The 144,179-nt window shown below is 44.7% G+C and overlaps 1 long non-coding RNA gene across 1 annotated transcript; it reads left to right on the plus strand.

Annotated features, from left to right (window-relative positions):
* The first annotated feature begins 33,878 nt into the window (after positions 1-33,878).
* LOC134339457 (uncharacterized) lies at positions 33,879-107,625 on the plus strand. Its single transcript, XR_010016404.1, has 3 exons — positions 33,879-34,062; positions 86,372-86,521; positions 105,443-107,625. It is a non-coding gene; the product is annotated as an uncharacterized LOC134339457 (long non-coding RNA).
* The last annotated feature ends 36,554 nt before the right edge of the window (positions 107,626-144,179 follow it).

Below are 144,179 nucleotides of genomic sequence, written 5' to 3' on the forward strand. Positions count from 1 at the left end.
ACTGTGAACTTGGATCCCAAGATCTCTCTGCTCAGCAACTCTGTTATGGATCTTGCCCCCAACAGTGTACAGTCCCCTTGCATTTGCCCTGCCAAGGTGCAACACCTCACATTTATCCTGATTAAACTCCGTCTACCGTTTCTCTGCCCATATCTGCAACTGATCTATATTGAACTGTATTCTTTGCCAGTCTTCTACACTATCCACAACTCCACCAGTCTTGGTGTCATCTGCAAACTTACTAACCCACTCATCTGCATCTTCATCCAGGTCATTTATATACATCACAAACAGCAAAGGTCCCAGCACAGTTCCCTGTGAAACTCCACTAATTACAAATGCCTTATTAAAATCCATGTAGACAACATCAACTGCCCTACACTTGTTAATCTCTCTCAACACCTTGTCAAAAAACACTCAATCAAGTTGGTAAGACACAGTCTGCCCTTCATAAAGCCATGCTAGTTCTCCCTAGTTAGGTCGTGGATTTCCAAATGCTCATATATCCTATCCATAAGAATTATCTCCAGCAATTCCCATACAACTGACGTGAGACTCTCTGATCTGTAGTTCCCAGGGTTTTCCCCTGTTCCCTTCTTAAAAAGAGGAGCAACATTAACCACTCGCCAGTCCTCTTGGACCTCGCCGGTGACTAGAGAGGACAAAGCTCCAACAATCTTTTCACATGCCTCCTTTAATAACCTGTGGTAAATCCCATCAGGCCCTGGGGTTTATCCAACTTAATACTCATTAGGAAGCCAACACTTCCTCCTCCTTGACCTCTAAATGCCCTAACATATTTATACACTCAGCACTGATCTTCTGGTCATCCATATCCTTTTCCTTGGTAAACATGGAATGGTTAATACTTATTAAGTACCTCACTCACATTCTCCGCATCCAAGCAAATGTTCCCCTCTTTATCCTTGAATGGTCTCACCCTCTCCCTGGTTATCCTTTCACTCTTGATGTATGTATAGAATGCCTTGGGATTCACCTTAATCCTACTTGCCAAGAACCTTTCATGGCCCCTCCTGGCTTCCTAATTCCCTTTTTTAGTTCTTTTCTGATTTCTTTATACTCCTCATGTGCTTTATTTGATCCTAACTTCTGAAACTTTATATACTTTTCCTTTTTCTTCTTGACCTAATTTATCGCTTCTCTGGACATCCAAGGTTCTCTTGTCTTTCCATCTCCGTCCTTCCTTCTTACAGGAACGTATCTTTCCTATGCTCTGTGTAATTGATCTTTAAACACCCTCAACATATCTGATGTGCACTTGCCAGAAAAAAAAAATGTTCTCAATTAACTCTCCTTAGCTTCTGCCTTATGAATGCCCTTATAATTTGCCCTACAATTCAAAACTATCCTACAAGGACCATAGCTATCTTTATCTATAGCTGTTGTGAAAGTTACATAGTCACCTGTACACCTGCTCATTTCAGCCAATCATGTGGCAGCAACTCAATGCATACAAGCATGCAGACATGGTCAAGAGGTTCAGTTGTTGTTCAGACCAAATGTCAGAATAGGGAAGAACTTTGATCTGCGTGACTTTGACCATGGAATAATTGTTGGTGCCAGACGGGGTGGTTTGAGTTTCTCAAAAACTGCTGATCATATGGGATTTTCACACACAACAGTCTCTAGAGTTTAAGGGAATGGTGCAAAAAGCAAAAAGCATCCAGTGAGTGGCAGTTCTGTGGATGGAAATGCCTTGTTAAAGAGAGAGGTCAGAGGAGAATGGCCAGACTGGTTCAAGCTGAGAGGAAGGTGACAGTAACTTAAGAGCATCTAAATGCAAAATACATCGAACCTTGAAGTGGATGGGCTATAGCGGAAAAAACCATGAATATGCACTCAGTGACCACTCTTTCAGATACAGGAGGTACCATACAAAGTGGCCACTGAGTGTATACTGTAAATGCTTTAACATTTTGAAGAACTGTAGGGATATAATGTTGGAGTCAAATACAGACTAAGACCATGAGGAGTAAGGAGAAGAGGGGAAAGAGAATTCTTTTTAAGCAAGTGAGTTGCAGGAATGAGATCAATTGACTGGTCAAATGGCATCGCAACAACTTTGCTCTCGACCCTGGTAAGACAAAAAAAAATTGATTATGGACTTCAGGAGGGAGAAATTGAAGGAACTACACCGGTCTTCACTGAAGAAGTGGAAAGGGTGAACGGCTTCAAGTTCCTGAGTGTCAACATCTCAGATCTACCCTGGGTCCAAAATATCATTGCAATTATGAAGAAGGCACCCCAGTGGTTGCATTTCATTTGGAGTTTGAGGAGATTTAGTTTACCGCCAAAGACTCTAGCAAATCTCTATAGAGAGACCGTGGGGAGCATTCTGACTGGTTACATTACCATCTGGCATGGAGGGGGCCAAAGCACGGAATATCACGTGCAGGTCATTTTTTGAACACTTGTGTGATGCAGACATTGTATCACTCAATGCTTGCTGTTTGTTCTTAATAAAGTCAAACTCAGAGTGGGTTTTCGTTAGAACATTTTATTACTGAACTGCTGCACAACACTGAGCCCATGCAACTAGCTCACCATTGTAGCTTCCAGTTGAAGCACTTGCATTGCCTAACTGAAGTTCTTTATTGCATACACATAAGAACACATCTTCCCCCTTTAAAATAAAACAAACAGAATACTATGTCCTCCTAAACCTACAAGAAACAATAATTCCTTCCAACAAAGATACATACATTCTGTAGCTGGTTTCTTTCCTCTGCTTTTTCTTTTGAATTTTTGACTTCAATTGTTAAGAACATCTCCAGTCCCTTGTCCCTTATCCACTCATAACTTTCAGTCAGTCTCTGAGGTGGTGTAATGGTCTTTTTTAGTTTGCTGTTTGTTTCCACAGGTGTATTGCTTGCATTTGATGCATCAATATTTGTGTCTTTCTGAGAATTTTGATCAACACATTCATTTTTTACATCTGCTCTGTTCTATCAGGAGATACTGAAAGGGAGGTGACAATCATGTCAACGTAGGCCTGTATATCTACATTATCTTCTTGTTTAATCTTTTCTTTCTTGTCAACTGCTCGGGACAGCTGCAAACATCTTGCAGCTCCCAATCTGGCAAGTGTATTTGTGAGATTTGAGAGTGATAAAATATGCTCAGTAAAATTGTTTCCGCTATCATATCCAAGGGAATGCCAGTTTTAAAGCCTATGGAAATCTATGGTATTGGCTCGGATGGGCTCCACCTGACCCCCACCTTTTTCCCCTTATCACTCCGTTCACTCATTGGCTGGATTATCTTATTTATGGTGTATCTCTTGGTAATCTTGCTTTTATAACCCCTCTCTCACAACTTACTTACTAACTACCTGTTACATCACTGGCATTTAGTGCCAGTGAAGGTTCTCCATCTCTGTCTCTTCTTGACCATCTTTTCTATTATGCCCCAGGTGTGATTCAGGGTCCTCATTTCCGCCTCTACAGTACATCGCAAAGTTCCTCGAAGATCTAAAGTATCAAGTTGGCTGCTGGCTGCGTGCCCAGAGACCCGAGTTCTTTGGGCACAGAGCTCGGAAAATGCGACGCAACAGACTTTTAACACCGCAAATAAGCGAGTTGTTTTGTTATGTCTCCCCTTTCGCTGTGAAACGGAGGCACCTCTTTTTCCCTCGTCAGTGAGAGACAGACAGCCTGAGGTATGTCAAATTACCGGGTTAACGAGTAGTCTTTGGGGTGCTGCAAGTCTGTGTCTTGTTTGATGCTTTGCTGCACACTTGAGTGCTCAATGGGGGGCACTGATGCTTTTTGCTTGTGGGGGGTGTCGTTGTTTTGCTGCTGCTTATGCGTGGGAGGGGCAAGTTGTGAGGGGTCTTTGGGATTCTAACAATTGTGACTCATTCTTCAGGGCACTTCTCTGTTTTGGGGGATGTTTGTGAAGAAAAAGAATTTCAGGATGTATATGGCTAGCATGACAGGGTTCAGTTTTAAAGTGCTTGGAAGTAGGTACAGAGGAGATGCCAGGGGAAAGTTTTTTTTATGCAGAGAGTGGTGAGTGCGTGGAATGGGCTGCCGGCAACAGTGGTGGAGGCGGATAAGATAGGATCTTTTAAGAGATTCCTGGACAGGTACATAGAGCTCAGAAAAATAGAGGGCTATGGGTAACCTTAGGTAATTTCTAAGGTAAGGACATGTTCAACACAGCTTTGTGGGCTGAAGGGCCTGTATTGTGCTGTAGGTTTTCTATGTTTCTATATTACATACATTTCTCTGACATTAAATGTACCTTTTGAAACTTTTTGCTAAAATCAAACGTATCATGTATCCTCTCCCTTACCCACCCTGCAAACTGCTTTTGATTCCTTCCTATTTCTGACAAAGTCTTTGACATAAATGTTAGTTCAATTTCCCTTCCCACAGATACGGACTGAAGGTCAAGTGTTAGAAACATCGGATCTTCTCCATCAACTTACCAACCACTGAAGTAAGACCCACTGGTCTATAATTTCCTGGGCTATCTCTACTCCCTTTCTTGAATTATGGAACAACATCCGCAACCCCTCAATCCTCCGAAACCTCCCCTGTCCCCATTGATGATGCAAAGATCAACCCCAGAGGCTCAGCAATCTTCTCCCTCGTCTCCCACAGTAGCCTGGGGTACATCTTGCCCAATCGTGGTGGCTTATTCAACGTGATGCTTTCCAAAAGCTCCAGCACGTCACCTTTCTTAATATCTACATGCTCAAGCTTTTCAGTCCGCTGTAAGTCATCCCTACAATCACCAAGATCCTTTTCCGTAATGAAGCAAAGTATTCATTAAGTACTTCTGCTATCTCCTCCGATTCCATACATACTTTTCCACTGTCACCCTTGATTGGTCCTATTCTCTCATGTCTTATCCTCTTGCTCTTCACATATTCGTAGAATGCCTTGGGGTTTTCCTTAACTCTGTCCACCAAGGCCTTCTCATGGCCCCTTTTGACTCTCTTAATTTCTTTTTTAAGCTCCTTCCTGCTAGCCTCATAATTTTCTAGGTCTCCATCATTACCTAGTTTTTTGAACCTTTCATAAGCTTTTCTTTTCTTCCTGACAAGATTTATAATAGCCTTTGTACACCACAGTTCCTGTACCCTACCATCCTTTCCCTGTCTCATTGGAACGTACCTATGCAGAACTCCACGTAAATATCCCCTGAACATTTGCCACGTTTCTACTGTACATTTCCCTGAGAACATCTGTTCCCAACTTACACTTCCAAGTTCCTGCCTGATAGCCTCATATTTCCCCTTAATCCAATTAAACACTTTCCTAACTTGTTTGTTCCTATACCTCTCCAATGCTATGGTAAAGGAGATAGCATTGTGATAGCATTTCCTATCTGTCCCTCGATGTCCCTGTCACTATTGGGTGGTCTATAAAAAACACCCAGTAGATTTATTGACTCCTTCCCATTCCTAACTTCCACCCACAGAGACTCTGAAGACAATCCCTACATGACTTCTTCCTTTTCTGCAGCCATGACGCTATCTCTGATCAACAGTGCCACGCCTCCACCTCTTTTGCCTCCCTCCCTGTCCTTCCTGAAACATCTAAAGCCTGGCACTTGAAGTAACCATTCCTACCCCTGAGTCATCCAAGTCTCTGTAATGGCCACAACATCATAGCCAAGTACTGTTCCACGCTCTAAGCTCATCCACTTTGTTCATAATACTCAAACCATCGGTCTGAGCGCGGCCCTTCTCTATCACCTGCCCATCCTCCTTCTTGCACTGCCTCCAAGCTTTCTCTATTTGTGAGCCAACTGCCTCTTCCTCTGTCTCTTCAGTTTGGTTCCCACCCCCAGCAATCCTAGTTTAAACTCACCCCAGTAGCCTTAGCAAATTTCCCCATGAGGATATTCGTCCCCCTGCGATTCAAATGCAACCCCGACATTTACTGTTTATACTTTACCAGAGGACTAGCCCACTCACAATGGCCTGAATGGCTATTTTCCAGGCTGTGAGATCTGTTAGTTTTATAAACGTTTACAGATTTTCTCATTTGCAACTTGTTAAGTATTTCACATAAATGTTCCTGGCCAGAATAAATCTAAGCTTCCCTTATTAACTCCTAGATTATGCTATGTACTTTCATTATGGCTAACCAAATGAAGCTAAGTGTCATGTTTCCAATATTTCAACAATTTGTAATTTAAAAGAATGAGAAAATATTGCATGCAAGGCTATTGTCAGCATTTTAGGAAATGACACATATTTTCATGTAAGCCTTAACTCAAGTGAACTTTTCATGTAAGTCTTCCTCTGTTGGCGGAGATTAATATCCTCTGTGGACCTGTTGATAGTGTCCAGATGGTGCAGCAATTAGGAAATTACACTTCTACCTTTGATTGATCATTGGTAAATAACAGATTTGGAGGCTGAAATTCCAATGATTCCAGACCAAGTCATTGAAAATTAGAATCAGAATCAGGTTTATTATCATTAATAACATACTGTATGTTGTGAAATTGGTTGTTTTGTGGCAGCTCTACAGTGCAGTACATTAAAAATATATATAGTTTACAGAAATAACTGTGAAAAATAAATAAATTGCACAAAAAGGGGGCAAAATAGTGAGGTTTTGGAGGATTCGGATACGTAATGTCAGAGAGGAAGAAGCTGTTCCTGAAACAAGTGTGCATCTTTAGGCTCCCATACTCTGGCTAGATTGCCTACCCTACATCTTAATCAATGACCTTCTTGTCAGCTCTTGTCGAGCACTGGCAAAACAAAAATATTTTGTAGTTGAGACCCCACCATTGAACTGGCTCAGCACCAGGTTCTTGTTTTTCACATTTAAACTTCAGTTAATGTTAATTGAAACAATATGTACAGTACTATTTAATACTCAGGAGGGTGCTGGCAGAGTTCCAGTTCATGTGAAGCAGAGATTCTAGTAGGGTTTATAACTGACATTCACTTAGGCGTGCTAGCAGAAACAATTTTATTGAACATATTTCGCCTGTTTCAAATCCCACAACTTTCACCAGATTGGGAGCTGCAAGACTAAGAAGCAATACAGGCATTTATTGATGAGGGACGAGACTGCATCATACAAATGCTGGCCATATTAACTACACAAAATATGAACTTGCGTAAACCGTGCTGGGTGTCCCACCACAATGCCCAAACGTAGTTGAGGTAGGCAACAAGTATCTGTGCTCCATCTGCCAAAAGTGGAATTTCCCACTGGCCAACCATTTTAATTCCTGTCCCCATTCCCGCTCCAACATGTCTGTCCACAGCCTCCTCATTTGCTGTGATGAGGCTACTCTCAGGGTGGAGGAGGAACACCTCGTATTCAGTTCAGGTAGCCTCCAATCTGATGGCATGAATATCAGTTTCTCCTTCCAGTAATTTTTTTGTTCACTCCCCCTTCCCTCCTTTTCCATTTTCCCCTCTGGCCTCTTACCTCTTCTTCTGAACTGCCTATCACCTCTGCTGTTCCTTCTCCTTCTTTCCTTTCTCCCATGGTCCACTCTCCAATGAGATTCACTCTTCTCCAGCCCTTTACCTCTCCCACCCACCTGGCTTCACCTGTCACCTTCTAGCGGGGCGATACACACAAAATGCTGGAGGAACTCAGCAGGCCAGGCAGCATCTATTGAGAAGAGTAAATAGCTGGTGGTTCAGTCCAACAACCTTCACTGGTGTCCTGATGAAGGGTCTCAGCCCGAAACGTAGACTTTTTATTCTTTTCCATACACAGCTGCCTGGCCTGCTGAGTTCCTCCAGCATTTTGTGGGCATTGCTTTAATTTCCAGCATCTTCAGATTTTCTCTTGTTTGTGACCTTCCAGCAGGTCCTCCTTCCCCCCTCCCACATTTTTGTTCTGACATTTTCCTCCTTCCTCCAGTCCTCGGCCCAAAATGTCAACTGCTTATTCAGCTCCATAGATACTGCCTGGCTTGCTGAGTTCCCCCATCATTTTGTGTGTATTGCAATGAATAATCAGATCCAGATTCTAGTTTATTTATCACATGAACGTCAAAGTATACCATGAAATAAACCAACACAACCAAGGATGTGGTGGTTTCATTTTAAAGTGGAGTTTTACTTTCCATTGTAAGGTAAAAATTGTTGTACCGGCAGTTTCACCAATCATTGCCAGTTTTTGTGCGTTGCACCTTTGATTTACCTTTACAGTCTAGTATTGCAGAGTGAAGAACTTAGCAAAGTATGGGAACCCAAAGAATTGAGCAGAGTTGGTGTCGTTCGACTGTTTGTAAAGTATCAACCTTATTGAATCTTCGTTCAGGAATAGTGGCCTGCATCTGAGATAACTCCTGCAAGATCAGCAAGGTTTGTGCAGTGTTCACCATCCAGGAAAAAGGTCAGTTCCGTTAAGCCGTTTTATTTCCTTTATCATGAATCCTTTGGACGGGGTCAGCAATAACGTCATGTCATTGGAGAAATCCATTTCCACAGAAGTCTCTCTTTACTGACTGTATAAATCAATTGGACTTTCGCATTTACCATTTTAAGACTGTGTTCAAATTTACCATTTTAAGAACTGTTCCAGAGTTGCCGTGTAGCAGTTAACTTCAGGTTAAGTTGGTCGTTTGAATACTTTTCACTATTGTTCAGCAGAGTTTAATAAATGTTTATGTTTGTTTATAAAACCTGACTCAATTCTATATTCATTGTTGCTGGACACGTGACACATAGCACATGCTGGTGTGAGCATAGCATGCCTACAATGTTTAGAGGTACAACACGTCCATTAACTGGGTGACCATCAGGAGGGGGTAAGGGGATACGAGCCATTGCAGAGTACCCTGGTGGCTGTTTCCCTCAATAACAGATATACCACCCTGGATACTGTCGAGGGGAATAGGATGACCTAGCAGAGGAAAGCCATAGCAGTCAGGTCTCCGAGACGCAGAGGGAAGGGGAGAAAAAGGCAAGCTGTAGTGATAGGAGATTCATCAGTTAGGGGAACAGACAGGAGGTTCTGTGGATGAGAATGAGATGTTCAGATGCTAGATCGCCTCCCTGATGCCAGGGTCAGGACATCTCGGAATGAGTCGATAACATTCTTAAGTGGGTGGGTGAGCAGCCAGAGGACATGGCCATCCAGTAACATGGGTAGGAAGGGTGACGAGGCCCTGCAAAGTGAGTTCACAGAGCTATGTCTTAAGTTGAAGGACAGGACCTACAAGGTTGTGGGCTGAGGAGTGCTAGCCATGCCACTTGCAATTGGATAATCATACAGTTGAACACATGGGTAAGGAGGAGGCATAGGAGGGAGGGCTTCAGATTTTTGGATTACTGGGCTGCCTTTCAGGGAAAGGACAGTTTGTACCTGAACTGGAGGGGAAGTAATATCCTTGTGGGTACATTTGCTTATGCTGCATGGGGTGGTTTAAACTAGAGTTGCAGGGGCATGGGAACCACAGTGCCAGAGCAGATAATAGAGTGGTTGTGGGGAAATATGTTGTTTACCTACATACAAAGACAGGGATCAAAAGGTGGAGCATGGTTTAACTCCTGTTCTGAGTTGTGTGTATTTTAATGCAAAGAGTATTGTAGTACTGAGGCTATATGGCTGGAACTGAGGAATAAGAAAGGGATGACCGCATTAATGGGATTATATTATAGACCACCTAACAGTCTGCAGGACATAGAAGAGCTAATTTGCAGAGAGATTGCAGACAGTTGCTAGAAACATAAGGTTCTAATAGTAGGTGATTTTAACTTTCCACATATTGGCTGGGACTTTCATACTGAGTGGGATAGAATTTGTCAACTGTGTTCAGTGAAGTTTCCTCAATCTGAATTTAGAGGTCCTGGCTAGAGAGAGTTTGATGCTAGATTTCCTATTCGGGAATGAGAAACGACAGGTGACAGAAGTTTGTGTAGGGAAACACTTTGCATCTAGTGATCATAATAACATTAGTTTCAAGGTAATTATAAGGAAGGATAGGTCTGGTCCTCGGATTGAGATTCTAAATTAGAGAAAGACCAACCTTGATGGTATCTGAAACAATCTGGCAAGTGTGGATTGAGAAAGGTTGCTTTCTGGCAAAGGTGTACTTGGTAAGTGGGAGACCTTCCAAAGTGATATTTTAAGAGTTCAGAGTTTGTATGTTCCTGTCAGAATAAACGTCAAGGATAATAGGTTTAGTAAACTTTGGTTTTTGAGAGATATTAAGAAAAAAGGAGGTGCATAGCCAATATAGGCAGGAAGGAGAAAATGAGGAACTCGAGGAGTAAGAAATGCAAGAGATCACTAAGGAAGGAAATCAGGAGGGCTAAAAGAAGGCATGAGGTAGCTCTAGCAGACAAGGCGAAGAAGACTCCCAAGCACTTCTACAGATGCATTAAGAGCAAAAGGTTAGCAAAGGATAAAATTGGTCCTTTGGAAGATTAGAGTGGTCATCTATGCCAAATGAGATGAAGATCTGAAATGGATTTCTTTTTGCAACTCTATTTACTATTGAGATGGACATCGTCTATAGAAATGGGGGAAAGTAGCAATGAAGTCATGCACTGTGTACAGATTACAAAGGACGATAATCCCCAAGGCCTGACAAAATGTTCCCTCAGACCCTGTGGGAGGTCGGTGCAGTAATTGCAGGGGCCCTAGCAGAGATATTTAAAATGCCCTTAGCCATGAATGAGAAGCTGGAGGTTTGGGGGACAGCTAATGTTGTTCTGTTGCTCAAGAAAGGCTATAAAAATAACCCAGAAAATTATTGGCTGGTGAGCCTATCAGTAGTGGGATAGTATTCTAAAGGACTGGATATATGAGCATTTGGATAGACAGGGACTGATTAGGGACAGTCAACATGGTTTTGTGTGTGGTAGGTCATGTCTAACCAATCTTACAGAGTCTTTTGATGAAGTTATTATGAAAGTTGATGAAGGCAGAGCAGTGGATGTTGTGTACATGGACTTTAGCAAGGCCTTTGACAAGATCCTGTATGGGAGCTTGGTCCAGTTGCTCGGCATTCAAGATGAGGTAGTAAATTAGATGTGACGTTGGCTTTGTAGGAGAAGCCAGAAGGTGATAATAGATGGTTGCTTCTCTGATTGGAGGCCCGTGACTCGTGGTGTACCACAGGAATCGGTGCTGGGTCCGTTGTCTTTTGTCATCTATATCAGTGCTCTGGATGATAATGTGGTTTACTGGATCAGCAAATTTTCTGGTGACAACACGATTGGAGGTGTAGTGGACAGTGAGGAAGACTATCAAAGCTTGCAGCAGGCTCTGGACCAGTTGGGAAAAAGGGCTGAAAGTGCCAGATGGAATTCAACGCAGACAAGTGTGAAGTGTTCCAGTTTGGGAGGACAAACCAGTGTAGGTTTTACACAGCGAACATTAGGGTGGTAGCGCAGAGGGACCTGGGAATATAGCTCCATAATTCCTTGAAAGTGGCACCACAAGTAGGTAGGGTTGGAAAAAAAGAACTTTTGGCACATTGGCCTTCATAAATCAAAGTACTGAGCACAGGAGTTGGACAGTTATGTTGAAGTTGTATAAGTCATTGCTGAGGCCTGATTTGGAGTATTGTGTGCAGTTTTGGTCACCTGCCTACAGGAAAGATGTCAGAGAAATGAAAGTGCAGAGAAAATTTACAGGTTGCCAGGAATTAAGGACCTGAGTTATTGGGAAAGATGGAATAGGTTAGAACTTCATTCACTAGAACACAGAAGATTGAGAGGAGATTTGATAGAAGTATACAAAATTATGAGGGTTATAGATAGAGTAGATGCAAACAGGCTTTTTCCACTGAGGTTGGGTGAGACTAGAGCTAGAGGTCATGGATTAAGGGTGAGAGGTGAAATACTTAAGGGAAACATGAGGGGAAACTTCTTCACTCAGAGGACGGTGAGAGTGTGGAATGAGCTGCCAGTGCAAGTGGTGGGTGCGGGACCATTTTCAACATTTTAAGAGAAACTTGGATGAGAGAGGAAGGGGACGGGGAGACTTTTACATACCTCCATCATATCAGTCTCTGCAGCCAATACTTGGCATCACATTCCAGGCACACTCCCCCCGTGTGTGTTTAAAAAAACTGAAGAAAATTGCAAAGTTCCAATGTCATCGTGCGACTCCAGCTCCTGCTAATCTCCGGGCTTTGGTCCGAGCAGTCTGGAGCATGGCTGCCCCGTGTCGGTGTTACTTCAGTGATCTGTGAGATCCACATCCAAACACACAGCAGGCTTCCTCACAGTACAGACTCCGGCTGGTAGTGGTGGCAAGTCGCTGGTGGATTCCTGGAAGATGGAGGGAAAGAGGTGAGTGTTTGGGAATGGAAAATCTGTGCCATGGCATTTCTGCACACACGCTTCTACCTTCTCCTCCTGTGTCCCCTAACCCAGAGATACAGAGACGGGAAATGTACACTGTACACCTGGAGTGAATCTGACCCAGAGGTACAGAGACGGGAAATGTACACTGTACACCTGGAGTGAATCTGACCCAGAGGTACAGAGACGGGAATTGTACACTGTACACCTGGAGTGAATCTGACCCAGCGGTACAGAGACGGGAAATGTACACTGTACACCTGGAGTGAATCTGACCCAGAGGTACAGAGACGGGAATTGTACACTGTACACCTGGAGTGAATCTGACCCAGAGGTACAGAGACGGGAATTGTACACTGTACACCTGGAGTGAATCTGACCCAGGGATACGGAGACATGAAAATAAATAAAATAGGTGAAGGAAATGATATACAAATAGATGATCATACAGTGAAGGCAGGCTGTTTTAATGCTTCTATACCCACTAGTTGAAGGAGAGGGGGTGACATTTCCAGCCTCAGATTGTGGTAAATCATTGGAAAATTCACATCCAATGGGCTCTTGGGACTAGCAAAATGTCAAGCCCAAAATCTCACTGTATTGCGCTGAGAACTAGAAACTCCAATACCTGCATTATTTAACATAATAAGCTGTTGACCAGAAGCTCTTTGTTGACTTTTCCTGTGACGGGAACTGCCTGGTATTGGAAAGTATCAATGCAGAGCTCAGGAAAGCATGCAGTAAAGGCAGGCTCACCAGGCGAAGTGGCATGAGTGGTTCTGAATGGAGAGGAACTAATTCTTCAGATCAGGGGTCCCCAATCTTTTTTGCACTGCGGACCGGTTTAATATTGACAATATTCTTGCGGACCGGCCGACCCAGGGGTTGGGAGGGGGGGTAGGGTTGCCAAAGGACAAGAGTAGCAGTCAAATACATTGTGTTTACCCCGAGAAAGACTACAATGACCATGAAGCCTTGCGCGGGCACCAGTGCGCATGCGTGTACATGCCGATTTTTTCTACAAATCGATTTTAGCGATTCTTTTCGGGAGGGGGGGATGTTAATCACGACCAGAATGTAGGTGATAAGTGGCTAATACATTCAATTTCGTTTCTAAAAGGGTTTATCTAACAAATTTAATATTAAACACACAGCGCATATTTTCCTCGCATGAATATAGTGATAAGTCAATTATCAGGGGAGGACAGGGGAGCTTGAAGTAAGTGTTGAACGAACTTCCAGTAGAAGTGGTAGAGGCAGGTTCGATATAATCATTTAAAGAGAAAATGGATAGGTATATGGACAGGAAAGAAATGGAGAGTTATGGGCTGAGTGCAGGTCGGTGGGACTAGGTGAGAGTAGCGTTCGGCACGGACTAGGAGGGCTGAGATAGCCTGTTTCCGTGCAGTAATTGTTATACAGTTATATAGAGGTATGGTGGGCTGTAGTCTAGGTGCAGGTCGATGGGACTAGGCCAACTAATAGGTTGGGATGGATTAGATGGGCTGAAGGGCCAGTTTCTGTGCTGTATTGCTCTATGTCTCTGTAACAGAAACCACAACAACAGCAGAACATACAGGACAATCACCTTCCCAACCTCTTGCCAACCCACCCCCTCTCTCTCTCTCTCACAAACACACACACACACACACACACACACACACACACACACACACACACACACACACACACACACCACACAGCTCCAACCCAGGACCTCCAGTCCTTGCAAGAATGAATTAAAAATGTTTTGTGTGCATTTTAATAAGCATTACTCTCCCCCTTTAAAGGTACATGGTTTGGCTGTTCAGGACTTGGAACAACCACAGGGAAAGTTAGCAGTTTAGATTTTATCCATTTGCTGATTTATGTTTGCTCTGCACATCAGCAGCGTCACTCCCAATCCTGCCACATAGAATTTGCAGCTTGTTATAGAGCTGACTGCCCAACCTGTCTAGCTCTGTACTGACATCCATTTTTTGACAGACGCCATTCAGAGAGGATTGTCCTTCCTCATGCACTAGATTCTTCTGCCCCTCGCATTGCTGTCTGGCTTCCTCTATCAGCAATCCTGGTCCCACCCATCAATTCTTTGTGGGTGGCATGGTAGCATGACAGCGATCGAAGCAATTTTACAGGGCCAGCGGTGCGGGTTCAATACCCACTGCTGGCTGTGAGGAGATCGTAGGTTCTCTCCGTGACCACATGGGGGTCCCACTCACACTCCTAAGACATACGGAATGGTAGGGTAGTAGTTCACAAGGGTGTAATTGGTCGGGGTTGGCTCGGGTCCGGAAGGGCTGTGCTGTGTCTCTAAATAAATTAATTACTTAAAATGGAGTGGCAGGAGGCCTCAATCGGGAATGGATCTCTGGCTTTGTCTGAAACTCAGGAAGGTGGGAGGGGTGCCGAGAGGTTTGAGAAAGAGAACTCATTCTTGAAAGAACAAATTTAGCAGAAGATGCATGTTGAACATACCGCCTTTGAAGAAAACAGCTTCAGTGTTTGCGTCTCACAAACTAGTAGTGAATCTGTTTTCTCAAATTTGGCATGAAAAGATGCCCGCTCCCACTTCACTGCTTTGTTTAGAAAAGGAAAGGTGGAGTTGGGGGGAAGGTTCTGGGCATTTTAAAGACAATAAGGGTGATGGAGAATATACCAATATCATACCAATGCAATGCCCAAAATGCTGGAGGAACTCAGCAGGCCAGGCAGCATTTATAGATGGGAATAAACAGTCAATGTTTCAGGCTGAAAACCTTCATCGGGACTGGAAGGGAAGGGGCAGAAGCCAGAAAAAGGATGCGTGGGGGAGGGTGCAGAAAGCGTACAAGCTGGCAGGTGATAGGTGAGGGGGAAGGTAGGTGGGAGGGGGATAAAGTGAGAAGCTGGGAGGTGATAGGCAAGTGAGAAGAAGAGAAGAGGCAGGTAATGCCAATGTACTGTACTGTGCAAAAGGCAGGTATATAGAGATATTTTTGCCTAAGGGTTTTGCACAGTATTGCACTTGTCAACATGGAGTGGAGAGTGAGTTTGTAAATCTAGCGGAAGCAAAGGCGAGGTTTGGAATGGCAAGGGTGAAGTGTTGTGGGAGGAGTGTGGGACAGCTGGCAGAGAAGGAATACCAGGAGAGTGTGGGAGGAGGTGGCACGTGCAGACACCTCCAACCCTGAGACACCAGGCAAGGTCATTTGATTCCAAACAATTGTTTTATTGATCATTACAGAATGTCTCTCTGGTGCTTCCTGCTCCCTCCCATCTCCCTTTTTCCAACCGTGATTCCCTTCTCCCTGCCCTCTTCCCACTCTCAGTTCACAATATATATGTGTGCCTAATACTTTTGCACAGCACTGTATATCTGCCTATGGATAAGACAACACAGACTATCTCAACACACACAAAATGCTGGAGGAAATCAGCAGGTCAGGCAGCATCTCCGGAAATCAGAATAGAATTAGAATCAGGTTTAATATCACCGGCCTATGTCATGAAACTTGTTGTCTTTAAGGCAGCAGTGCTATGCAATACATAATAATAGAGAAAAAAACTGCAAATTGCATTAAGTATATAGATATAAAATAGTTAAATAAGTGGAGCAAAAATTTAAAAACATTTAAGAAGTAGTGAGGTAGTGAACAGTCGACATTTTGAGCCAAGACCTTTTGTCAGGATCATAAACAAGAAAATCTGCAGATACTGGAAAATCCAAGCAGCACACACAAAATGCAGGAACTCACCAGGGCGGACAGCATCTAAGGAAAAGAGTAAACCGTCTGGCTATTTCAGGCTGAGATCCTTCAACAGGGTGTCGGCTTGAGACATCGACTGTACTCTTTTCCATGGATGCTGCATGACCTGCTGAGTTCCTCCAGCATTTTGTGTGTGTTGTCAGGATCACATATTGTTTCATAATGAATCATTTGGCGTAGAACTAGGCTTTTCAGTCCAACATCTAAAGGTTCAAAGGGTCATTTATTACCAAAGTATGTATGCAGTATACAACTCTGAAATTCGTCTTCTCCAGATCGCCATGAAACAAAGAAAGCCATGAAGTTGTTCAAAGAATAACATCAAACCTACTCCATGCACAAAAAAAGCAACACAATCGTCAACCCCCAAACTCCACTCCTCCCACCAAAAACTATTAAAATGTAACAGAAATCAAAACATGCCAACTGGTAACAAAGGACGTCAACCCCTGTGTGGTGCTATTGAACACACTGTACTCTAACCTTGCACTAAATTTATTCACCTTGCAGTTCCGTCAACGAGCCCGTCCCCCACCTACATACCACTGCCAATGTAAAGTGGCTACCTATACCTCCAACCTGCACATCCTTGGGATGTGGGAAGAGACCCGAACACTTGAAAAAGACCGATGCAGTTGCAGAGGGAATGTGCAAACTCCACTGAGCCAGAACTACTTTAAGGGCAAAGTCAATATTTACCGTGCGTTTGTGTCCTGTAAACAGTGTGCTGCCAGCGTTTATCCCCACAGCTGTGACTGTGAGTGATAGTTCCTAAAACAGGGGTTCCCAACCTTTTTAATGCCATGGACTCCGACCACTAACCAAGGGGTACACGGACCCCAGGTTGGGCACTTCTGCATAGCCACACACACACACATTACCAGCTGCAGATTTATCTGCAGTCGGACTGATAGCATAGGGCTGGGAGAAAGGGTTCCGAGGAATTTGGATGGCATTGTGAAGAACAGCACCATCACAAGATTCAAGATTGTCTATTGTCGTTCTTCATTACTCGAGTGTAAAGGAGAACAAAATGATTGTGACTCCAGATCCGCCGTGGCATTAAAAGTTACAACAAGCATAAAAACACAATAATCATAAATATATTGCATATTCTTCATCAGGATTTCCTGTATGGCAAGCGGGCACTCCGGAAGCAGGTAGTCAAAAGGAGGAGGAAACATTACAAGATGCTATTGTCTTTGGAAAAGCTTGTATCATTCTACTTGCTCCTATGGGATGCAGGAAAAGCGATGAGATCTCACTGATACATGGACCTGAGTAATTGATATCGCGGTTCTTAGAGGTGGCAAAGATCAGGGGCTGGAATAATCCTCAGATGTGTAAATCTGTTCACATACTGGTGGAGAGAAGAGTCTATCCACTTTTCCGTCAGTCCAAAGTTGCAGCCAGAGGGGGCTACTTGTTATTTATTTATGTAGTGGTACAGCCCTTCCGGCCCCTGAGCCATGTCCCTGATTAACCTTGATCTAATTACGGGACAATATACCATGACTAGTTAACCTACCCGGTATGTCTTTGGACTGTGGGAGGAGACCGGAGCACCCGGGGAAAACCCACACATTCCACGGAGGACCGATCACAGCACGGCACCGGAACCGAACTGCGACCTCCAGCGTGCCCTCAGCTGCAATAGCGTCACGCTAACCGCGACGCTACCGGAGTGTTCGCCAGTATTGGTATCAGGATCTGGCACATTCGGCATATGCATTTCAGTCTGGCACTGAAGGTGGAAAAGATGATGCCATATCCTTTAAGCTGCAGTACATGGAGTCATATCGGCTCTGTAATTTCCTTCTCATCTGCCTCAGGAAATTCTCCTTTTAGATTCTCATTGTTAGTGGTCTGTAATTTGGTGCTACTTAAACATAATTAATAGCTCTGCAGCATCCTTATGGCAAAAAATCCTCAGAGCATAGAAATGTTCTGAAGAAGGGTCTCGGCCAGAAACATTGATTGTTTATTCATTTCCATAGGTACATATTGTGTGTGTGTTGCTCGGGATTTCCAGCATCTGCAGGCTTCGTCACTTTTATAGAAATGTTCATGTTAGCATTCTCTGAAGCAGGGCAGTCTGCGATACTGACTCCTGGAATTGTGTCTGCTCAGTATTGTCCACCCACTTGTTGTTTATATTTTATAACTCTCTGCTGATGTAATCAAATCTTAAAAGGCTTCTTGGGATTTTTCGCAAAGACCCAAAAGGGGCTTTTGTATAATGCCTTCTGAGATCGCTTCCATTACAAAAATCAAACATTGGAAACTTCAGTAAACCGTTGCTGATGACTTCCGTTCTATCTAATGTAGGCTTCAAGTATCTTGTGGGAAGCAGAAGTGGTGATAACTTTTTTTCTCCTATCATCTGTCCACCATTAAAATCAGCACCAAATCTGCAGGTACTCCATTCACCGAATTTCTGTATCAGTCCTCACGATTCCTCGCAACAGGATTAATCAAATACCTTCAGCCTAGATGAACAGGCCATAGTAACACCATAAGATATAGGAGCAGAATTAGGCCATTTGGCCCATCGAGTCTACACCATTTCATCATGGCTGATCCATTTCTCCTCTCAGCCCCAGTCTCCTGCCTTCTCCCCGTAAATCTTCATGCCCCGACTAAACAAGAATCTATCAACCCCCGCCTTAAATATACCCAATGCTTTGGCCTCCACAGCCGCCTGTGGCAATTAATTCCACAAATCCACCACCCTCTGGCTGAAGAAATTCCTCCTCATTTCTGTTCTGAAAGGACACCCCTCTATTCTGAGGCAGTGTCCTCTGGTATTAGACTCCAGCCACCTTTAAAAACATCCTCTCCACATCCGCTCTACCGAGGCCTTTCAACATTTCAAAGGTTTCAATGAGGTCACCCCTCATTCTTCTGAATTCCAGTGAGTACAGTCCAGAGCCATCAAATACTCCTCATATGAAAAGCCTTCCAATCCCGGAATCATTTTCGTGAACCTCCTTTGAACCGTCTCCAGTGACATCCTTTCTTAGATACATAGAGGTACCAACTAGAGAAGGGGTGGTGTTGGATCTCCTGTTAGGGAATGAGATAGGTCAGGTGACAGAGGTTTGTGTTGGGGAGCTCTGCGGGTCCAGTGATCGCAATGCCATTAGTTTCAATATAATTATGGAGAAGGATAGGACTGGACCCAGGGTTGAGATTTTTGATTGGAGAAAGGCTAACTTTGAGGAGATGCGAAAGGATTTAGAAGGAGTGGATTGGGACAATTTATTTTATGGGAAGGATGTAATAGAGAAATGGAGGTCACTTAAAGGCGAAATTTTGAGGGTACAGAATCTTTATGTTCCTGTGAGGTTGAAAGGAAAGGTTAAAAGTTTGAGAGAGCCATCGTTTTCAAGGGATGTTGAAAACTTGGTTTGGAAAAAGAGAGAGATCTACAATAAATATAGGCAGCTTGGAGTAAATGAGGTGCTCGAGGAATATAAAGAATGTAAAAAGAATCTTAAGCAAGAAATTAGAAAGGCTAAAAGAAGATATGGGGTTGCTTTGGCAAGTAAGGTGAAAATAAATCCCAAGGGTTTCTACAGTTATTTTAATAGCAAAAGGATAGTGAGGGATAAAGTTGGTCCCTTAGAGAATCAGAGTGGACGGCAATGTGTGGAGTCAAAAGAAATGGGGGAGATTTTGAACAATTTCTTTTCTTCGGTATTCACTAAGGAGAAGGATACTGAATTGTGTAAGGTCAGGGAAACAAGTAGGATAGTTATGGAAACTATGTCGATTAAAGAAGAGGAACTACAGGCGCTTTTAAGGAATATATAAGTGGATAAGTCTTCGGGTCCTGACGGGATATTCCCTCGGACCTTGAGGGAAGTTAGTGTGGAAATAGCAGGGGCTCTGACAGAAATATTTCAAATGTCATTAGAAACGGAGATGGTGCCAGAGGATTGGCATATTGCTCATGTTGTTCCATTGTTTAAAAAGGGTTCTAAGAGTAAACCTAGCAATTATCGGTCTGTGAGTTGGACGTCAGTGGTGGGTAAATTGATGGAAAGTATTCTTGGAGATGGTATATATAATTATCAGGATAGACAGGGTCTGATTAGGAACAGCCAACATGGATTTCTGCATGGAAGGTCATGTTTGATAAATCTTATTGAATTTTTTGAAGAGGTTTCTGGGAATGTTGACGAGGGTAAAGCGATGGATGTTGTCTATATGGACTTCAGTAAGGCCTTTTACAAAGTCCCACACGGAAGGTTGGTTAGGAAGGTTCAATTGTTAAGTATTAATATTGAAGTAGTAAAATGGATTCAGCAGCAGCTGGATGGGAGACGCCAGAGAGTAGTGGTGGATAACTGTTTGTCAGATTGGAGGCCGGTGTCTAAAGGTGTGCCTCAGGGATCTGTACTGGGTCCAATGTTGTTTGGCATATATATTAATGATATGGATGATGGGGTGGTAAATTGGATGAGTAAGTATGCAGATGATACTAAGATAGGTGGAGTTGTGGATAATGAAGTAGGTTTTCAAAGCTTGCAGAGAGATTTAGGCCAGTTAGAAGAGTGGGCTGAAAGATGGCAGATGGAGTTTAATGCTGATAAATGTGAGGTGCTACATTTTGGTAGGACTAATCAAAATAGGACATACATGGTAAATGGTAGGGCATTGAAGAATGCAGTAGAACAAAGGAATCTAGAATAATGGTGCATAGTTCCCTGAAGGTGGAATCTCATGTGGATAGGGTGGTGAAGAAAGCTTTTGGTATGCTGGCCTTTATAAATCAGAGCATTGAGTATAGGAGTTGGGATGTAATGTTGAAATTGTACAAGCCATTGGTGAGGCCAAATTTGGAGTATTGTGTGCAGTTCTGGTCACCAAATTATAAGAAAGATGTCAACAAAATTGAGAGAGTACAGAGAGGATTTACTGGAATGTTACCCGGGGTTTCATCTAATAAGTTACAGAGAAAGGTTGAACAAGTTGGGTCTTTATTCTTTGGAGCGTAGAAGGCTGAGGGGGGACTTGATAGAGGTACTTAAAATTGTGAGGGGGATAGATAGAGTTGACATGGATAGACTTCTTCCATTGAGACTGGGGGAGATTCAAACAAGAGGACATGAGTTGAGAGCTAAAGAACAAAAGTTTAGGGGTAACATGAGGGGGAACTTCTTTACTCAGAGAGTGGTAGTTGTGTGGAACGAGCTTCCAGCAGAAGTGGTTGAGGCAGGTTCAATAGTGTCATTTAAAGTTAAATTGGATAGCTAGGAAAGGAATGGAGGGTTATGGGCTGAGTGCAGGTCAGTGGGACTAGGTGAGAGTAAGAGTTCAGCACGGACTAGAAGGGCCAAGATGGCCTGTTTCCGTGCTGTAGTTGTTATATGGTTATATGGTCATAAGGGGCCCAAAACTGCTCACAATACTTCAAGGTTTCATCAGTGTCTCAGAAAGCTTTAGCATGACATCCTTACTTTTATACTCTAATTCATTTGAAATGAATGATAACATCGCATTTCCCTTCCTTGCCAAGTTTAACAGGACTTGGTGAAGAAATTTTTGTCCCCTTCATGTTCCACAAGAGCCTACCCATTATTATTCATTGGAAAGCTGACGTCGAATGACAGTATTGTAACTCTGCCTTGAATTTGGAGTTCCATTCAATCACATCAGAAGTTGCTGACCACGTCACCTGGTTAAGGCTTTATAAGGCACTGCTGGGCTTCACCTTGAGTACTTTGGACCCCTCATCTTAGAAAAGATGTGTTGGCATTGGAGAGGATCCAGAGGAGGTTCACAAGGATGATTCCAGGAATGAAAGGGTTATCATACGAAGAACGTTTGTTGGCTCTGGTTCTAGACTCGCTGGAATTCAGAAGGATGAGGGGGATCTCATTGAAACCTTTCGAACGTTGAAAGGTCTAGACAGAGTAGATGTGAAAAAGATGTTTCTCCTGGTGGGAAAGTCTAGGATAAGAGGGCACAGCCTCAGGATAGAGGGGCGCCCTTTCAAAACAGAGATGCAGAGAAATTTCTTCAGCCAGAGGGTGGTGAATTTGTGGAATTTGTTGCCACATGCAGCTGTGGTGGCCAGGTGGTTGGGTGAATTTAAGGCAAGAGATTGATAGGTTCTTGATTAGACATGACATCAAAGGTTACATGGAGAAGGCCGGAACTGGGGTTGAGGAGGAGATAAAAAAAAAGAATCAGCCATGATTGAATGGCAGAGCAGACTTGATGGGCCAGGTCTGCTCCTATGTCCTAAGGTCTTATGCTGTAGGAAACCAGTCAGGTACGTGATGAATAACTTACTTTTAACAAAATAATCAGCGAAGTCGAACTCAAAGAAAATTTATGAATGAAGTACTTATATGTCAACATATACTTCCCTGAGATTCATTTTCTCGTGGGCACTTACAGGGAAATAAAGAAACACAATAGAGTTTCTGGAAATCTGTAAATAAGAAGGACTGACAACCAGCCAATGTGCAAAAGAAGACAAATAGTGCAAATAATCAAAATAAGTAAATAATACTGAGAACGTGAGTTGTCGCATCCTTGATAGGTTGAGGAGTCAGCTGACTGAAGTTATCCACATTGGCCCAGGAGCCTGATGCTTGCAGGTATTACCTGTTCCGGAACCTGGTGGTGTGGGATCTAAGGCTGTACCTCCTGCCCAGTGGAATGTAGTTCAACACAGCCTAGCTCCTTCTGGATGTTGAATTGTTAATGCCCCTCTGACGTTCACACATCCGGACTTTGGGACGGCATGACTCGCTGACGGTTTGCAGGGCTTCAGCAAGCTTGTCGTCCCTCACTTACTGTGCGTGTTTCGGTAGCTGTAGGTCAGCCCCAAAGGCACTCTCAGAAGAGTCAAAGTCTTGTCAAAAATTTACATCACGGAAGGAAGTCTCTTTAACTGTTGTGCCTGTGTACCCGACCTAATCCCAATTTGGTTTGCCGGATCTGTAGCCCCGTGGTCTACAGCTCTTCAACACACTTCTGGTCACTTCCTAAGTGTGTTGAGTGTTTCTGTCTCCACCGTCCTTTCAGGCAATTCAGCCGTGGGTGAAAGAAACAACATCTCCGTCCCTCCAGTCTTTCCACCAAATACTTTTAATCTATGCCTCCTTTGTTAAGGGAAAGTGGCCTTTTTTATTTAGTCTATCCAGGGTCCTCATCCTTTAATGCATCTTAATGAAGTTCCCTAATTTCCAAAGAAATAATCCCTAAGTTTATTCAGTACCTCTCAGTTTCCATGGTTACGTGCACAAAGTATTTTTTTAGTGCTGACAATAGAGAGACATTAATCACCCTGCTGGTCAAAAGAATTCTCACTGCTGTCTGTAAGGAGTGTGTATGTTCTCCCCATGACCCATGTGGGTTTTCTTTGGGTGCTGCAGTTCCCTCCCACATTCCAAAGTTCTACTGGTTGGGGTTAGTATATCGTGGGCATGCTGTCTGGGGCCGGAAGCAAGTCCGCACCTGCAAGCTGCCTACAGCATGTCTCAGACTGCGTTGGCCAACACGCCTACTGTATGCTTTGATGTCCACATGGCAAATAAAGCTCACCTTTAAAATCTTTAAAGCTTTCCATGGCAAGACTAAGGCCTGTCACTAGAGAAAGATAACAAACCCTTCCAAGTCGGTAAACCCTCCACACCCAGGGTTAAAGTTGAGCCCACAATATGTTTGTTTTACTTTAAGTCTGGCCTTGGTGTGACATGTTTTTTTTTGCTACCCATTCCACAGAAATCGCATTTATTTTTCTGACTAAATAATCTGTGAGGTACCTTAAGTTTATTCAGTGATTCCTGTAGTTTTCCAGAAATTGCATAAGTTTTTTTGCTGCCAGATCTTGCTGACATCATCTTTTTCTGAGAATTGCTGCGTACTACTATTCCAGCCACTGCCATGTCCTTATCCAGATTCAGATCAGACTAGCTCATTCCTTGCTCTGCATTGTGCTGTGGAGCAGAATATTGTTCTGAGCAGCCTCTTTAATCTTGGCTGCCATAAGGAAGCTCTACACTCCCACCCAGTAAAAAAAAACAGATTGCTTCTTTCAGAGCAGGTAAGAGGCCTTTCAGATCTAACCAATTTTAATCGAGACTCAAAGACACTTCAAAACAACTAAAATTAAAATTAACAGTTTTTAAAACTTTAAAGATTCAAAAGTTTATTTATTATCAAAACATGTATCCATATACAGCTCTCAATTTTTTTATCCTTCAGATAGCCATGAAAAAAAGAACATGAAAGTTGTTCAGAGAGAAACATTCAGACCCATCCACCCCCCCTTAAAAAAAGGCCTGCATCCCGATTCATCAATTCCCCAAAACACCCCTCTCCCACACACAAAATGGAGTAGGAACATCGCTCCCCCCAAAACACCCCTCCACCACACAAAAAAACTACAGGACATCAACCCCAAACACCCTCCCCTCTCACAACAAAATGGAAAAGCAATGGGCGATTAAAAAAAAACACAGAACATAAAAACCGTAAGTCTGAAAAAAGTCCACAGTCCATAAACGCAGAACTACAATACCATCCTACGATACAATCTACATTCATCGAAAGAGCGGGGCACCCCACCAGTGCAGAGGCCTACCCACCTGCCACACAGCGATAGGCCGCTCACAGATTCCATCTCTGGCGGAGATCAAAAGGAAGGCAGTTGGTTCTGGACTCTCGCTCGCCTTCGGCATTTGCCTTGATGTCTCAATCTGCCTCGATGCCTTAACCGGTAAAATGGAGTCAAACATCGGCTTGCACCCAGTCTCGAAGTTTCTTCACACCGAGGCCATCCAGATATGTGCTCGCTTCCCAGAATCATCTTAGAGACACCAAAGCACTGGCTCACTCAATCGATCATGTAAATTACAGGCTCTGACAGTCCTGGAAACATTTAAGGTGAAAAACAGACATAAAAGAGGTGAAAAAGATACTTTCATTTGTTATCTGGAAAATGTCGACCAAGAGGAGATTGTACACTGGTGCCATTTTGACCATAAGGTCAAATTAAAACAAAATAATTTTAAGAAAGTAATTTTATTTCCCATTACATCCTAAATATATTCTCTTCAATCCCCCTATAAATCAACAGGGTAGATCTCATACAATGCAACTGCCAGCCTTCCGTGGCGAGATTATGGCCTGCCAGTGGAGAAAAGTACCACCCTTAGTCCTGCAGATCTTTAAGTCCTGCACACCCAGGTTAGGAAGCCCAGTGGTGAAAGTCCCAAGCTCACTTTAATTTTAAATGCTAATCCCAGTCACTCCTGCTCAGAATCACCAGTCTTAGCCTGTGGGTTCCAGCCCAGTGTTTGGAAGCCGGCTGTTCTCCTTTGTAACTTAGTGGTCACTTTATTAGTGACCTCCTGTACCTAATAAAGTGACCACTGAGTGTACTTTTGTGGTCTTCTGCTGCTGTAGCCCGTCCGCTTCAAGGTTCGATGTGTCTTAGTCATTCACTACGACCATCGGAAAGGAAGTCCAGAAGCTTTAGATTGTCCATCAGGTTCAGGGAGCTATTACCCTTCAACCATCAGGCTCCTGAACAAGCAGGGATAACTTCACTCACCTCAACACTGGTCAGACGACTCCACAACTTATGTTCTCAGTATTATCTATCTATCTATTTCCATTAAGGAGCAGATATACAAATGCACCTCATCAAGTGGCCATTTATATAAACATATAACAATTACAGCACAGAAACAGGCCATCTCGGCCCTTCTAGTCCATGCCGAACTCTTACTCTCACCTAGTCCCACCGACCTGCACTCAGCCCATAACTTTCCTTTCCTGTCCATATATCTGTCCAATTTAAACGACAACATCAAACCTGCCTCAACCACTTCTGCTGGAAGCTCGTTCCACACACCTACCACTCTCTGAGTAAAGAAGTTCCCCCTCATGTTACCCCTAAACTTTTGCCCTTTAACTCTCAACTCATGTCCTCTTGTTTGAATCTCCCCCACTCTCAGTGGAAAAAGCCTATCCACGTCAACTCTATCTATCCCCCTCATAATTTTAAATACCTCTTTCAAGCCCCCCCCTCAAAGAATAAAGACCCAACTTGTTCAACCTTTCTCTGTAACTTAGGTGATGAAACCCAGGTAACATTCTAGTAAACTTCTCTGTACTCTCTCTATTTTGTTGACATCTTTCTTATAATTCGGTGACCAAAACTGTACACAATACTCCAAATTTGGCCTCACCAATGCCATGTACAATTTCAACATTACATCCCAACTCCTATACTCAATGCTCTGATTTATAAAGGCCAGCATACCAAAAGCTTTCTTCACCACCCTATCCACATGAGATTCCACCCTCAGAGAACTATGCACCATTATTCATAGATCCCTCAGTTCTACTGCATTCTTCAATGCCCTACCATTTCCCATGTATGTCCTATTTTGATTAGCATATATAAATCACAAACACAAGAAAATCTGAAGATGCTGGAAATCCAAAGCAACATACACAAGATGCTGGAGGAACTCTGCAAGTCAGGTAAAATCTATGGAGAAGAGTAAACAGTCAACATTTCAGGCCAAGATGCTTCTTCCGGACTGATGAAGCATACAGTAACTAACACTCGGTGTATGTGGTTTGTTGAAAACACAAAAATGTCTGAACAGATAAATGTGCAGTTAAAAGTTTTCATGACTTTTCCATTCTTGGGCATTGTTACAAACCTGGTTTCACACAAGTACCTGGGAAACCACCAGCACCCACTTTATCAGGTACACCCAGACACCGGCTTGTTATTGCAAATAACTAATCAGTCAATCATGTGGCAGCAACTCGATGCATAAAAGCATGCAGACATGGTCAAGAGGTTCAGTTGTTGCTCAGACCAAACATCAGAATGGAGGAGAAATGTGATCGGAGTAACTTTGACCATGGACTGATTGTTGGTGCCAGACAGGGTGGTTTGAGTATCTCAGAAACTACTGATCTCCTGGGATTTTCATGCACTGCAGTCACTACAGTTTAAGGAGAAGGGTGCAAAAGTACCTAAACAGAAATCCAGTGAGTGGAATTTCTGTGGGTGAAAATACCTTGTTAACGAGAGAGGTCAGAGGAGAATAGAGGCATTGATCATGTGGATAGTCAGAGGCTTTTTTCCCAGGGCTGAAGTGGCTATAACAAGAGGGCACAGTTTTAAGGTGCAGAGGGAGATGTCGGGTAAGTTTTTGACGCAGAGAGTGGTGAGTGCGTGGAATGGGCTGCGGCGATGGTGGTGGAGACGGATACAATGGGGTCTTTTCAGACTCTCCTGGATAGGTACATGGATCTTCGAAAAATAGAGAGCCCTAGGTAATTCCTAAGGTAAGTACATGTTCGGCACGGCATTGTGGGCTGAAGGGCCTGTATTGTGCTGTAGTTTTTCTATGTTCTAGAATGGCCAGACTGGTTCAAGCTGACAGGAAGGCGACAGTAACTCAAATAACATCGTGTTACAACTGTGGTGCGCAGAAGAGCATCTTTGAAGCAACAATACATGAAACCTTGAAGTGGATGGGCTGCAAGAGCAGAAAACCACAAACGTATGCTCAGCGGCCCACACTAAATGCTGGAGGAACTCAGCAGGCCAGGCATCACCCATGTAAAAGAGTAACTGTCAACGTTTCAGGCCGAGACTGTTCATCAGGCCTGGAAAAGTAGGAGAGAGGTCACAATAAGAAGGTAGCGGGCAGGGGAGGAAGAAGTACAAGGTGGCAGATGATAGGTGAAACTGGGAGAGCTGGAAAATTGATTGGTGAAAGAGATAAAGGACTGGCAAAGTTAATACAAGAGGACAGACATCCATGGAAGAAAGGGAAGGGGGAAGAAGCACCAGAGGGAGATAAAGTGAAGGAGGGATAGAGGAATGGAGAATGGTGAACGAGAGGAGAGGGGTGTTATGTACCCCTGGGGTTCGTATTTTCTGTGGACTGCCACTTTAAAACGTCAAGAGAATGAGACTGACTTTTGGATACTGTTAGAGCTGTTACAGAGAGAGAAAGGGACGAAGCCTGCTTTGAGATGGTGTTTATACGAACTCTAAAGCATGTTTACACTTCTACAAGGATGCTGCCTGCTCGTGAGTTCTTACAGAGGGAGAACAACGAGCAGCTCGTGGGTCACCATGGTGACCGAGGGCGGCGTTCTTTGATGGACAGCTGGTGTCCAGCATGTTTGGATAAATACAAGGTTCTGCTGGTTGTCAGACAGAAATACATGGTTTCGGACACTGGATAAGCTTTGTGTGCCCGCAGAAGGGTGGGTTTTGGAGGATCGATCGGAAGAATCGATCAGTGGCTCCCGCAGTGTGGAAAAGGGGTGACCGGTGGAAAGTTATCAGTGTGTCCAACCCTCGCTTGGGTTGATAGCTTTACCACAGAAGACGGTCTCCTTTTTGTGGTCACATTCGGTGACTTTGAAGGATTTCAGAGGACAACGGAGGATCAGCAGCATCGGCTTACCTGGAGAACTAAACACCTCTCTCTTTCCAACATTACTCAACTCAATACTACAAACCCAACTGACTTCATTTACCCATTATCGTAAGACTGTATCCATTACCTCCTAAGCTTGAAGAGGCTTGGCTTTTATATTTCCACACTTACATATGCATGAACTTTGCTAACCTGTCTGATTTATCTGATTTTTATATTACTGTATTGCGTAGTCACTAATAAAATAGCTTTAGTTAACAGCAATACCAGACTCCAGGTGGTTCCATTTCTGCTGGTCCTTTAACCCGTTACAGGGTATGTAACAAGGGGTAATTACTGGAAATTTGAGAAATCGATGTTCATGCCATCAGGTTGGAGGCCAACCAGATGGAATATAAGGTGTTGCTCCTCCAACCTGAGTGTGGCCTCATCGCGGCAGTAGAGAAAGCCATGGACTGACAGGTCGGAAAGTGAACGGGAAGTAGAATTGAAATGGGTGGCCACCAGGAGCTGCCACTTTTTGTGGCAGATGGAGTGTAGGTGCTCAATCAGGTGGTCTCCCAATCTATGTGGGGTCTCACCAATATACAGGAGGCCACACCAGGAGCTCCGGATACAGTAGATGGCCCCAACAGATTCAGAGGTGAAGTGTCGCCTCACCTGGAAGGAATGTTTGGGGCCCTGAATGGTAGTGAGGGAGGAGGTGTAGGGGCAGATGTAGCACTTGTTCCACTTGCGAGGTTAAGTGCCGTGTGAGAGATTAGTGAAGAGAGGCAAATGGACAAGGGAGTCGCTTAGGGGGCGATCCCTGCAGAAAGCAGAAGGTGAGGGGGAGAGAAAGGTGTGCTTGGTGGTGGGATCCCGTTGGAGTTGGCAGAAGTTACGGAGAATTATATGCGGGATGCGGAGGCTGGTGGGGTGGTAGGTGAGGACAAGAGGAACCCTATCCCTGGTAGAGTGACGGGAGAACGGGGTGAGAGACGACTTGCGTGAAATGGAAGAGATGCAGGAGAGGGTAGTGTTGATGGTGGAGGAAGGGAAGCTCCTTTCTTTGAAGGAGGACATCTCATTAGTTCTGGAATGAAATGCCTCATCCTGAGAGCAGATAAGGTGGAGGGAGGAACTGAGAGAAGGGAATGGCATTTTTACAAGTAACAGGGCAGGAAGAGGTACTGTATAGTCCAGGTAACTATGAGAAGCAGTTGGTTTATAAAATATATCAGTAAATAGATCATCTCCAGAGATGGAAATAGAGAGATCGATAAGGTGGGGGGGGCGGTGGAGTTCAGAAATAGATCAGGGTAATTTGAGGGCCGGGTGAAAGTTGGAGACATAGTTGATGAAATCAACGAGCTCAGCATGGGTGCAGGAAGCAGGAAGCAGCACCAATGCAGCCGTCAGTGTAGTTGGGGAATGATGCCAGTGTAAGCTTGGAACATGGATAGTTCCATATAGCTGAAAAAAGCAGGCATAGCTGGGACCCATACAAGTGCCCATAGCTACACCTTTGGTTTGAGGGAAGTGGGAGGACCTGAAAGAGAAATTGTTGAGGGTAAGGCCCAGACAGAGGAGAGTGGTGATGGAGGGAACATGTTTGGGTCTGTTGTCCAGAAAGAAGTGGAGAGCTTTAAGGCCCTCAAAATGGGGGATTGAGGTGTATAGGATTCCATTCCCTATTCCCCCTCTCCCCCCCACTTTCCTTATTCTGACTTCTCCCCTTCTTTTCCAGTCCTGATGAAGGGTCTCACCCTGAAACATTGACTGTTCACTCTTTTCCATAGAACCTGCCTGACCTGCTGAGTTCCTCCAGCATTTTGCAGGTGTTGCTTTGGATTTTCAGCTCCTGCAGATTTTCTCGTGTCTTTGGTATACTCTATGGCCACTTTTCAGATACAGGAGATGCCTAATAAAGTGCCCACTGACAGTATTTGCAACAGATTTATCAAGTATGTTGCATTCAGTACTAGGAAGCAATATTTAACAAAGTCCACAGGCAGAGTCTGTTCCTTGGAAGCTTTAGAGGCTTTTCCTTCCAGTGCCCGTGGCATGGTCTCTTTTCCTCTCAATTCTCTTCCTTCAGGTTGTGAACTAACTCTTGGCCTCCTGCTTTCTTCAAAGTATATTTATTATCAACCCTGAGATCTGTCTCCTAGTGGGCAGCGTTAAGCAAAGAAACAAAGCACAAAACGAAGAAACACCGAATAACCCATTAAAAATGAAGACCGTCAAACAGCCACGTGCAGAGAGGGAAAAAAACACATTCCAACAACAGGTAACAGCAACAGTAGCGGGGACCCGAAACTGTCCACAGACTGAGTTATTCTCAGGGTGAAGGTTGGACCTGGCTGCCACAGACCCTTTGGGATACAGAGGATTGGTGATTAGGTTACTCAGACTATTTATTCCTTGCCCTGGAGGTTTAAGGGTTTTGACTTCCCACCACTGTCACCCTGTCACACTGTCACCTTTGTAGTTGTCTGCCAGCCATTGATCCTAGGTGCACTCAGGGTTGTTTGGAGTTTATTTATTGAGATACAGCCTGGAATTGGCCCTTCCAACCCTTCGAGCCCTGCTGCCCAACAATCCTCCTGGTTTAATCCTAGCCTAATCACAGGACAATTTACAATGACCAATTAACATACCAACCAGTACATCTTTAGACACTGGGGGAGCGTACAAACAGGCAGTGGCGGGACGCCTGCACTGTAAAGCGTTGTGCTAACCACTACACTACCATGCCGCCCTTGATGACCAAATGAAACTTCTTCCACCAGAGGTGAGCAGCGATCCACACTAGAGTTCTTCACGGTACGAATGGACAGTACCAGTTGTCCACTGCTTGTTTGTATTTTGGTATAAATGTATGACATTGTCTAATATTTTGATTAGGGCGGCACGGTAACATAATGGTTAGCACAACGTTATACTGTAAGATCAGGGTTTAATTCCTGCCCTTGTCTGTAAGGAGTCGGAACATTATTCCCATGTCCACATAGATTTCCTCCGGGTGCTCTGGTTTCCTCCCACATTCTGGGAACATATGGTTTAAGATTAGTAAATTGTGGGCATGCCATGTTGGTGCCAGAATTGTGGCAACAGTTGTGCAAACCTCACTCATTTGATTTGACACAGACGAGTCATTTCACTACATGCTTTGATGTACATGTGACAAACAATACTGTCCTTTCATCTTTTCTTGTTGTTTCCTGCATCCACTGTGCTTGTGCTCAAGCGGATGATTAATAACAGAATGCTCTTTCTTTCACAAGATATGGATGGCGTTGGCAGCTCATAGTCAGCTCCTAGTTCCTTTGATTAATAATAAGTGGTCTGGACCAAATTTAGACCAGATCAAACAAGAATGGTCTCGCGAAAAATCTCAACAATGTGTGGTGCTTGAAGATTGACAAGACTCCAGTTGGCTCTGCATTCGCTGGACGTTGTTAGATTAGGCTTCTTAGCACTGACCTCACATGGCTTTTACAAACAGTCAAGTTCATGCGAATATACTTACACACATGTAGCACACAAATAAACTCTTAGTCATTGATTCATGGAAAACTACAGCACAGAAATGGGCCCTTCAGGCCATCTACTCCATGCTGTGTCATTTAAACTACCTACTCCCATCGGCCTGCACTGGGACCGTAGCGCTCCAAACCCCAACCATCCATGTACCTATCCAAACTTCTCTCCCCCTCCTCTTTCTCCTGTGGCCCACTCTCCTCTCCTTTCAGATTTTCTTCTCCAGCCCTTGACCTTTCCCATCCATCTGGCTTCACCCATCACCTTCTAGCTAGCCTCCTTCCCCTCCCCCCCCCCCACCATTTAATTCAGGCATCTCCCCCTTTCCCTCTCAGTCCTGAAGAAGTATCTTGGACCAAAATATCGACTGTTTATTCTTTTCCATAGATGCTGCCTAGCCTGCTGAGTTCCTCCAGCATGTTGTGTGTGTTGCTTTGGATATCCAGACTTTGTCATGTTTAAGTCCCAACCTTTTCGATCTTTCCTTATAACTCAGGTCCCCCAGACCCAGCAACATCCTTGCAAATTTTCTCTGTGTTTTAGTCCTACAAGTTTAGAACACAGCTGAATAATTACCACTTGCTCATGGCAGCTTCAAGAGGTGAAAAAAGTGAAAATTGGTCAAAGCAATTTAAAAGAAAAATGCTGCATATCTGGTAAACTCCATCATTGTCCAACAAAAATAAACATGATTGCAGAAGTGAATCTGCTGTTGAGTAATGCTGTAATTCCCCATTGACATAAAGTTATCTAGAGTTAGCTAAAAAGTTCATTTTTATTGAAGACCACGAGAACTGAGAATGTAGGCATTTCCACTAACTGACTCGCACTTTAACAGTTTCTTGCTCACTCAGTAGGTGTTGCAACTTATTTTATAGTCCAAACATTGAAGCCCAATGCAGCTTGAGAATCAGTAATTGTAACTATCCAATAAAAAAGAATGTTCATCCTTTGCCTAATCATTGAATAAATCTACACATTTCCCATGGACAGCGTATTTAGTTGCCAAGGTAATAGGAGTCATTGTACTCAGTGGCCACTTTATTGGGTACATTTGCTCATTTATCCAAACATCTAATCAGCCAATCATGTGGCAGTAACTCAATGCATAAAAGCATACTGACATGGTCAAGAGGTTCAGACCAAACATCAGAACGGGCAAGAAATGTGATCCAAGTGACTTTGACTGTGGAGTGATGGTTGGTGCCAGATGGGGTGGTTCGAGTATCTCGGAAACTGCTGATCTGCTGGGATTTCCACGCGCAACCATCTCTAGAGTTTGCAGGGAATGGTGCGAAAAACAAACAGATACTGTTTCCAGTGAGCAGCAGCTCTGCAGATGAAAATACCTTGTTAATGAGAGAGGTCAGACTGGTTCAAGCTGACAGAAAGGTGACAGTAACTCAAATAACAGCGCATTACAAAAGTGGTGTGTATCAACATGTTGAACCTTGAAGTGGATGGGCTACAGCAGCAACATACACTCAGTGGCCACTTTATTAGGTACAGCAGGTACCTACTAATGTGGCCATTGAGTGCACAATGAGACAGACTGGGGGAAAGAAGTGATGAGACAGGTCAGTAGATGGAACACAGTCACATTCTGCAGAATTGTCTCAATTAGAAAGAGGAGTTCCCTGAGGAAACCACAGCTTGTAGTTTACAGAGGAGGTTGAGAATATTTTTAAACTGAAAAGTAGGGCAGAGTTGGTGCCACAGGAATCAGGAATCAGGTTTAATATCACGGCATATGTCATGAAATTTGTTAGCTTTGCAGCAGCAGTAACACATAATACATAATAATAGAGAGAGAGAGAAAAAAACTTTTAATGAGAGAGGTCAGTGGAGGGTGGCCAGACTGGTTCAAGCTGACAGGAAGGCGACAGTAACTCAAATAACCAGGCGTTACAACAGCGTGTGTGGAACAGCATCTCTGAACGCTCAACACTCTGAACCTTGAAGTGGATGGGCTACGGCTGCAAAAGACCACGAACATACACTCAGCGGCCATTTTATCAGGTTCCTCCTGTACATGATAAAGTGGCCATGGGTGTGTTTTACTGCCCAGGTAGGACGAATCGTTTTATTTATTAACTTAGAGGCGCAGAGTTAAACAAACATTTCCGGCCCTTCGAGGACGGACCACCCAGCAATTGCCTGATTTAATCACGGGACAATTTACAATGACCAGTTAACCTGCGAATCGGTATGTCTTTGGCCCATGGTAGGAAACTGGTGCACCCAGAGGAAACTCGCGCAGTCACATACAAACTCCTGACAAGCGGTGGTGGGAATTGGACCCGGTTCGCCTGTACTGTAAAGTGATGTGCTAACCACTACATCACCATGTCTCTGAATAGGGAAAGTCCACACAGAAATTTTCCAGATTGTGAATGGATCATATGGTGGATGAGTATGCAAATTTTAGGAAAGCAGCCAAATTATAAAAATTCCACTAATTCTACTTAACTTATTATATCCTGCAATCTTCCTATGAACAGTAGTTTATACAAAATGTACTGAGAATCTTGGTATTTAGCCAGGACTTCTGAGCAAGGGGAACAGCTGGAAAACAGCTTTCACATTCCACACGGATTACATTCTGTTTAACTTCCCCTCACAGTAACTTAAATTTTATTTAAAAGAACAAAAATCTGGACATGATGCATGTTCCCTACTTGTAATAAAGCTCAGGACGACTGTGTATCGTTCAGCCCAGATACCAGAAGGAGCATTTACACTGAGAGCGTACCTTAATTGTAAGATCAATTTTGAATACTTGAATATTTTTTGATGCATCATTTCAAGTGTTCTGAAACCCAGGTATCAGAAACTGTAAGCACAAAGAGACTTGGGAGTCCTCATGCGGGATTCACTGAAGGTGAATTTGCAGGTTGGGCTGGCAGCATTTATTTCAAGAGGACTAGAATATAAAAGCAAGCACGTAATGTTAGGGCTTTGTAAGGCACTGGTGAGGCATCATTGGGAGTTTTGTGAGCAAGTCTGGGTCCCCTATCTAAATGATGTGCTGACATTGGAGAGGGTTCAGAAGAGCTTCTCAAAAAACGATTCCAGGATTGAAAGGTTCGTCATATCGGGAGCATTTGATGGCTCTGGGCTTGTAGTTCCTAGATTTCTGAAGAATAAGGGGTGATCTCGTAGAAACTTTTCAAATGTTGACACGCCGTGAGAGGGTAGATTTGGAGAGGATGTTTCCTATGATGTTAGAGTCTAAGACCAGAAGACAGCATCAGAATCTAGGGATGTCCATTTAAAACGGAGAGGAGGAGGACTTTGTTTGGCCAGAGAGTGATGATTCTGTGGAATTCTTTGCCACAGGCAGATGTGGAGGCCAAGTCTTTATGTACATTTAGGGCAGAGGTTGATAGGTTCTTGATTAGTCAGGGCAAGAAGGGATACGGGGAGGAGGCAGGAGACTGGGGCTGAGAGGGAAATGGATCAGCCATGATGAAATGGTGGAGCAGACTCGATGGGCCAAATGGCCTAATTTTGCTCCTATATCTTACAGTCTTGTGGTTTTTATCACAAAGTTGTGGTGGATGACTCTTTGGATATACAATCACCTCAAGTATTCTTTGGCAGAATTGCAATGACAGCACCACTTGGCACATAAAAACCCTGTGCTAAGTGGCAAAGTAGCTGTGCTCCAAGTCACTGAAAGCATGAGGAAGCAGCTCTACCCGCAGCGCCACTGTCGTTTATGAATGAATGCGTCAAAAGTGTTCCACAGCACTTTAGTATTTCTTCTCATACTCAGACAAGCATGCTTGTTTCATTGATTAGCTCTGCTTTTCTATTCTATTTCTCCATGATAGAAATCCGGCTGACCGGAAGTGCACTGAGAGCGGTAAGCGTAAAGGAGTTGGGGGCTTGCTGTTCTGGTGGTGCAATCCGGGTCATATTACGATCGAGGAACGTGTTTGTAGCCCGGATATTGAACTTGTTGCTGTTGGACTCCGGCCATATTCCACCGAGATACAACCCTGGGCGTCACGGGAGGTTATTCCTGCCTGTGGCCATTGAACTTTGCAGCTCCTCCCGTGGAGGGTCAGACACCCTGAGCCAATAGGCTGGTCCTGGACTTATTTCCATCTAGCATAGTTTGCATATTGTTGTTTGATTGTTTGTGGTTTTTGTACTGCTATATTTATGCTCTATTCTTGGTTGGTGCAGCTGTAACGAAACCCACTTTCCCTCAGGATCAATAAAGTATATCTATTTATCTAAATTGCTCCCCGTTCAAGAATGCAACATCTTCCACAAGTTAAATAATGGAAGACACACGCAGATGCTGGAGGAACACAGCAGGTCAGGCAGCATCTCTGAAAATGAATAAGCAGTCGAAGTCGCAGACCGGGACCCTTCCTCAGGACTGAGAAGGAACAGGGAAGTTGCCAGAATGAAAAGGTGAGGGGAAGGGGAGGAGGCTAGTTGGAAGGTGATAAGTGAAGCCAGGTGGGTGGGAAAGGTCAAGGGTTGATTGGAGTACTGCACAGACGTAACAGGAGCATTCCAGTGCAGGTCTGGCGAAAAGCTTTAAAAAACCTAGTCTCGAGAAAAAGAGAGCTGTCGCCTGGTGGAGCGGTCATCATGGGAGGGGTCATCATCGGAGTAGTCTTGAGGCAGAGTAGTAAGACTTGGCTCAACAAGGCCTCAGTGAGAACGGGTGGAGGCAAGATAAGTTCATTCCTTATTTCTTATTCAACTCCAGAGAGAGTAGATGGTATGTCTACAGAGCCAGTATTCTGTTCTGGGTGTCAGATGTGGGGATTCCAGGAGCCTCCCAGCCTCCCCAGTGGCCACATCTGCACCAGATGCATTGAGATGCAGCTCCTTAAAGACTGTGTTAGGGAACTGGAGCTGCAGCTCGATGATCTTCGGCTTGTTAGGGAAAGCGAGGCAGTGATTGGCAGGAACTACAGGGAAGTAGTCACCCCAAGGCTGCAGGAGACAGAAATATGGGTCAGGAGAGGGAAGGGAAAATGTCGGGTAGCAGAGAGCACCCCTGTGGCCATCCCCCTTAACAATAAGTATTCTATTTTGAGTAATGTTGGGGGTGGCGGAGGGCAACAGTGGCCATGGCTCAGAAGGGTGGGGAACTGAGGAGAATGGCAGCAGCAATAGGGACACTGTAGTCGGGGGACAGATAGGCGATTCTGTGGATGTGAAAAGGAAACACAGATGGCAGTTTGCCTCCCAGGTGCCAGGGTCTGGGACGTTTCTGACCTGTCCACAATATCCTGAAAAGGGAGGGTGAGCAGCCAGAAGTCATGGTACATATTGGTACCAGTGACATAGGAAGAAAAAGGCAGGAGGTCCTGAAAACAGAATACCGGGAGTAAGGAAGGAAGCTGAGAAGCAGGACCTCAAAGGTAGGCATCTCGGGATTGCTGCCTGTGCCACACGACAGTGAGGATAGGAATAGAATGAGGTGGCAGATAAATGTGTGGCTGAAGAATTGGAGCGGGAGCAGGGATTCAGATTTCCGGATAATTGGGACCTCTTCTGGGGCAAGTAGGACCTGCACAAAAGGGCCGGGTTACACCTGAATCTGAGGGGGACCAATAATCTTGCGGCAGATTTACTAGAGCTGTTGGGAGTGGTTTAAGACAAAATGGAAGGGGGATGGGAACCAGTATGATAGAGCTGAGGATGAGCCAGCAGGTTTACAAATAGATGGCGGGTGTAACATGATTGTAAGGAATGGCAAATCAATGATTGGGTATAAATACAGACAGAGCAAAGAGTTAAATTGTACCACAGAGGCAAAATTTAAAAGGACGAAGAATGCAGGATTGAGCATGCTGTATTTAAATGTGCATAGCATTTAAGGTGTACGAACTTGTGGCATAACTAGAGATTGGTCATTATGAGGTTGTGGGCATCATTGAGTTCATAGCTGACAGAAGGCCATAATTGGGAGATTAACATCAAAGGATATGCTTTGTATCGAAAGAACAGGCAGGAAGGCATAGGCAGTGGTGTGACTCTGTGGCCGAGAGATGGAATTACAGTACATCTTTAGAAAGAGAGTGTGGGCACATGGCCAAGTGGTTAAGGCATTGGACTAATGACCTGAAGGTCATGAGTTCGAGCCCCAGCCGAGGCAATGTGCTGTGTCCTTGAGCAAGGCACTTAATCACACATTGCTCTGTGACGACACTGGTGCCAAGCTGTATGGGTCCTAATGCCCTTCCCTTGGACAACATCGGTGTCGTGGAGAGGGGAGACTTGCAGCACGGGCAACTGCTGGTCTTCCATACAACCTTGCCCAGGACTGCGCCCTGGAGAGTGAAGACTTTCCAGGTGCAGATCCATGGTCTCGCAAGACTAACGGATGCCTTTACTTTAGGAAGAGATGACATAGAGTTAGAGAATGTTGGATTTTTGTGGGTGGAGTTAAAAAACTGCAAGGGTGAAAAAAAACATTATGGAAATCATATTGGCCTCCAAGTGGTAGCCAAGATGTGGAGGTGAGATTGCAAAGGGAGCCGGAAAAGGCATGTAAAAAGGGTAATGACACAATTGTAATAGGGGACCTCAATATGCAAGGGGATTGGGAAAATCAGGTTGGTGTCAGATCACAAGAGAGGGAATTGTTGACTGCCTATGAGATAGCTATTTAGAGTAGCTCATGCTTGAGCCTGCTAGGGGAAAGGCTATCTTAGATTGTGTAATAACACAGATCTTATTATGGAGCTTAATGTAAAGGAACCCTTAGGAGACAGTAATCATAATATGATTGAATTCGTACTGCAATTTGAGAGGGAGAAGCATGTCACATGTCTCAGTATCACAATGGAATAAAGGGAATTACAGAGGCATGAGAGAGGAGCTTTCCTAGGTGGATTGGAGGAGGATATTGGTGAGGATGATGGCAGAGCAGAGATGGCTGAAGTTTCAGGGAATAGTTCACAAGACACAAGATAGATAGCTCCCACAGAGGAAGAAGTTCTCAAATGGCAGGGGTAGGCAACTGTGGCTGACAAAGGAAGTTAAGGGCTGCATAAAACCTAAGGAAAGGGCATGTAAGGTAGCAAAAGTGAGTGGGATGTTAGATGATTGGGAAGCTTTTAAAATCCAACAAAATGCAACTAAAAAAGCTATAAGAAGATATGAAATATGAGGACAGACTAGCCAATAATATAAAATAGGATAGCAAAAGTTTGTTCAATTATATAAAGAGTAAAAAGGTGAGAGTTGATATTGGACCATTGGAAAATGATGCTGGTGAGATAGTAATGGGGTGGGGGGGAACGACAAAGAAATGGCAGATGAACTTAATAGGTATTTTGCATCTGTCTTTACAGTGGAAGGCACTAGCAGTGTACCAAAGGTCCGTGTGTCACGGTGGGGTGCTGGGAATGGACCCAAATGCGAGACACGGACATTGAAGTACAAGGAACAGGACTGGACTGGAGTGGGGATGTGACAGGATTCAGGCAAGGAACAGGGACAAGAACGCAGAGTAAGGCTAGGGAAAGTGGGACCAAGACTAGGAACCATGGACTAGGAGACAAAGCTTGGACTCCGAGCCCGAGACTGGACAAGGACCCAGAACCTGGGTCTTGCCTCGGCTCAGACCCCAGAACCGGGCAAGGACATGACATGGCTTCAGGACAGGACGTGGCTGGGGTCTAGAGGCCTGAGCTTGGCTTGAGGTTGGGGTCTTGGGTCTTGAGCCTGGCTGCGGGATCCTCGGGGCTTGGACTCTTGGAGCTTGGTTGAGGGATCTTCAACTTGAAATGCGGAGGCTGATAACTCGGAGGCTGGAGCTGAGAGACCAACTGGGAACTGAACATTAACATAGAGCCGGGACTTGTCCTTCAAAAAGCCGGGACTCATCGTTAACATGACACCAACATGAGACAGGACAGTACATAGACATAGAGCCGGGACTTATACTTAGACAAGCCGGGACTCAACTTCTCCATGCCAAGGTGGGACAGGACCATCTGTCGGGTAACGGCAGAATGGCCAGACTTACCCAACAGAGGCAAGGACAAGACAAGACAGATCCCCCCACAGGGCAATGGCAAAACGGCCTAGCTTACCCCAGAGAGGCGAGGACAAGAAGAGACAAACACCAAAGAACGCCAGACAGTTCCATCTCTGCTCCGGGGAAGCTCCGAGTCTCAGTTCGGCCAGCAATCTCAGCTGGCTACAGAAACAGCCAGATCCCTACCCAGCTTGGGGTGGCTGGCAGCCACTCAGCTGGCCCGGGAAACAGCTGAATCCATACCACAAAGACCACGCCAACGAGTGGCAACAAGGGTCCATGAGGCAGTGGTCCTCCAACCAGGCCTAGAGATCACAACTGGTTTCACTAGTCTTCCATCAGCAGGTTGCTCCAAGGGGGACTGACAAGACAAACCAGCTGCCCACACTTCCTCTTCTTCTTCTTTTTTGTCTTATGGCGGTTGGCAACTAGTTTTCAGTGCATTACCGCCACCTGCTAGATTTCTTGTGCTCCAACCAAATATGTCCTGGAGTTCTCTCCTTTAGACAATCTAGTTCAGTCTGCAGTTCTCTATTAGCATCACTCTGTAATTGCAATTCCTCGTGACTGCTTAATGCGCTCATTAGATAATGCCACAAACTGCTATTCTTCCCTAGTGTTGTCACATGTTTTCGTGTAGTTGCATTACCTCAATTGCATTGATTTCATCTACATCACTTGTAAGACTAAAATCGTCTTGTTAAAGAATAGTAATTATCGCACGTTATACTTTTAAAATTGCTGTTTTTCCAAGTCTATCTGCTTTTTCAGGTTTTCCTTTTCTTGGATCGTATCCTGCAGTTGCTTACTGAGACCTCAGAGTTCTTCTTCATTTGCTTTCATGTTTTCATTTTATAACCTGAATGTAGATAATTCACTTTGCAACAAATTCCTTTTCCTTTTGTATCCTTCTAATAATATCCTCCATTTTCCAATCTCTTTCCAACTCACCATTGTTCTTGTCGGGTACTTCTATTTGTTGTTGGAGCTCTGCACATTTACCCTGCGCTTCAACCATAAAATCCCAGGATTTTCCTTAAGTTCTGAAACATTTCTTAAATTCTTGACCATTTGCAATAAATATACTCCCATTAAGATTCCATCTCCCCCACCTGTGGACTGTTGGATCCTCCATTCAGCGTTTCTTTGACTTCTTCCCACCTAATCCCTTTAATACCAAGATACTTTTCTGCAGACTTGACAATAATTTTAATTTTCTCAGTTCTTTTGCTTGTTTGCGCTGAACAATTAATTGCATCCACCATAAAAAGCACGAAATCCTTTCTACTCATTAATAGTGTATCCTTATTTTTCATATTACAGCTCTCACAATTCACCAGTTTATTATTCCCTATATTTGTTTGCTTGACAGCCTTTTTTCATCAAATTCTTTCACTGCCTCTGCATAGCTGATTCCTTGAGTTATATTTACATACTGTATCTCAGCCGCTTTCTTGCTATAAACACACTCTCGATAAGCTGTGCTGTTTTACTCACCACAATTGCAGCATTTCAACCTAGCTTCCACGTCATATTTCCCATATTCATGTTCTCCAGTGCATCTCCCACATCTTTGTTTTCCTCTGCAGACCGCTGCAATGTGCCCGACTTTCTGACATTTATAGCATCTTAAAGGCGGTGGTATATATATTCTAACCGCATAACACATATACCCTAAGAAAACGTTAGTCGGCAATCTCTCTTCATCAAAGTTAATCATTACTGATAAACCATCACACTTTTTCCCGTTTCTTGTAACTTTCAAACGTTTGGCCTCAATAATTTTTGCTCCTTTTATGTTCTGTGTAATCTCATCCATAGTAACTTTTGTTGGTATCCCCGAAATAACTCGTCTAGTCCACTTTCTATTGTTGCGTATTGAGCATTGTACTTCTTTGCCATCTATTTTACACAATCTTATCACTTTGCCTTGCTGGGAACTATACCGGCAAATCACTAATAGCGATCCATTTCATAAAATCTTTGCTCCTTTAATCTCGCCTAAAACTTTGTTGAGCATCTTCCTCAAACAAATCGGGTTCCAATCACCAAAAGATGCCCCGTCTTCTCTTAGTTTTATAATTGCTTTAATTTCATCTTCTTTCCATTGTTTTGCTGTCCTGTTTTGATCATCCACTGATTCCTCAGAGTCTGATATCCCGTACCTCGCTTTCTTTTCTTCCTCTTTCCATTCCGTTCCCCTTTCCCACCGACCTCCATCTCTAGTTCACTTCCACTCTCGCCAAGAACTTCCTTCAACGGCTTGGCTCTTTCCTTGATGTTCTCTCTCTCCACCATTTTCCAGTCACAACTCAACTCCTCTCTCAGCCTATCTTCCCACTCACAACCAGCCCTGCTTGGATACTGAATTCAGCAGCCCACACTCAATCCCAAGGCTAATTATATTGCAAGCCCAAAGATGGGAATCAGGTGCCTATGATTAATTCAAACAAGGGACAGCTGGAAGACCCAGAGTCCTGAGTCCACGGACCGGACCATGACACCATGAGTGTCAGGAAGCAGGAGTGAGTGCCATTGCTATTACAAAGGAAAAAGTGCTAGGCAAACTAAAAGGTCTTAAGGTGGATAAGTCACCTGGGCCAGATGGACTACATCCCAGAGTCCTGAGAGGTTGCTGAAGAGATAAAGTTTAAAGTTAAATTGGATAGATATATGGACAGGAAAGGTATGGAGGATTATGGGCTAGTGCAGGTCAGTGGGAATAGGATAGGGTAAGAGTTCGGCACGGACTAGAAGGGCCGAGATGGCCTGTTTCCATGCTGTAATTATTATATGGTTATATATATGGTTATATAACGGATGCATTGGTCATGATCTTTCAAGAATCACTTGATTCTGGCATCGTCCCGGAGGACTGGAAGATCACAAATGTCACTCCACTCTTTAAGAAGGGAGGAAGACAAAAAGAACGGAGATTATAGGCCAGTTAGCCTAACCTCAGTGGTCGGGGAAGTGTTGGAGTCTGTTATTAACAATGAAGTTTCGAAGTACTTGGTGACTACTGATAAAATAAGTCAAAGTCAGCATGGTTTCTATAAAGGGAAATCTCGCCTGACAAATCTGTTAGATTTCTTCGAGGAAGTATCAAGCAGAGGAGAGGAAGTGGATGTCAGTTACTTGGATTTTCAGAAGGCATTTGATGAGATGTCACACATGAGGCTGCTGAACAAGATAAAATCTTATGGCGTTGCAGGAAAGATACTGGTATGGATAATGGAATGGCTGACAGGCAGGAGTCAGCGAGTGGGAATAAAACGTGACTTTTCTAGTTGGCTGACGGTGACTAGGGTGTTCCTCAGGGTTCAATATTTGGACAGCTACTTTTCATATTCTTCGTCATTGACTTAGATAATAGAATTGATGGCTTTGTGGCAAAGTTTGCAAATGGCATGAAGATAGGTGGAAGGGTAGGTAGTGCTGAGGAAGCAATGCGATTGCGGCAGAACTTCGACAAATTGGAAGAATGGGCAAAAAAGTGGCAGATGGAACACAGGGTTGGGAAATGTATGATAATGCATTTTTGTAAACGTAACAAAAGTACAGACTATTATCTAAATGGGGAGAAAATTCAAACACCAGAGATGCAGAGGGACTTAGGAGTCCTCATGCCAGAAGGTTAATTTACAGGTTGAGTCTGTGGTAAAGAAGGCAAATGCAAAGTTGGCATTTATTTCAAGGAGAATAGAATATAAAAGCAAGGAGATAATGCTGAGCCTTTATAAGACACTAGTCAGTCCGCACTTGGAGTATTGTCAACAGTTTTGGGCCCCACATCTCATAAAGGATGTATTGTCATTGGAGAGAGTCCAGAGGAGGTTCACGAGGATGATTCCAGGAATGAAGGGGTTAACATATGAGGTGCATTTGGCAGCTTTGTTCCTGTACTCACTGGAGTTTAGAAGAGTGCGGTGGTGGGGGGATGTCATTGAAACCTACCGAATGTTGAAAGGACTATATAGGGTGGATGTGGAGAGGATGTTTCCTATGGTGGGGGCATCCAGACTCAAAATGGAGGGGCGACCCTATAGAACAGAAGTAAGGAGGATTTTTTTCAGCCAGAGAATGGAGAATCTGTGGAATGCTCTGCCACAGACTGTGGTGAGGCCAAGTCCATGGGTATATTTAAGGCAGAAGTTGATCATCTCCTGATCGGTCAGGGCATCAAAGGATATGGCGAGACGGCAGGTATATGAGATTGAGTGGGATCCGGGATCAGCCATGATGGAATGGCAGAGCAGACTCGATGGGCTGAATGGCCTAATTCTGCACCAATGTCTTATGGTCATATGGCTGGAGAAGAAGGAATCTGATAGGAGAGGAGAGTGGACAATAGGAGAAAGGGAAGGGGGAGGGGACCCAGGGGGAAAGTAATAGGCAGGTGAGAAGAAGTAAAAGGTCAGAGTGGGGAATAGAGGAAGGGTGGGGAGAAATTCTCTTCACCAGAAGGAGGAATCAATGTTCATTGGAAGTTATCCAGACCAGGGGTCCCCAACAGTTTTTGCACTGCAGACCGGTTTAATATTGAAAATATTCTTGCGGACCGGCCAACAGGGAGGTGGGGGGTGTTCAAGTAGGGTTGCCAACTTTCTCACTCCCAAATAAGGGACAAAAGTAGCAGCCAAATACGGGACACTTGTGTTTACCCCGAGAAAGACTACCATGACCATGAAGCCTTGCGCAGACACCTGTGTGAGCATACGTGTACGTGCCGATTTTTTTCTACAAATCGGTTTTGACTTAATCTTCCCGATTCTGATAAGTGAAACTACACTGTACATACATTATTTCTAACTTATATGGGCTATGTATTTATCATATTATTCCTGCTTTTACTATATGTTAGTGTTATTTTAGGTTTTATGCGTTATTTGGTATGGTAGGTTATTTTTTTGGGTCTGGGAGCACTCAAAAAATTTTCCCGTATAAATTAATGGTAATTGCTTCTTCGCTTTACGCCATTTTGGCACGAACGGTTTCACAGGAACGCTCTACCTTAGCGGGGGAAATACTGGACAAGGGCAGTCCCGTATGGGACAAACCAACTTAGCCCAATATACAGGATGTCCCGGCTAATACGGGACAGTTGGCAACCCTATGTTCAAGTTCAGCAGTGCGTGACAGGGAATGAGGAAAGGTGCAGCTGACTCATATCGTTTCATATCGCCAAATCATATCATTTCCTCGCGGCCTGATAGCACATGCTTTGCGGCCCGGTACCGGTCCACAGCCCGGTGGTTGGGGACCACTGATCCAGACGGAATATAAGGTGTTGCTACTCCACCCTATGGGTGGCTTCATCTTTATCAAGAGGAAGCCATGGACCAACACGTCGGAATGGGAATGGGAATCGGTATTGAAATATTTGGCCACTGGGAAGTCCGTCTTGTGGCAGATGGAGTGAAGGTGCTTGACTAATCAGTACCCCAATTTACGACAAACCTCACCAATGTAGAGGGGGCCACATTGGGAGCACTGGACACAACAGACAACCCCAGCAGATTCGCAGTTGAAGTTTTGCCTCACCTGGAAGGACTGTTGGGGCCCCTGACTGGAGATGAGGGAAGAGGTGTATGGGCAGGTGTAGCATTTCGGCTTTTGCAGGGATAAGTGTCTGAAGGGAGCAAAGCTTTCTGTGCTTGGGAGTTGCAGGTTTTCAAACCTAACAGATCTGCATTCTTTTCTCCTGTGGGTAACTCACAACCCAATAAAATTGCCACTGGATAATCAAAAGCTTCTGTCAATATAAGAGAAGCCAATCCAGATTGAGCCTTATCGCCCATTAACTCTAAATCACTAATTAGGGGAGTGAATTCTCTTCGTAATCCCCATAAATCTATTCCCTACCCTTCTCTCTCTCCACTCTCCTTCACCAGAACATAAGACCATAAGACATAGGAGCAGAATTAGGCCATTTAGCTCATCGAGTTTCCTCCGACATTTAATCATGGCTGATCCTTTCTCCCCCTCCCCAGCTCCACTCCCTGGCCTTCTCCCCCGTAGCCTTTGATGCCGTGTCTAATCAAGAACATATCAAGCTCTGCCTTAAATACCCCCAACAACCTGGCCTCCACAAGCTGCCTGTGGTAACAAATTCCACAAATTCACCACTCTCTGGCTCAAGAAATTTCTTCACATCTGTTTTAAGTAGAAGCCCCTCTATCCTGAGGCTGTGCCCTCTTGTCCTAGACTACCCCACCATGGGAAATATCCTTTCCACATCTACTCTAGGCCTTTCAACATTCAGGAGGTTTCAATGCGAACCCTCCTCATTGTGCTACATTCCAGCAAGTACAGGCCAAGAACCATCAAACAGTCCTCATAAGATAACCCTTTCATTCCCAGAATCATCTTTGTGAACCTCCTCTGAACCCTCTCCAATGCCATCTTTTCTTAAGTAAAGATCCCAAAACTGTTCACAATACTCAAGGTGAGGCCTCACCAGTGTCTTATAAAGCCTCAGCATAACATCTCAGCTGTTGTATTCTAGACCTCTTGAAATGAAGGCTAACATTGCATTTGCCTTCCTCACCACCAACTCTACCTGCAAGTTAACCTTTAGGGTGTTCTGCTCAAGGACTGCCAAGTCACTCTGCATCTCAAATTTTTGGATTATCTCCCCATTTAGAAAATAGTCTGCACATTTATTTCTTCTACCAAAATGCATGACCATGCACTTTCCAACATTGTATTTCATTTGCCACTCTCTTGCCCATTCTCCTAATCTGTCTAAGTCCATCTGCAGCTTTCCTGTTTCCTCAACACTACCTTCCCCTCCACCAATCTTCATATCATCTGCAAACTTGGCAACAAATCCATCTATTCCATCATCTAAATCATTGATATACAGCATAAAAAGTGGTCCCAACACCGACCCCTGCAGAACACCACTAGACACTGGCAACCAACCAGAAACGAATCCTTTTATTCTGCCTCTTACCAATTAGCCAATGCTCTAACTGTGCCAGTAACTTTCCCGTAATACCATGGGCTCTTAATTTGGTAAGCAGCCTCATGAGTGGCACCTCATGTTCGATGCGATCATGTTTGCTGATGTGTGCTGGGGCAGCAGGCTGAGGGTAGCAGACACCAGAAGAATCAACAAACTCATTCGTAAGGCCAGTGATGTTGTGGGGATGGAACTGGACTCTCTCACGGTGGTGTCTGAAAAGAGGATGCTGTCCAAGTTGCATGCCATCTTGGACAATGTCTCCCATCCACTACATAATGTACTGGGTGGGCACAGGAGTACATTCAGCCAGAGACTCATTCCACCGAGATGCAACACTGAGCGTCATAGGAAGTCATTCCTGCCTGTGGCCATCAAACTTTACAACTCCTCCCTTGGAGGGTTTCCCCCGGGATCAATAAAGTATGACTATTACTATGACTATGACTATGTTCCTGGGTGTCAAATGCCTTCTGAAGGTCCAAATATACAACATCTACTACATCCCCCTTATCTATCCTACTTGTAATCTCCTCAAAGAATTCCAGCAGGTTCGTCAGGCAAGATTTTCCCTTAACATCTTCAACCAAACATCATCTCACATGACCTGCAGAAAGTTGTTTAGAAGTGGGAAGTGAGCAGTAATCACACTACTGGTAGCTACAAGAATCATTGCGGAACCAGAAGGCCACCGTTGTTATTCTTACTGAGTACAATACTGTATATTCTGCTTTTCTTTTTAAAACAATGCCTCGCACAGCCCCCACCATTCTGTGATATGTAAAATGACCTTACATGGAAGAAATCGTAATCTTGATAGGCTGGTGACCCAGATGGAAATAATCAGCCATAATTTTGACCCTTTTCTCTAAACAGTGATGTCTGTTGGAATGCACTAACTTACTCGCACATGTCAATTTCGAATAAGATTGGACTCAGCTGTCGTTTCCTTTTGACTCGGCTTAGACTATTGAACAATATTTAATTTGAACTCTTCTCTGCCAGTAACTAAGTATGTTTTCCTGCTGTCCTCTTAGTGCACTGCAATGATAACCTTCAATACTAGCTATTTTCCTCGTTCTTCCTACAGTAATTCCCAAAAATAGTATCGTCGTAGTATTGTTTTATTTCCTCTTCTCCCTAGCTAAATTATAATGACAGTAAATGTTTAGCATTCACAAAAGGAGCCCTCTCCCCCCTGCCCTTTAATAGATAAGTGAATGTCCACATATCAGTGGCCACCTTATCTGGTACTTCCTGGATTTAATCACTGTTTATTATGTATTTAGAATCACTGACCTTTGTTTCTAAATTCCTTCTTGCACTTTCACCCATCCTTGTCCTTGTAATTTCCTCCATTCCTGCTGTCTTCCATACACAGAAAGAGCCCTCCAGCACCCCCACCCCCAATATGTAAGACAATAAGACAATAAGACAAAGGAGCAGAAGTCAGCCAATCGGCCCATCGAGTCTGCTCCGCCATTTTATCATGAGCTGATCCATTCTCCCGTTTAGTCCCACTCCCCCGCCTTCTCACCATAACCTTTGATGCCCTGGCTACTCAGATACCTATCAATCTCTGCCTTAAATACACCCAATATCTTGGCCTCCACTGCTGCCCGTGGCAACAAATTCCATAGATTCACCACCCTCTGACTAAAAAAATTTCTTCGCATTTCTGTTCTGAATGGGCGCCCTTCAATCCTTAAGTCATGCCCTCTCGTACTAGACTCCCCCATCATGGGAAACAACTTTGCCACATCCACTCTGTCCATGACTTTCAACATTCGAAATGTTTCTATGAGGTCTCCCCTCATTCTTCTAAACTCCAAGGAATACAGTCCAAGAGCGGACAAACGTTCCTCATATGTTAACCCTCTCATTCCCGGAATCATTCTAGTGAATCTTCTCTGTACCCTCTCCAATGTCAGTACATCCTTTCTTAAATAAGGAGACCAAAACTGCCCACAGTACTCCAAGTGAGGTCTCACCAGCGCCTTATAGAGCCTCAACATCACATCCCTGCTCCTATACTCTATTCCTCTAGAAATGAATGCCAACATTGCATTCGCCTTCTTCACTACCGACTCAACCTGGAGGTTAACTTTAAGGGTATCCTGCACGAGGACTCCCAAGTCCCGTTGCAGCTCTGAACTTTGAATTCTTTCCCCATTTAAATAATAGTCTGCCCGTTTATTTTTTCTGCCAAAGTGCATAACTATACACTTTCCAGCATTGTACTTCATTTGCCACTTCTCTGCCCATTCTTCCAATCTATCCAAGTCTCTCTGCAGACTCTCCATTTCCTCAGCACTACCGGCCCCTCCACCTATCTTCGTATCGGCAGCAAACTTAGCCACAAAGCCATCTATTCCATAATCCAAATCATTGATGTACAATGTAAAAAGAAGCGGCCCCAACACAGACCCCTGTGGAACACCACTGGTAACTGGCAGCCAACCAGAATAGGATCCCTTTATTCCCACTCTCTGTTTCCTGCCAATCAGCCAATGCTCCATCCACGTATGTAACTTTCCCGTAATTCCATGGGCTCTTATCTTGTTAAGTAGCCTTATGTGTGGCACCTTGTCAAAGGCCTTCTGAAAATCCAAATATACAACATCCACTGCATCTCCCTTGTCTACCCTACTGGTAATTTCCTCAAAAAATTGTAATAGGTTTGTCAGGCAGGATTTTCCTTTAAGGAATCCATGCTGAGTTCTGCCTATCTTGTTATATGCCTCCAGGTACTCTGTAACCTCATCCTTGACAATCGACTCCAACAACTTCCCAACCACCGATGTCAAGCTAACAGGTCTATAATTTCCTTTTTGCTTCCTTGCCCCCTTCTTAAATAGCGGAGTGACATTTGCAATCTTCCAGTCCTCCGGAACCATGCCAGAATCTATCGACTTTTGAAAGATCATCGCTAATGCCTCCGCAATCTCCACAGCTACTTCCTTCAGAACATGCGGGTGCATTCCATCTGGTCCAGGAGATTTATCTACCTTTAGACTATTCAGCTTCCTGAGTACTTTCTCTGTCGTAATTGTGACTGCGCACACTTCTCTTCCCTGCCACCCTTGAGTGTCCGGTATGTTGCTGATGTCTTCCTCAGTGAAGACTGATGCAAAATACTCGTTCAGTTCCTCTGCCATCTCCTTATCTCCCATTACAATTTCTCCAGCATCATTTTCTATCGGTCCTATATCTACTCTCACCTGTCTTTTACTCTTTATATACTTGAAAAAGCTTTTAGTATCCTCTTTGATATTATTTGCTAGCTTCCTTTCATAGTTAATCTTTTCCCTCTTAATGACCTTCTTGATTTCCTTTTGTAAGGTTTTAAAAACTTCCCAATCCTCTGTCTTCCCACTAATTTTTACTTCCTTGTATGCCCTCTCCTTTGCTTTAACTTTGGCTTTGACTTCTCTTGTCAACCACGGTTGCATCCTTTTTCCACTCAAAAATTTCTTCTTCTTTGGAATATACCTGTCTTGCACCTTCCTCATTTCTCGCATAAACTCTGCTGTCTTTCCCGCCAGTGTCCCTTTCCAGTCAACTTTGGCCAGTTCCTCTCTCATGCCACTGTAATTTCCTTTACTCCACTGAAATACCAACACATCAGATTTCGGCTTCTCTTTTTCAAAGTTCACAGTGAACTCAATCATGTTATGATCACTGTCTCCTAAGGGTTCCTTCACCTCAATCTCTCTAATCACCTCCGGTTCATTACACAATACCCAATCCAGTACAGCCGATCCCCTAGTGGGCTCAACAGCCAGCTGTTCTAAAAAGCCATCTCGCAGACATTCTACAAATTCTCTCTCTTGAGATCCAGTGCCGACCTGATTTTCCCAATCCACTTGCATGTTAAAATCCCCCACAATTATCATAACACTGCCCTTCTGACAAGCCTTTTCTATTTCCAGTTTTAATTTGTAGTCCACATCCCTGCAGCTGTTTGGAGGCCTATAAATAACTGCCATCAGTGTCCTTTTACCCCTGCTATTTCTTAGCTCAACCCATAAAGATTCTGCACCTTCCGATCCTATATCACCTCTCTCTAATGATTTAATATCATTTCTTACCAATAAAACCACGCCTCCCCCTCTGCCTACCTTCCTATCCTTCCGATACACCGTGTATCCTTGGACGTTCAGCTCCCAGAGACATGCATCCTTTAGCCAGGTGTCAGTGATGGCCACAATATCATACCTGCCAATCTGTAGCTGTACGACAAGATCATCCATCTTATTCCTTATGCTGCGTGCATTTAAGTATAACACCTTAAGACCAGTATTTGGTACTTTCGCTTTGATTTCACTGCAACGTTATTGCACTGCAACTCATCCCAATGGCTACAAATTTGCCCCATCACCTGCCTGTCTTTCCTGACATCTTTACTGCTCACTATCTTAGATTTATTTCTGTTTTCCCCTTCCTCCGCTCTGTTATTCTGGTTCCCATCCCCCTGCCAAATTAGTTTAAACCCTCCCTAACAGCTCTATTAAACTTTCCCGCCAGGATATTGGTCCCCTTTGGGTTCAGGTGTAACCTATCCTTTATGAACAGGTCATACTTCCCCCAGAAGAGATCCCAATTATCCAAGAATCTGAAGCTCTGCCCCCTGCACCAGTCTCTCAGCCACACATTCATCTGCCTGATCTGACTATTCTTGCCCTCGCTAGCACGTGGCACAGGTAGCAATCCCAAGATTACTACCCTGGAGGTCCTGCTTCTCAGCTTCCTTCCTAACTCTCGGAAATCTCTCTTCAGGACCTCCTCCTTTGTCCTATCTATGTCATTGGTACCAACATGTACCAAGACAACTGGCTGCTCACCCTCCCCCTTTAGAATATTCAGGACCCGTTCCGAGACATCCCATACCCTGGCACCTGGGAGGCAACACACCATGCGGGTATCTCTATCAGGCTCACAGAATCTCCTGTCCGTTCCCCTGACTATGGAATCCCCTACGACTACCACATTTCTCTTCTCCCTCCTTCTCTCCTGTACAACAGCGCCAGGCTCAGTGCCAGAGACCCGGTCACCGTGGGCGTCCTCTGTCAGGTCATCCCCCTCAACAGCATCCAGAACAAGATATTTGTTGCTGAGGGGGACAGCCACAGGGGTGCTCTCCACTATCCAGGCATTTCCCTTCCCTCTCTTCACAGTGACCCAGTTTTCTGACTCCTGTAGCCTAGGGATGACTACCTCCCTGTAGCTCCTGTCTATCACCTCTTCACTTTCCCTGATAAGCAGTAGGTCATCAAGCTGCAGCTCCAGATCCCTAACACGGTCTCTGAGGAGCTGCAACTCGGTGCACCTGGCGCAGATGTGGCCATCAGGGAGGCTGGAGGTCTCCCAGGATTCCCACATCTGACACCCTGAACAAAGCACTAACCCTGCAGGCATGCTATCTAATTCTACACGAATGAAACAGGAAAAATAAGTCTACTCACCCACTTACCTCGCCAACAGACGAACTTTTTAAACCATTAGTTCGTACCGTTAGCTGTGAGAGCCCTGCTGTTCCTGTCTGTCCAGGCTGATTCGCGAAGGCAGGGGGAAGAGTTGGTGCTTCGCTCTCCCCTCTTCCCGTTTATCGCCGAAGCCCGTTGAAGCCAAAGCCCTACACTCTGCTACCACTCACTCCGCTGCCCGCTGTATAGGGTGGTCTCCTTTTTAAACTCTCCGCGCGGTCCTGTTGACATCACACGCCTGCGCAGTCTCGCCCTTCTTGCACTCAAAGAAGTTTCTAAAAAAACTGCCTTCCTTCAGAATTCAGCTCCCACAACGCTCTGTAGTCCCGATCCAAAAGAGAGCCGTGGATCTGTGGATGACTACTCCCAATGGCCACCTTATTTGGTATCTCCTATATGTTCGTGGTCTTTTGCTGCTTGAACACATCTGCTTCAAGGTCCGATGTGCTGTGCATTCAGAGATGCTCTTCTGTACATTACTGTTGCAACACATGGTTATTTGAACACAAAATAATCTGCAGATGCTGGGGACACAGCAACACTCACAACACACTGGAGGAACTCAGCAGGTCAGGCAGCATCCGTGAAAATGATCAGTCAATGTTTCGGGCCGGAACCCTTCGTGACTGATCATTTCCACGGGTGCTGCCCGACCTGCTGAGTTCCTCCAGCGTGTTGTGAGTGTTACGCGGTTATCTGAGTTGCTGTTGCCTTCCTGTCAGCTTGAGCCAGTCTGACCATTCTCCGCTGACCCCGCTCATCAAGAGAGGCTTGCGGTCGCTCCCGACGGACAAAATGAGCTCCAGCAGTCGCTCTCCGCGATGCTGCCGGAGGGTGGCTTTTGAAGTTCTAAGATATGTGATTATTGGTGTGGACTGTCGTTTACCTTGGTCTTCTTCCGCTTTCTGTGTTTTCTTTCTTGTTGCTGATAGGCGGGTGGGTGAACGTTACTCTTTTGTGCAAGGGAGGGGTTGGGGATTTCAGGTCTGATGTTCTGATTGGTGTTTTTCCATGTGAGCGCTCTGTTAGATTTTTGTGGGTGAAAGAGGTTGGCGATTTGATGTTATTGTCATTTCGGATCTCCCCCTTCCCCCTCCTACTTCCAAATCTCTCACTAGCTCTTCCTTCAGTTAGTCCTGACGAAGGGTCTCGGCCCGAAACGTCGACTGTACCTCTTCCTGGAGATGCTGCCTGGCCTGCTGCGTTCACCAGCAACTTTGATGTGTGTTGCTTGAATTTCCAGCACCTGCAGAGTTCCTCGTGTTTGTGCTATTGTCGCTGTTTTGTTTTTGCATGGGGGAGCTTGGGGTTTATAGTTTGATGTTTTAGCCGTCATGTCCAGGTGGCTTTGTGTGAAGAAGGGGTTGGAGGATTTGGGGTCTGCAAGTTCTGTTTCTTTTTCTTTTTCATGTGGGGGGGTTGATGTTTTTTCTTTCAACAACTTCCATGGTTTTCTATATTTCATGGATATCTGGGGAAGATGAATCTCCGAGTTGTATTCTGCATACATAATAAAAATGAACCTTTGAACATTTAGCAAGGTGTTTTTGCCTACAGAACTGCCACTCAATGGATTTTATTTTGTTCGTCACACCATTCTTTCTAAACTCTAGAGACTGTTTTGTGTGAAAATCCCAGGAGATCAGTGATTTCTGTGATATTGGGGTGGGAAGAGGGTAATGAAGTAGACAGTCGCCCATTGTCATGCTCAATGTGGAACAGGGTAGCAGGGACAAATGGTCAACTTCTGCTCTTGTTTTCTATGTATTTAAAATCCCCAAGCTTTGCTTCTAAATTTCGCCACCCGTCCTTGTCCTTGCAATCGCCTCCAGGCCTGCTGTCTTCCAGGATCTTTTGTGCTTCCCCAATCTTCTTGCTCATTCCTCAGTCTAGTCCTTCGCCCATAGGCAGCCATACCTTCAGTGATGAGGTCCTAAATTCAGGAGACACTGGGGAGTGCAGATGCTGGAATCAGAGCCATAAACAATCTGCCAGAGAGACTTTGAGTTCCTCCTGCAGATCATTTGCTGACAAAGCTCTGAAGTTGCCTCCCAAAACTTCTTCATTTTTCTACTTCTCTATCTCTCTCCTCTATCATATTTTGTTATAACATAGAATATGACAATTCTGTCAATTAGTCTCTGCAGACTCCCTGAGGAATCCTATCAATCCCATTCCCCACTTATTTCCAAGTAACCAGTTCTCCCTTCTAAGCGCGTTAAACCACCCCCTCCCCTTGATTTTTCCCATCTACGCTAAAGGCAAGTGATAGAAGTTAACTAGTAAACCAGCTACCATATCTTTGGGACATGGGAGGAAACAGGAGCATTCAGGGTAAGTCATGCAGTCACAGAGAGAACATGCAAACTTCACACATACAACAAGGGAGAGCAAGTTCAGGTTTACTGTGAAGTTCAAGTTTATTATCATAGATATGCACACAGAGAATAAAGATGCCATGAAAAATAGCTTGTTGCAGCAGCAACGTTTGTTACAGACATGACAAACACAAGTTCAATGGTTTAATTTAATATCAGAGAATATACTGTATACAGTATACAACCTGAAATTCTTACTCTTCACAGAGAAATCCACGAAACATAAAAAATAAACAATGAATGACAGAAACATGAAATCCCAGCACCACCCATCACAACTGCAATAGCAAAGCCCAGAGACCCTGATCTAGATTCCATCAGAAAACTACAGTCCCTAACTCAACACTTCGCTATGTCAGACAGGCTCTCTCTCACTAGTGAGGGAGAGAGAGAGAGAGAGAGAGAGGTCGCTCCTGCAACAAATGAGAGCAGGAGGCCAGCAGCTCACTGTTCCGATGTTACAATCTTCCACATCGCTTCTCCAAGATCCCCGACTCGAGGACCGATAGCAGACATCCCACCTCTCCTGGAAGCTCTGGGAGTCTCCCACATATTAATAGTGGCTCCCTGATGCCCGCAAATTATATACAATATCACGGAAATCAATTTTTTTGAGAGTGAGCAAGAGAAAGCAAGAGAGAACGCGAGAGAGAGCGCGCGCGCAAGAGAGAAAGCGAGAGCGTGCGAGCGAGAGCGAAAGCAAGTTAGAGCGCGCGAGCGAGAGAGAAAGCAAGTTAGAGCGCGCGAGCGAGAGAGAAAGCAAGTTAGAGCACGCGAACGAGAGAGAAAGCAAGTTAGAGCGCGCAAGCGAGAGAGCGAGCGAGAGAGAAAGCAAGCGCGAGCACTTGAGAACGCGCGAGTGAGAGCGCGCCATGGCAGAGTGTTCCAAAAAAAATATAAAACGTATGTCACCCCAGACTACACTAAAGTGTACCCCTGCCTAACAGGGGTCAAACTAATGACAGTGTTGCTCGCTGCACTATTTGCAACAGTGACTTTTCTATTGCCCATGGTGGGTTAAGACTGTAAAAGACATGTTGAGGTGAGTTTAACAGGTGTCATTCGTTCATTAGCAGAGCTAATGTTATTTAAACTAGCTGGCTGGCTGCTAAGGAGCTACTCTATTGCAGACATCCCACCTCTCCCGGAAGTCTCCCGCAAATTGATGGTGCTACCTCCTTGAAATGAGACTTTGCAGGGTGGGATGTCTGCGATAGGCTCTCAACCTCCATCGAGAAAGAGCGAGGGAGAGGGAGAGGGATCACTTGAGTGCAGAGGCCTTCTTCCGACAGCACTGCCGACTGTTTCAGTCCCAATTAACGTGAACTTAAATTAACATAAATGCAACTTAAAAGAGCACAAAAATAAATAGATAGATAGATAATAAAGAACAAAACAAGTTGAAGCAGAGAGTGAGATGGTCTGAGATAGTGTCCTCATCAAACTCGAGTCTCTGGAGCCATGTTTCCACAGCTTCCCCGGCACCACGATGCCACCTTTAAACCGACTTAAAATTCTTTGACCGGCAGCCTAGACAGTTCCAAATATCATATGATAAGACCTCAGTGAAAACTTCCGGAAAAGTTATCATGTTAAATACGCATTCTAATTGCAAGCTGATTTGAAATTTATTACATTGTGGATTGCTGTGGGACAGAGCCCAGGCTCCATCTGGTGGTGAAAGTAATTCCTACCAGTGGCGAGCATGTCAAGATTGGGCTAAATCTGATCATCTATCGACGACCAGTTACTGACGTAACTACCTTACCTTCCGGCCATAACACGGCCCTGCAAACAGGATCCCTTCTCACTGCAGAACTAGCATCCATCTGAACTCCAGCTTGTTGGCAAAGCAGTCACCTGCTTCTCTACCGGCCATTTCTAATTTTTCAGTCTTGGTACCAGCAGGCACCTCTACCAGTGATCCGAGCCCTCAGAGATTATCAGTGCACAGAATCTGCATGCCAATTGCCACTGTGTGGCAAAAAGACCCTGCTTGACTGAGACCAGGGCTCTCAGGAAGTTGTCTGGAACCAGGACTGGAGAAGGTTCATAATTATAAAGTAACAATTCCAAACTCTAAAGATTTTCCAGTATTATTTGCTTTCACGTTAGTGCCACACCACTGCTTTCTCCTCCTTTGTTATTAAGGTGCCTTTACTTTCCTAATTCTAATTTGTCCAGAACAAAGAAGCGGGCAGGAAAAATTCATTGTGGACACTACCCACCCAGCAAATTCTTTTTCCGAAAACTCCCTTCTGGAAAGCACTATAGGGCTATTAAAACAAAAAAAAAAATTGCACCACCCTGGAAGTTTCTTCCCCCATCAATTATTCTGATCAACCATTCTAATGATTCCCACCCCACTACCCTCTATCTATAACCTCAGTCACTGTAAACACTTTAAGCCTCTTGTTATAATGTTTACATTGTAAATACATGTTGATATTTATGTTTCATGATATTTTATTCCATATCCATATGTCTGACTTTATTTTTATATGATTGTTATTGTTTATATTTGTTGAATATTTTTGTTGCATATTGCTCCAACACACAGCAAACTCCTAATCCATCTTAATGTATATGGTGAATAAAGTTGACCCCTGGTCCTTGACTAGCTTTCACTCCTGGTATCAACTTTCTCTGTCAGCTGGGAGCTAAGGTTGAATACGATCTGACTACAGGTCAACATATAGGTGAACGACTAAGATGAAAATCACTTGGCTTAATAAAACAAGTTAATCTGCATTTGGAGGCCAGTTCTCAATATTCACAGCACAGCACAGAACACATCCTCTTCTTTTCTCTGTGTTCCACTCCACTGAGAGGATTAAATCATTTTCCAAGTTGAGATGTTCAAAGTTCAAAGTAAACTTTATGATCAAGTTACATGTATGTCACTACATACAACCCTGAGATTCATTTTCCTGCAGGCATTCTCAGCAAATCTATTGAAAAGTAATTATAACAGGATCTATGAAAGATCAGCCAGACTGCAGAAGACAGTCTGCGGGAGGAGAGAGAAGCAGCGCCCTGCGCGTGCGCAGCCCTCCGGTGAAAAATGATATCGTATCCATTAAATAGGGGCTGTGGACAATTCTGATTTGATGGAGAATGGATGTGAAAGCACAGAGGAACATCTGGAAAAATTTCTGAAACGCTTGTTCGCTGCTGTCGTTACTGCGCAGTCGGGAATCTTTCGGAGGGAAGGCCTCAAAATCCCCGGCTTTGCCTGCTGTTGGTGACCAAGATGGAGGTCGAATCGTTCAGATAGAGATGGCACTCAGTACTCGGTGTCAGAGAACTGATCAGAGCTTGAAGTTTTCAGATGGCTCCGAGTCGGATTGTGGTCGGGCATGGCAGGGAGAGTTTTTCTTCCTGCTCCTGTCTGCGTGAGATGTGGGACATTTGAGAGACTTTGAACTTTTACTGTGCTCATGGACTTCTTCATCAAGTTATGGTATTGTTGCACTGTTGTAACTATATGTTATAATTATGTGGTTTTGTCAGTTTTTTCAGTCTTGGTCTGCCCTGTGTTTTGTGATATCACACCAGAGGAAATAATGTATCATTTCTTAATGCATGCATTACCAAATGACAATAAAAGAGGACTGTGTGTCTTCATAATCTAAAGAAAACAAACTGTGCAAATGTAAATATAAATAAATAGCAGTAAATAATAATAACACGAGATAATGAGTTAAAGTCCTTAAAGTGAGATCACTGGTTGTAGGAACATTTCAATGATGGGGCAAGTGAGTGTAGTTATCTCCTTTTGTTCATAAGCCTGATGGTTGAGAGGTAGTATCCTGGTGGTGTGAGGCTCTTGTACCTTCTACCTGATGGCAGCAGTGAGAAAAGCGCATGGCCTGGGTGGTGGAGATCTCCAAATAATGGATGCAGCGTTTCATTCAGATGTGCTCAGTGGGTTGGAAGGACTTTATCTGCGATGTACTGGGCCAAATCAACTACCTTTTGGAGAACTTTCCATTCAAAGGCATTAGTGTTCCCATATCAGGCCGTGGTGCAGCCATGATGTTATCTGTGATGTTATCCATTGATTCAGGAAAAGTACTTTTATACTTAAACGTTGACCATCCAAGATCTTGCTCTTTTTATATCTGAAACCTCACCAGGAGTTGTCAGTCAACACCGCAGCCAGGGCAGTGGTGTGCTCCTCCTGCAGAACGAGGGCACTCGGGGAGACCTCTGTTGTCCCTGATGGCTACGTCTATGAGAAGGTGCTGTAGCAACTGGCTGCAGCTCCTTACTGACCAGATTTGTGAACTGGATCTGGGTGACCTACGGGTCATTTGGAAGATTGAAGGGTTGCGAGACAGAAGTTACAGAGAGGCAGGCACGTGTAGGTTGCAGCTGGGAGACCGTCAGGAGTGAGAAATGGGATCAGTGTAGGGCGCCCCTGGGGCCATTCCCTTAATATGCTGTGGCCTCCGTCGGTCGTGGTCGACCATGGGTAACGCGCCTCTGGTAGTCACCGGTTTGTTGAGCAGCGTCAACTGTGGCTACTGAGGCTGATCCTGGAACGGCAGGCTCTGCCACAGTTGCTGCAAGTGTAGGGCGTTGTGGAATTGTCCGCAGTCCGCTGTGCTCTCCGTTTAGCCTGCGCTCCTCAAACTGACTCCGGATCACTCTCTCGCCTGGCTCTAGGGGTTGCTGAAGAGTACCTCGCCATTTGTTGCGGTCATCTGCTGTATCCTCCCAGCACTCTGCGTTGATTTTTAAGGCTTTCCCGTCGCGCTTGCAGAGGTCCTTGAAGCGAAGCTGGGGTCTACCAACGTTCCTCTTGCCTATTGCTAGTTCTCTGTAGAGGATGTCCTTTGGCAGTCTACCGTCCTTCATATGACAGACGTGGCCCAGCCAGCGCAGTCTGCGTTGTCTTAAAAGCATGAACATTGTGGGAAGTCCAGCGCCGGAGAGCACCTCAGAGTTTGGGACTTTGTCTCTCCAGGTGATGCCGAGGATGCGGCGGAGGTGAAAACCATTGAGTTTCCTCTCCTGCTTGGAGAAGATGGTCCAAGTCTTGCTACCATACAGGAGGGTGCTGATAACGCATGCATTGTACACCGTGGTCTTGGTCTTTGCAGTGAGTTTCGGATTCTCCCAGACCCACGAGGAGAGTCGAGCAAGGATCGATGCTGCTTTGCCGATACGCCTATTGATTTCAGCTTCGAGGGAGAGAGTGTCGCTAATGGTCAACCCCAAGAATGTGAACTCGTGGGCCACTCCTAGATCGTAAATGTCGATGGTAATGACTGGTGTCTCCACTGCAAGGACATTTTGTTTTCTTTAGGCTGATGGTAAGCCCGAAGTCCTTGCATGCCTTAGAGAAACGGTCCACGAGAGTTTGTAGTTGCTGTTTGGTGTGCAAGGTTATAGCAGCGTCATCGGCTATAATGCTACTCTAAGCTCTACTCGAGGGAAAATGTTGTTAGCTCAGCCATTGATGCCATTGATCGTCTACCAGTCATGGATGAACTCGACTCCGAACCAACCATTGAGGACCTCAGTAAGGCATTTGACAGTCTGGCCCCAGGGAAAGCTCCTGGCAATGATGGGATCCCTCCAGACCTGATCAAACACTACAAGAGCTCACTCCTTCAACCTTTACATGAGGTCCTCCGTCAGTGCTGGAAGGAAGGAGCCGTACCACAGGATATGCGCGACTCCAAAATCGTCACTTTGTACAAGAACAAGGGTGATACGGGCGACTGCAATAACTACAGGGGTATCTCCCTCCTGAGTATTGTCGGCAAAGTCTTTGCTCCTGTAGCTCTGGCACGTCTGCAAACTCTGGCAGAACGGGTCTACCCTGAGTCCCAGTGTGGTTTTCGTGCAAGGAAGTCAACTGTCGACATGATTTTCTCACTCCGTCAACTCCAGGAGAAGCACAGGGAACAACAGAAACCCCTCTACGTCGCTTTCATCGACTCGACCAAGGCATTTGACCTTGTCAGCGGGGATGGGCTCTTTCAGATTCTCCTCAAGATTGGCTATCCCCCAGAACTCCAAAGTATCATCAAGCCATTCCATGACGACATGAGGGCTACTGTTCAGTACGATGGCAGCACATCAGAACCCTTCGCTATTCCATGTGGAGTCAAACAAGGATGCGTGATGGCCCCAACACGATTCGGCTTTTTCTTCTCTCTGCTATTGAAGCATGCGTTTGGGACGTCGACAGAAGGCATCTACGTGCACACCAGGTCTGATGGGCGGCTGTTCAACCCTGCGCACCTTAGAGCAAGGACAAAGGTGCGAAAGATCTTAATACATGACATAATAGGTATACTGCTTTAGATACTGTTGGAGGGGTGGATAACTCAGGGAAAGCCGCAGCGGGCAGGACTCCGTGGCTCAGAAGGGGAAGGGGGAGAAGAGAAGGGCAGAAATGTAGGGGATTTATTGGTTAGGGGAACTGAAAGGAGGTTCTGTAGATGAGAATGAGTCTGCCGGAAGCCACGTTGCTTCCCAGATGCCAGGGTCAAGGATGTGTCAGAATGAGTCAGCAACATTCTTAAGCGGGAGGATGAGCTGTCAGGAGTCACAGTAGACATTAGTATCAATACCATAGGGAGGAAAAGGGATGAAGTCCTGAAGACTAAATATGGAGATTTACTTCTCAATGGGCAAATATTTCAGTCATGGTGACCACAAATCCATTACCTTCAGCATAACCATAGACAAGGATAGGAGTGGACAATGTGGGAAGGAATTCAATGCACAGAAGATAGGACAGTAGAGCACAGTAGCAGGCCATTCGGCCCTCAATTTTGTGCTGAACCAGCTAAAAAGCAAATCAAAAGCACCCAAACGCAACTCCCTCCTACCTACACCATGTCCATATCCCTCCATCTTCCTTATATTCATGTGCCTGTCTAAACATCTTGTAAAAGCCTCCAATGTATTTGCCTCTACCACCATACCAGGCAGTGCATTCCAGTCATCCACCACTCTCCGAGTGAAAAACTTACCCCCACGTCCCCTTTGAACCTACCTCCTCACACCTTTAAAGCATGCCCTCTTGTATTAGACATATCAACCCTGGGAAACAGGTACACTCTTATCTATGCCTCTCATAATCTTAAAAACCTCTACCAGATCTCCCTTCAACCTCAGGCACTCCAGAGAAAACAGCCCAAGTTTATCCAGCCTCTCGTGTTAGCACCTGCCCTCTAAACCAGTCGGCATCCTGGTCAAGCTCTTCTGCACTCTCTTCAAAGACTCTAACATCTTTCCTATAGTGGGGCAACCAGATGTGGCCTAACCAAAGTTGTATAAAGTTGCAAGATAACCTTTGAACTCATTGCCTTGACTAATAAAAACAAGCTTTCATTAAGCCTTCTTAATCAGCTTATCGACCTGTGTAGCCGGTTTCAAGGGACTATGAACTTGGATCCCAAGCTCTCGCTTCTCAGCAACATAATCTTACCCTTAACAATGTACTGTCTCCTTGCGTTTGCCCTACAAAGGTACAACACTTCACATTTATCTGGGGTTAAACTCCATCTGCCACCCATAGCTGCAACTGATCTATATCATACTGTATTCTTTGCCAGTCTTCTACCCTATCCACAACTCCATCAATCATGGCCCTGCACAAAGCCATGCTGGCTCTCCCTAATTAGGCCGGGGGTCCAAATGCCATTATGTCCTATCCCTAAGAATTTTCTCCAGCAGTTTTCCAACAACTGATGTAAGACTCACCAGTCTATAGTTCACAGGATTTTCCCTCGTACCTTTGTTAACATTAGGTAGGAAGTTGTGGTCACTGTTCCCTTACTGCTTGCCCACTGAAAGGTCAGTCACGTTGGTTCATTACCCAAAACCAGGTCCAGTACGCACACCCCCGCCCCCGTTGGACTACCCACATATTGATTTAAGAAACTTTCCTGGATACACTTAAGAAATTCTGCCCATCTAAAGCCCTTACACTAAGAAGATCCCAGTTTATATTAGAGAAGTTGAAATCCCCCATGACAACAACCCTATTACTTTCACACATTTCCTTAATCTGATATCATATCTGCTCCTCAATGTCCCGGTGACTATTGGGGGGGGGGAGGGTCTGTAGTACAATATTTAATAGGAGAATGGCTAATTATGATTATATTATGCAGAAATCTGGGAGTGTAAATTGGGAACAGATGTTCTCAGAGAATTGTACAATGGAAATCTGGAGATTATTTAGCGACCTCCTGCACATAATTTGGATAAGTTTGTCCCACTAAGACAGGAGAAGATGGTAGGGTAAAGGAACGGTGGTTGACAAGTGAGGCAGGCTACAATCAACGCTAGAAGTCAGTCATTGGTGATGCAGTGTGAGCTTTAGAAAGAGCTCGGGTGTTTACTGGACTTTTTGGCAGGTTGCAGTCATAACGATCTATGAGGCACTTGGTGGGACCGATGAAGGGAAATGAGGTGTAAGCGGGGGAGACACTGCAGGAGTGGACAGTGTTAAGGCTGATTTATATTTGTGTGTACGAGCTTACGCTGTAGCCTACGCAAGTGGGCTACGCCGTTGTGAGCATTTATACTTGTGCTTTGGTGTGTCTGCGTCGCTCTGCAATTCACCGCCAAAACGCTAGTTGGCGGTGGGGTTTCTCTGTCACTGTGTTGAGTTTCTTTGTGTTGAAACTCAAACTTCAAACAATGGCGACGGAAACAGAAGGAGGGGGAATTTTCTGTGCTTGTCCGGCCGCTGAGAGACATGGACGAAGAAGTGCATTTCAAATATTTTCGGATGTCGGCAGGTAGATTTGACGATTTGGTTCATCATCTCCAAGCATTTATTTTGCATCAGTGTACGCACAGTATACTCAGTGACTGGCAATCACCATTCGAGTTTTAGCTTCAGGTGGAAGTCAACAGGCTGTAGCAGCGAGATACAAACTGGCGTCAAGCACGGGGTTCTCCTTAAGTCCTCCATACTTTATGGAAAGCATTGCAGCCAGAGTTCCTTCCCTGCCCTTCAGTCGCCCAATGGGAAGCTATTGCAGCATAGGAGGAAATGCGATGCTACCAAGCGGACCAATCACAGTTGTTGCGGTCTGAGTCGCCGCGACGCGTAGTTACATTTTTGGGGAGGTGCGCGTCAGGCTTTGGTATAGGGTACGCAGCTACGCCATACCCACGGCGTCAATTTGAAGCACAAGTATAAATTGGCCTTTAGAGTGATCAAGCTTTGGCCCAACAGGTTTAGGCAAAAATAGGCTTGTGCAAGCAAAGACAGAGGCATTTTTTTGATAGTACATAGCTAGTGTGGTGAGAATGGGTCCAGAGTAATCTGTATGTTCTTTGTGTGAGATGTGGGAACTTTGAGAGAGTTCCAGTCTCCCTGATATCTACATCAGCATGAAACACACTGAGCTGAATTTCCTGAGATCACGTTAGGGAACTGGAACTGAGGCTGGATGGCCTTTGACTCACGTGGGAAAATGAGGTGGTGATAGAGGAGCTACAGGAAGTTAGCCACCCCTACGTTGCAGGAGGCAGGTGCTTGGGTGACTGTCAGGAGAGGGAGCAGTGCAGAGCAGAACTCCTGTGACTGCCCCCCTCAATAAGTGTACAGGTTTGGATACTGTTGGGACATGGGGGTCACCTACCAAGGGGAAGCCACAGCTGTCTGATCTCTGGCACTGAGTCTGTCTCTATGGAAGGGGGGAGAAGTAGAAGGATACATCAGCTCCCACTTTGTCACAATGGTTCTCTCAATTGATATTATGTCTTAGTTTGGAGAAAATTAGAAGTCGAACCTTTGAATCTTTATTTGATTTTGAGAAAAGATGGGGCTCATTTGCTCGTTATTATCACTTGAGCTAATTGATAGATTTTTTCCACGATCTAATTGTAAACTCTTTTAGTATATTTTCTTTTCTTGCTGGCGGTTTGATGTTTATTTTTAGAAACTTTTTGTATGACGCATGACTCCGGGGTTGTACACCTAATGGGTTCTTTTTTTCTCACTTTTTCTGCTCAGTACGTTTTTTTTTGTTATCACAATTTTTTTTTTCAATCTTTAAGATAATCTCTTTTTTGAGACATTGTAAGTGTTGTTACTTCAATGTACTCGTGTTATTTCTTTTGTCTAATATAACAATAAAAAGATCTGAAAATAAAGTAAAGGAAGGAGGGTGAAGACGAGGGCAGTAGTGACGGGGGATTCCATAGTTAGAAGAGCAGACAGCAGGTTCACTGAACATGGAAGAGATACCTAGATGGCAGGGTCAGGGATGTTCCGGACTGGACACATTATTCCAGAGGGAGAGGTGAACAGTCGGAAGTCGTGGTACATATTGGTACCAACAATTTAGGTAGGAAAAGGGAGGAGGTCCTGAAGAGAGAAACAAGGAGTTAGGTAGAAAGCTGAAAAGTAAGACCTCCAGGGCAGTAATCTTGGGATTTCTGCCTGTGCCGTGCACCAGTGAGGGCAAGAATAGGATGATCTGGCAGATGAATGTGTGGCTGAAGAATTGGTGCAGGGAGCAGGGTTTCAGATTTCTTGATCATTGGGATCGCTTCTGAGGAAGGTATGGCCTGTATAAAAGGAATGGGTTACGCCTTGAAGGCAGGTTTGCTAGAACTTTTGGGAGGGATTTAAACTAATGCAGCAGGGGGTTGGGAACCAAAGTGATAGGACTGAGGATGGAGCAGATGGTATACAAGTAGACACAGTTTGTAGTGAAACTGTGAAGAAGTACAGGCAGATGATATGGCAAATTAAAAGAACCTTTAGGGGGCATTGTTCATAATATGATAGAATTCTCCCTGCAGTTTGAGCAGGAGATGCTAAAACTGGATGTATCAGTATTACAGTGGAGTAAAGGGAATTACAGTGACATGCGAGGGGAGTTGGCCGAAGTTGATTGGAAGGGGACACTAGCAGGAATGATGGCAGGACAGCAACGGCTGGAATTTCTGTGAGCAGTTTAAAAGGCGCAGGAAAGATACATCCCAAAGATGAAGAAATATTGTAAAGGGCTAAATTGATTGTGGACTACATTAAAAAGGTCAGCTCAACATTGTGGGCTATACAGTGCTGTATTGTTTTATGTTCTATGTTCTAGGATGCTATTTGGCCTATTTAGGATCCATGCCATCTCCCAGGAGAGAAATCCTTTTTCTCTCATTGTCCTCCTCTTTTCTGCCCGGCACCCCGACACCCAATTGTCTCATACACGTATCCATCACCTTGTCTTTAATTTCCTCTTCGTCATTAACCTTACTAAGATTAATTTTATAGAATCCAATTTACTCTGCGTGTCTTTGGGATGTGGAGGAAATTCTTTCAGCTCGTGTCTGGTTAGAGTGTACTCAGTGGCTGTTTTATCAGATACACCAGCAAACCTGCTTGTTAATGCAAATATCTTATCAGCCGATCATGTGGCAGGAACTCAGTGCATAAAGGCTTGCAGACGCAGTCATGAGGTTCAATTGTTGTTCAGTTTGCTGATGAACTGAATTGGAAAGAAATGCGATCTAAGTGATTTTGACCGCGGAATGATTGCTGGTGCCAGATGGGGTGATTTGAGTATTTCAGAAACAGCTGATCATGTGAGATTTTTTGGTATGTTTTGTAACTTCAAAACATTAAACTAATTCAAAGGAAGACACGTGAGTTTGGGAATGGAGGTCTAACTTTGTGTTTACTTAAAGTGAGGCGCACAAGTACCATGTGGTAGTGTGATGACTTATGCATTCACATATTTATACATATAGAAAAGAGTATGATCAGAGTACATACATGTCACCACATACAACCCTGAGATCCTTTTTCTGTAGGCATACTTAGCAAATCTATAGAACTGTAACTGCAAACAGGATCAATGGACAACAATCTGTGCAAATGCAGGTATAAATAAACAGCAAGAAATAATGAACATGAAATAACAAGATAAAATGTCCTTAAATGAGCATAGTTATCCCCTTCTGTTCAAGAGCCTGAGTGGTAGTAACTGTTCTTGAACCTGGTCGTGCCAGTCCTGAGGCTCCTGTACCTTCTACCTGATGGCATCGGTGAGAAAAGAGCATGGCCTGGGTGGTGAGGATCTTTGATGATGGATGCTGCTTTTCTATGGCAACATTTCATGTAGATGTGCTCAATGATTGGGAGGGCCTTGTCCGTGATGTACTGGGCCGAATCCACAACCTTTTGTGGGATTTTCTGCTCAAAGGCTTTGGTGTTCCCATCCCAGGCCTAATGCAGCCAGTCAGCACACCTTCCACCTCACATCTATAGCAGTTTGCCAAGGTTTTTGATGACATCTCAAAATGATGAAATTATTTAAATTAACAAGAATGTTAAGTCAACCAATATATATGCAAGATTACGCAAACATTGCTTAAATATTAAATGCAGGAAAGTTTTCACACAGAGTAGTCTCTAGATTAAAATTAAATTCAAAGCTTGACATGACAGCACCCCGACGACTCCACCAGGAGTTAAGGGCGCAAGGCAAGGCAAGTCTCTAGATTTTACCGAGAGTCATGTAATAAACAAAGACATCCAGAGATCCGCAGGAATGCGGGTGAAACTGCCTTGTTGATGAGAGAGATCAGAGGAGAATGGCCAGACTGGTTTAAGCTGACAGGAAGGCGACAGTAACTCAAAAAAAAAACACACGTTACAACTGTGGTGAGAAGAAGAGCGTCTCTAAATGCTCTACAAGTCGAACCTGGAAGTGGACGGGCTACAGCAACAGAAGACCATGAACATACACTCCGTGGCAACTTTATTAGGCACAGCAAGTACATAATAAAGTGGCCACTGGGTGTATTTGCAATAATAGGAGGAACCTTATTTTCCACTTCACATGCCGTCTCTCCCCACGTCTGCTGCCCACCAACGCAGCTCAGCTGAACGAGCGGAAATGCAATGGGATTCGGGCCTAGTAGTGACCCGTAGGCCATTAGTGATCCAGGTGGGTTTTGAACAATACCCTTGCTTCACATTTAGCTTTATTAAGACGAGAGTTTAATTTTAAATTACTTGAATTGCGGTTTCCCCAGATGCCTCAGTGAGATTTAAATGCCTGGATCAATAACCTGGAATCCTGGCTGCTTGTTCTGTAATTTAGTAACCATTTTACTGTTCCATTAAACTGTGTGTAGGGGGAATTCAGAGTGAATTAACTGGTTTATCTGATGATCTGACAATCCTTCTTAACAATGAATTTAGCTGTCAGACTGGAAAGTTGTTTTTTTGTGAATTTGACGTTGGTTACGAGTAATCGGAATCAGGTTCAATATCACTGGCATACGTCCTGAAATTTGTTAACTTTGCAGCAGCTGTACAACGCTAAACAATGAATTCCAGTAAGTATATGAAATAGTTAGAATAAGGAGTGCAAAAAAAAACTGGGAAATAAAAAAGTAGTGAGGCAGTGTTTGTGGGTTCAATGCCCATTCAGAAATTGGATGGCTGTTCCTGAATCGCTGCGTGTCTCCGTCTGTCTGCAACATTTGTTTACCAGGAGCTCAACAATATGGGTGAGAGCGTGACGAGCCATGCACAGTGGGCCAGGCCTTCTGCTTCACAGTTCACACTGTAAACAGGAAGCTTTTACAGAAGTTTCCATAGGATGAGGATATCCCAAGGTAACAAAAGGTGTCAATTTTGGAGAGTGGCCAAGACGTATCTGACTATTCCAACACCTCTGCTTCCACCTCTATTGTTCTTCTTGCTGTAACGAGAGTTGACTTTAGATTATAGATTAGAATATGAGGACACGCAGTCCTCTTTTATTGTCATTTAGTAATGCATGCATTAAGAAATGATACAATTTGTTCCTCCAGAATGATATCACAGAAACACAAGACAAACCAAGACTAAAAAGAACTGACAAAAACCACATAATTATAACATATAGTTACAACAGTGCAAGCAATACTGTAATTTGATAGAAGAACAGACAATGGGCACGGTAAAAAAAAATCTCAAAGTCTCTCGAAAGTCACGCAGACGGTTGAAGGAAGGAAACTCTTCCTGCCATGAGCTTCCAGCGCTGCAAACTTGCCGATGCAGCATCCTGGAAGCACCCGACCACAGCCGACTCTCGAGTCCGTCCGAAAACTTCGAGCCTCCGACCAGCTCTCCGACACCGAGCACCGAGCACCATCTCTGCCGAGCGCTTCAACCCCGACCCCGGCGGCCAAGCAATAGGCAAAGCCAAGGATTTGGGGCCTTCCCCTCCAGAGATTCGTGATCGCACAGTAGCAGCGGCAGCGAAGCGGGCATTTCAGAAGTTTCTCCAGACGTTCCTCCGTGCTTCTCACGGCTGTCTCCATCAAATCAGGGTTGTGCACAGCATCCTACTTCACAAATACGATATCAATTCGGAGTGGCCGCGCGCACTGCGTCGCGCCGTCATCTTCTCCTCCACTTGTGCCAATTTCCATGAATTACAGATTCATAATAACTAAGTAACCTGTCTTACTGGCCAATATTAGCCAGACTATCACGGAGGGCTCTTCACATGGTCTGAGTTTAACCTCTCATGCAATTTCACCCTTGGCTTTAGCTTGGTGTCAGGGCACTGTACTGGTTCAGCCCTAAGTTCCTGAAGTGAATGCATAAACGTTTTACCGAGCTGGGCATATAAGCAGCCGTCTGGCAGGAGCTGGCATCTGGGGCGTGAAGGGCTCATGTTGTTTGGCGTCTGAAACCCCAGGGTGATGAGCAGAAATTTCATTGCCAGACTTGCAGAGAAGAAGTCTCGATTCCAATGTTATGCCTTTACATTGGCGACCCCTGTCACTGTGCTGCTCAAAATTACAGTTCAAGATTGCCCATTTTATACAGTTATTGATCCAATAGAAAAATTGTGCCCTTTTAAATCCCTTCACTTGCATATTTAAATCATATTACATAGTATTTCAGGTATTAATAACCAATAACATCTTTGCAGTAAAGGCCAATAACATTCTAGAATCAGTAAAAGAACTGTCCAATAGTTAAAAGTGTCAATGAGCTTTCATTACTTGGTATACCTGGTGATGTTGGGTTCCAGGCTTAAACAGAAAAGGCTGTACAAAGGAGAGTTTGGCTTCAGGGGTCGTGTCGTCCTAGGTGACTGCACTATGTCTGCATACTGTCTCTTTCAGCTTCTCATCTTGATTCTTGCCCTACTGAACGTCCACAACATCACCTCACCCTTCCCTTTTCCCCCCATGGTCCACTGTCTCCTACCAGATTCCTTCTTCTTCAGCCTGCTACCTCTCCCATCGACCACCTCGCTCCATTCTCCCTCCCCCACCCACCCAACTTCCCCCTCACCTGCTTTACCTATCACCTGCCCGTGTGTACTCTTTCCCCTCCCCATCTTCTTATTCTGACTGAGACAAAGGGTCTCAGCCTGAAACACCAACTGTTTATTCCTCTCCATAGATGCTGCCTGACCTGCTGAATTCCGCCAGCATTTTGTGTGTGTTTTGCTCTGGATTTTCAGCACCTGCAGAATCTCTGGTGTTTAGATTCCATCAGCTGGTCAACAGCACACCTGCCTGCAATCTAGATGACCAACATCTGAAGAATCCCTACGGTGAAAACATATACAGTATAGCTTACCAGAGGTTCTTACCCCTAATCCTGAGGTCCCACCATTTGATCCTGAAAATCCGATCTCTCATTTTCTGAGAATCCCCAATCCCTCCCAATTCTGACCCCTGACCTTCTATCCCCAAAATAAAGAGCCCAGTTACAAAATATAAAATGTTTCATTATAAAATGAAAGCCCAACATCCCGGTACAGTACTTCCTGTACCAATGCATTGCAATAAAAATAACAGTTTCTATCACGATTTTTCATGATAATGAAACAGAAAGCATTGATCAAAAACAGACGACCCATGCTCGAATATGAAGCAAATCAACTGGACTGTTTAAATTGAATGCTTTATCAGAATCCACACCTAACTCCAACATAAACATTCCGGCCAGTTTATTAGGTACACCCGAACAACTGCTTATTAATGTAAATATCTCATCAGCCAATCACATGGCAGTAACTCAATGCATGAAAGCATGCAGACATGGTCAAGAGGTTCAGACCAAACACCAGAATGGGGAAGAGATGTGATCTAAGTGACTTTGACTGTGGAATGATTGTTGGTGCCAGACGGGGTGGTTTGAGTCTCTCAGGAACTGCTGATTTCCTAGGATTTTCATGCACAACGATCTCTAGAGTTTACAGAGAGTGGTGTGAAAAAACAAACAAAAAAGCATCCAGTGAGTGGCAGGTCTGTGGGTGAAAATGCCTTTCTGATGGAAGAGGTCAGAGGAGAATGGCCAGACTGGTTCAAGCTGACAGGAAGACAACAGTAACTCAAATAACCACGTGTTACAACAGTGGTGTGCAGAGAGCATCCCAAAATGCACAACATGTCGAACCGTGAAGCTGGTGGGCTCAGTAACAGAAGGTCATGAACCTACACTCTGACTACTTGATTACGTACAAGAGATACCAAATAATTTGGCGACTGAGAGTACCATTAACTTCTGTCTATCTTGGGCTTCAGGCGCTACTAAAGTCACTATCCTCCCAACCCTGACCTCTGATCACCATGTGACCTTGACCTCACAACTCTGCCGGTGCCACACTCAAGTAGAGAGTCATGGAGACCTCACCTTTCTTTATTCATTTTCCGACTGAGTGCTGTCAGAGGGCTGGAGATCCTACTGAGCAGCTCAACCTCAGCCCGTAGTGAAAACTGCTGCCACTGCCAATGGTGACCAGTTAGTCTGTTGTAATGTGCTCTTCAGGCCTGTGTGGGGCGCCAGAGAGCATTGGGCTCTGAGGTTTATAGAGCACCCGGATTGGCAATTGTTGTTTAACGAGAGTTGTTAATCATTTAGAAATTCTTGTGTTTTTTCAAGTGTCTCACAATCTCCTGGTGCTTTCTGTTTAAGTTTATTTTGATAGGGTCAGGGACTCTGTGTTACTTGTATTATTTAAGCAGACACCGACTAGTGCGAATCGTGAGGTCCTAGTTTTGAAAATGTTGCAGTTCGCTGTGTCGCCCAGCTGAGCCTCCAATATTCTGTTGGAATAAACTCTGGTTGCTGTTTCTACGTTGGAGTCTGTCTTTCCTCCGCACTTGGGTTCTGACATTGCCAGCACACGTCCTGGCTGTATGTACAGTGCTCTGGAAGGGTGTTGCTGGTGGGATCATCGTGCCCTGGTTCAAAGTAATTTTATTAGCAGCATATGTATGTGTCACCAAATCCCACCTTGCAGTTCATTTTCTTGCAGACATTCAGGGAAGGTAAAGAAATACAATTGAAGTTGTCATGTGAACAACGTCACTGGAGAGAAGTAGCTGGTAGACATCTCTTTATTCAAAAAATGAGACACAGCAGGCATCATATTGACACCCTTTCAGAAGAAGAAGCCTGCTTGACCCAACACCACATGGCATTCTATCTGCTAAAGATCAAAGGACAATTCGGGACAGTTCCATATTTACAATACATCCACAATGCTTTCTTTGAAGTACACACAAACTTCCCTCCTCCACTTCGCAGCCACACCACAGACACCCAAAAGAATTTAAATCAGCATTTTCCGGTCTTCCAATTATCTGTGGCTCACGGCTCCCAGGAACCCACTGTTCAGAGCTGCATTTTGAGTTTAATCTACAGTCTATGTTCAGATCTGAATATTGGTGGCTGAAGTTATTTGCTATATGTGCTAACCCCAAAAATGCCCTAACAAAGTAATGAAAAACTATACATAACAAAGACTGACAACCAACACGCAGAAGACAACAAATTGTGCAAGTAATAAGAAAGTGGATAAGTAAAACAGAATACATGAGTTGCAGAGCATGTGAAAGTGAGCCTATAGGTTGTGGAGCCAGTTCAGTGATGAGGTGAATGAAGTTATCCACATTCGTACGGCAGCCTGATGTTTGTAGGGTAATAACTATTCCTGAACCTGGTGGTGTGGGACCTAAGGCTCCTGCCCGATGGTAGTAGCGAGAAGAGATCACGGTGGATGCTGCTTTTCTATGGCAGTGCTCCTTGCAAACGTGTGCAATGATGGGGAGGTCTTCACCCCTGATGGACTAGGCTGTACCCACCACGTTTTGTAGAGGTTTCTAAACCTGGCAATTGTTTATTTTTTCATACCAAGCTGGGATGCAACCAGTCAGGATACTCTCCAACAGAACTTTGTCAAGGTTTTAGATGAGATGCCAAATCTACGCAAACTTCAAAGTAGAGGCTGTGTTTTTCCTTCACTTGCTTGCTATTTCCCGGATGGATCCTCTGATACAGTAATGGCAAGGACAGGCCCTCTTCACTTCCAATCCCATAATGAGGACTGGCTCATCGCCACTGGCTTCCTACAGCTGGTAGTTAAATGTGGTTGGGCGGGTGAGAAGGCACAACAGCTTAAGAAACTGCTGAGACACGAAGATTGTGACTGAGTGGTGCTGTGTAAGGTTAACGAAGACTAAGAAAGAGGAGGGCAATTATTCCCGCACAAATAGTTAATTATATACAGGAAAACCAGAAAATAATCCTGATTCCTTGGTGAGAAATCAGGAGTATTTCCTGTGTCTTATTACAAATAAAGGGAATTTCAGTGAAGAGTTAAAGTTAACATGATACGTAAACAGTTACAGTACTCTCACTAAGGAGGAACCTGGTCTAAAAGTGGGCAAATTTACCTTAACTGGGTTAGTTGACATACTGCTGGCTTAAAGCCAATTGTACTCGCGGTTTTATGAGTCAAAGACATCTTTATGTATCATGTTAACTTCAAAGACATCTATGATATTGGGAACTATGTGGACAGTACATCTCAGGAGCTTGTTAGCACAAGGCAGACAGAGAGGGAGCATGTGACTGCTCGGCCGACAGGCTTTTGATGCAGGAGTTCCCTGTACTAACATTCCCCTCAAATAAACATTCAGCTCTGAATGTCAGAACGTCCCGTACTTCCTCTAGTTTCAATAGGTGAGTAATCACTGAACTTGGATGCCAGGAGGAAGGGGGCTGGTGGTGCTTATTGGTGAATGTGTACTCAGGCAGTTGTAAAATCAAATAAAAGTTACTGAAGTTCGGCACCATGAAATACATAAAATAAAGTTGTTTTCAACAAGTTTCGACATGGTTTTATTGTAGAAAGTCACAATTGTATGCCACTCTGCAGAAATACTGAATTGACCAAATGGGAAGTTTTATACAGCGGAGAACAGTACCGCAGAGTACAGTCCATTCAGCCCGCAACCCATTAACCTGCTCCAAGATCAATATAACCCTTCCCTCCCACATGGTCCTCCATTTTTCTTTCATGAATGTGTCTATCTGATAGCCTCTTAAATGTCCCGACTGTATTTTTCTCTATCACCACACTCCTACCACTCTCCATGTTAATAATCCTTACTCTGAAATGTCCCCCTGTACTTTTCTCCCAAAACCTTCAAGTCTGGACCCTTGCATTAGCCATTTCTGCCCTGGGAAAAAGTCTCAGGCTGTCCACTCTATCTATGCCTCTTATCATCTTGAACACATCTATCAAGTCACCTCTCATCTCCTCTCCAAAAGAGAAAAGCTCAACCTACCCTCATAAGAGATGCTGTCCAGTCTAAGCACCATCCTCTGCACCCTCTCTAAAGTTTCCATGTTCTTCCAATAATGAGCAGACCAGGAGTGACACTTTCTGAATGAGCTCATCATGTGGAACCTTGTCCAATGCCTTACTGAACTCCACATACACCACATCCACCACACTACCTTCATCAAAATGGTTGTCACTTCCACAAGTAATTCAATCAGGCTCATGAAACACGACCTGCCGCTCCCAAGGCCATGTTGTCTACCCCTAATCAGACTATGCTTCTCCAAATGCTCGCAAGTCCTGTCTCTAAGAATCCTCCCCAATAGTTTGTCCACCACTGACATAAGACTCATTGATCGATAATTCTCAGAGTTATCCCTATCACCTTCCTTGAACAAAGGAATCATATTTTCCACCCTCCATTCCTCTGGCACTCCTCCTGTGGCAGTGAATATGCAACAATCTCCAGCTGTGTCCTAGGTCGGGGATTCAAAGGATTCAAAGTACATTTATTATCTATGTATGAAGTATACAACCCTGAGATTCATCTTCCCCACAGACTACCACAAAACAAAGAAAACCATGGACCCCCTTCAAAGAAAAACATTAACCCTACCCCAACCCCCAAAAAAACTAATTGCACAAACAGCAACAAAGCATCAACCCACCCCCTGCAGAAAAAAAAACAAATCACACAAACGGCAAAAAGAAAGAATGAGTGAGAACACAGAAAATAGAAGCACAAAATTAAAAGAGTCCATATTCAGCGCAGCTCAGTGTTCATTATCTGCAGACCACCCCCATTCAGAGTCACCTAAAATAGCAGCAGAAAAGGGAACAACCAGGAGCTATGGTCCAATTCACAATCAACAGACCCAGAGCCAGTACCATCTTCTGACACCATTGAAGGAGAGAGAGAGACCATTCAAACGTAGGGCCTTCCCTTGGGAGGAATGAGTGAGAGGGAGGGAGAGAGACCATCATATACAGACGCCCTCCTCCGACAGCAGCGAGCTGGTGGACAGTACTGAATACTCACCGGCCTTCAATACTCGCCTCGATGTTATCAATCTTCATCGACACTTTAATTGGCAAAATCGGTGAGAAATGGAGTCAACCATGTCCTCTAAGTTTCTTGGCCTTGGGGCCGCCCGCTCCTGGAACCTTCTTGGAGACAGCAGAGCACCTGATCTCTCAATCAGCCTGAAAACACACCATCAAACTGTAGATCACAGGCTCCAACAGTACCAGAACCACATTTGAAAGAAAAAGACGACGTAAGTGAAAGAAACAGTTATGTAGGCCATCTGGAGAATGTCAGCTGTGGTAAGATTGTTCACTGGTGCCAACTTCTTCCGGGAGAGGAGGTGGGGGTGGGGGTGGGCAACTGAGACTGAGTAAGAAAACAAGCATGAAGAGGTGAGCCTGGAATGCTCCTAGAGCTATCACAGACAATGGGCCAAATGGCCTTCACCTCTGTAGTAAGGAAACATGGACGGTTAGAATTATTAATGATAGAGAAATGCAGGTTTAAAAATAGCCAAGGGTTAAACTGTGCTACACAGAATAGCCAGCAGATGGCGCGCCTACACCATAATTTCTTCTCAGTGATGCCCTACTACACCTCCCGCCCTCCCCTGCTCCCCACCCACACTCATACAAAGTTCCAGTGCCCTTCTCCTCTGTTTTGTGGGGTACAAACTCTGCACCCTCAATAATCCTTGCTGGCCGTGTGGCTGTATTTCACGTCTGAGGACCATGAAAACCAGGTTGCTCGGCCACCACAGGGAGGGATACAATGATGGAGCGGCCATTTGGAGAAGTTTGTGGCTCGTAAATTGCCTGACTTTAAGAACTTACCAAGGATTCAGATTTAAAGTGGCAAGCTCTCCGTGAAATCACTCTTTAAAAATGCGCACCAATCATTTCCGTTGTCTGTTAAAGGTATTAGCAGGCTTAAAGATGAACAAATTTCAGATCAAGATGAAGTTTCGCATTAAGGAGTTGGAGTTGGAACTGGATGAACTCTGGATCATTCGGGAAGCTGAGGGGGTGATAGACAGGACATATAGAGAGGTAGTTACTCCCGAGGTGCAGGACACAGGGAACTGGGTGACAGTCAGGGAGGGGAAAGGGGTTAAGGAGCCAGTGCAGAGTACCCCTGTGGCCGTCCCGTTCAACAGCAGGAAAATCACTGTGGATACTGTTGGTGGGGGTGACGGGCGATGACCTAACAGAGGGAAGTCACAGTGGCCGGGTCTCTGACACTGAGTCTGTCTCTGTGACTCAGAAAGGGTGGGTCGGGGGGGGGGGTAGAAGAGGCACACTGTGGTGACAGGAGATTTGTTAGTTAGTGAAATGGACAGGAGGTCCTGTGCGTGAGAATGAGTTTCCCGGACGGTCTGTTGCCTCCTGCGTGCCAGGGTCTGCTATATCTCGGATCGAGTCCTGAGCACTATTACGTGGGAGGGTGAGAAGCGGAGGTCGTGGTCTATGACACGGTGACGAGATCCTGCACAGGGAGTTCAGGGAGTTAGGTGCAAAGTTAAAGCGGAGGACCTCCAGAGTTGTGATCTCGGGGTTACTGTCTGTACCACGTGCTGGTGAGGCCAGAACTACGAAGATTATACAGTTTAATACGTGGCTAAGGAGTTGGTGTAGGAGGGAGGGCATCAGATTTTTGGATCGGGGGCTCTCTTCCAGAGAATGTGGAACACGTACAGAAGGGATGGTTTACACCTGAACTGGAAGGGGACTAATACCCTAGCGGGAAGTTTTGCTCGTGATGCACAGGCGGGGATCGGGGAGGAATTAAACTGAAGTTGCAGGGGGTTGGGAACCAGAGTGTCAGAACAGATAGTGGAGGGGTTGAGGAGACCGATGTTATTACAACCTCAAAGTCAAAAATTCAGAAGGTTGAGCATGGTGCGACTGATGTCCTGAGTTGCGAATATTTCAACGCAGGAACTATCACAGGAAAGGTCGATGAGTTTAGGGCAAGGATCAACACCTGGAATTATGATATTAGTGAGACTTGATTGCAGGAGGGGCAGCTCAATATTCCAGGGATCTGTTGTGGCAGATGTGACGGAGCGGGAGGGATTAAAGGAGGAGAGGTGGCGTTACTAATCAGGGAATATGTCACGGCAGTGCTCAGTCAGGATAGACGGGAGAACTCGATTGGTGAGGCGCTGTGGGTGGAACTGAGAAATAAGAAAGATATAACCACATTAATGGGGCTATATTACAGACCACCCAATAGTCCATAGGATTTAGAGGACCAAAATTGTAGAGAGATCGCAGACTGTTGCAAGAAACATTAGGTTGTCATAGTAGGTGATTTTACCTTTCCAGTTTTGCAGTTATTTTATAAATAACACTATTCTTTGCATTTCTGGTCAGATGCTAAATGCATTTCATTGGCTTTGTGTCTGTACTCGGCACAATGACAATAAAATTGAATCTAATCTAATCTAATCTAACCTAATCACATATTGACTGGGAATCCCTTACTGTAAAAGGAGTAGATGGGATAGAGTCTGTTAAATGTGCTCTGGAAAGTTTCCTTAATTAGTACATAGAGGTCCCAACCAGAGCGTGTGTGATACTTGATCTGCTGTTAGGGAATGAGACAGGGCAAGTGACAGAAGTTTGTGTAGGGGAACGCGTTGCATCTGGTGATCACAATAACATTAATTTCAAAGTCAATATGCAAAAAGATAGGTCTGGTCTGCGGTTTGGGGTTCTAAATTGGAGAAAGGCAAATTTTGACGGTATCAGAAAAGATCAGGCAAGTGAGGATTGGGACAGGCTGTTTTCCAGTAAAGGTGTACTTGGTAAGTGGGAGGCCTTCAAAAGTGAAATTTTGAGAGTGCAAAGTCTGTATGTGCCTGTCAGAATAAAAGGTAAAGATAACCGTTGTCGGGAAATTTGGTTTTCAAGAGATATTATGGCCCAGGATAGTGAAGAAAAGGAGATGCATTGCAGGTTTAGGCAAAGAGGAACAAATGAGGTGCTCATGGAGTGTAAGAAATGCAAGTTGAAATGGAGTATAGAAGAGGACCCAGGAGGGCTAAATGAAGGCATGAGGTTACCTGAGCAGACAAGGTGAAGGAGAATTCCAAAGGATTCTACAGGTATGTTAAAAGCAAAAGGATTAAAAGGGACAAAACTTGTCTTATGGAGGATCAGAATTGTCATCCATGCATGGAGTCAAAATAGGTGGGGAGGGTTTAACTGCATTTTTTGCATCTGTATTTACTCAGGAGACAGACACGGAGACCATGGGAGTGAGGCAACCTCATGGACCCTACACACATTACAGCAGAAGAGGTGTCTGTAGTCTTGAGGCAAATTAGGGTGGATAAATCCCTAGGGCCTGACTAGGTGTTCCTTCAGACCCAACAGCAAGTGCAGAAATTGCAGGGGCCCTAGCAGAGATAAAACACCCTTAGGGAAAAGTGAGGTACCAGAGGATTAGAGGTTAGCCAATGGTGATCCACTGTTTAAAAAAGGCTCTAAAAATAAACCAGGAAATTAGGTTGGTGAGCCTGACATTAGTGGCGGGAAAGCTATTGGAAGATATTTTAAGGGACCAAATATATGATTATTTGGATAGATATGGGCTAATTAAGGATAGTCAGCATGGCTTCATGTGTGGTTGGTCATGTCTAACCAATCTTATAGTTTTGCGAGGAAGTTACCAGGAAAGTGGATGAACACAAGGTAGTGGATGTTGTCTACGTGGACTTTAACAAGGCATTTGACAAGGTCCCACATGGGGGGTTTGGTCAATAAGGTTCAGTTGCTCGGGATTCAAGATAAGGTAATAAACTGGATTAGACATTGGCTTTGTGGGAGAAGCCAGAGATTGGTAGCAGCTGGTCACCTCTTTGACTGGAGGCCCCTGACTAGTGGTGCGCCGCAGGGATCGGTGCTGGGTCCATTAGTGTTTTTTATCCATGTCAACAATCTGGATGATAATGTCAACGATCTGGGTGATAATGTGGTTTACTGGATCAGAAAATATGTGGATGACACCAAGATTGGGGGAGTAGTGGACAGCGAGGAAGACTATCAAAGCTCGCAGCAGAAACTGGACCAGTTGGAAAATGGACTGAAAAATGGCAGATAGAATTTAATGCAGACAAGAGCACGGTGTCGCACTTCGGGTAGGTCTTACACAGTGAACGGTGGGGCATTGCAGAGTGCAGAAGCACAAAAAGATCTGGGAATACAGGTCCACAATTCATTGAAAGTGGTGTAGATGGGTTTATAAAGAGAGCCTTTGGCACATTGGCCTTCATAAATCGAAGTATTGAGTACAAGAGATGAGATGTTATGTTGAAGTTGTGTAAGACATTGGTGAGGCCTAATTTGGAGTATTGCATGCGGTTTTGGTCACCTACCTACAGAAAAGATAGGAAAATAAGATTGAAAGAGTACAGAGAAAAATTACAAGGATATTGCCAGGTCTGGAGGACCTAAGTTATATGGAAAGATTGAATAGATTATGACTTTATTCCTTGGAACACAGAAAACTGAAAAGAGATTTGACAGAGGTATACAAAATTGTGAGGGGTATAGATAGGGTAATTGCAAGCAGGCTTTTCCCACCGAGGTTGGAAGGCACTACAACTAGAGGTCATGTGTTAAGGGTGAAAGGTGAAAAGTTTAAGGGCAACATGAGTGGAAACATCTTGACTCAGAGGGTCATTAAAGTGTGGGATGAGATGCCAACACAACTGGTGCATGCGAGCTTGATTCCAATGTTTAAAAGAAGTTGGAATAGGTACGTGGATGGTAGGGGTATGGAGGGCTATGGTCCCGGAACAGGCTGATGGGAGAAGGCAGTTTAGGTGGCTTGTCACGGACTGGATGGACCAAAAGGCCTGTTTTTGTGCTGTACTTTTCTATAAGTCTATGACCCTAAGTATATCCCAAAGGTGGGGTGGGGGCAAGGGAGAGATTACTTATTTGACAGAAATGTTGAAATCTTCTCTGGCATGGAAGAGAAACCAGACAACTGGAGGTCAAAGAATTTGGTGCATTTGTCCAAGAAGGGTAGCAGAGATAGCCAGGTAATTACAGTCTGATAAGTCTAGTATTAGTGGTAGGGAGGTTTTATTACTGTTATTGTTATTAATGTTATTATTATTATTTTTTAAAAATTCTAAAATGCAGGATTAATCTGCATTTAGAGCTGCAGGGATAGTCAGCTTGCTGCTGTCAAGGGAATGTCATGTCTGAGTAATTTAAATTTTTTGTTTGAGATGGTGACAGTGTGTCAGTAATGGCAATGTGGTTGATGTAATCTCCATCAGCTTAAATAAATCTTTAACAAAGGTCCATGTAGGTGCCTTGTAGGAGCCCAGATGGAATACAAGGTGATTTGGCAAAATGGATCAAAAATTGGTTGGATGATAGGAAACCGCTTCAACTTCCTGGGCTTGAACAGAGCAGAAGCCTAACACGCTGACGCAGTCGTGAAGAGAGCACGCTAGTGGCCCCACCTTGTGAGGAGCTTGCAGAGATTTGGGACATCTCCAAAGACTCTTGTGGATGTCTACAAGTGTACAGTGGATCGCGTTCCAACTGGCTGCATTGTAGCCTGGTATAGAGGTTCCGACGCACTGGATCACCGGAGACTCCAGGGGCTTGTGAACCTGACCAGTGCCATCATGAGCACAACTCCCCCTGCCATCGAGGGCATCCTCAAGGGGCCGTGTCTTAAGAAGGCAGCACCCATCATTAAAGACCCTCACCATCTGGAACATGGCCTGTTTGCATTACTACCACCAGGGAAGATGTACAGTTTCTTCCCCTCCACCATCAGATTTCCGAATGGTCCCTGTTCTTACAAACACCACCTATTTACCCATTTTGTACTATTTGTTTATTTATTTGTAACTTACAGTAACTTTATGTCTTTGCAATGGACTGCTGCAAACCACCCGGTGTCTGGACAATTTAAACCCTGAAAAGACGGACTGAAAAGGCAGGGGTGTCGGGACTGGAAGCAGGGGTGGGGGCCGGACGCAGGGGTGGGGGCCAGAGGCAGGGGTAGGGGCCAGAGGCAGGGGTGTCGGGACCAGAGGCAGGGGTGGGGACCAGAGACAGGGGTGAGGACTGGAGGCAGGGGTGGGGACCAGAGACAGGGGTGGGGACCGGAAGGAGGGGGTGGGGACCGGAGGCAGGGATGGGGACCAGAGGCAGGGGTGTTGGGACCGGAGACAGGGTGTTGGGACCGGAGGCAGGGGTGGGGACCGGAAGGAGGGGGTGGGGACCGGAGACAGAGGTGGCGACTGGAGGCAGGGTGTCAGGACCAGAGGCAGGGGTGGGGACTGGAGACAGGGGTGTCGGACCGGAGACAGGGTTGGGGACCAGAGACAGGGGTGGCCGGAGACAGGGGAGGGGACCGGAGACAGGGTGTCAGGACTAGAGGCAGGGGTGGGGACCGGAGGGAGGGGGTGGGGACCGGAGACAGGGGTGGGGACCGGAGACAGGGGGTGGGAACCGGAGACAGAAGTTGGGGACTGGAGGCAGGAGTGGGGAACTGGAGACAGGGGTGGGGACTGGAAGCAGGGTGTCAGGACCGGAGGCAGGGGTGGGGACCGGAGGCAGGGTTAGGAAACCGGAGACAGGGGTGGGGACCGGAGGCAGGATATCAGGACCAGAGACAGGGGTCGGGACCGGAGACAGGGTGTCAGGACCGGAGGCAGGGGTGGGGACCAGAGACGGGGGTGACCAGAGGCAGGGGTGGAGACTGGAGGGAGGGGGTGGGGACCGGAGACAGGGGTCGGGACCGGAGACAGAAGTTGGGGACTGGAGGCAGGAGTGGGGAACTGGAGACAGGGGTGGGGACTGGAAGCAGGTGTGGGGACCAGAGACAGGGGGTGGGAACCGGAGACAGAAGTTGGGGACCGGAGGCAGGGTTAGGAAACCGGAGACAGGGGTGGGGACCGGAGGCAGGATATCAGGACCAGAGACAGGGGTCGGGACCGGAGACAGGGTGTCAGGACCAGAGGCAGGGGTGGGGACCAGAGACGGGGGTGACCAGAGGCAGGGGTGGGGACCGGAGGGAGGGGGTGGGGACCGGAGACAGAAGTTGGGGACTGGAGACAGGAGTGGGGAACTGGAGACAGGGGTGGGGACTGGAAGCAGGTGTGGGGACCAGAGACAGGGGGTGGGAACCGGAGACAGAAGTTGGGGACCGGAGGCAGGGTTAGGAAACCGGAGACAGGGGTGGGAACCGGAGACAGGGGTTGGGACCGGAGGCAGGATATCAGGACCAGAGACAGGGGTCGGGACCGGAGACAGGAGGTGGGGACCAGAGACAGGGTGTGGGGCCGGAGGCAGGGTGTCGGGACTGGAGACAGGAGGTGGGGACTGGAAGCAGGTGTGGGGACCAGAGACAGGGTGTGGGGCCGGTTCTGCTCACTGCCCCACGGTGTTTATTCCGCTCTCCACAGCACCCAGGCTGAGGCTGGGAGACTGCTCCAGGCTTCGGGTCTACGGACTCAAGTTCGTCCTGAGTGATGCTTACTTCCTTTTATTGTTTGCACAATTAGTGATTTTTTTCCTCTCTTTCTCTGTCCATTGGATGTCTGTTGGTCTTGTTTTTTATAATAAGGTTCTTCCCGATTTCTTGTTTTGTGGCTGCTGTAAGGAGACAAATCTCAAGGTTGTATAATTTATACACATTTTGATAATCAATGTACTTTTTGCTTCACATTTCACAACATATGTCATTGACAATAAAAGTGATTCTGATTCTAAATATATATTAGGGATTTAACATCCAATAATCAAACATCTACAGTTTCTGAACGACCCAGATTATCGGAGGTTTACTGTAATAGGGCTTGGCCTTAGGTGCTGAATGATGAGGACCCTCTCGATCAGGGTTGACCATGGGTATTGCATCCTAGCTGTTCAGATACGCAAAGCCAGGGCGGTCCAATGTGGAGAGCAGGGTCCACCTCCCCACATGTCTGACGAGTCCAAAGGAACAGGAGACCAATACGGTTTAACACCAGCAGTTGCCAGTCAGTGTTGAACTCAACGTAGGACTGCCTTAGGGACTCCACTCTGGATGTTACCCTTGGGTTTTACTCCCAGACCCTTCCCCATAAGTGGGTATAGTGGCAAGGCCGCGGCGGAGGTTTGAGATTAGAGTTTCCCGTGGTGGATAAGCACTATCTGCCTGAAGTGACTGGTTGTAAGGCGCCTGTAACCCACCTTTGCTCACTCGCCTGTCACTAGAAATGGTTCTGCCGGGCTTAGCAGTTGAACCACACGTGAGGGCCAGGAGCTGGACTTGGTTGTCAGAGGACAGCAGATGGTGAGTGTAGAACAGAGGGATCATGGTGTACATCTCCAAAGATTCCTGAAGTTGGCAGTACTGGCTAATAAAGCACAATGGATACTTGCATTGATTGGCTGGGCGAAGATCACAAGAACAGGAAGTAATATCACACAAGCAGTTCTGAGGGTGCTGGAAATTCAGAGCAACACGTACAAGATGCTTGTGGAACTAAGCAGGTTTCAGGTTGAGATCCTCTGAAGGGTCTCGGCCCGAAACGTCCGCTTTTTATTCCTCTCCGTAGATGCTGCCTGACCTGCTGAGTTCCTCCAGCATTTCAAAGTTCAAAGTAAATATTATTATCAAAGTGCATATGTCACCATATACAACCCTGAGATTCAGTCTCCTGTGGGCATACTCAACAAATCCACAGACAGGATCAGCGAAAGATCAACCAGAGTGCAGAAGATAAAAAACTTGTGCAAATGCAGATATAAATAAACAGCAATGAATAAAGAGAATGTGAGATGAAGAGTCCCCAAAAGTGAGTCCATTGGTTGCAGGAACTTTTCAACGATGAGGCATGAAGCGAAGTGAAGTTGTCACCTTTTGTTCACGAGCCTTGTGTATGTGTTACTGGAGCAGGAAGGCGATGATACACTACTCGATAGTTTGGTAACAAGCAGTAAAGTGTATGCAATTCTGGTCATCCTACAGTAAAAAGAGTGCTATCGTCCTGCAGGTGGGCTGCAGGATATTCTCCAGGACGTTTCCAGAGATGGAGTTTTTCAGCCAGGAGGAGAGACTGATTAGGTATCCACAATTCAGCTCGGGAGTTTGCTGAAGTCACTAAACCAGCCGAGATTCTAAATAGAGAGGAGAATATAAAAAAGCTTTTCGGAGAGCTTCAAGCGGAATGAGTGGGCAAGAATACAGCAGATCAAATATAACATCTAAAAATGGGGAATTATCCACATTGCTGGGTATAAAAGAGATTGTGCCGTGTTGATGTTGGAAAGGATTTAGACGTAGTTGCACACTGGGACACCATTGAGACGCCAAATTTTATGTTAAGTTTTATTAATGAGGACCCGACCGCAGGGGTAAGAAAGCCTCATTGCAGTTGTGTAGGACTTTGGCGAGACCGCACACAACATTGTGAAAAGTTCTTTTTCTTTTTGCCTAAGGCAGAATATACTTAACACAGATGGTTCCACTATTGGCCTGTCTGTCAAGCAAAGAGAGATTGTGTATGCTTGGTTGAGCTCCCTGGAGTTAAATCAAAGGAAAATGAATCTTAGGTTTGTATGTGGTGACATATATGTACTTTGATAATCAAATTTACTTCGAACTTTGGATTAATAAAGTCTCAGTTTATTCAGTGAGTTCTATCACTAGCCATTGTTCTTAGCTATAAAATCTAGGAAAACAAAATAAGCTCATCATTAAATACAGAAGATTCACTAAGGTCCAATAAAGGAGGATGTTCTCTCATCACATCCTGTTGACCCGGGCCACCGCTGAGGAGATTTTCCAGTCGCTTCATAAAGTAACATGTTCAGTGCTGAGTGCTCTGGACACTTTGGAGCTAAGACACCGGACACCAGGCACAGTGGATCTGATAACCTGTCAGATCAGAGGAGCCAGTCGTATTTCAACAGAAGTGCGTATCAGTAAACAGATCGTGCCAGAACTGGTTTTCTCCTCTCACTGATCATTCTGCCACTGGTGTTACGGGCAGCAAGGAAGGCCCTCCATCCCTATCTGTATAGAAGGATCCTTCAATTCTGTTTCCATAGCAACCGTGTTTTGACCAGTCAGCGTTGTTGTTAGCCCTGAGCTGAACCCCCTAAACCTGGAAGGCCAGTAGACCACTCCCAGTCTGGCCTCTACCCTTTGACCTGTTTGACTTGAGTGACCCTACCAAGAGCCAAAGCACAAGGCCCTGCCTCCAGCCAACATATCTCTCCGGGTCGTTGAGACTCGCTGGCCTCCAAACCCAATGACAAGGTTGTGGTCCTCTTGGAGGAGAGCTATGACTACCTAACTTAAAAAACAGTAGAAACACAGAAAATGATTTCATCTACACAATGGATTACGTAACAATCACATTGATTTGCTTCAAAGAATGGTTGCCACATGACATGGTTTGAACACCTTTTCATGACACTGAACAAGTCCAGTTGCCCTGGTGGCTCCTGGGGTTAGAGCATTTGCCCTCCCTTCCATCACCTGTACCCTGTGCCTTATTGTCTTTTACACTCTATGATTTTTCTTTCGCTTAGCTCCACCAACTTTCAGAGAAGCCCGAGATCACAAGTCACTTACTTGTGGAGGGTAACATGCCAGTTGTAAAAAGTGACCTGGGCCTGTTGGGACTTTCTGCGGAGCTGGAGATCATTTAAGTTATTAGGCACTTGGCATGGGCCAGTTAAAATAAACTAGGTTTGAGTGGAGCAGTCATTACGGGAGCGGTTATTGTTGGAGTGGGCTGGGATTAGAGTGGGAAGCTGGGGCTTCGTCTCAAGTGGCTTCGGTGAGAAGAAACGGAGGCTATGAAGTTTCTGGTAAGTTTGTTTATTTATTTATTTCTCTCTTTCTTTCTTTCTTTCTTTCTTTCTTTCCTTTTTATTGCACAGTTAGAGCATCAGGAATGACTGTTGGGACAGTTGAGCACTCCTCTTGTGGGATGTGGGGAGACAAGGAGACCTCCAGTATCCCTGACCAACGTACCGGAAAGAAATGAATCCAGCTGCAGCTTCTCAAAAACACATTAGGAAACTGGAACTGTAAGTCGAATGACCTCCAGATCATTCTGGAAAAAGAGAGCTTGATTAACAAGAGGGAGGTATATTACTGGACAAAAGTCTTAGTCACACATACTGTAGCTGGGTTGCCTAAGACTTTTGCACAGTACTGTAGTAATCTTATATACTGCACGGTACTGCTGTCACACACAAAAAAAAGAACCTCATGATATGTGTGAGTGGTGATAAACCTGATTCTGATATGGGTCTGTATTGTGGAGTGAGAGTGGAAAAGGGGCAGGGAGAGGGGAATCATGGTTGGGAAAAGGGGAAGGAAGAGGGTAGGGAGTGGGAAGCAGCAGAGGGACATTCTGTAATGATTAATAAACCAATTGTTTGGAATCAAATAACCGTGCCTGGTGCCTCATGACTGGGTGTGTCTGCACCCACACCACTCCCCACCCTGGCACTCATTCTCTGCCACCTGTCCCAGACCCCTCCCATTGCCAACACCTTCGCTGCCGCCAGATTTACACACTCACCCACTCCCTGCTCCATCTTGACGAATACCGTACTGTGGAAAAGCCTTAGCACCCTTGCTATACATATGTGCCTAAGACTTTTACACGGTACTGTATTTGTCAACATGGAGTGGAGAGCGAGTTTGTAAATCTGGTGGGAAGAGGAAATGCTTGCTGTCCTGGGGAAAATTAGGATGGATAAGTCTGACATGGTGACCCCCTCGGACTTTGGGGGACGCTGGTGCAGAAATTGGGGGGAGCCTGGCAGAGATATTTAAAACATCCTTAACCATGGATGAGGTGCCAGAGGTCAGGAGGATTGCTAACATTGCTCCGTTGTTCAAGAAAGACACTAAGAATAAAAGAAATTATAGGTCAGTGAGCTTATTGTCAGTACTGCCTAAACTATCGAAAAGTGCTCATAGGGACAGGATGGGAAAGGACAGTATTTGGATAGACAGGACTGGAGTAGGGATAAGCAACACGGGTTTGTGTGTGCAAGGTTGCATCGAGACAATCTTATAGAACTTGTTGAGGAGTTTACCAGGAACGTCAATAAAGGAAAGGCACTGGACATTGTCTACATGGACTTAAACAAGGCCTTTGGTAAGGTCCCATGTGGGAAGCTGGCCCAGGAGGTTCAGTCATTTGGCATTCAGGATAAAGTAGTAAATTGGATTATACATTAGGGGAGGCCAGAGAGTGATTGTAGATGGTTGCCTCTCCGACTGGAGGCCTGTGACTAGTGCTGTGTCCCTGGGATCAATGCTGCTGTTTGTTATCTGTATTGATATTGGGGTGGCCCGGTAGTGTAGTGGTTAGCACAATTCTTTACCACACAGGCGACCCAGGTTCAATTCCCGCCACTGCCTGTAAGGAGCTTGTATGTTCCCCCCATGTGTTTCGTCCGGGTGCTACGGTTTCCTCCCACAGTCCAAAGGTTGTTAGGTTAATTGGTCATTGTAAATTGTCCCGTGATAAGGCTAGGATTGAATCGGGGAATTGCAGGCCAGTGCGGCTCAAAGGGCTGGAAGGGTCTATTCTGCACTGTATCTCAATAACTAAATTAATTACTTAATGATGTGGATGATAATGTGATAGATTAAATCAGCAGATTTGCAGATGTGGCCAAGATGGGGGTGTAGTGGACAGCGAGGAAGACTATTAAAGCTTGCAGTGGGATCTGAACCAGCTGGAAAAACGGCAGATGGAATTTAATGCAGACAAGTGTGAGGAGTTGTACTTTGGGAGGACCAACCAAGGTAGGACTTATACAGTGAATGGTAGAACAAAGGGATCTGGGAATATAGATCCATAATGCCTTCGAAGTGGCTTCACAAGCTGACAGGAGGATGGCAGTAACCACACGATACAACAGCGGTGTGCAGAAGAGCATCTTGAATCCACAACACGTCCAACCTTGAAGTGGATGGGCTACAGCAGCGGAAAACTACAGATATACACTCAGTACCTGCTTTATTAGGTTCATGAGGGGCCTCTGGTTTGTAATGAAGTGGCTCACTGAGTGTGGGTTGCGGAGATTGGAGAGTGCGGATAGTAAGTGGTAAAAATCTGGCAGGTGGAATGTAAACATGAGCACATGAAATTGTCCATTTTAGCAGGAAGAATTAAAATAATCTAAATAACAGAGATTGCAGAACTCAGGTTTAGAGACATCTGAATATCTAGACCATGATCCACAAAAGGCTAGTTTGTAGGTAAAGCAAAAGGCTAATAGAATGTTACAATCTACAATATTACAATTGCAGTAATTGTTAATTACAATTAAACACTAGCTAGGAAAGCTAATGCAATGCTCTTGTTTATTAGTGGGAGGAATTTAATGCGTAAGTGGGGAGGTAGCTTTTTCATTACATTGGTTGAGATCACATTTGGAGTCCTTTGTAAAGTACTGGTCTCCTTATTTAGGGGCGTAACTACCCAAAGTACAAAGTATATTTGTTATCAAAGTATGTAAGCTACATACAACTGCCTCTTTACAGGCAGCCATAAAACAGAGACTTATTAACAAAGTATGTATAAATTATACAACCTTACGAGCAGCCATAAAACAACACCCAGAAGAACCCAATTTAACAAAAAGACCAACTCCCAATGTGCAGAGAAAGAGGAAAAACACACAAATAATGCAAACAATTGAAGCAAGCAACAGCATTCAGAATCAAATTGAGTCCTTATAGACCCAAAAAATCCCATTCTAAAAAAGAACCCCCAATGTACATTTGTACAAAGGAAAGAAAAAACAAATCCTGCAAATAACATACAGAATGAAAATGAGTCCATAGACCCAAAGCCTGGAGCAGCAGGAGCTGGTCATAGCCTTAACCTCAGTTCAGCACAGAGCCGAGTAAACATCACACAGCAGCAGGCAGAGTAGGCCCGACCCTCGCCTCTGCTCCCAACACCCTTCCTTCTCATCCATCTGGCCCACGTTTAAATCGTCCAAACATCTGATCGTTCCTCGCACAAGGGTCTGGGCCTTGTCGCATCAATACGTTCTGGGCCTGGACCCCGCCACATTTCGGACTGTACTTTGCCTTTCCAAGTCAGCCTGGCACTTTGATCAGTCAAACATCACTATCTGTTTAGGCGGACAGGCTTGGAATCTGCCCCTACTCCACTCTACTCGCCTTGACCTCCCCTCGACCTTGCCTCACACCCGTAGGATTCAACACAGCCTTCGCTCACCTCTGTTTGTGGTGATCGTTTACCATAACTTTTACAAGAAAAGGTGTTATTAATAAAGTATTTAGTTCAACACACATAAAAGTTGCTGGTGAACGCAGCAAGTAAAGTATTTCCTCGTGGTAAAGTATTTAGTTGTTTTCTTTCTTGCTAACACCAGCGATATCTTTTCAATATTTTTATTGAATCTATATAGAAGAATACAGAGTCCAAGAAATTACATAGTGTTATAAAAAAAAGAAAAAATATATTAATACCAACTACAGTATATTGAATCACATTAACAAACTCCTTACTCTATATTCATATAGATTAGATTAATTCGTATATTAGAATGTAAACAATTTTATTAAAAAAAGATCTATACCCACACCAGCGACATCTTAAACCATCAGAAGTAGTTTAGAGGTTTAGTAAGCTAATAGTTGGAATGGGGCGTTTGTCAAACGAGGAAAGGTTGAACAGTTTCAGTTTGAAATATATGAGAACCTGAGAGGTCTTGTTAGAATGTGGAGAGGAGGTGCTGTGGAGAATATTCTAACTGGGGGTGTAGGGGGGGGGGGCTACTGTACAGGATTGCAGAGTTATAAAATTAGTCAGCTCCATCACAGGCACTATCCTCCTTAGTATCCAGAACATCTTCGAGGAGCGATGCTTCAAAAAGCTGGCATCCATCATTAATGACCCCCCCCACCCCCCATCACCAGGACATTCCTTGTTCTCATTGCTACCTGCAGAGGGGAGGTACAGGAGACTTGAAGGCACGCACACAACGATCCAGGAACAGCTTCTTCCCCTCTGCTATCCGATTTCTGAACGGACATTGAAGCAGTGAACTCTACCTCACTACTATTTTTTTATTTACTATTTTTCTGCATGACTTATTTAATTTCACACACACACACACACACACACACACATATATATATACATATATACGTTTGTGTATAGACTTACTGTAATTCACAGTTTTTTTCTCTCTATAATCATGTATTTACTGCTACAGCAAGGTTAACAAATTTCAGTACATTTGCCAGTGATATTAAAACTGATTCTCATTCTGTGGTTTCTTCATCAAGATTCAAGATTTAAGATAGCTTATTGTCTTTCTTCAATAGGCAAGTGTAAAGGAGAGTGAAATGTTAGTTATGCCAGATCTGATGCAGCATAAAAGAACACAATAAGTACAAAGAATGCAATAAAAACACATCAAATATAAATACATAAGATTTGCTTGAATACAGACTGATTGTAAGTACATTAAATGACGCTAGTCCTGAACTAGGGCCATTATTTACCAATAACACAGAGGTGAAGCAGAATATTTTTCTCCAAAAGAATCTAGGTGTGTTTGGAATGCCTGCCGGAGAAGTTGGCAGAAGCAGACACTTTCGATACTTTTAAGGCAGAGATAGACATGTTCTTGATAAGCGAGTGAATGAAAGGTCACCATGGCTAGACGGGAATACAGAGTTAAGATCACAATCAGATCAGTCATAGCGTTACTCAATGTCAGTGTAGGCATAGATGATGTTTGCCTGGAACCTAATGCTATGTTTGAATTTCCTGGAATTTTTCATCATCAGTCTGAATGCCATCTGGCAGTTACTAATGGGAGGATGAAATGTCCACCAAGGCATGATAGGAAGACAAGGAACATTCTGGAGGTTTGGTTCTAGGCCCAACATACAGCGCCTATAAAAGTATTCACCACCCCACCCCACCCCCTTGGAAGTTTTCATGTTTTGTTGTTTTACAACTTTGAATCACAGTGAATTTAATTTGGCTTTTTTGATGCTGATCAACAGGAAAAGACTCTTTAGTGTCAAAGTGAAAATAGATCTCTACAGTGATCTGAATTAATTACAAATATAAAACACAAAATAATGGATTGCATAAGATTCACCCCCTTCAATTCAGTATTTAGTAGATGCACGTTTGGCAGCAATTGTAGCCTTGAGTCTGTGCGGATTGGTCTCTATCAGCTTTGCACATCTGGACACTGCAACTTTTCAAAACTGCTCAAGCTCTGTCAGATTGCATGGGGATCATGAGTGAACAGCCCTTTTCAGGTCCAGCCACAAATTCTCAGTTGGATTGAGGACTGGACTCTTGACTTGGCCACTCCAGGACATTAACTTTGTTGTTTTTAAGCCATTTCTGCGTAGCTTTGGCTTTATGCTTGGGGCCATTGTCTTGCTGGAAAACAAATCTTCTCCCAAGTCGCAGTTCTTTTGCAGGATTTCCCTGCATTTTGCTGCATTCATTTTACCCTGTTACCCTCTACCCCCTATAGAATTACTATTCTATAGATTTACTGAGGCTGCAATGCAAAAGGATCTCGAAAGGCTGAAGAGCATTGCAGAATCAGCCAGCTCCATCACAAACACAACTCTCCTGACCATCGAGGACATTATCAAGGGACGGCGCCTCAGGAAAGCAGCTTCCATCAGTAAGGACACCCATCATCTGAGACATGCTCTCTTCTCATTACTACCTTCAGAAGCCTGAAGACCAACCCTCAGGGATCTGGTCCCCTCCATCATCAGATTCACGGCGGTCCATAAACCCACGAACACTACCTTGTTATTCATTCTTTTTTGCAATTTAAAGTAACTTTATGCCTTTGCACTGTACTGCCGCCACACAACAACCAATTTCATGCCAGTGGTGATACTGAATATAACTTCAAGGAGAAAGCAAGAACTTGAAACCAAAATGACAACAGAAACAATCGTTTCGGATTGAAGGCCTTGAAAGTGAATGGAGCTGAAGTTGTTTAAAGTGACAATGCTTATGGCAAGCAATTGCGCTTGTGGGGAGAAACTGGTTGGACCTTTGCTCCAGGAAGAGGTAGAGGGCCCTGAACTTTGGACTGGTCCAGGTTAGGCCAAGGAATAACGACCTGAATAATCTCCAGTTTGCTCAGACATTTTTCATTCACTGGACCGATGAGAAAGATCCATCAGACTGGGCTGGAGTTAAGCCCTGTTGTAAGACAACATTAGAGGGGGCTACTGCCTTGAGGTGTCCTGGATGGAATTGTTAATCTGTCTTGTGTTCTTTTTGCGGCAGACCATGTAGTAATTAGGTTAATGGACACGCAAATTAAATTCTGAACACTGGTCTGGGGGCATGAATTTGAGTCTCAATGTTGCAATGAGAGAATCTAATTTCTCACAATGATCTCACTGTCAGGATTGTTTATCTCATTATCTCATGTCCTCCCTATTTACTCCTAATTATTTATGTTAGCATGTTAGTTTGTTGTCTTCAGCACTCCGGCTGATCTTTCATTGACCCTGTTATAATTACTATTCTATAGATTTACGGAGTATACCCACAGGAAAATAAATCTCTGGTTGTATATGGTGACGTATACTGTATGTACTTTGATGATAAAAGTTACTTTGAACTTTGAAATCTAGAAGCTAATTTTTTTAATATAAAAAGCTCGTCATAGTAACAATAACCTAAAACTATTGATTTGTTGTAAAGACTCTTCTTGGTCACGAATGTTCTCCAACTAAAAAAGTTAGATATGGCATGTACTCCTGAGTGGGGAAAGCAGTATGACTCAACACACAGTCCAATAATGTAGTCAATTAGAGATGGGCAATAAATACCACATGTCCACATCCTGTAAATGAATAACAATACATTAGAGAGAATGCTTTACTCTTTCTTTAACCCATGGTGTGCCTGTCTTGGCGTGTTTAATGGCAAAGACTGAAGCCAGAGGTGGTGATCTTTAGCCAGAGGGTAGGGAACCTGTGGAATTCATTGGCACAGATGACTGCAGAGGCCAACTCATTGGGTATATTTAGAGCAGGGGGGTTGACAGGTTCTTGATTAGTAAGGACGTTAAAGATTACATGGAGAAGGCAGGAGAATGGGGTTTGAGAGGAATAATAAGTCAGCCATGATGGAATGGCAGAGCAGGCCAGATGGGGTGAATGGCCTAATTCTGCTCCAAGATCCTATAGTCTGTAGGGAGTTTTTATCTGACCCTGCACTGTATCTGTTTAGTGGGTTAATGAAGACGGATTGTTACTCTGCACTTGACACCTACAGTGTTTGTCTTCAGTATGTCTTCTGGGAAAGTGTCGAGGGGACTGTACAATTAACCCACACTGTACCATCCCTGGGAGTGTCTGAATGGAAATGGAGTTTAACCCTGTAGCCAGCTCTACCCTGGCTGTGTTTCTCAGGCTGTAAAGAGAAAGCAATTGTGCGTTTGGATCCTCGATCTCCTCATTTGCGGACCCCAGTCATTTCGGTTTGGCAATGACACCTCCTCCACAATCTCCATCAGCACAGGGGAACCACAAGGCTGTGTGCTTAGCCCCCTGCTCTACTCGCTTTACACTTATCACTGTGAGGCTAAGCACAGCTCCAATGCCAGATTTAAGTTTGCCACTGTGGTAGGGCAGATCAAAGGTGGTGACAAATCAGCATATCGATTGAAAATTGAAAATCTGGCTGAGTGGTGCCACAATAACAATCCCTCACTCAATGTCAGCAAGATGAAAGAGTTCAGGAGGAGGAAAGCAGAGGTCCGTGAGCCAGTTCTCATTGGAGGATCAGAGTTGGAGAGGGTCAGCAACTTTAAATTCCTCGGTGTTATCATTTCATAGGACGTGTCCTGGGCCCAGCTTGTAACTGCAATTACAAAGAAAGCACGGCAGCACCTCAATTCCTTAGACATTTGCAAAGATTTGGCGTGACATCTAAATTTTTGACAAACTTCTACAGATGTGTGATGGACAGTATATTGACTGGACACATCACAAACTGGTGTGGAAGCATCAATACCCTGGAATGGAAAACCCTTCAAAAAGTAACGGATATGGTCCAGATTATCACCCAGTAAAGTCCTCCCACCATTGAGCACATCTACATGGAGCATTGTTCCAGGAAAGCAGCGTCCCTCATCAGGGACCCCCACCACCCAGGTCATGCTCTCTTCTCACTGCTGCCATCAGGAAGAAGGTACAGGAGCCTCAGGACTCACACCACCTGGTTCAGGAACAGTTACTACCACTCGACCCACCAGAATCTTGGATCAAAGGAGATAACTTCACTTGTCCCATCACAGAACTGTTCCCATAATCTATGGACTCACTTTCAAGAACTCCTCATCTCTTCTTCTCAATAATTATGTATGTATGTATTTATACTTTCTTTATGTACTTTCACATTTTGCACGCCAGTTGTCCCCCCAGTTCGTGCAGTCTTTCATTGACTCTATTGTGGCATATTGGATTTATTGAGTATGCCTGTAAGAAAATGAATGTCAGGGTTGTATATGGTGACATATTTGTACTTTGATAATAAATTTACTTTGAATTTTGAACTTTGAAAGTTTTCCACTCTATTGTAAGAATGTTTAATGGGACAATTAAGATACCTTGTATCTAACTCTCCTAACCCTACCTGTGTCTGATTTACGAGACAGTTGTATAGGCAGCTTTACTCTGTATCCAGGTTCTGGTCATGTGGACTTGGGACCCACTGATGGGATATATCAGAGTGATCTTTACTCTGTATGTGAACCTGTGCCTCATGAAGAAAGCAGGATCCCTAACCTACATGTGGATCTGGAAAGAGCTGAGAATGCCAACGCAGAATGTGGTGGGTCTTTCAGCCATTCCAATCTGGGCAGAATTATTTCACTGTTCTGGACTCTAAGCCATACACTGCGGCCTGGCACTTTGCGATCTCCAGGAGCAGCCTGGAAGACTTGCGCCTTCGGGGAGTCGCCCCGTAGACGACCTGGTTCCTCGTCAATGTCACCAACTGAAGCGTCGCTGGAGACTGAAACGTCAGGACAGCAGGCCCCAATACTCAAGCAACTTCTGCTCTCCTCTCTCTCTCTCTCTCTCTGTCTTGATGGATGGTGAGAGCCCATCAGTCCCTGAATCGTGGGGCTTGGAGAACCAGCACAGATGACTGTAATGTCAGAACCAGGAGTTGCTGGTCTCCACCCTCACTGTTGTAGGAGAGTGACCTCTCTTTCCCTCGATGGGGAGTGAGAGAGAGAGAGGGAGAGAGAAAGCCTATCTGAGACACGGGAATGCTGGGAAATGGACTGTAGTTTTTGATGGACCCCAGACCAAGGTCTCTTTGAGGGCTTATGAGGAACATATGAGGAATGTTTGTTCGCTCTTGGACTGTATTCCTTGGAGTTTAGAAGAAGGAGGGGAGACCTCATAGAAACATTTCGATTGTTGAAAGGCATGGACAGAGTGGATGTGGCAAAGTTGTTTCCCATGATGGGGGAGTCTAGTACGAGAGGGCATGACTTAAGGATTGAAGGGCGCCCATTCAGAACAGAAATGCGAAGAAATTTTTTTAGTCAGAGGGTTGTGAATCTATGGAATTTGTTGCCATGGGCAGCAGTGGAGGCCAAGATATTGGGTGTATTTAAGGCAGAGATTGATAGGTATCTGAGTAGCCAGGGCATCAAAGGTTATGGTGAGAAGGCGGGGGAGTGGGACTGAATGGGAGAATGGATCAGCTCATGATGGAATCAGACTTGATGGGCCGAATGGCCAACTTCTGCTCCTTTGTCTTACGGTCTTATGGCTTTTGCTATTGCTTGCTGCTGGGGGTGGGAGTCAGTGCTCTTGCCGGTGCAAGTGTGGGCAGGGGAGGAGTGTTGCTTCCACTGCTGCCTGTCCCCACTCTTGTAGGGTCAGAATGCTGGCACCTTGCCAAGCTGTCGTCATTCCACACCATGAGCCTCCATAAGTTCCTCTGTATTTTTTTGCCAAGAAAGATCTCCGTCCATCAGTGTCACCAAGAAGATACGGCCGCAATCATCACGAGGAAGTGTTGAAGATGGACTGGGCACCTGATGAGAAGAGGGGCCAACTCCTTCATCAAGATGGCACTTCATGCAACCCTAAAGGGCAGAGGAAATTCAGAAGCCCAAAGACAACTCGGCGCCGTACCATAGAGGCAGAGATGAGTACCCTGAACCACACTTGGGGCACGATACAGAACATGGCGAAGAACAAACAGAGATAAACGACCTTCATTTCTGCCCGTAACACCAGTGATGTAACAGGCGGTAACTAAATAGTACATAAGAGGAGAAGGGGGGGGCTTTGGGGTTCTGAAGTTACTATCATTCATTCTTTGGGGTTTTTGCTTCATGGATGTGTCTGTGAAGAGTAAGAATTTCAGGTTGTATACTGCATATATTCTCTGATATTAAATTGAACCATTGAAACATTTGCTTGCCCACAATTACCAGACAGCAGGGACTTGCTGATGTTTTACACAATGAGTCATTGGTTCGGTGTTTCCATTTAATGTCAGAGAATGTATACAATATACAATCTGAAATTCCACTTAACAGAAGAAGACCCCCAAAGAATGAATGACAGAGAAATTTTAGCATTCCCAAAGCCCCCTACCCCTCCCACGCACAGGCTGCAGTAAAAGCAACTACCTTCCCTCTCCCCCTACCCCACCTCCTTCAGCAAAAGCATCAGCACTCCCACCCTCACCATGCAAGCAACAGCAAATCCCCCAAAGAGACCATGATCGAGAGTCCATCAAAAAACACTGTACTTTCGAACACTTTGACATCTCTAAGCTCTCTCTTTCACTTACAAAGGAGAGAGAGGTATCATTCCTGCCACAGCAAGAGGGGAGATCAAAAGCTTGCTGTTTTGATTTTACAATGCTGCTTAACTTCAACAGCGGCATACACTGCTGTCTCGACGTTTCAATCCCCCGTGACACTTCAGTCGATGACACCGGCGAAGAATCCAATTCCAACATCGACCTCCAAGAGCAGGAACCCACTGCCATGAAGAACTGCAGTTTGAGGGCAGCTGTAGATCACGGACTCCAACAGGACCCCAGCCACTTTGAAATGGAAAGAAGAGACATTAAAGAGAAGAAAGAAAATGTAAACTGTTTCACAGATGAACTGAAAGAAGTCTCCCTCTGGCACCATCTTTAGCTCCTCAATGTCTAAGATCTCTGGTTCTTCTCTGGAAATGGCGCAAACTGATTAGGAGGAATTTTTGGAAAGCAAACAACTGACGTGAACGTTAGTAGCCCCATGACTGCATCATGAGTTCGAAGGCATCCAGTTTGATATTGTCAGGATAAGTTGAAACTTGTCTGTTTAGGTTGCCGTCACGGCTGCTATTCCAGCTATTGTTTACTTAGCGTAAGTATGACTGCAACAGTATTGAGTTAAAAAGCTTTGAATGAAATATTGTAGACTCCAGCAATGAAAACAGAGTCTGCACCATTTTACCAGAGACAAGATCCAGCTGGTGATTTTGGCAGTGTGCTGTTCAAGTGATGCAAATAGAACACACAACAAGTCATGTAAAACCATCCTTTCAAAATGTTTCCCATTCTTTTAACCCTTTCAGGATCTTGCTTCTCTCCAGAGAAAAGTGCTCTCGTGACTTTGGGTCCAGACAATTGCGGTACAGGAAGAGGGCGGAATAGTGCCGCCCTAGTGGTCAGTGCTAAGACCAGCATGGCAGACGCTCAGACATCAGGAATAAAAGGGTATCTGTTCACTTTTTATTATCATATTTGTTTCCTTTTTGGAAAAAGTTATAGGTAGCATCCCTTTCATGAGCATGAATGTGTGGCCAATACTGTCCTGTGCTCCACTGGTGAACCAAGGTAGTCAGAAGTGATAATGAACACTAGGTTAAGGCCTTTAGGGGGCTGGGCAGTAGCAGTAGGCAGAAGATTTCCAATTTCCATGCATGACCTCATAAAAAGTTCCAGCTTTTTTGATCTGTTGAGATGCTGGCTTAAATCCACCCATGGATACAGGAAGGTGAAGTCACCAGTGTGAAATTGACTCTCGGCCTCGTGTGCTCATGTCGGGAATGAGAACACAGACGGATAGGGTGTTGGGAGCCAGATCTAGAGGTGATCTGATTTTTTTTATATATCCAGAGGGAGGTCAGAGTCCAGAATACTGCCTGAGGGAACAGTAGAGGGAACCACTCTCAAAACGTTCAGCAAGTTTTGGGATGAAGGTGAATGATCGAGTCACAGGCGGCTATGGGCCAAATGCTGGAAAACGGCACTATTCCAAACGATTATTTAGTGGCCGGCACGGATATCGTGCGCCATAGGGCCTGTTACTCTGTCGTGAACCCATGGCTATTTTCAGCTCTTTATTTTGTCGGGATGGCTTGTGACTGTTGCAAAACCAAGATGGCATCGATAGCAAAAGCCAAAGACAAAGCGGAAACCGGGACAGTTCGTGAAAGCATCCTGAAAGCCAGTACAGACCCCTAATCTTACAGATCATTAAAGCAAAAGCTCCCAGCAGCAACTACAAGGCAGCAACACAGACAGCCCCAGACACACAGGTAGCCACCCAAGTGGATCTAACAATCCAGGAGAGCGTAAAGCGTGTGACCGCAACAGTGATAAGAATTCACATCAAACACATATACTTTAACTCCTACTTTCGCAGAAACACCCAGGTCGTATCCCTCCATACAGTGGGAACAGTTCCACCGATGTTATCTACAGCCTGCATCACGCTGGCATGCTCAAGGAGACAGGCATTCTCATATGACCATGTTGCACAGTCCATTTCCCGTCTATAATGAGGCAATTAAACCCTGCAGGTATGAACTTTGCCAGTTTGCAAAGTGTCTGGTGCATCAAAAGAAAAACTTCACCAGCACCTGCGGGCTGTGATTTCTGTTTAAACAAACAAAACTTGAAAAGCCACGAAGAGCCTCTCCACATGAGAGAATTGATTACCAGTAGCTGGAAACTTAGCTGCATTGAGAGAGGTTTCTTCATATTCCTCATTAGCAGAGATAGTGCCCCCATCTACAGTGGAACCAGAGGAATTTATGCTTTACTTTAGGGTGATTGGATAATCATCAGTTTTACACATTGTACAGCACAGGAGTAGGTCCTTGGCCCATCATGCCCACAACAGGATACCCAAACTCCCTCCTGTCCTGGCCTACAGGAACTCACAGAGTGAAACAGCATGCAGAAGGCCAATTCCTTTGAAACTAGGGCCTTGACAAGAGTAGAAAGTTGCTCCTAGTGAGGTTTCACCGTACTCAGATCCCAGTCACACTTAGGGCCCCACACTATGCAGACTGCTATCCAAAATAGTGAAATAAAAACATCGTTATGCTTTCAATCGGACTTGGCCAAGGTTTTACCGTAGGCTTTGCAAAACTTTTCGTGCAGTTTTTATCGTCCCAAGTTGTTTGAGTCTGAGAGATAAGGGCACTCTTACCTCCACTTGAACCGTCTGCACTAAACGTGAAACAGTGAGACACTGCATTCCTGATCAGCTGCTGTCAGCAGAAATTAAGCTCCTTCCTGATCAGATTAATGCTATCAAGTGTGTCTGTGGCCAGACAGTGAGCAACCACATCCAGAGGTAATGAACCTGGTCTATCACGGCGCTGCGTACAGGCTTTCTAGGCGTCTGGTCTTGCATGCCTCTTTATTAGCTATCTTCTGTGAGGATGTAAATTTTGAAGAGGACATTTGGGTAGTTTTCCTTCATTGGCCTTGGCAAAGAATAAGAGCTGGGATGTCATGAATGGCTTTATAGAGGTGGGCTACACCTGGAGTATTGTGTGCAGTTCTAGTTGCCCTCATAGAGAAAGGAGGTTACTGTGCCGACTAATAAAGGCCAGTTTACCATCCGCCATTTTGAAGAGATTTTTGCAAAGGTAACCAGGCAGGTGGGAAAGGTCAGGGCCTGGAGAGGAAGGAATCTGATAGGAGAGGAGAGTGGGCCATGGGAGAAAGGGAAGGAGGAAGGGACCCAGGGGGAGGTGATCGGCAGGTGAGAAGGGATAAAATGTCAGAGTGGGGAATAAAAGAAGAGGGGAGGGGGAGGGAATTTTTATATCAGAAAGGGAAATTGATATTCATGCCATCAGGCTGGAGGCTACCCAGATGGAGTATAGGGTGTTACTCCTCCACCCTGAAGGTGGCCTCATTGTGACAAAGAAGAGGCCAAGGACCAAAAGGGTGGCCAGGTAGCATAATACTGGTGACCTGGCTTCAATTCCTGCCGCTGACTGTGAGGAGTTTGGATGTTGACCACGTGGGTTTCCTCCCACAGTCCAAAGACATAGTGGTTAGTAGGCTAATTGGACTTTGTAAATTGTCCTGTAATTAGGTTAGGGTTAACAACTAGGGAGGGGGGGTATGGGGGTTTGCTGGGCAGTGTGACATGAAGGGCCGGAAGGACCTATCCCACACTGTATCTCGATAAACAAAAATAAATTTAGCGTTGTTTGTCACATGATCACTTGTCACTTGTCAGATTGTCACATAAACATCGAAACACCGTTTGCGTCAGTGGCCCACACAGCCCAAGGAAGTGCTGGGGGCAGTTACAGTGCCAACATAGAACGCCCACAACTGACCAACCCATATGTACCATACCGACCAACCCGTATGTACCATACCGACCAACCCGTATGTACCATACCGACCAACCCATATGTACCATACCGACCAACCCATACGTCTTTAGACTGCGGGAGGAAACCGGAGCACCCAGAGGAAACCCACGCGGTCATGGACCGAGCGCACAAGCTCCTTGCGGGCAGTGGCAGGAATGGAGCCGGACTGCCAGCGTTACAACAGCAGTACACGAACCGCCACGCGACCGTGTCGCCCTGAACATGGAAATTTTGAAGAGGATGCGTGGGTTGCCTGTGCTGCCATCTTCAATGATTTTTGGACGTGTATACCAAGGTTCTTCTGTTCCTCAAAACTTCTGAGAATCTTATCATTTATGGTGTATATTCTAACCTGCTCGGTACTTCCAAAATGCATCATCTAACATTTAAACCTCACCTTTATCGGACTACTGATCTGCTATTTCTCAGTCTGGTTTACTGATTCATGTGACACGTCGGTGTCACCCTGCAGCTTAAGACCATGCTTCGTACTGTCAGCAACTTCACAACGCCTAATATTTTTTCTGATCAAGCCTCCCATATCCAAATACAAATCATTCATGTATGTTACAGACAGCCAGGGTCCAGCACTGTTGCCTGTGGGAAAATCGCTGGCCACAATCACAAAGACAGAAGTTTAGTATCATCCTCTAGCTCCTGTCAGCAAGCAGATTAGAACGTCGAAGAGTACAGCTTAGGAACAGGCCCTTCAGCCCTCAATATTGTGCTGAACCAGCTAAAGGGCACCCGAACACTAGTCCCTCCTACCTACGTCATGCCCCTATCCCTCCATCTTCCTCACATCCATGTGCCTATCTAAATGTCTCTTAAAAGCCTCCAATGTGTTTACCTCTTTCACTTTACCAGGCAGAGCATTCCAGTCATCCACCTCTCTCTGAGTAAAAAATTTACCCCTCACATACCCCTTGAACCCACCCCCCTCTCACCTTCAATGCATGCTGTCCGGTATTAAGACACTTCAACCCTGGGAAACAGATACTCCCTGTCTACTCTAACTGTGCCTCTCATAATCCTATAAACCTCTCTCAGATCTCCCCTCAGCCTCCGACACTCCAGAGAAAACAACCAAACTTTGTCCAGCCTCTCGTGATAGCACATGACTGCTAAACCAGGCAGCATCCTGGTAAACCTCTTCTGCACCCTCACAAAGCCTTAACATCCTTCCTATAGTTGGGTGACCAGAACTGTATGCAATATGCCAGGTGTGGCCTGACCAGTTTCAAAAAGTTGCAAATAACCTCTTGACTTTTGAATTCAATGACTCGACTAATAAAAGTTGGCATTCTATAAGCCTTCTGAACCACCCCATTGAACTATGTAGCCGCTTTCAAGAAGCTATGAACTTGGATGCCATGATCTCTCTGCTCAGCCACACTATTAAGGATCTTGCCCTTAACAGTGTATTGTCTCCTTGCATTTGCCCTATCGAAGTTCAACACCTCGTATTTATCTGGACTAAACTCTATCTGCCATTTCTCTGCCTTTATCTGCAACTGATCTATATTGTGCTGTATTCTTGGCCAGCCTTCCCCATTATCCACAACTCCACCAATCTCGGTATCATCCACAAACTTACTAACCCACCCTGGAGAGGAGAGTGGACAATAGGAGAAAAGGGAGGCGGAAGGGACCAAGGGGGGATGTAATAGGCAGGTGAGAAGAAAGTAATAGGTCAGAGTGCAGAATGGAGGGTGGGGGAGAGTTTTTATTCACGGGAAGGAGAAATCGATATTCATACCATCAGGTTGGAGGCCACCCAGACAGAGTATAAGATGCTGCTCCTCCACTCTGAGGGTGGCCTCATCTTGGCACAAAAGGAGGCCGCGCATCGTCACGTCAGAAGAGGAATGGGGATCAGAATTAAAATGCTTGTGCAGAAAGACCCACTTGCGGTGGATGGTGCTGAGGTGCTCGACAAAGTGGCCCCCCCCCCCAATTTACGATGGGTCTCGCAAAAATGTAGAGGAGACCGCGTCAGGAGCACTGGACACAACAGACGATCCCAGAAGACCACAGTGCTTTAACCTAAAGATAAAAAGCAAACTGTTGGAAGAGCTCAGCAGCTCAGGCAGCAGGTACAGAGGCAGAAGGTCAGGACCCTTTATCAGGACAGAGAGCGTAGAGGGTAGGCAGAGAGTGTAGAGGTGAGGGGGAGAGGGTGAAGCATAGGCTGGCAGAAACAGGTAGGGAGGGAGATAATGTGTGGATGGAGGGCGGAGTGAGACAGGGACGGTGGAGTTGGGAGAGCATGGATGATAGAGGCAGGTAAGAGTAGAGGGGAAAAGAACAGGTGGAGCCGCGTGGGAGGGTCGGAGGTAAAGCCAGTGGCTGGAAGGGGATGTGGACAAATGTTTATAAATGCACAGTAGAGAGTATCCAAACTGGTTACATCATATGGAAACACCCAATGACTTGGCCTCCACAACCCTCTGCGTAAAGTAGCTCCACTCACATACTACCCTCTGTCTGAAGAAATTTCCTCCTCATCTCATCCACTCCTGCAGATTTAGCTACCTTTAAACCTGATAAGAAATAAAGAACTGACTCCCCTTCTCTATTTCACCTTCCCCTTCACCAAGTTCTCCATTTTCAAAGTCCATTTCCTTTGTGAATGCTGATGGAAATCGTTTATTTACAATCTCACGTATAACTTTTGTCTCCGTACACAGATTGGCCCTCTTGCCTCTACAAGGCCTTAATCGTAATCTTTTTTTTGTCAATACACTGATTTTACACCTTTGACCTCTCTACCATCAGACTTCTGAATGGTGCATGAACCCCTGTACACTACCTCAGTAGTTTGCTCTCTTTTTGCACAATATATATACACATACGTACAGTGGATTCCAGTTATCTGGGACACTGGAACCAGTACACTTTGGCCCAATTAAGCAGCTGCCCCAATTAGCCATAATTTCATGGAAATAGTTAAAAGGTATAAAAAAGGCAAACTACATAGAACATAGAAACATAGAAAACCTACAGCACAATAAAGGCCCTTTGGCCCACGAAGCTGTGCCGAACATGTCCTTACCTTAGAACAACATAGGCTTACCCATAGCCCTCTATTTTCCTAAGCTCCATGTAACCATCCAGGAGTCTGTTAAAAGACCCTATCGTATCCACCTCCACTGCTGCTGCCGGCCCATTCCAGGCACTTACCACACTCTGCATAAAAAACTCACCCCTGACATCTCCTCTGTACCTGCTTCCAAGCACCATAATAATATGCCCTCTCATGCTAGCCATTTCAGCCCTGGGGAAAATCCTCTGACTATCCACACGATCCACACTACCATTTAACTGAATAACAAATTATGCATTTAAATGAAATGCAGAACAAACTAGAGCATTATCAATACGATTACAGTTTTATAAAACTGTGTATTAGTTCATAATAGTTATTAATGGAGGAATTCATCCAGTGAATGCTGCCATGTTCTTTTGATTGACTGTAAATGAACAAAATCAGTGCAGACACCTACTGCAGATAACGGACTGCCTTCATACAATCCGTTTGATGATTATGTCCTTTAAACCTTCATTTTCATTGTAACTTTCAAGGTAGTTGTTGATATCTTCAAATTTTTCATACTGTAGTTCTTAACTTGTTGAAGGAGTGAAGTCATTTCATTTTCACTCCCCACTGTTTCTGGCATCTTCAAGCCTGAATGCTTGAAACCATAGTGAGCAAAACAGTTCTGAATTGACTTTCTGTTTATTTCTTGTCAACTATCAGTGACAAAAAAATCACTGCTTTTTGAACACAAATACAACTGATGCTATTTAAAAACCCTTTGCTCAAAGCAGTGTTGTGTTTGTAATGGCCACACAAGTGCTCACGACTGACGCTAGTTAGAAACCATTTGGCAACAGTCTCTTCTCCCAATTAAGTAGCACAGTGTCCCAAATAAATGACAGGAATCTCGGCTATTTTCTTGAATAGTTACTGCTCATAACTTAGAGTAATGTTTTTATGTATTGAACAGTGTTGCTGCCACAAAAGAACAAATTTCACAACATATGTCAGTGATAACAAACCTAATTCTGATTCTGAATTTACTGTAATCCTGTCTGCAGTGATGTTTCATTACCTCTCTTTCCTTACTAATTCCTTTTTAAGGATCAACCCTTAATTTGCCAAGGGTCTTGGCCTGAAACGTTGATTGTTTACTTTTCCATAGATTCAAAGTATTCAAAGTATATTTATTATCAAAAAATGTGTAAATTATATAACATTGAGATTTGTTTGCTTACAGGCAGTCACAAAGCAAGGAACCCGAAAGAACCCAATTTTGAAAAATAAAGACCAACCCCCAATGTGCACAGAGAAAGTGAAAAAAAAACAAATCATGCAAACAACTGAAGCAAGCAACAACAACAGTATTCTGAAACAAATTGAGTCCTGAGATCCAAATCCCCGGAGCAAACCGGTGTAGGCCCAAAGCCTCCGTATTCAGTTCATCATATTAGCGGGGCAAATCGCAGCCTGATCTGCTGGGTTCCTCCAGCATTTTGTATGAGTTGCTTTGGACTGCAGAATTTCTCATGTTTCTATATTCTTGATGCGTCTCTCTTACCTTTAGTTCCCTTTACCTGCTTTCTTTCTTTCTTTATTAAACTTGTTATTGATTTTAAAAAAAGCATAAATATAATCGAGGAGAATTAGTTCAAATATATATATCAGTAACAATATAAACCAAGATTAAGACAAACATTGTCAAAATCATAGATATTGTTAAACTAGTACCTGCTATACGCGTCTTTTCTCTCTATCCAACCTTCAAATTTCCTCCATATCTGGGATGCCCTGTACTTGTTTCCCTTGGCTCTCTCCCTCACAGGAACACATTAGCCTCAATTTCTCACTGTTCCTCTTTTGAAAGCTGTCAGTAGATGCTTCCAGTTTACCTTTGCCAGGTCCTGCCCCGTACTAACGAAATTGTTGTGTCTGGAACCTTATCAGATCAAAAGAGCCCGAGGGGACCAGATATCCCGGACAATGGGGCTACCCTGATTCTGCTTTCTTTTGCAGGACCTCAGCACATTTTGGCCCCTACCCTGCAATAATAAACATGATTTAGTAACCAGACGGTAAATAATGGCAGCAGCAAACAACACAACTTCACAGCCGGAGAGGCTGAAAGACATGGCTATACCGAGAACAAAGACAATTTCCTGGCCGCACTCCAACTCCATCATACTCCACCAGACCCAGAGCGAATCTTCTGCTCCTTTTCGGTACCGGTGTAGGACCGGGAGTGTAACCAGGAGCACCCTGGATGTGCGGTGCAGATATTTGCCCAGACATCTTTGGAAACAAACAAGAGTGTGCTTGTGTGGGGTACTTGGACTATGCTAAGTATCTGTGAGGTACTAAACTCAGCCTGGGTACCAACTGGATACCTTGTACTCTCCTAGCCATCACACCTGAGCATTTGAGCACTGAATGTATGCCCAGGTGTCTATGGAATGCCACCTGTTTGCCCAGGTATTCACACTCAGTGACAGTTTATTAGGTATCGCCTGTACCCAATAAAATGGCCACTGAGTGTATGTTTGCTGTCTTCTGCTGCTGTAGCCCATCCACTTCAAGGTTTGACGTGTTGTGCATTCAGAGATACTCTTCTGCATACCACTGTTGTAATGTGTGGTTATTTGAGTTACTGTCGCCTTCCTGTCAGCTTGAATCTGTTAACTGATCTCTCTCGTTAACAAGGTATTTTCACCCACAGTACCTCCACTCTCTGGATTTCTGTTTCAGCATTTTTGCACCATTCTCTGTAAACAGGAGTGAAAAACTGCTGTGCATGAAAATCCCAGGAGATGAGCAGTTTCTGAGATACTCAAACCACCCTGCCTGGCACCAACAATCATTCCATGGCCAAAGTTACTTCGATCACATTTCTTCCCCATTCTGATGTTTGGTCTGAACAACAACTGAACCTCTTGACCATGTCTGCGTGCTTTTATGCATCGAGTTGCTGCCACGTGATCGACTGATTAGTTATTTGCAATAACAAGCGGGTGTCTGGGTGTACCTGATAAAGTGGGTGCTGGTGGTTTCCCAGGTATTTGTGTGATACCAGGTTTGTGCCTGTGTGTGTCCAGTCGTCTGTGTGTTGTGGACTATACACAGGAACGCAGTCCGAGTGATGACCGTTACACCACAGTGTTTTACTCTGGAAAACCAGCAACAAAATGTTTTCTCAGATTTCTCAGCCTATTAATAGCATCAACTTCCCGTCTCAGTATAAACTCTGCCGATAATCCAATGCCTCTTTGTTGTTTGGGGATATTCTGGGTGACCTTCCAGTTGAATAAAACCCTTTTAAAAACTCTCACAGTGCCGGCTCCACAGATAGGCATTGTTTTGCTGATTGTACTCGGCACTGTTGTGTGGCCACTTCTGTTTCTAACTCATTGTATGCTAAATGTGCCCTTTTCTTCCCACAGGTCCTTCTGTTCTGTCCTTGTCTATGCCTACACGGTAGCTCCATGTCTTTAGTCACCATGTTAACCTTTATACTTTACTATCAGATTCCTCCTCCTTCAACCCTTTACCTTTTCTACCTATACCCCCCCTCACCCTACCTGCCCACCTTTCCCCCTCACCTGGCTTCTCTTATCACCTTCCAACCTGTACCCTTTCCCCTCTCCCACCTTCTTATTCTGGTTTCTTCCCACTTCCTACCCAGTTCTGACGAAGGGTCGCGGCCTGAAACACCGACAGCCTATTCCTTTCCACAGATGCTGCCTGACCTGCTGAGTTTCTCCAGCACTTTGTACGTGTGTTGCTCCCTTGCTCCCGTGTTTAATGCCTGTGATTGCAGAAACTTTCACGGTCGCTGCCTGGCTTGCTGATTGTTTGGTTTTATTTCAGGTTTTCCAGCATCTGCAGAGTTCTGATTTTCAAACATATCACTCCCTCGGATCCTGCTCCGAAAGCCCTCAGGATACACGGCGTATCTTTCTAGCCTACTGATAATCCCACGAAGCTTTCATCCATTGCCCCTCCACTCCCATTAATAAGAATAAATGAGAAACCCTTGAATCGTTCCTATTTGGGAAGCTGCCTCCCTCTTTGTCTTCTTCCCACCAGTCTTTCCTCTACTTCTTCCACGTTAAACATAAACACTTATTATCTAGAAGTTTCTCTTGGTTTTCCAGGCTCATCGGTCCCAGGAGACCCACCTCCTCGGTTCTTATTCTTTCTACCACAAGAATCCCGATTCTCAAATTTGTAAAAACTATCCTCGTATCCTGGATGGTTGCACCCAGTCTCAGCTTCCTGTTCTAACCCTTGCCTTAATTTTAAACCATTTTCAATCCCTCGTCTCCTAGTCTCCTTTCTGCTGCCCCCCGGCCCCATTACTCTGACCACAATACCACAAGCATAGTAGCCGCCAGGCCCGTCCTCGCTGGAGTTTAAAATAATTCAGGGGGATCTCATTGAAGCCTATCAAATATCGAAAGGCCCAGACAGAGTGGATGTGAAGAGGATGTAATGTTCCAATAGGGAGAGAATCTAGAACCACAGGACACTGCCTCAGAATAAAAAATGCCCCTTTAGGACAGAGGTGAGGAGGGAATTCATTAGCCAGAGGGTGGTGACTCTCCGGAATTCATTGCCACAGGCAGCTGTGGATGCCAAATCGCCGGGCATATTTAAAGTGGAGGTTGATAGGCTTGTGGTTGGGAAAGGTGACAAAGGTTAGTGGAAAAAGGCAGGAGAATGGGACTGAGGGGGAAAATAAATCGGCCGTGATCAGATAGCAGAGCAGACTTGATTGACTGAACGGCCGACTGTTGGCTCTGTGCTTAACTGGATGCATTTCTTCTCTGCCCCAATCTTTATCCAGTTCAGCCCCTTCCATCCATACCCCCCTTCCCAAAACCTCCGTGGCTGTTCCGAATTTAAACCTCTCTCTAAATACCATGTTAAACTATGCCCTCAGATATTTGTTTGATTTCTATTCTCATGGCTAGTTATCTGCTTATATATACTTCATGTACATAATACGTAAATAAACATCTGTCCTCATTTTCCCATTTCTCCATGTCAGTAATATCCGTCTTCCTGTTACTCAAGAAATCAAACAAACCAGTGAGTGTTATAGGGTAAATGCAAGCAAGCTTTTTCCACTGAGGTTGGGTAGGACTACAACCAGAGGTCATGGGCTAAGGGGGAAAGGTGAAAAGTTTAAGTGGAACATGAGGGGAAACGTCTTGACTCAAGGGGTTGTGAGTGAGGAATGGGCTGCCAGCACCTGATGCATGCGAGCTCAATTTCAATTTTTAAGGGAAGTTTGGATGGGTACACAGATGGAAGGGTTATTGAGGCCTATGGCCCTGCTGCAGGTCAATGGGAGTAGGCAGTTTAAATGGCTTGGTATGGACTAGATGGGCCGATGGGCCTGTTTCTGTGCTGTACTTTTCTATGACTAAATCAGTGTGGCCACAGTGGCTGAGGATGAGATCTGGAATGTACAGGAAGATACTATTGCATTGACTAATCCAACCTTCAGTGTGATTATGTGGTATTCGAAAATCTTCAGAACATTTCTCTCCTTCACCAAATACATTCACCAAGACTCTTGGCAGTGTGGAGGATCAGAGGGATCTTGGGGTCCGAGTCCATAGAACACTCAAAACTGCTATGCAGGTTGACTCTGTGGTTAAGAAGGCCTTCATCAATCGTGGGATTGAGTTTCAGAGCCGAGAGGTAATGTTGCAGCTATATAGGACCCTGATCCGACCCCACTTGGAGTACTGTGCTCAATTCTGGTCGCCTCACTACAGGAAGGATGTGGAAACCATAGAAAGGGTGCAGAGGACAGTTACAAGGATGTTGCCTGGATTGGAGAGCATGCCTTATGAGAATAGGTTGAGTGAACTCAGCCTTTTCTCCTTGGAGCGACGGAGGATGAGAGGTGACCTGTTAGAGGTGTATAAGATAATGAGAAACATTGATCGTGTGGATAGTCAGAGGCTTTTTCCCAAGGCTGAAATGGCCAGCACGAGAGGGCATAGTTTTAACGTGTTTAGAAGTAGATACAGAGGAGATGTCAGGGGTAAGTTTTTTACACAGAGAGTGGTGAGTGAGTGGAATGGGCTGCTGGCGACAGTGGTGGAGGCGGATACAATAGGGTCTTTTAAGAGACTCCTGGATGGGTACATGGAGCTTAGAAAAATAGAGGGTTATGGGTAATCCTAGGTAGTTCTAGGGTAAGGACATGTTCAGCGCAGCTTTGTGGGCCGAAGGGCCTGTATTGTGCTGTAGGTTTTCTATGTTTCTATGTTTCTATGTTTTACTTCCACAAGCTTGCTCCTTTCAAATTTTAAATGCTGCCTGACTATTTGCTTATGATAGAGAAGGAAGTCATCAATTGCATGCTGGCTCTTACCACTTCCCCACTGAGTTCCCCATAACTTATTTCATCTGCATCTCCAGTAACTTCCTTAACTGCCTTTTAATCACCTTAGTACACTATGGGCTATTTAGAGTATCCAGCTAACTTACCACTGTTGTAACATGGATGGAAACCAGTGCACAGAAGTGAAACCTAGTCACAAAGAGAACATACAAATTCCACGCACGCAACTCCAGAGATCATGTCTGAACTCTATCTGTTGTGCCGCCGAATCAGCTCTGCCCTTGCTTTATCGTCAGACACGGCAGAGGAGGTTTGACTCAAAAGCAGAGCGGCAGAGGCAGCTTATCAGTAAACAATACCTTAATAATAAACTGCAAAATAACAGGCCACAAGGGGCCACACAACAAGAGAAAACAGAGAGTTAACACAACAGGGCAACAAGGTAACGGAAGGCTAGGAGCAACTGGTTGAGGCTGGCTGGTTTGCTGGGCGAACAAAGGACTGCGGATGAGAACTGGGTTTAAATAGGCTGCAGGTGATGCTGGAAATGAATGATGGGTGGAGACTGGGAAGTGCCAGCCTGTGCAGTCCTGACGTTTACTTGCTTTAGCTCTGACTTGCCATGGTCAAACTCCTCCCATATCACTCTCCCAATCCCCACATCCCAGCACTCTGCTGTGCCCAGTCTTTACAAATCCCATTCTATTCATTCCTGCTTTCCTTACATATCCATCTACATTTAATCCTGACATCTGGTGCTCTCTATGTGGTGTTTGCAAGTTCCTTCCAGGACTGGATGGGTTTGCCTTGGATGCTTCAGTTTTCTACCGCATCCCAGAGACGCATGTTAACTGATTATTGTAAATTTCTCCTGGTGCAGGTTGACTTGGGGTGTATAGGGTGTCCAGGGAAAGGTAGCACCTCTAGCTGAGGGGTTTGTCGTGTCCGTTCTTGAGCAGCTCACTCACCTTTGGTCCACTTAGACCTCACCTGTGGCTGTAAGTAGCTATTTGCAAATGACAGCGACCACACCCTGGTGCACCGCTCTGACAGGCAGGCTAAACCCGGTGAGGGTAGCTGTTGGGTTTCATATCCTAGTGTACACTGTCAGTTCCGACAGACTGGGCAGATGAGATCAACAGTGAGATCCAACGGCCAGGGAGACAGTCCTGCAATGCTTTATGGAGAGCGTGAGACATGACAAGGCACAAAAGAAGTCATGGTCATCCACTGCAACCAAGGAAGACCCCAGTTGAGACAACTACTCACACCACAATACCTAGACTTCGATGGTTGAGAGAATGGGACGGTCCCACTGTCATGCCTTTCCACTTTAAAAACTCTCCCACACAGGTTCCTTTCAACTGGCATTGTTGGATATGACAGACAACTAATTGATCAAGTTGGTGACAGGAAAATCAGGGCAGAGTTGATGATTATTTGAGAGAAGATTCTACCGGATGACGTATGAGTTGCAGTTGCCCTGTGAGCCAACATGGAGCTGATAGTCCAAACAGTCTTGGCAAAGGGTCTTGGACCAAAACATTGACTGATCCCTCTCCATAGATGCTGCCTGGCCTGCTGAGTTCCTCCAGCATTTTGTGTGCGTTACTCTGGATTTCCAGCATCTGCAGAATTTCTTGTGTCGATGCTGTAAAAAAAGATGAGAAATCTGGGAAATCTGATTTGGTGTTCTGTAGCAACCCCTCCTTCCTCATGTCCTGATTTCACCAGTATCAGGAGAGAGAGCTTCCAACGATATGACTGGACAGACTAGAACTGATATCATCCACCTTAAAAAAAAACTTCCTGGAAACTTTGTTATCCTCGCCCTGCCTTCTGTCTCGAGTCTATCACTTGGTGACTGCCTACGCCTTGTTAAGGATGCAATCAAATGTAAATTGACATCTATTATTGGCCAGGTTACAGAGTGGGAGAGCCAGCGGAGGTGATAACGCAGATTGCAAAGGGCGGAGAAAGTGGCTGGAGAATGGTTGACATTAATGAGCCCCAGCTCAGCACTAAAGAGCCCGTGACATCAGAACTGTCAAGATAAGCCCTCAGAGCCAAGAGTATTTCACATGGGCCTGATTAAAGTACTTACAGATGTTGAACGTTCTCTATTCGGCAAGTCAAATAACACATAATTCAGCTACTGAGAACAAAAGAGCTAGGGAGTGGTGGGGGCGAGTCTTCGTAACGCTGGAGATTTAGACACGGCGTAGGTTGAATCTACAGGTGGGGGGACTGCGAAAAGGTGGGAGTCAAATGTTAACTGTAAAATGTTTCAAACTGAATGGGCGGGCAGCTACTCATCCCCTTGTTTCCTATCCGCTTAGCTTTTTAACCTTATAAACTATGAGAGCTAATGAGATCAGACTTTAGAGGCAGATGTTGACCACTGACCCAGATCCTGCTGCTAAATGCTGTTGAATCTTCAGAACCAGGTTTAATATCACTGACATACGTTGGGAAACTTTTTAACTTAATGGCAGCAGTGCAGTACAATACATGATAAATAAATATAGAGAAAAAAACTAAGTTACATTAAGTATATATGTCAATTAAATAGTTAAGTTAAAATATGCAGTGCAAAAAAAATAACAGAAAGAAAAAGTAGCGAGGTAGAGTTCATGGGTTCAATGTCCATTCAGAAATTGATGGCAGAGGGGAAGAAGCTGTTCCTGAATCATTGAGTGTGTGCCTTCAGGCTTTTGTACCTCCTTCCCGATGGTAACAAAGAGAACAGGGCATGTCCTGCCACTCTGCCCATCATATCTGTGCTGGTTCTCTACCAGAACGACTCCCTGGTTTCACCTATTATCCCTTTGCCTGTGCAGATGTTTCTGCCGTCACAGTATTTCCTCCGCTCGTTCTTAAAGGCCGTAATAAAACCTGCCTCCACTACGTCTGCAGATGGTGCACTCTATACTCAAATCTCAAAGTTCAAAGTAAATTTATAATCAAAGTCTATATATGTCACCGTGCACCATCCTGAGATTCATTCTCTTGTGGGCATTCACAGTAGAACAAAAAAATACAGTAGAATCAATAAAAACTACACAGAAAGATGGACAAACAACCAATGTGCAAAAGACAAACTGTGAAACCAACAAGTTAATAAATGATACTGAGAACATGAGGTGCAGGACCAACCACGAGGAATTCTGCAGATGCTGGAATTTCCAGCAACACACATGAAAGTTGCTGGTGAACACAGCAGGCCAGGCAGCATCTCCAGGAAGAGGTACAGTCGACGTTTCGGGCCGAGACCCTTCGTCAGAACTAACTGAAGGAAGAGTTAGTAAGAGATTTGAAAGTGGGAGGGGGAGGGGGAGATCCGAAATGATAGGAGAAGACAGGAGGGGGAGGGATGGAGCCAAGAGCTGGACAGGTGATTGGCAAAGGGGATATGAGAGGATCATGGGACAGGAGGCCCAGGGAGAAGGAAAAGGGGAAGGGGGGGAAACCCAGAGGATGGGCAAGGGGTATAGTGAGAGGGACAGAGGGAGAAAAAGGAAAGAGAGAAAAAGAATGGGTGTATATAAATAAATAAATAATGGATGGGGTACGGGGGGAGGTGGGGCATTAGCGGAAGTTAGAGAAGTCAATGTTCATGCCATCAGGTTGGAGGCTACCCAGACGGAATATAAGGTGTTGTTCCTCCAACCTGAGAGTGGCTTCATCTTTACAGCAGAGGAGGCCGTGGATAGACATACCAGAATGGGAATGGGACGTGGAATTAAAATGTGTGGCCACTGGGAGATCCTGCTTTCTCTGGTGGACAGAGCGTAGGTGTTCAGCGAAACGATCTTCCAGTCTGCGTCGGGTCTCGCCAATATATAGAAGGCCGCATTGGGAGCACCGGACACAGTAAATCACCCCAGCCGACTCACAGGTGAAGTGTCGCCTCACCTGGAAGGACTGTCTGGGGCCCTGAATGGTGGTGAGGGAGGAAGTGTAAGGGCATGTGTAGCACTTGTTCCGCTTACAAGGATAAGTGCCGGGAGGGAGATCAGTGGGGAGGGATGGGGGGGACGAATGGACAAGGGAGTCGCGTCGGGAGCGATCCCTGTGGAAAGCAGAGAGAGTGGGGGAGCAACATGCTCAAAATGCTGGAGGAACTCAACAGGTCAGGCAGCATCTATAGGAAAGAATAAACAAACAATGCTTCGGGCTGAGACGGGCTGAGTTCCTCCAGCATGCTGTAAGTGTTGCCTTGGATTTCCATACAGCTTCAGAATTTCTCGTGTTTATGAGTTGTAGATACCCTGAAAGTGAGTCCATAAGTTTGGAATCAGTCCAGTTATCCAGCCAGGTTCTGGAGCCTGATGGCAGAAAGGTAATAACTGTTTCTAAACCAACTGGCGTGGGACCTAGCACTCCTGTACCTTCTCCCCACATATTTCAAAATGAAGTTTTCCCTCACGTCATTTGTCATCCTTTCCCCTGTTATTTTACTGTGACCTACGACCCATAATCCCTCCACCAAAGGGAACAGCCTCTCACTCTCCTCTCTGTCCAGACACCTCATCATTTCATATGCTTTTATCAAACCATCCCTTGGCCTTCTCTTCACAAAAGTAACTATTCCTAGCCTCTCTAATCTAGCCTCTAACTTTGTCCCTACCCCAGGAATCAGCCTTGTATCCAGAGCATTTGCAACCATCGCGGTACTTTGAAATCAGTGCAATCTCCCTGAGGGGGTCAGAATCTCTGAGGATCTATCCCAACATATCGATGCAGCTCTAAAGAAGGCACAACAGTGACTACATTTCATTCGAAGTTTGAGGAGCTCTGGTGTGTCACCTAAAACACTCGCAAATTCCTACAGGTATTCTGACTGACTCCATCACTGTCTAGTATGGAGAGGGGCTACTGCACAGAATCATTATAAGCTGCAGAAAGTTGTAAACTTCGTCAGCTCCATCATGGGCACTAGTCTCTGTAATATCCAGAACATCTGCAAGCAACGATGCCTCATAAAGGCAGCGTCCATCAATAAGGACGTCCTCTTCTCATTGCTACCGTCAGGGAGGAGGTACAGAAGCCTGAAGGCACACACTCAGCAATTAAGGAACAGATTATCTCCTCTGCCAGTTGATTCCTGAATGGATATTGAATCCATGAACACAACCTCATTCACAACTTTTTTTAATTTCTGTTTTTGCACAACTTATTTAATTCCACTAGTGTGTGTATATATGCTGTAATTCACAGTTTTTCCTCTATTATTCGGTGTTGCATTGTACTGCTGCGGCAAAGACAACAAATTGCGTGACATGTTCTGATTGAGACTGCAGTGGTGATGGTTATAGTTTATCCAAATGTAAAATGGTCTAAATCCAAGACTGTGGGCCTGACGGATGATCTTTCACCAGAGAGCCAGCTTGGCACCGAGGTCTTCTAAGATAAATTTCTGTACTCTGGCAGGCGGTGTAAATATTTCCATGTCACCTTTGAGAATTTCAAATCCAACCATTTCTATGGAAATGAAAGCCTCCTCACACTTTCATCTTTGCCCTGATTTATTCTTGTTTGGTTATGACTGAGTCAAGGGCACAACTTAATTTTGCAAATCGTAACTCACAGCCACAAGCAATCAGAGAGAAAGAACTCGACACAGAACACCAGGCCCATTTGAAGTTCCTCTTCCTAAATGAGGCCTCACAGTGGGAGCTGTGTCAGAGAAACTACTCCATCTGACATAAGGATAATCAGGGCAACTGTAGAGCCACAGAGAGGCTGAAAGTTGATAGATTCAAATAAATACGATTCCTTATAGCTATCACCTCCCATCCCTTCTCTCTGTTTCCCTTCCTCTTTCATTTTCTCCCATGGTCCACTCTCCTCTCCTATCAGATTCCTTCTTTTTCAGCCTTTTACATCTTCCACCTATCACCTTCCAGCTTCTGACTTCATTCCTCCTCCCCTTTACCCAGTCTCTCCTATCACCTGCCATTTTATATTCCTTCCCCTCCACCCACCTTCCTATTCTGCCTTCTTCCGACCCCCACCTTTCCAATCCTGATGAAAGCCGTCGATCCATGCCGGGTTCCTCCAGGGTTTTGTATGTGTTGCTCTGGGTTTCCAGAGAATCTCTTGTGTTTCTGACTTTGGGGGGGGTGTTATCAGTTGCGATAATCATCCTGTCACCCCATGAAACTGTAGTGAATTCCATTAAGACAGTGCGAAATAAAGAGTTAATGAAACTCCACAAAGCCACATTATTTTAATGTGTATCACAGCGACTGCAGAGCACAGAAGACTAGTTACTGAAGGGTAATAGTGGAATGACAGTGACAACCTGTATTCATGAATAATTATCAACAAATCTGCCTTGCTTTGCTTTGTACCTATCACCTGTTACACTGTTGGCATCTAGGGCAGCAATGAAGGGATTCCATCTCAGGCGGTGTCCAGGGCTTCCTTCATCATGTCAATCGCTTCCTCTCGGTTTTCACTACAGTCAGTTGTGCAAGTCCTGGATGGAGACTCTGGAATACCGTCACACTCAGATGTGGAAGGATTTTTCACGGCTGTTTCCATAACAATTTTGTTTTACCAGTCAGGGGTGTTAGCCCTGAGCTGAACCCCCTGAACGTGGACCGCTCTTAGTCTGGCCTCTACCCTTTGACCTGTTTGGCATGGGCGACCCTACCAAGAGCCAAAGCATAAAGCCCTGACTCCAGCTAAAATCGCTCTCCAGGTCATTGAGGCACGCAAGTCTCCAAACCCAAGAACGAAGTTGTGGTCCTCCTGGAGGTGCTTCCCTTGGTCGATCAAGTGACTGTTACTCTTTTCCGTAGATGCCGCCCGGCCTGCTGAGTTCCTCCAGGATTTTGTGTGCCCGTTGTGTAAGCCAGAGTCATGTTCATTCATCAGGAGTCAGCATTCGTATTTTTATTTATTGCCCTGCTTTGTAACCACAATCACTGATAGCCTTTTATGTGGCTTCATAGAAATTAGACCATCAGATGAAGGAGTTATTGGTATCGCATCTGAGAAGGGTGACAGAAGTGCTGACATTTAAAAATAAGAGCGCACCTTATAAATGTTGAACCTTCTTCAATTGTACCCTATTCTGTTTTAACCAGAGAGATTCAGCTGCTGATACCTGCTAAAGCAAGCCAGTATGAGTTTGCTGTGTATTTTTGCAGTCAGTATTGAGTGATTCTGCCCAATCAGACGCTCACAATGTCAGCCTATGTACACACACAGCACAGTTAAAGGACGGTAAAACTTCACGACACCGGCATTATTTTGTCCATATTTACAGCGTTGTGAAAGATAATCACAGGCTTTGTCTGAAATGGGGGTCAGAAACAGCTGCTCCTCTGGTGTCTTGTCGTGCTTCAGTCACCTCCGACAGAATTCTAGGAAGCCAATTCATTTTACCAAAAATACCCGACTTCTGCAGAGAACCGTCTTAATCAGAACTTGTTCAAATTATTAACTCTTTGATGACAACTTCCTCTTTTTCTTCAAATGAGTTATCTTTAGTTTCCTGGAAGTTTAAAAAAAACATTAAGGGTCACAATGGGATTTATTTTACAGAAGTTGCTGGGTCTGGAGGACCTGAGTTATATGGAAAACAGGAGTTATCTTTTCTTCAGTATAAGTTCTTTGTTGGATATCTTCAGTACCATGAAAAAGCTGTTCAAACACATTTTGTGGAATGACTGAAATAGCCAAGCTGGTGTCCAATTCCATTTTAATTCATTCATTGTTCGCTTCTAGTGTAAGCCATATTGCTTGTCTACTGTTAGCCTTTATATTATAAATCTCAGGTCTACTTAGTTCCTGGACAAGAGGAAATCTGCAGATGCTGGGTTCTCTTGTTTGTGATTTGATTATTACTCTGGATGCTGCCTGGCCTGCTAAATTCCTTCAGCATGTTGTGGGTGTTACTCTTCTTAGCCCTGTGTCACTCATTATTATCAGATTTTTTAAAATCAAAAGTATACAGATTACTGCTCTTTTTGAAACTGCAATTCAATTTTTTATCTTTTCTCTCTTCCCTGTGCTTTTAGCTTTTGTCTGCCCGACATGATCTTTGTATGTGTCCAACTTTGTTGCCTTTTCTGCAAGATTCACCTTTAAACCTACATTGGTCTGGTGTATGTGAGACCCTGTCATAAAGGTAACACAATTTGTTCAGCTCGGCCGGTTTCTGTTTACACTGCAATTTTGTTCACGCTCACCTTCATTCCTGACTGCAGCTTAATTGCATCTCTGTCTGCTGTTTCCATTGATACGGTAATTTTAACTGCTCTTTTAAATGTAATTTGTACTTCACTTAGAAGTCTTTTTTGAATGTTTCCTTGTAAGATTCCACAAACTAATCATTGGATTGACAATACTCAGAAGATCTCTTCAGTTCAGACACATACACTGACATAGTCATAGTCACAGTCATAGTCATACTTTATTGATCCTGGGGGAAATTGGTTTTCATTACAGTTGCACCATAAATAATAAATAATAATAGAACCATAAATAGTTAAATAGTAACATGTAAATTATGCCAGTAAATTATGAAATAAGTCCAGGACCAGCCTATTGGCTCAGGGTGTCTGACCCTCCAAGGGAGGAGTTGTAAAGTTTGATGGCCACAGGCAGGAATGACTTCCTATGATGCTCTGTGTTGCATCTTGGTGGAATGAGTCTCTGGCTGAATGTACTCCTGTGCCCACCCAGTACATTATGTAGTGGATGGGAGACATTGTCCAAGATGGCATGCAACTTGGACAGCATCCTCTTTTCAGACACCACCGTCAGAGAGTCCAGTTCCATCCCCATAACATCACTGGCCTTACGGATGAGTTTGTTGATTCTGTTGGTGTCTGCTACCCTCAGCCTGCTGCTCCAACACACAACAGCAAACATGATAGCACTGGCCACCACAGACTCGTAGAACATCCTCAGCATTGTCCGGCAGATGTTAAAGTATCTCAGTCTCCTCAGGAAATGGAGATGGCTCTGACCCTTCTTGGAGACGGCTCTGACCCTTCTGGGAGACGGCTCTGACCCTTCTTGTAGACAGCCTCAGTGTTCTTTGACCAGTCCAGTTTATTGTCAATTCGTATCCCCAGGTATTTGTAATCCTCTACCATGTCCACACTAACCCCCTGGATGGAAACAGGGGTCACTGGTACCTTAGCTCTCCTCAGGTCTACCACCAGCTCCTTAGTCTTTTTCACATTAAGCTGCAGATAATTCTGCTCACACCATGTGACAAAGTTTCCTACAGTAGCCCTGTACTCAGCCTCATCTCCCTTGCTGATGCATCCAACTATGGCAGAGTCATCCAAAAACTTCTGAAGATGACAAGACTCTGTGCAGTAGTTGAAGTCCGAGGTGTAAATGGTGAAGAGAAAGGGAGACAAGACAGTCTCCTGTGGAGCCCCAGTGCTGCTGATTACTCTGGCGGACACACAGTGTTGCAAGCACACGTACTGTGGTCTGCCAGTCAGGTAGTCAAGAATCCATGATACCAGGGAAGCATCCACCTGCATCGCTGTCAGCTTGTCCCCCAACAGAGCAGTGCGGATAGGGTTGAACGCACTGGAGAAGTCAAAGAACATGACCCTCACAGTGCTCGGAGTCCCCTTCCTTTTAATTCTGCTCCTGAAACCTAAAGTGTTCTCCAATCAACAATTGTTTTGGTTCTAAATGTTCCTGCATTACTTTTAAGATATCAGCAAAGCTCATTTCGGCTGGTTTACTTGGAGGAGTCAGACTCCTAACTAAACTGTATGTCTTTCCACCCAATGCACTCAGCAAAACTGGCACCTGCTTCTCATTGATTATTTCATTTACTTCAAAATACTGCTCAATTCACTCAGATTACAAGATCCCGTTGTCTCTTGTGCAATCTAATGTGTTAATCTTTCCAATGTAGCCAGCCACTTCTGCTCTTGTTTTTAAATGTATTCTTATTATCACCCAGTACTCACTGTTTATAAACCCATGAAATGATCTGTTTCCTGCCTTTTCTTTAACCCTTTCATCTCTTTCTCCTTTTCTGAAAAGACACGCACTGCTCTGTTTATTTAACGAGTGTATTTCCGTGCTTCAGCAGGTAGGCTGTCATTTCTGGTTTGTTTAAAACTTCCTTGTCACCACGGTTATGATTTGTAATCCAGAACATAAAAACTAATTGAAAGGAAAATTAAGTCACCAAGAGTGCAAGTCTAGCTTCGTTTTCACTTTAAGCGAACATATAACCAGTAATAATCTACGCAAACAACAAAGAACGCTCAATCAAACAATATATCTACAATATTACTCAAATATTATTGAAATATTAAATACACAACACCAACCAACACACCCAGGGATGTACTAAAGACAGCATACAAATGTCACCACCCATTCCGGGGCCAACCTAGCAGAACAGCACAGAAAACAACAAACAACAAAGCAACAACGGCAAAACATGCCTCATTCCTCCCCCTCCCCCAGCTACCTCCCACCCACCCACGCACACAGACAGTTCTCCAAATTATGGGTTCGCAGACACTAGGCCCTGACTTACCCCACAGACTTGTGGAGACTTGCATACCGGGGCTTCAGCTTTCAGGCCTTGACTTCTGTACCTTCAACCAATCTTCAGGCTTTGATCTGGACCTCCAATCAACTTTCAGGCTTCACTCTCCGGTGTTGGCCCAGGTCTCACCGATGATGAAAAAATAAGGACCATGGATGAGGGCCCAAACTCCAGGCCTCAAATGCTGGACCCACCAATGATCACCAGGGATGAGGGCCTGAACTCCAGGCCTCGTGCGCTGAACTTGCCAATGATGAGGACCATGGATGAGGGCCCAAACTCCAGGCCTCAAATGCTGGACCCACCAATGATGAGCACCAGGGATGAGGGCCTGAACTCCAGGCCTCGAATACCGGACTCGCCAATGATGAGAGCCTGAAAGCTAGGCCTTAAACTGTGGTGTCATCATTGTCAGGTCCCTGAACGTAGTCGCCGGTATGCCAGCCCAAAATCCAACCACGCCCATACCACTAGCCTTTGAATGCAGAGTGGAGGCTTAGACTCTGTCCTGTTCTCAAATGACCCTATATCCAGGTCCCTAAATCATAACCTGACCCCTAACCACCTTCTCTGGCCAAACAACATCTCTATACCTGTTCATCAGGTATAAATCTCAAAGTTTAAAGTTCAAATTTATTATCAAAGTATAAACAATCATAAACAACCTTGAGATTCATCTTCTTGCAGGCGCCCACAAAACAAAGAAAAACAATAGGATCCACGAGAAGCCACACATAACAAAGATCGACAAGCATTCAATGTGCAAAAAAGGGCAATTCGTGAAATAAACAAATAGTAACGAGAACGTGAGATGCATAATCCCTGAAAGTGAGCCCACAGCCGCAGAATCAACTCAGTGCTGAGGCGAGCGAAGCCCGTCCAGGAGCCTGATAGCTGTATGGCAACCTAGCGGTGTGGGACCCAGGACTCCTGCGACTCAGCCCAATGGTTGTAGCGGGAAGAGAGGGAGACGGGTCAAACGCCGGCAGACAGCTCTGAACACTGGTCTGTTGTCCACTCTCGGACCTTGATGCAACTTCTGAAGCCAGCAATGACTGAACCTGCATTCTCAAGAGTAAAATCTCTGGTTTATTTAGACATTTTGGAACTACCTCTGCTTTAAAGGCTCTGCTTGTATTGCCCTTTCAGCAAGAGAATTTCAAGGACTGCAAGATAAAACAAATTAAGTGGGCCGCCACTTTTTAAAAAAATAGTGGCCCTGTAGTACTAGATTCTGCCACAAGTAGAAACATCTTCTCCACTCCACTCTTTCTCATATGCTCAATACGTTTTGATCAAGACCCCTTTCACTCCTCTAAGTTGTAGATACAAGCTTTTCCTCATAACTCAACCCATCTATTCTAGGTACTGGTCAAGTAAATATTCTCCCTACTGTCATAATGTATTGACATCCTTCCTCAAATAAGAAGACCAATACTATACCAGCAGTCAAAAAATGATTTCTCCAATTCCTTCAATACCTGAAGCATAACTTCCCTGTTTTTGTATTCAATTCCTCTCACAATAAATAACGTTCACTTTGATTTCCTAATAATTTGTTGTACCTGAAAACGAGTCTTTTATGAATCATGTACAAGAACATCCAAGTGCATCTTCAAACTCTACAATCAAGAAAGAGCCCCAGGACTCGCACCACCAGGTTCAAGAACAGTTACTACCCCTCAACCATCAGGCTCTTGAACAAAAGAAGATGACTACACTCATCTATTGAGATGTTCCCACAGCCAATGATCTCACTTTAAGGGCTCCTTATCTTGTTATTTCATGTTCCTGTTATTTATTGCTACTTATTTATATTTGCATTTGCACAGTTTGTTGTTTTACGCTCAACTTGATCTTTCGTTGATCCTGTTATAGTTACTATTCTATAGATTTGCTGACTATGCCCACAGGAAAACAAATCTCAGGGTCGTATGTGATGACATGTATGTATTCTGATAATAAAATTTACTTTGAACTTTTATGCTTCTTTTTTTAAATCTCTTGCCAAAAGAGAATGTTTCCTACAGTGGGGGAGCCTAGGACCAGGGGGCACATCCTCAGAATAGAAGGATGTCCATCTAGAACAGAGATGAGGAGGGATTTCTTCAGCCAGAGTGGTGAATCTGTGGAATTCATTGCCACAGGCAGATATGGAGGCCAGGTCACTGGGTATATTTAAAGTGGAGGTTGATAGGTTTTTGGGAAAGGGGTTAAGGGGTGAAAGAAGGAGAATGGGGTTGTGTGTGATAATGAAACAGTCATGATGGAATGGTGGAGCAGGCTTGATGGATTGAATTCTGCTCCCATGTTTTATGGTGTTATGGTCTAAAATGGACAATTTCTCATTGTCTCGCATTCAACCACATTTGCCAGGTATCTTCCCATTCACTCAACATATCTACAGTATCCATTCCCAGCAGCCTTATGTCATTTTCCTACCAATCTACATACAATCAGCGAATTGATCAAGCTTACCTTTGAACCTTTTTCCTCCAAGTGAGACCGAAGCACTGGTCCAGTGACGTAGCAGTCTTTACACCTTGCTAAGCAGAAAGAGGCTGATTGAAATATCAGTGGTTTTCATTGCCACAGAACATATGCTGACAGCTGAACAATTCTCATGCAACAATTCATGGGGTTAGCGCTGAATCAACATTGTTGCTGACTTCTTTGAGAGGAAGGTGGATTTGCATATCCAACTCAGATCAAGCATTAAGTCAAAGTCAAAGTCAAAGTAACATTTATTATCAGAGCACATATATATCACCATATACAACCCTGAGATTTATTTTCCTGTGAGCATACTCAACAAACCTATAGAATAGTAACTATAGCAGAATCAATGAAAGATCAACCAGAGTGCAGAAGACAACAAATTGTGCAAATAAATAGCAATAATTAATGAGAACATGAGATAAGAAGACAAAGACTTCTTAGAATTCTTAGAATTGGTTGTACGAACATTTCAATGATGGGACAAGTGAGTGTAGTTAATCCCATTGTTTAAGAGCCTGATGGTTGACGGGTAGTAACTGTTCTTGAACCTGGTGGTGTGAGTCCTGAGGCTCTTGTACTTTCTACCTGATGGCAGCAGTGAGAAAAGAACAAGGCCCCTGGGAGATGAGGATCTCTGATGATGGATGCTGCTTTCCTGTCACAGTGTTTCATCAGTGCTTGGGAGGGCTCTCCCCATACTGGGCCGAATCCACTACCTTTTGTAGTATTTTCTGTTCAAAGGCAGAGGGCTGCTCTATTTCCCCACACGGTCATTGAACAAGGTAGTCAACTGCCAGAAATGCCTGATAGACATCTTTTTCCTTTAAAATTTTTAATGCATTTTCTTTAATACCCAATATTCGGTCTTGATACCGAGAATAAATCTGAAGTGTCATCCATCCCTCTGCCCCCATGGATGCGACCTGACCTGTTGAGATCCTTGAGAAATTTGATTTTTTTTTTGTATCAGTTTACAATATTTGTGCTTTTTTGCGTCAACCTCCCCGAAACCTTACTCGTGATGTGTTTTCCTTCACTATAAGGCTGCTCAGTCTTACCATTAACGTACACCTCTCTGGCAGTGGCCCAGGGCGTGTGTCTCACAGGGTGTGGAGATCAGTGTGTGTGAGGTGAGGAGAGCAGGTGGGAGAGGGAGCCCAGTTGTTTAGCCTGGATTTCAGAGATGACAGGCAGACTCGAAAGATCATGAGCCATTAATTTTGCAGCTTGTCACTTCAAGCTATGAAGAAGGCAAGACTGCGGTTATCTTTCATCATGAGTTTGAGGAGATTTAGCGTGTAACCAAAAAACACACTCAAGCTTCTACAGAGGTGGAAATGGAGAGCATTCCAACAGGCTGCGTCAGTGCCTATATGGGAGGGGCGGCTACCGCACAGGATAGAAGTAAGCTGCAGAGAGTTGTAAACTCAGTCAGATCCACCATGGGCACCAGCCTCCATAACATCCAGGACATCTTCACGGAACAATGACTCAAAAAGGCAGCAGCCATCACTAAGGCTCCCCACCACCCAGGGCATGCCCTCTTCTCATTGTTATCATCAGGAAGGAGGTACAGGAGCCTGAAGGCCCACACTCAGCGATTCAGGAACAGCTTCTTCCCCTCTGCCATCCGATTTCTGAATGGACATTGAACCCATGAACACTATCTCAATACTTACTATTATTTTTATTTTTGCACTATTTATTTAGCTATTTATATATATATACTTACTGTAAGTTTTTCGCTCTCTATTATTATGTATTGCATTGCTGCAAAGTTAACAAATTTCACAACATACGCAGCTGATATTAAACCTAATTCTGATTCTGAAAGTTGTTATTCTACTTTCCATTCAATGCATACTTTACCAGAGTGCGACTTCATGCCCACTGACAATATTATTCAGTCAAAAATCAGCTCAAACACATGTTTGCACTAAGCACGGCATTTTCCCTTCAGAGGAACAGTGAAATCATACTCAGTGGCTAGTTTATTAGGTACACCTGCTCGTTAATGGAAATATCTAATCAGCCAATCATGTGGCCGCAACTCATTAGCTGTATAAAAGCATGCAGACATGGTCAAGAGGTTCAGCTATTGTTCAGACCAAGCACCAGAAAGGGGAAGGAATATAATCTGGGTGACTTTGACTGTGGAAATTGGTGCAGGCAGGGAGGTTTTAGTATCTCATAAACTGCTGATTTCCTGGAATTTTCATTCACGGCCATCTCTAGAGTTTACAAAGAGAAAAACAAAAAAAAAATCCTTTGAGCAGCAGTTCTGTGGGTGAAAACTCTTTGTTAACGAGAGCGGTCTGGGGAAAATGGCCAGACTGGTTCAAACTGACAGGAAGGTGACTAACTCAAGTGACCGCGCACTACAATTGTGGTGGCAGAAGAGCGTTAAACCTTGAAGTGGTTGGGCTACAGCAGCAGAAGACCACAAACATACATTCAGTGGGCACCTTGTCAGGTAAGTGGCCTCTGAGTGTACATTAGAGTGTTTAGGGGAAAATTAATAAAATTAAATTCTGATCAAATTGCTGCAATTTTACAACAGGAACATGAACTAAGTTCCCTAATTTCCCTTCATAGTACTTGCTTGATCTTGCAGAGAGACATAATCAAGAAAAATCTAAAATACAAAGTAAATGTATTATCAGTGTATTTGTATTGTCATCATATACAACCCTGGGAGTCACTTTCTTGTGGGAAATCACCGAAAGTACGAGAAGCACCACAGAATGGATGAAAGATTGCAGCCAACAGGGCTGACAACAACCGGTGTGCAAAAACAAAACACAAAAAATGTAAATGCGAATGAAAAGAAGGAAGTAAAATAAATAAGCAATAAATATCAAGAACCTGAGATGAAGAGTCCTTGAAAGTGACCCCTTCTTGCTCAGGAGCCTGGTAGTTGGGGGGATAATATCTTTTCCTGAACCTGATGGCGTGGATCCTGAGGTCCCTGTATCTTCTTCCTGATGACAGCAGCATGAAGAGAGCATGATCTGGGCGGCGGAAGTTCCAATGAAGGATGATGCTTTCCTACAACAACACAAGTTATAGCTAATTATTACTCATCACGTGGTTAATTTATGCAGAAGTTATTTGCTTGCTTATACCCTTAAAGTGTACAAATCTGTCATTAAACCACAAATCAGACATGGCTCAAGCAGTACAAATGTTTCCTGTACCTTAAAGCAGATAGTATTGGTCGTTGACAGAGGTTCAACACATTCAGAAACCTCATTCAAAGTCGGCAGTAAAGATAACATAATCATACCACGAGAAAAGTTCTAAATATCAAAACCAAACACATTCCCCCATCCATCACAGATTCAAAGAAAGACAACACATCACACTCTGAAGTGATGAAAAGAGTTTAGTAAATGCACAACAGAGTCTGGAAAGTACTGACATAAAACTCATTATGAAAGCACATTGTTGTCACATGAAGAAAGTCACTGGGAAAGAACCACAGGTAAATACGAAGTAGTACCGGTAGTATGGGACACAGGAGGCATCATATTGAAACTCCTTTGGAGGAAGAGGTCTGCTTGACCCAGTGCTACATTACATTTTATATACTAAAGATCAAAGGACAATTCCATATTTACAACACAGTGCTTCCTTTGAAGTACACACAAACCTCCCACCTCCCACTTTGCACCCACACCATAGAGACCGAACTGAATTTTAATCAGCATTGTCAGGTCTTCCCATCAACTGTGATTCATAGCTCCTAGGAACCCATTGTTCAGATCTGCATTCTAAATTTGATCTACAGTCTATATTCAGATTTGAAGATTGCCGGCTGTAGTTGCTGATGTTATTCGCTCTATGTGCTAACCCCAAACAATGCTCCAAAGCACAAAGCCATCAAAAATTAAAAGATGTTCTCTCTACTTACGTTCTCCTTGCAGTGACTAAGTCAACAGAACATAATTCACTTGGAAGACTTGGAAATCAGGAGACAGATCTACGGCACAACACTAGAGGTAGGTATTTCACAGTAAATCAGTTATTACGTTGAAACTTCAATAGCTTGAAATAATATTTGTAATAGTAATGTCCTCGTTTTCTGTGTCTCGTCTCATGATGAACTTTGTTAGTGTCTTTCAATGCGTTTTTATATACTGGATGTATACCCATTCAACATTAACAACCACTTCCATTTATCTATTCCCCGCAACAGAGCAAGAAACAAGAAACTGCTTTACAGAAGTATTACGGAGCAAAGTTTGACATGAAACTACATAAAGGGGATACTAGAGTGGATGACTAAAAGTTTGGCCAAAGCCGCAGATTTAAGGGGAAAGAGTCAGTTTGCTGGACGAGTAGAAGGCTGAATGTTGCCACAGGTCCTCCAACAGGACCACAAACTTGTTCATATGATTTGGAGGTTTGCGTGCCTCAATGACCCAGAGAGCTATGTTGGCAGGAGTCAGGGGTTTATGCTTTGGCCATTGGAGGGTCACCTGTGCCAAACAGGTCACAGGGTAAAGGTCAGACTAAGAATGGTCCATTGGTCCTCCAGGTTCGGGGGTTCAGCTCTGGGCTAACAATCCTGACTGGTGAAACAAAATTGTTATGGAAACAGCAATGGTGAATCCTTCTACATCTGATGGGAATAAGCAGTTGATGTTTCGGGCCGAGACCCTTCATCAGGTCCTGAAGAAGGGTCTTGGCCTGAAACGTCGACTTTTTATTCAATTTCGTAGATGCTGTCTGACCTGCTGAGCTCCTCCAGCACACAGTGTGTATTATTCCAGATTTCCAGCATCTGCAGTACTTCTTGTGTCCTTCTACATCTGAGTGCGACAGTATTCCTGAGTCTCCACCCGGGACTTGTATGATTGATGGCAGTGAAATCCGAGCCACTGGCACGATGAAGGAAGCCCTGAATGCCATCAGAGATGGAGGACCTTCTTTGCTGCCCAAAAGCCCGTGGCATAATGGGCAGTAAGTAGGCAGGTAGGTTGCCAGAGGTAAAACAACCAAATTCAGATTTGATCCAGAGGCCAAGTGAACAGAGCACAGTAATCTAAGAAGGGTGAGGAGACCACAGAGGCAGGGAAGAGAGAACAGGACATAAGGACACAATTTAAACATAGAACATAGAACAGTACAGCACAGTACAGGCCCTTCAGCCCACAATGTTGTGCTGACCCTCAAACCCTGCCTCCCATATACCCCACCACCTTAAATTCCTCCGTATACCTGTCTAGTAGTCTCTTAAACTTCACGAGTGTATCTGCCTCCACCACTGACTCAGGCAGTGCATTCCACACACCAACCACTCTCTGAATAAAAAAGCTTCCTCTAATATCCCCCTTGAACTTCCCACCCCTTACCTTAAAGCCATGTCCTCTTGTATTGAGCAGTGGTGCCCTGGGGAAGAAGTGTTGGCTATCCACTCTATCTATTCCTCTTATTATCTTGTACACCTCTATCATGTCTTCTCTCATCCTCCTTCTCTCCAAAGAATAAAGCCCTAGCTCCCTTAATTTCTGATCATAATGCATACTCTCTAAACCAGGCAGCATCCTGGTAAATCTCCTCTGTACCCTTTCCAATGCTTCCACATCCTTCCTATAGTGAGGCTACCAGAACTGGACACAGTACTCCAAGTGTGGCCTAACCAGAGTTTTATAGAGCTGCATCATTACATCGCGACTCTTAAACTCTATCCCTCGACTTATGAAAGCTAACACCCCATAAGCTTTCTTAACTACCCTATCTACCTGTGATCAACTTTCAGGGATCTGTGGACATGTACCCCCAGATCCCTTTGATCCTCCACACTACCAAGTATCCTGCCATTTACTCTGTACTCTGCCTTGGAGTTTGTCCTTCCAAAGTGTGCCACCTCACACTTCTCCGGGCTGAACTCCATCTGCCACTTCTCAGCCCACTTCTGCATCCTATCAATGTCTCTCTGCAATCTTCGACAGTCCTCTACACTATCTACAACACCACCAACCCAAACTTGCCAACCCACCCTTCTACCCCAACATCCAGGTCATTAATCCTTGAAATCTAAACTGTTTGTTGACATCGTGACCACTCAGTAGAAAGTTGGTCTTGTTTGTCATAGAAACACAGAAAGATTTAGCATGGAAACGTTCCCCTCAGCTCACCCACACCCACCATTTACTCCCATCCTGATTCAGCTTGTGTTTAGTTCTCACATTGTCATTAACTCTTCCAGATTCTACCAATCACATGCACGTTTACAATACCAGTCAACCTATCAATGGGCACATTTTTAGGAAGTGGGGGGAAACACAGCACTCAGGGGAAACCCACATGATCACAGGGAAAATATGCAAACTCCAAATGTGTGTACACACAGTACTGTGCGAAGGCGCGAGGGAGGAGAAGATGGCGGCGCGACGGCAGCACGCACGGCCTCTCCGGTGAATGATATCTGTAATCTGTCTAGTAGGGAACTGTGCACAATTCTGATCTGATGGAGATGGACGTGAGAGTACGGAGGAACAGCTGGAGAAACTCCTGAAATGCCCACTTCGCTGCCGCTGCTACTGTGTGGTAACCAGAATCTCCGGAGCAGAAGGCCCCGAATCCTCGGCTTTGCTTGTTTCAGCGGCTGGAACTAGGTCGAAGGCGCTCGGCAGAGGATGGTGCTCGGGAGGCTGTATCGGAGGCTCAAAGTTTTTGGACGACGGACTCAGTGTCGGCTGTGGTTGGCTGCTTCCAAGGCATCGGCAAGTTGACGGTGTCTGGAGGTTTATGGCAGGGAGTTTCTCCCTTTTGCCGCCTGCTATCGGGGACTCGGGAGTCGATCAACTCGGGGACTTTGAGACTTTTTTTTACCGTGCCCATGGTTTGTTCTTCATCAAATTATGGTATTATGGTATTATGGTATCACTCTCCACTCCACGTTGACAAATACAGTAACGTGCAAAAATCTTAGACACCCTTGTTATATATGTGTATGTGTATATATAAATCGCCTGTGGCTTTTGCACGGTACTCTGTGTATAACAGGATCAATTGACAACTTGTTAGGTGCTAGCCAGTGTTTACTTGCAGGGATGTGACAGATGCTGAAATGTTTAAGTTAACAATTGGTGGGGTAGACAAAGGGAAGTAATTTCCCACAGAATTCAAGAGAAAATTGGACCCAGGAAATGAAATGTTGGTCTTACAGAATCAAAATAAGGTTTAATATCACCGGCATATTTCGCGAAATCGTGAATGGATGAAGGATATTTGAACCCTCCCTCTGGAGGTTGTGGACATTGTACCTGCTGAAATATTCAAGACTGAAGTCGATAGTTTTTTTTTGTACTGCTACTGACATTGCACATTACAATTGGTTCTATTTATATTCTTACATAGTCTTTGACTCAGCAGGGTTGAAAGAAACCTGCACTACATTATTCAGGCAACAGCACAAAATGCCGGAGGAACTCAGCAGACCAGGCAGCATCTAAAGAAAAGAGTACAGTCGACGTTTCGGGCCAAGGCCCTTCATCAGGATTCATATATTATTCAGGTAGGATATAAGTGATTAAATCCCTCTTTAACCTTTCACCTGGGATATTCATCCAAGGCACATGTTGATATAAAATCCTCAGCACTCTTGAAGACTATCTGAGGCCTATTCTGTGTCCAGGTAACATTTGTCTCTGAAGTTTTCATTTTCTGCTACGTGCTTACTTTCTCCCATAGACTGGAACTCAATCAGTGCAGACTACGAGGGAGGAAGGAAACCCAGCTGAGACTTCTAATTGTCTTCGATCTAAATATAAGCTTTGCATTGACCTCTGATTAACACCTTTCTGCAGCAAAGGTGCTTCTTTGAATTGGTTACCAAATCATTTTATTTTAAATAATATTCCCAGTTATTTCAGTGAAGTTTCATGAAGTCTTGCCACTATGATAGTTGTATGTACTTGCTATATTTCCCATGGTTCAAGTCAACAACCAGTCCCAGTGAGAGCTACAGTAACCATGGTTTGGGCCTGTCATGTTATTGTGTAGGTAGACATAATTCTCCCTCCCCGTTCCCTTTCTTCCATAGTCTTCTGTCCTCTCCTATCAGATTCTCCCTTCTCCAGCCCTTTATCTTTTTCACCAATCTACTTCCCAGCTCCTCACTTCACCCCCTCCCCCTCTCCCGGTTTCACCTATCACCTGCCACTTTGTGCTTCTTCCTCCCCTACCCCCCCCCACCTTCTCATTCTAACTTCTCCCCTTCCTTTCCAGTCTTGCTGAAGGGTCTCAGCTCGAAACGTCGATTGTTTACCCTTTTCCATAGACGGGGCCTGGCCTGCTGAGTTCCTCCGGCATTTTCTGTGTGTTGCTGTGTCATAACTCTCATTGTGTTGAAGATTTGTGTCTGTTGTGCTGATATCTTGTTTACCTTAATATGAGTTCTGCCAGTTCGCGACATTTCTTGGATAATACTCTGTGACCTTTCAACTTTAGTGCTCCAGAGTGGCTGGTCACCTTGGATACGGGGCGTCAGAATGGCTCTGAAAACTTTGGATTGCTTGGTTGGAGCACACAGTAGCCCAGAATAAACAGAGGGAGCAATATGCTACTTTCCATTAAGTACCTACCCACCCCATCTCCCCATTAGGAACCTCCTGCCCATCTCTGGAAGTGCCAGTAGTTTGCACATTGGCCTCCACGGAACCCACAAAAACTGGAGTGGAAATAAGCCATTTCCATCCCCAAAGTGCTTTTTGCACTAAAATGCATGCACACCAGCCACTCTCTGTCATTAACACAAAGGAAACCTCACTCTAACACAGTGCTCCCCAACCACTGGGCCGCGGACTGGTACCGGGCCGCGAGGAAACGATATGATTTGGCGATATGAGTCAGCTGCACCTTTCCTCATTCCCTGTCATGCTCATTGTTGAACTTGAACACACGCGAGGTCATTACACACACGTCATCCATGTCAGTGTGGGAAGAAGATCAACTCCTTGGGCTTGCAAGTGACAGCCGGCTGCAAAGTATGTTTGACATAACATCTCTTCCAGCATTCTGGATCAAAGTCAAGGCTAAATATCCTGAGATAGCCACGAAAGCACTGAAAACGTAGCTTCCATTTCCAACATATCTCTGCGAAGTGGGGTTTTCTGCGATGAATGCAATGAAAACTAAATTGCGGAATAGACTGGACATAAGGAACCCCCTTCGGGTATCACTGTCTCCCATCACCCCTCGATGGGACCCTCTTGTTGCAGGAAAACAAGCCCAGGGCTCCCACTGATTCAGCGATATTGGTGTGTTGCAATAATTTTATATGTTCATATGGGGAAAATATGCGGTGTGTGTTTAATATCCAAACATTACTTAAAATGTTATGATGCTATTGACTTATGTGACTTAAAATTGACTGATCACTATATTCATGCAAGGAAAATGTGTGCTGTGTGTTTAATATTAAATTTGTTAGATAAACCCTTTTAGAAACAAAATTGAATGTATTAGTCACTTATAAGTGATTTATAGTTGACTTATCACCTGTTATCCAGTCATGATTAACACCCCCCCACCCCCCGGTTGGCCAGTCCACAAGAATGTTGTCAGTATTAAATCGGTCCGCAGTGTGTAAAAGGTTGGGGACTCCTGCTCTAACATTATCTGATCGCTTTTCCCTCAACACTGAGATTTAAACACTCAGTGACCACTTTATTAGGTACATTCCATATGTTCCTGGTCTTCTGCTGCTGTAGTCCATCCACTTCAAGGTTTGGCGTTTTGTGCGTTCAGAGATGCTCGTCTGCACACCACTGTCGTAATGTGTAGCTATTTGAATCACTGTCACCTTCCTGTCAGCTTGAACCACTCTGGCCATTCTTTTCTGACCTCTCTCATTAACAAGATGTTTATGCCCACAGAACTGCTGCTTACTGGATGTTTTTTTTTCTCTGTTTTTCATATGATTCTCTGTAAACTCCGGAGACCGTTGTGCATGAAAATCCCAAGCAACCAGCAGTTTCTGAGATACTCAAAGCACCCCATCTGACACCAACAATCATTCCACGGTCTAAGTCCCTCCAGATCACATTTCTTCCCCATTCTGATGTTTGGTCTGACAGCAACTGAACCTCTTGACCATGTCTGCATGCTTTTATGCCACCTGATTGGCTGATTAGATACTTGCATCAACAAGTAGGCGTGCCTGATAAAGTGGCCATTCAGTGTATATTTTCTCTCACGGGACATGGCTACTTCTCAACCAAATTGACCTCCCCCCACCCCCACACCTTGCCTACTCCTCTGAAAGACATTCTGTTGATGGTCTTTAGGCAGGAACTGTCGGCGGTCAGAGAATCACTATTGGATAACAGCATCAGATACACTCAGCTATTCTTAGCAGTGGCTGGCGATCCACTGTGACTGCTCAAGTCAAGAGATTGTCAAAAAGTTCAGATATGATTTTCCTGACAGACACATTCAGTAGTGGGAACGGCGTGGAAATGCTCGCAAGTGAATAATTTCTGGCCCCCATTTCTTGGTGGACTGTGAATAACGGTTATTTTTAGTAGAGTGGAGTGGAACCTGTTTTAAGTGATGATATGCGATATGTGGAGCTATTTTATGAGCAGACTTCCACAGGAAGACATGCACTGCCTGCTCTCACACTAAAAGTAAGACTCCACTTAAGGATCAGTGAACTGACACAGCAAGCTGTGTCTGAAAAACAGTTGAAAACAACTATCAGGATTTGAATGGTGCCTCTCACTGTCAATCAGATTGTACCGAGAGAGACACTGAATGGGTTTCCTGACTTCTAAGAGTCCAGACACTGTGGAGCCAGTTGCACTGATCTGTAATTGCCTCCACCTGAGCTGCAGGTCTGACCTGCACATTAACTCCACCAGCCCAATCTCCCTCCAAATCTGTAACTAATAGTTCCGAGCTCTGTGATTGCCCCCAACATTAGGATCTTTTCAGAGAGAAGTTGTGGGCTTTCAATACTCATTGCGTGAAACTTTGCTTCCTGTCCTCAACTTGTGAGCAGAACAGCTCTGATTTTAAGTCATTAACCCTTGTCTTTGATTTCCGTTCAGTGAAATTTTTAATATCGTTCACTGAAGATCTGTTCTTATATGGGTCGAAGATGATTTTATGGACCCAGAATATCTTTCACCATTTTAGTACAATGTTTTCCTGCTATGTCAAATATATTAATCAGAGTCAGGTTTAACATCACTGGTTTATGACGTGAAATTTGTTACCTTCGCAACAGCAAAGCCATATAATACAAAATAATAGAGAAAAGAAACTGTGAATTACAGTAAGTAGATGGATATTAAATAGTTAAATTAAGTAAGTGGTGTTCATGGGTTTAATGACCATTTAGGAATCGGATGGCAGAGGGGAAGAGGCCGTTCCTGAATCGTGAGTGTGTGCCTTCAGGTTTCTGTACCTCCTTCCGGAACGTAACAATGAGAAGAGGGCATGTCCTGGGTGATGGGGGTTCTTGATGACGGAAGCTACTTTTCTCAGGCATTGCTCCTTGAAGATGTCTTGGATACTACAGAGGCTATTACTCATAAAGGAGCTGACTAACTTTACAGCTTTCTGAAACTTCTTTCAATCTTGTGCAGAGGCACACCCCTCCCTCTCCCCTTTCCAGAAGGCGATGCAGCCTGTCAGAATGCTCTCCACAGTATTAAAAATACTTCTTTCTCGTATTTCCTTAAGCATAGCAGCTAGCGTAATGTTATTGCAGCGCCAGTGACCCGGGTTCAATCCAGCCTCTGTCTCTAAGGAGTTAGTATGTTCTCCCATGCCCACGTGGGTTTCATCTGGGTGCTCCAGTTTCCTCCCACATTCCAAAGACGTATAGCTTAGGGACAGTAAGTTGTGCACGTGCTCTGTTGGTGCTGGAAGCACAGCAATACTTGCAGACTGCCCACAGAATATCTGGGGCTGTGTTGGTCGACACATTTCCCTGAATATTGCGATATGCATGTGACAAATAGAGCTCATGTTTAGAAGTAGCCGGAGGCTGTTCAGCCCATTGGATCTATGTCAGTTTTCAGAGCAATCCTATGGATCACTGTGCTCCTATTTTCCCTCTAACCTCTCACTCACCCATCAATTCTTCCTCAATTCTCTGACCCTCCATCTTCACTCCGGGTAATATACACCAGTCGGCTAAGTTACCACCAGCGCGTCTGTGGGATGTGGGAGGGGTCTGGAGCACCCGGCGAATCACCTTATGCTCACATGGAGAATGTGTGAACTCCATACAACCCTGGAGGCCAGAATCAATCCGGGGTCCCCAGAGTTACTGTATGCAACAGTGGCAGCACTACCCGGCATGCTGCCTTGCGTTGGATTGGCCCTTCCTTCCATGGTTTCTTGGTTGGATGAAACATCCTAGTGTCAAGGACCTATTGCAGGCAGGGAGAAGGATCGGGAGCCTCTGCACTCGAGCAATCTCTCTCTCTTGATGGTGAGTCCACTGATCCTCGAGTCGGTGGAAGTTGGGAACTCAGACAAGCAACTCTGAAGATTGTAACATCAAAACAGCCAGCTGTTGGCCTCCCCACTTGCTGTGGCAGGAGTGATAATTCTCGCTCTCCCTCGCTAGTGACGGAGAGCCTGTCTAAGATGTCAAAGTGTTGGGATGGGACAGCAGTTTTTGATGGACTCCAGGTCATGGTCTCTGGGGGGCTTTCTTATTGCTTGCATGGCGGATGGTTGATGTTTTTGCTGGAGCAAGTGGAGGAGGAGAGGAGGAAGAATTGGTTCTTTTGCTGCTGCTTGTGCATGGGAGGGGAGGGGGGCTTTGGGGTGCTAACATTTTCTGTCATTCATTCTTTGGGGTTGTTTATTTCTCTCTGTCTCGTGGATGTCTGTGAAGAGTAAGAATTTCAGGTTGTATACTGTATACATTCTCTGATATTAAATGGAACCATTGAACCATTGTTCTCACAAACATTGCATTGTTCCAATCGCTGACGTTCACCATCCTTATGAGCTTAGTAGTTGCAGGAACAGTTCATTTGTTTTGCGGCTCGGAGAACACGGATCACGAACTCAAGCCTACTGGGCCAGGACTTTTAGCCCGGACTCTTGGCTTAAAGGAAACAATTCCGGCAAACTTTTGGCCATAAAATTCCCTGCTGTCCCACACCCATCCTGGATTCTGCAAAAGAAGATTTTTGAAGCTGCCCTTTATTTATGTGATTTTTAAGTTGTGTGCAACGTCCCACCCTTTGTCCCTTAGCAGAGGAGAACTGACCTCCAGTGACCACCCCCCCCACTTCCCTCCCGCGGCAGGGACAGACGCAGGATGGTAAGCTTCACTCGGACCTGGTCTCAGACAAACGGTTCATTGTTCCCCCAGTCACGTTGCTCGTCCTGTTCCTGCAGTCATTAGGAGTTGGGCAGTCATTTGAAACAGTTAAACGCAGAACAGCTGCAAGTGTTTTAGACAAAAAAATAAATTTGGGAAAAAATATGTTTCCTGTCCTCTGGTCTGGAAGTTTAACTTGGCAAGGTCCCATTTCTTTGTGCTTCACCACTCAGTACTGTGGAGGGGAATGTTAATTCAGCAACACCAGCAAACCAAAAACAAAGTTAGTAATCTTTAACAAAGAACTGCTTGGATGTTAACTGGCAGCAACGAACCACCCTGGAGACAAGAATCAATATTGAACCAGTCTCTATTAATTCATACTTGTCACCTTCACCTCTGGATTGAGCAAGAGGCCAGAGGGGCTATATTGGTTGCAGTCTGAAGTGACACGGCATCTGTCTTGTGTTTGCAAAGGGAACGTAGTCGCAGTAGAGATTCGAAATGTTAACTACCCTTCTGCCTCCACAGATGCTGTTTGACCTCCTGAGTTCCTCCAATAGTCATTTTACTTCCTAGTGTACAGCAAGCAAGAGCAATGGAAATCAAAAAAAAAATCTGCAAATGCTAGGAAATTTATAACATTTCCGCCCAGGATCTGTCATTGGAAGCTTAGTTTTATGTTTACTCAGTGGGACACTGACAGAGCTCATGTTTATCCTTAAAAAGGAAGTGTCACGATGGTCACTTGCAACGACTGGAACCCAGGAATGGAGGACAGCAGAGTCACAGTTAGCGCTGGCAACGAGGAGTGGAGGAACGGCAGATTCCCCATGAAGAGTCGCAAACGAGAAATTAGACGTAGAAGTGCATCGGAGGCACGACTGAGCGACACCACAAAACAAATCGTTCTCCACAAACACAGGGACTCTGCTAAAGTGCAAAGCAAGAGTCTGTTTTAGATAATAATAGAATGCAGGAAACCCGTGCCAGTTGTTGCATGCCAGCAGCAATAGACCACAGACACAGATTTTTTTAATGTTCAACAACTATATTTTAAATTTTATAGTCAATTAAAACAATTACTACCCTAACCAAAATTAACAGTACAACGCGTCTTAGCTCACAAACTGTGAAGGTCTGGAAACAGTTCTTCCCAAGTCTTACTCAACCCAGAATATAGACGACTTAAACAGAGTCCTAGGACGGCAATCCAGAAGGTTCTGAAATCCGCGGGAACGGGTATAGGTGCCTGAGAGGTAGGGTTCATAAACCCACATCATGATGACACAAGGTGACAGTCACAGAAGGTTCCAGAAGTCAAGTGGTCATCACTTAACTACTAGAGTCCACGCAGGGATAACAAGGTGACAGTCACCGAATATTCCTTAACACAATTGATCGGCACATAACGCACCTGAATCCATGTACAGGTTAACAAAAAGTGGTCGCCACGGAATACTCCAGAAATGCAAGTATGGATCATACAAAGTGACAGTCACGTATCCAATATGCACTGTGTGCCGCAAATTATCCCAATCTTCCGACACGGAGAAATATTGTGACCGCCCACTGCTGTAGTGAACTCTTCAACTCACTCAACTCAATTCACTCCCTCGCTGGTAGCTCATGGTCCGTTGAATCGTTTCACTGATGAATTTTTCCAGAAACCTCTCGGATCGAATAGAGAGAACCTTCACACATTTGTTATAATGACGTAATCCGCGCGCCTAAGTGACGCTTACGGTTAATAAAAAAAACGTTGGCATGTAACACAGTCACAATTAACTTGACAAGATTAAACAGAAAGCACCAGGGTCTACTGGCTTTAACAATTAGTACAAACAGGCATTTGAGAAACCTAGAAGCTCAATGTTCTACAGCAAGCCAGAAGGCTCACTACAGAAAGTGAAGAATAGAGAATACTCAGCAGTTCAGGCAGCATCTGTGAGAAGTTATCACCCTTCAGCTATCAGGCTCCTGAATCAGCATGAATAACTTCACTCGCCTCAACACTGAACTGATTCCACAACCTATTGCATCATTTTCCAGGACTGTACTGTGATGGATGTTCACTGTCCAGGGCCAGGGGGTTCTTCTTTTTTATTGCCATGCTCAGCTTTCCAACAGCAGCTGAAACTTCTAGAGATCAAAGGGTTACTTTTGAGTAAAATAAACTTCCAACTGATATTGTTTGTTTAGCTTCTTGTCATAAATGTGAGCCAGTCTTCAGCTCTTAATGTAAATGGCATGCAACAATCAGCCTGAAGTTGAAATGATGGCTTTGCAAATAAACACACTGTCTAAAAAGCTCCCGTCCAACTGCTCAAGAGATGCAGTGTAAGACATTGGGTTGTATAATTAGGATTGTTTCAAATCAGACAACGTTGAGTAAGTTGTTTAGTTAAAGAAAGCTTGCAGACTAAGTTGATAACATCAACTGGCACATCTAAAAAGTTTACGTGGTTAAAAATAAATGCTTAGCTAATAGTTGGTTTAAAATAATTGGTTAACAGTTGAAGGTTTATGTGTCCAGAGTGAGCTTCAAGGTATTAATTGTGGGAATCTGGGAACTGTCTCCTGAAGCTTTCAGATAGTTTTGTGTAAAAAGGTATCTGCAAGCAATATCACGTGCGTGCAAAGTCTCCTAAGGGGCAGAGAAACAGTATAAATGTAGAGGGTAGTCAGGTTTGTTAGGAATGGCAAGAAGAAAGTCAGAAACACGTAGTGAACTAGAATCCGATTCCCTGTCTTTGATTGCTAGGACAGACGATTTGCTCGTCAGCATCATTGGTATGTCTGTTCAACTTATAAGAACTGCACCTGCGCTTTGGCAACCTTTTGTGTTTTAGAAATTGTTCATAATTTGGAAATCTTTATCTTAAGCTAGAAAGCCTCTAGTGGGCAGCCATCGCAGCTGTGGAGGAGGGAGTGTGTTCTCTGAAGCTGCGAGATATCATCGGCAACCCCTGCGTCGGGCGGCAAGGCCTCGGCTCAGTTCACTTCCAGAAGTGGGGAAACGCAAGCATAAGGAACAGGCGAGGCATGATTCAGGCAGAAGTACGGATCCATGAAGAAGAAAAGCGGATTGCAAAGGCAGTGGAACAAGGGTCCCAGGGTGCCTGGACAAAATGGGATCTGCCTTAGCGCAAGATCTCATGGGCAGAGTTATGGAGATTGGAGCCCTTCCGTATTTCCTTCCTCTTGCGATCCATGTATGACACCCTTCCTTCACCATTACATCTGTACACATGGGGGATGAGAGAGGACCCGAACTGTAAGCTCTGTGGCCAAAAGGGGACACTGGCTCATATACTGTCCGGGTGTAAAACAGCTCTAACTCAAGGACAGTATAGGTGGCGCCATGATAAGGTGCTTCTGGCTCTTGCTGACACACTGGAGCGGGAGAGATGCAAGAAGAGGACGGCTGGCACAGACTTGAGGAAGGCCATCACCTTCATCAAAGAGGGAGCCAGGCCTTTCGTAACCAAACAACCAAAGCCCAATCTGCTGCTAACGGCCAGGTCCTGGGAGATGAGGGTCGATGTGGGAAGAAGGTTGCAGTTCCCGGATGTGGTGCACACAACCCTACACCCAGACATTGTACTGTGATCAACAGAAGGCAAGAAAATAATTCTGGTTGAGCTGACTGTGCTGTGGGGGGAGGGATGGGAAGAGGCCCATGGGAGAAAGGCCTTGAAATACCAGCCCTTAGTGCAGGAGTGTAAAGACAAGGGATGGCAGGCATGCTTGTTCCCTGTGGAGATCGGCTGCAGAGGTTTTCCAGCCAAATCAGCATGGCGGTTGTTGTCAGCTCTGGGCCTGGACAAAAGGAGCAAAAAACAAGCAGCTCGTAGGATGGGGGAAGAGGCAGAACGAGCCTCTTGTTGGACTTGGAGTAGGCGAGAGGAGGGGAGCTGGAAGCCAGGAGCAGATGAGCAGTGATTTGGCCACCACTGCCAGCCCACCAACTGGAGAGTGTCGTGGTTAGGGGTCGAAACACTGTGTGAAGGTTGGGGACCACCTGATGACATCTGCTCCTGGCTGAAGGCTACGGTTACCTTACAAGGTAACTGGAGAATGCACCCTAACAGGTGTATGTAACAAGTGTGAGTTTTAATATGTTTTAAGAATGCTGTGTGGATTTAGACGTGTATCACTAAAAATAAATGAACTGCGTTTAATCACAGAGAAAATCTGCGAATGCTGCAAATCCAAAGCAACACACTCAAAATGCTGGAGGAACTCAGCAGGCCAGGCAGCAAAAGAGTAAACAGTCAATGTTTCAGGCCGAGACCCTTCATCAGGATGAAGAGTCTTGCTGAAGGGTCTCAGCCTGAAGCGTCGACTGTTTACTCTTTTCCATAGATTCTGCCTGGCCTGCTGAGTTCCTCCAGCATTTTGTGAACTGTGATTAAACTACTTCATTAGCTAGAAGTATCCCTATAGAGGGAGGGAGACGCACTGCTCAAATAGTGGGTATAGTCAGCTAACCTCGCTGTGGAGAGTAAACAAGGAAGTGAACTAGTCTCTGAGGAGCTGGTAGCTATAGAATAGCCGACCTTTAGTGACGTCACCTGTAGCTACTTATATCAGATAGGGCTTAAGGTCTTTGTTGGAGCTTAGAACTCCTCAGTCAGCAAATCCAATACAATCACATAGTCTGCTCAATCCCAGGAATTAATGTGTATCATCTGCTCTACACTATCCAGAACTTTTTCAGTCACTAAGACCAAAACTAGATGAAGTACTCCAAACCCGATACCCCTCCATCACCAAATACTGGTGAAGCTTCATCTTTTTGTGCATTAAACTCTTTCCAATAAATGACAATGCATCGCTTGCCTTTTTAATTGCTTGTTGCACCTTCATGTTCACTTTCCTAGTTGCCTAAACCAGCAGATACTAATCTCTCTGGGCACCAACATTTACTGGTAGATTACATATGAAAATATTTATTAGCTTACTGAGATACAGCGCACAATCGGCCCTTCTGGCCCTTTAAGCCACGCTGCCCAGCAAGCCCCTCCAGTTTAACCCTTGCCTAATCATGGAACAATTTACAAAGACCAATAAACCTACCAACTGGAAAGTCTTTGGACTGTGAGAGGAAACTCACGTGGCCATGGGGAGAAAGTACAAACTACTCACAGGCAGCTGTGGGAATTGAACCCAGGTTGCCTGTACTGTAAAACATTGTGTGAACCCTTATGCTTCCATACTGCCTCATCCTACTCCTTAATCAACTAAAGAGATTCAGCACGTGCCCTTTGACCCTTGCCAATTTTTATTGCAGAACCATAGAAAGGATCTTATCCAGTTCCATTATGACTTGGCATGGGAACTGCTGTACGCTACCGTGGCGCCCCTTATTCGTCCTACTACATAGAAATAACTTCATGTTATCTAACCAGCTTACATATATTGCTTTGTAGAATTACTGGGGGAGAAATTATGGCTTCTTGCTTTGCCTCAAAGACGTAAATCCTAGGTTGTACCCACATACTGTCTTCCGTATACTATTTCCACCATTGAGCACAGCCTCACGATTCAGGCAAAAATTTTAGCAAATCAGCTCTGTGAATAACTTCAAAGGTGTGTCATAAACATCGTGAGTTGCTATGATAGAAAAAACACGAGCAGCACTGAAACTGAATGACACGCGGACATCAATGCATCGATGTCCCAATTAGGAACCTTTTGCTTAAACCTTCTGGTTTAAGAAGCCCACCAACTACTTATCAGTGGCAAACAAAACAAAGAAAACTACTAAATATTTTATTGATAACGTTTGCTGCTAAGAGTGGAGAGTTGAGGCAAAGTCGAGGCAAGTGGATACGAGGCATCCCCGAGACCCGATGCTTGATTGGTTTAAGCACCGGGCTGAATTGGAAAAGTCGGTAATGGCCTGAATCGTGGTGGCAGTGTCCAGGCTCCAGAGCAGTCCAAGAGCGAGGAACGTTTGGATGATTCAAGCGCCAGGCCAGATTGAAAAGGTCAGGTGTCAGGACTGTAGGCGAGGGACAGGCCGGTTCTGCTCACTGCTCTATGATGTTTACTCGGCTCTGCGCTGAACTGACACTGAGGCCTGTTCTGGCTTCGTGTCTTTTGTACAACTTCAGTTCTGAATGCGATTTTGCATACTTTTATTGTTTGCATGATTTGTTTATCTTTCCCTCCCTGCTCATTGGGTGTTTGACAGTCTTTTTTTAGAGTTCTTTTGGGTTTCTTTGTTTTGTGGCTGCCTGTAAGGAGACAAATCTCAAGGTTGTGTAATGTATTTGTACTATGATAATGAATGTACTTTGAACATTGAAATTTATATATCCTACTAAACTTAACATGGGGTGTGCTTCTTGAATTATTGGGAGTCATAAATTGAGATCCTAGATGGCTCGATATTGCTTCAATTTCCAGTTGATAAGTTGGGGCTGACAATATCATGAGGCAATTAGATGAAGCTCACCAAGTGTCAGATGTGCAAAGTTGTATCACACAGAGAAGTGGCTGGTCCAATTTAACAATGTAACACCACACACAAAGCACTGGAGGAATTCAGTCAGGCAGCATCTATGGAGAGGACAGAATGTCTATGCTACCCTGAGCTGCTGAGTTCTTCCAGAGCTTTGTGTGATGTGTGCTGTGGGGTGTCCTCTGCGGTGGAAAAAGGTACAAAGTCTCTCTATTCTTTCTCATTGCTCCTGTCATTTAATTTTGCAATTCTGTTTCTTTCAAAGTTCAAAGTAAACTTTATTATTAAAGTATGCAAATGTCACCATATACTACCGTGAGTTTCATTTTCTTGCGGGCATTCACAATAGTTACAAAGAAAATGCAATGGAATCAATGAAAAACTACACACACACAAATACCCAAAGTGCAAAAGAAGACAAACTCTGCAAGTACAAAAAACAACAAATAATAATAATAATAAGTGAATAGCAAATAACATTGAGAACATGAATTGTTGAGTCCTTGAAAGTGTGTCCATAGGTTGTAAAATCAGTTCAGAGTTGAGTTAAATGAACTACGCTGGTTTAGGAACCTGATGGTTGAAGGGTAATAACTGTTCCTCAACCTGGTAGACATAGAGTATTAGAAAGATACAACACAGAAACAGGCTCTTTGGCCCATCTAATCCATGCTGTACCATTTAAACTCCCTACTCCCATCGACCTACACCGGGACCACACCCCTCCTTACCCCTACCATCCATGTACCTATCCAAACTTTGCTTAAATGTTGAAATCGAGCTCGCATTTGTG

This window comes from Mobula hypostoma, chromosome 29 (genome assembly GCF_963921235.1).
Source record: "Mobula hypostoma chromosome 29, sMobHyp1.1, whole genome shotgun sequence".
Classification (NCBI taxonomy): domain Eukaryota; kingdom Metazoa; phylum Chordata; class Chondrichthyes; order Myliobatiformes; family Myliobatidae; genus Mobula; species Mobula hypostoma.